This window comes from Puntigrus tetrazona, chromosome 4, assembly GCF_018831695.1.
Source record: "Puntigrus tetrazona isolate hp1 chromosome 4, ASM1883169v1, whole genome shotgun sequence".
NCBI classification, from domain to species: Eukaryota; Metazoa; Chordata; class Actinopteri; order Cypriniformes; family Cyprinidae; genus Puntigrus; species Puntigrus tetrazona.
Window position 1 is genome coordinate 2,364,729 of NC_056702.1, and position 144,179 is coordinate 2,508,907.

General features: G+C 38.4%; 7 protein-coding genes and 1 long non-coding RNA gene across 13 annotated transcripts in view; 3 read left to right on the forward strand and 5 right to left on the reverse strand.

Annotated features, from left to right (window-relative positions):
• dock4b (dedicator of cytokinesis 4b) overlaps positions 1 to 10,988 on the reverse strand; it is a 76,082-nt gene extending 65,094 nt beyond the window's left edge. For 2 of the 5 annotated variants that reach the window (XR_006250644.1, XR_006250645.1), the window contains exon 1: positions 10,757 to 10,988. Coding sequence is in view for 3 of the 5 variants with exons in the window: in XM_043236830.1 (XP_043092765.1) it covers positions 10,757 to 10,793 (37 nt within the window). In the remaining 2 variants the exon portion in view is untranslated. The remainder of the gene's footprint in view (positions 1 to 10,756) is intronic. The other 3 variants (XM_043236832.1, XM_043236833.1, XM_043236830.1) reach the window with 2 other exon arrangements.
• Positions 10,989 to 24,250: 13,262 nt separating this feature from the next.
• ifrd1 (interferon-related developmental regulator 1) lies at positions 24,251 to 29,713 on the forward strand. The gene is made up of 12 exons (XM_043237518.1): positions 24,251 to 24,469; positions 26,317 to 26,424; positions 26,550 to 26,628; positions 26,748 to 26,872; positions 26,980 to 27,137; positions 27,240 to 27,290; positions 27,863 to 28,041; positions 28,171 to 28,279; positions 28,631 to 28,765; positions 28,854 to 28,982; positions 29,064 to 29,159; positions 29,255 to 29,713. Exons 1-12 carry the CDS (start codon positions 24,439 to 24,441, stop codon positions 29,339 to 29,341), a joined length of 1,287 nt encoding a protein of 428 aa, XP_043093453.1. The 5' UTR covers positions 24,251 to 24,438; the 3' UTR covers positions 29,342 to 29,713.
• A 21,224-nt stretch (positions 29,714 to 50,937) lies between these two features.
• tmem168a (transmembrane protein 168a) lies at positions 50,938 to 58,735 on the reverse strand. Its single transcript, XM_043237098.1, has 5 exons — positions 58,632 to 58,735; positions 56,597 to 57,756; positions 55,261 to 55,403; positions 53,048 to 53,313; positions 50,938 to 52,197 (listed from the first exon to the last, which is right to left on the reverse strand). Exons 2-5 carry the CDS (start codon positions 57,683 to 57,685, stop codon positions 51,650 to 51,652), a joined length of 2,046 nt encoding a protein of 681 aa, XP_043093033.1. The 5' UTR covers positions 57,686 to 57,756; positions 58,632 to 58,735; the 3' UTR covers positions 50,938 to 51,649.
• Positions 58,736 to 74,766: 16,031 nt separating this feature from the next.
• On the forward strand, positions 74,767 to 89,561 carry LOC122343307. The gene is made up of 4 exons (XR_006250753.1): positions 74,767 to 75,037; positions 75,772 to 75,866; positions 76,774 to 76,874; positions 89,357 to 89,561. It is a non-coding gene; the product is annotated as an uncharacterized LOC122343307 (long non-coding RNA).
• A 12,797-nt stretch (positions 89,562 to 102,358) lies between these two features.
• Positions 102,359 to 106,544, reverse strand: gpr85 (G protein-coupled receptor 85). Its single transcript, XM_043236237.1, has 2 exons — positions 106,380 to 106,544; positions 102,359 to 105,244 (listed from the first exon to the last, which is right to left on the reverse strand). Exon 2 carries the CDS (start codon positions 105,083 to 105,085, stop codon positions 103,952 to 103,954), a length of 1,134 nt encoding a protein of 377 aa, XP_043092172.1. The 5' UTR covers positions 105,086 to 105,244; positions 106,380 to 106,544; the 3' UTR covers positions 102,359 to 103,951.
• A 1,019-nt stretch (positions 106,545 to 107,563) lies between these two features.
• LOC122342907 (small integral membrane protein 30-like) lies at positions 107,564 to 108,340 on the reverse strand. The gene has a single exon (XM_043237102.1). It carries the CDS (start codon positions 108,256 to 108,258, stop codon positions 108,076 to 108,078), a length of 183 nt encoding a protein of 60 aa, XP_043093037.1. The 5' UTR covers positions 108,259 to 108,340; the 3' UTR covers positions 107,564 to 108,075.
• A 26,705-nt stretch (positions 108,341 to 135,045) lies between these two features.
• ppp1r3aa (protein phosphatase 1, regulatory subunit 3Aa) lies at positions 135,046 to 139,485 on the reverse strand. Of its 2 annotated transcripts, none has more exons than XM_043237100.1 (4): positions 138,190 to 139,485; positions 137,329 to 137,366; positions 137,150 to 137,247; positions 135,046 to 136,918 (listed from the first exon to the last, which is right to left on the reverse strand). In XM_043237100.1, the coding sequence occupies exons 1-4, from the start codon at positions 138,945 to 138,947 to the stop codon at positions 135,218 to 135,220; spliced, it is 2,595 nt and encodes an 864-aa protein (XP_043093035.1). In that variant the 5' UTR covers positions 138,948 to 139,485; the 3' UTR covers positions 135,046 to 135,217. The 2 variants fall into 2 exon arrangements, with proteins under 2 accessions (XP_043093035.1, XP_043093034.1); XM_043237099.1 differs by having other exon boundaries at positions 137,150 to 137,250; positions 138,190 to 139,482.
• Positions 139,486 to 141,217: 1,732 nt separating this feature from the next.
• The window catches only part of foxp2 (forkhead box P2), a 96,556-nt gene continuing 93,594 nt past the window's right edge, over positions 141,218 to 144,179 (forward strand). The window contains exon 1 of the mRNA XM_043237879.1: positions 141,218 to 141,455. The gene's annotated coding sequence lies outside the window, so the exon portion shown is untranslated. The remainder of the gene's footprint in view (positions 141,456 to 144,179) is intronic.

Consider the following 144,179-nt stretch of genomic DNA (forward strand, 5'->3'; position numbering starts at 1 on the left):
TGCATATTTTCGAACAGACAACAGCGTACTAAGAAGCGTGACTACTAGCCCCGGTGGTTTTTATAATGCAGACTTTATAATTCATATTCTGTGTGGGAGTCAGTTCACAACAGTGATAAAAATTTATCTTTTCCAATAAATGTATGCTTAAATTCTTATATAAAGACAGTAGGGGGCAGCACGTCAATAAGTGAGTCATTGCGATAAAACCGAATCATTTACGGTTGATTCATTCAGGAACGAAACAGAGACGTTTCCTGCCCCCTTATATTGAATTATGTGATCGTTCTTAATGCATACTAATAGACTGAATCACGTAGTGAAAGAACGCAGTCTAAATGATCACACACACCAAGTTGGTCTAACCAGACGTCATCATAGATGTTGTCTATGGGTACACCCTAGGTGGTATTTGCGCCACACCTGTGCTTGCATAAATTCAATATAAAATCAATTAATGAGCGAACATAACTCAAGAAATGCAACCTGCCAAGCTGGCTAGTGATTCGAATGTTTGGTGGGTTGGTGGCTTTAAATCTCAAACCCCGTTTCTAACACATTTTAGCACATTGCTAACATGAAACTGTGCTAGCATAGCTACTAGAAAATTAGACCGACTAAACTGTTTTTCGTATACAGTGCCTTTGAATGTAGTTAGCTTGGCTAATTTATTCATCCTAGCCTGTGTATCAACCGAATTGATTGAGTGGAGCAAATGAAGGCTGAAAAAAACACAAAACAAACGTGTCCCAGTTTCTAGCCCGAAGTGGGTCAACAGCAGCCATTTACACCCTATAAACACGTCTGTAATTAAATAAAGCTGATAGAAAACAGCGTGGAGCTCGACAGGCGAGGTGTGAGGGTGCTGGCAGCTTTATAGAAAAGATGGAAGAGGTGGGAAATGGGGTGTGGCCTGCTGGCTCCTGTTTATAGAAAAGATGGAAGACCTTTTATGACCCGGGGCATCATGGGAATTAAAGCTTTTGCTTGCTACTGTACTGTCAGTGCACCCAAAACATCCAAAACAATGGAGTAAACACACTTGCATAACTAACAGCTGTGGTTGGTTCGAGGTGTTCGTTAGCTCAGCTGGACCGACCGCCCAACTGTCCCAGAATTCCTTTAGGGCAATGGACTCGGATGCCAAACGAACCTCTCGTCCAATGAGGAGCGGGACTGAAACCAAACACTGACGTCCAGATGGGAGGCTGTGGTTAGTCTCTGCTCTGAAATCCAGTCGGACTCTCGCAGGTAGATGCCTGGTACGGGCATCAGGTTCACGTTTCCCTTTGAGGGAACGGGGCGGTCATGAAGCATAATGGTGAGGTTCAAAGACGATTATGAACCTGTGAACTTTGAAGTTAGGTTTCAATTCAAGGTTTTGTTTTTGAAGATGATTGCGATACAGCCTGGATCCAAATGGGCCTGAAGCAAAAAAGCTCGAAAAGTTGTGATATACAAAAATGTATTTATTGAAAAATGTAAGTAACATTTTATTGCTAGGGTATGTTTATAGCAATAGCCAAAAATACATTGCATGGGTCAAAATAATTTTGTATTAATTATTTTACTTTTTTTTATGCCAAAAATCCTCAATCCATGGAGATATGTTGTAAATTTCAGGCAGTAAATACATCAAAACGTATTATTTGATTAGTAATATGCATTGCTAAGAAATTTAAAGGTGATTTTTAAATAGCTGTATCTCTGCCAAATATTGTCCTATCATAACAAGCCATAAGTGATTTAAAAAAAAAATCCAGGGTCACATTTACCTATTTAAAAAAACCACTACACTATTATATTTAGTTTTTACAGAATATATAAACACATACATACATACTAAATATATATATATATATATATATATATATATATATATATATATATATATATATACACACACACACACACACACACACACACACACACACTTTTCATTTTTAAAACCACCAGCCTTAACACATTGGCCTCCCACACATCGACTTATCTTACTGACAAACACATTACTACAAAACTATGAATATGGAAAGAAACACAACTACAAGATTGAATCAAGACAGAGGCACTGCTTTCCACTTGTGGCGGTCTACTTTGAACAGTCCTAAGCATTGTTTCAAAGAACACAAAATGCAGCGTTGTTTATCACCAACCGCTATTAGAGACCGTCAAACGTATGTGACATGCAGCGTGCCCCATTTACGTGTATTTATAGCATCTTTGCTTATTATGCTAACCCACCTCAGCGCTAGCAACCGCAAAACTCAGACCCAGACTACACGAAGAAAATGATGCGAAAGAGCCTCTTTCTTATTTTAGACTTCTGCTAAAATGCCCAATTAATAAACTAATCAGGTTTTTTGAAGCTAGATCTTGTACTGTATAGTTTAAAGATGGATAAAAGTGTATTTCGAAATGTAATATTACACAACGATTTAGTTTATTACCGAAAAGAATAGTTCGCCCATCGTTTTCGCACACTTACGTTGTTAAAAAAACACTTGTATAGGTTTATAATTCAACACAAAAGATTCTATTTTAAAGAACGGTTGCTGGTACCCATTGACTTTCATAGTAATTTTCCCCTCATGCTGTGCAAGCCAAAGGCTACCAGCAGTTGTTCAGCTACCAATATGCTAACTCTTTATTTTGATAGACCACTTTCATTCTACTAACATTAAGTATTATTAAACAAAATAATAAAAAAAAGCAGTCTGCATTTACTCGCTGTATCGCTTGACTCTCAGCAGGCCAGAAGAACCAAAGTCAGCCACTTGGCCACACAAAGGAGATACATTACAGTCGCCGTCGCTGAGTGGCACTTCATTTAAGACTTAATTTGCACCCTGAGGGAAGTCAAATAAGGACGCCAGGTGGAGGACTACCGGGGGGCGAGAATCTGCCCCAAATATCTGCGTCTCCAGCTGATCCGGGCTGCTTCCCGTACTGGCCAAAAAAAACGAGCCCGACGCAGATTATTCCAGCATCGGAATTTGACAAATCTGTGTCATGCAAACAGTTTTTTGCTAACGCTTCTCTTCAGATATAACAAGAAAGACCTCGTCTGTGAAATTAACACGTTTAAAGGGCAAAAGAAAGTGTCTGAACATAAAAAAACAAAGGGCTTGTAGCAAAGGAGGAAATCCCTGAATGCTCGTAAACTGTGTCGGATGCCGCCGCCTGAATGCTAAGCAGACCCCATTCAATCAATGATGAGAAGGAAAAAGGAGAACTCGCCTCTCCGGACGAACTAACTTCAAATGATGAGAAGAGAATGAAAGTGATTTTACTGGATTACTTCAAATCCAAACGAATCTCTTTGCATATAAGCAAAGGGCTTCAAAAGAGCAAATAATTTAGAAAGCAATGAATGCCGTGAGGAAATGAGAGCTTAGAAATATGTCACGCTTTGCTGTCAGTGATTAAGTACGATCAATCAATCAATCAATCAATCAATCATACAAAAAGAAATGTTTGCACAATACAGCAATAACTCATTACAGTTTACAATTTGCTCATGGGGCATTTTTCTCTAAAAACATTGTGTACAAAATCATATACTCTGTTTCTATTGCAAATTATATAATAACTCAATCTATTATTACTATTAAATAGCATTTATTATTATTATTATTATTATTAATTAAAATATATGAGATGCATGTATTTTAATTTTGGAATAAGAAACATCCCAATATTTCCATATCTATATCATTTTAATGCTATATTAAAACAAACTGTACTGTAATGAATAACTACACTAAATAAAGAAAATACATCAAAAATAAATGAATGCGTAGATTTAATAAAGAAAAAAAAATCGAAATACTGCGAAAATCACCTTTAAAGTTCTCACCCATGCACATTACCAATCAAATATTGAGTTTTGATGGAATTAAATTTACAAAATGTCTTCTTGGAACATGGTCTTTACTTAGTATTCTAATGATTTTTGGCAATAATTTTGACCCACAATTTTTGGCTTTTGTTACAAATATACCCCAGAGACTTAGGACTGCTTTTGAGATCCAGGGTCACAAATTGCGGTTCGTCTCATCAATATCCTGTCAAAACGACCAGTTTCATATAACAGCTTTAAAACAACACATGAACACGAGAGGCATGAACTTTAAGATGCTTACTTTCTTCAAAACCGCTAAACAGTGCATTTATCCACGAAGGCTTTCGCGTGTCTCCTACTCTCTAATGGCCATAAAACAAAAGAATCGCACAGGTGACTAAATCTCGAATTAATGAGGTCAATACAGGTTTACAGGACAATCAGCAGGCTGTTAATTATCCCTGCTCATGGCCCAAGTATAGGTGAAAATAGGAATCACCGTAACGTCCCAGTCCTGGCCTTACTAAAGGAGTAAAGTGATTTCGATATAGCACATCATCAAGTGCATGAGAAAGTGTTGCAGCTAGTCTTAGCGAGATATGTTAAAGCAGCGAATTTGGTTGCCTTGACAGCAGCAGTCAGGCGAGGATACGAGCGCTGTATCGCACCCCTGACAGCTTAGATAACAGCTAATGGCCTCTCAGGTCCACTTTCAGTTCGTTTTCCCCATGGACAGAGCGGAGAAAATCTGTCGAGACGCGTACATGTGTGCAAGTGTCTGGAACGAAAGATATAAAAAAAACCTTGTCCAATCTGTTCCAACCGGACTAGAAGGAAAAACTGACTGTCTGTTAAAGCGATAGTTCACCAAAAATGGGAATTTTATCATCGTTTACTGATCTTGTTGTGTTTTCGGGTTGATATTCCTTCAGTAAAACACAGCTTTTAGTTTATAGTGACCATTGGTCATCTTTAAAAAGGGCGAAAGGAGCGATAAAGGCAAAATAAACCGTCAAAATAAAAGTCCTATGCATCAGATAATCAGAACAAACTTATCAGCTAAAAATAAAATGCCAAATATTGGCACTGGCAATATATCAGTCGACCACTACTTGTCAGAAATTAGCAAATCGTCATGAAGATTCCTCTCTACTTTTGCTCCTCAGAGAACGCCAAACAAATGCAAAGCTCACTTTTGGGTGAACTATCACATTACAGTCACAATCTGCAAGTGCAGACGTGGTTACACACTGTCCACATACACACACACACACACGAAAAAAACTTAACGCGTATCATTTGGGCTACAGCATAATGACACCCCAGCACCATTTTAAGCCATGTTTACAGCACACGGCCTCTCGTAACAGGTTTAACGTCGGGGTCAAGGTGAGCAGAGATCACAGTAGCATCTTTAAGGAGGAAGAACAAGCAGTGGGACACAGGAAACTCCAGGCGTTAGCCGTGAAGAAAGCGGCTTAATGAGGAACAACCCGGTGGGTATGAAGAACGCGGAAGAGCTGGCGAAAGCTTGGCATCCCGTGTCTAAACATATGTTTGGCTTGTTAGGATGCCGCCACTGTGGGTTTAAAAGGAGCTCAGGGTATACAACTGGATTTATCGTCCTCAAACACACACTCAGACGCAGTGCAGACAACAGAAGCCTTCAACAACAGAAGGAAAACAGCTCAAGCGGCCCGGCATGTCAACTTCTGGATGTAAGCATAATGTGAATTTGGGGAGGTTTGTCCAAACGAAGACAAATGGTGGAGCAATTGGCAGAAATATGGTTTAAAAAAACCTTAAAATGTACAAATATATGAATGTTTATATATACACTGTATATAATTATAAACACATGTGTGCATATATTTAAATATATTATAGATTTAAAATATAATTCATATATCTATATTTAATATAAATAACATGATTTATACTACGGGGCCACTTAAATCTAATGCTGACAAATGGGGTAAGATGTGCAATATTACATAAACATATACATATAAATATGTATATGTAAATACTTTCAAAATATATACAGTACTTCATGTGTGTGCTTTTACATATAATAAATACACGCAACACACACACACACACACATATTATGTAAACAAAAACGTATTTTGAACGCGGTTAATGATGATTAATCGTAAGTGATTTAAATGACTTTTGAAAGTCTCCTCAAGACATTTGACAGCTAGTTGAAGAACTGGCCGAAACAACATTTATTCAATGATTTGACAAATCATTCAGATTTTGTGAACTCAAATCAAAACAAGATTCAAATGTGTGTGTGTGTGTGTGTGTGTGTGTATACGCACAAAGGTGGAGTGCTTCTTTAATTTTTCAATTTCTGCACCTGAATACTACTGTTACTGTCTTTATGTAGCCTATAATTTCATTTTAGGGCTGTTCATCTTGCAACTGTACGTTTGTATTACTGACCTTAGCAGTTAGGCTAGTAGTTTTTTGCAGGGGTACAGAAATCTTATAGTAAGCTTTTTAGTAATAAATAAAATGCTTATCTGATCCATGACTCAAAATCTGTACTATGACCAGAACCATGAGTTTGCGATCAGTTGCATCAACATATATATATATATATATATATATATATATATATATATATATATATATATATATATATATATATATATATATATATATATATATAAGCAAGATGCAAGGGTGAGCAAATGAAGTCAGTATATGAGTTTTTGGGTGAACTAGTCCTTTAACAGATGTCTGTGAAAGCCGTATCTGTAGCGCCGTCTGAGCCAGACACCAGCAGTCCTCCTTCCTGCCAAGAGCACAGATAACGAACGTCCTTCTCTTCAGGTCCATCTCTCCCTCACGCATGATCCCTACACACACAGAAGCCTTTTCCCTGCATTAATGAGGCATTCAGCAGCACACTTAATTACATCCGCGTTCCAGCCGCCGATTGCGTATTAATAATCTCCCTGTTTGCTTGCACTCTGAACAAGAGGTCAAAGGTCAGAAGGATTATGAGGTCGGGGGGAGTGTGCCTTGTTTAAGATCAATAACGGGATTTATGCAAAGAACCGGGCTTTGGTTTCAAAGGGTGGGGGATTGTGGTTTTCGGAAAGGATCTCGTCTTTGCAAGAGAGATCCTGATTATTTCATGTAAGTGTCCATAACTGCAGCCGTAAGAGGAGTGTAAGGTGCTTTTTAATGACATCTCAACAGCTTCTGCTTCATGCAGGCAACATTTCATTTGGCTGAAATAAAAATAGATACGTTTTAGGAACAGTTAAGGATGCACAGTTTGAAAGAAAAAAATAAAAGTATGATTGGCCCCAAAAAATGTTTTCGTTGCCAATTTAAAACATAAATATAAATGCTAGTATAATAAAATAATTACGAAACATAACACGCACACAGCAAGCAAATGCGTTCTTATAAAGAAAAGCACCAATTAAATAGTTAAATGCTGTAAACTATTATAATAGTTATGGTTATGATCTAACTCTTAAATTAGCCAAAAAGCTAAATTTCTCATCCAATACAGACTGATAAACATCAAATACTGGCAAAACAATACATTTCAAGATAAATCAATGGAAAAAGCATGCCGTTATAAAGATGTAGCTCTTTAACATCCTCATTTTTATTAGCCAAACTGAAAAAGGGGTCTTGCCTCAAACATTTACTTATAAAAAAAAAACAACAAAAAAATACAGCCTATGGTATTATGCTCCACTATTATGAAAAAGCAAAAAAGCACACGAATGGGAGTGATGGCTTTCCTGTCGCTGTTAATATGCGTGTTATCCATGTGTTATTATGCAGCATGTGTGTTACTCCATTATCTAGGTCCTGAGTCACGACAGAAGCGGGATATTATCTCCTGGCCTCCCCACGGGTCTTTCTAATTCACCGTGTCAGCTCTTTTGGAGGCGTGGCCTGTGAGCGAAGACGCGACTACGTGAGCTGAGGTGTCGGCAAGCCCGGCCCCCTCGGTTCCCTCGGCTCCGGTCATTACAGAATATTTTCGGTAATGAAGGAATGGCCCGCTGCACTTCCACAGCAACCTGCTAATCCCACGGGGCAGCGCATAGGGTGGCCACTTCCACACAGCATTAACCCCCCCTGTCCCGCGGGGGACTGAAACACTATAGGAAACAAGGGCAGCTAGCCCCGGGCCCAACACACACCAGGCCATGCCAGTCAAAGCTCTTCTGGGCTCACTGAGAATTCAAGGGCACTTTAGACAGTACCCTGCTGGTGGCTCTGTTCCAAACCATTCACCATGGACTGCGCTTTTTATTGAGTGCAAGTCAATAAACACTTAATTTTGGGAGCATTTTTACACCCCAAATGCTCAATTCTGTAATGCTTTTCCAGCATAAGTTAAATTCTGAAATGCATAATGTACAGATACTTTATATATATATATATATATATATATATATATATATATATATATATATATATATATATATATATATATATATTTCAATAATAAAGCATGGTTTGTTTGTTTTCACTTTACAGTCATTTTTCTGCATAACTATAATAAGAACCTGGAGGGGAAATGTAGATATTTATTGTGATTTATAAATATATATAATGCATTTTAATTACAAGCAAAATCAAGTGATTCTAAACAATGCATGAAGTAAATTGAGCTACGCTTTCAAACTAAATTGGGGGGAAAAGCATGCTAATACAAATAATTCATAATGTATAGATACTTGAAATATAAGATAATTTATTTACGTTTTTATTTAAATAATATTGCATTTTTTTGCATTACAGTTATGAGGATTTATAAGAGTGCGAATGTAAATATTTATCATTATTAACAAATATAACGCAATTTAATTGCAGCAAATACAACGCACAATAAATTAATGCATTTAAAACAGGCGCTTGTTGCATAACATTTACACAAACGTCACAAAATGTGTACAGCTCCTGGCCAACGTCAATTAAAGATCAAATAAAAAAAAAAAAAAGCTGCAAAATGTTACTTTTCTTTTACATTTCAGTTTTGGGGTGAGGCACGTTCTTGCAATGAAAGGATACGATTCAAACGTACATCCAAGTTTAAAAGAAACAAATGTAGGCGTACATCATCAAGCCGGACAGAAAACACTATCAGCTTCAGCAACGGGGTGGGTTTTTTTTTTACTCGAACGAGGAGGAGGAGGGTTTTTTTTTTTAAGCATTTCTAAAAATTGGTAGAAAAGGCAGACTGATTCATAGAAAATATCCAGTGGAGCTTAAATAGTTTCAAAAGTTAGTCATGTTCCACCCCCGACCTATTTCGGGCTCGCAGTTAATCACATTTAGTCTTACGAAATGAGCGAAGGAAGAAACGCAAAAAAAAAAAATGTGGGTATTTCCACCCATTCAGCGTCTGCGTCTGTTTCCTCAAATGCCACGGCTGTCAAAAACAACATCAGGGCAAAAAAGATCATCTCTTCTTTAGTTCCTGTTAGCAGGTGAAAAACAAAACCTTGAAGGAGGGCCATTGAGACTCTCGCATGAATCGGATTTCAGACGTTGCCTTGATTTAATTAGCTGTAATTAATCCAATTGAGGGCTAATTGGCGTCTTATTGCGGCGACTGTGGGGGTTCATTCATATTTCATCAGTGGCTGAGAGTCATTCTTCGCTGCTTTACATCCGAGCGCCACTCGCCAGCCTCCAATTAAACGCTAAAACGCGGATTTTGTTTCTGGAAAAAGATCAAACGCGAAAAAAATAATAAATTACGAAGCCACTGGATATAAAACCCCCAAAATCCCCGTTTGGGGTGCGAGGCTCGCTTTAAAGAAACAAGACGACGAAATCCTCAGAGAAATCACCATAACTCAAGACCACATCCCCGAAGAGAAAACATTTGGTTTCACTCTAACAAGCACTCTTTTGCCCACAGGTTCGGGTCTCGTTGGTCTCTGAATACATTTATCGCGCTTTATGAATCCCCTCGTCCGGCTGGCAGGAAGAGCCGAGTTCACGGCCTTGTGACTGCACCTAGAGCCACGGATCGGAGAAGAAATCAAACCAAGACGATCAAGAAAATCAAACAAGCAGGTGCGTCTCCGTTTTCATTTTGGGAGTTTCGAAAACTGTGCAACCTTCTCGACACATCAGACAAATATTAATATCATAAACCTTCAATTTGAAGTTCACAATCTGAGCTCAACCCTAAAAAGAACTAAATAAAAACAATGAAAATAAACGTGCATCCGTTCACACAGCAAGCGACCAATGAAACAGCTGCAAAGCTTAAGCAAATGTTATTTTTTATACAGTAATTCCTTTTTCAATCGCCATCTCTGTTCCAAGAGCACAAAAACTGGTAACTATATCACCGAGCAGATGAAATGAATCTCGAGCTGACAGTGGTGCAAAACCTCACTCGACCTAATCTCACTAAATGTCACCAATCCTGTCCAGCAGCGTGCGTTACTTTCGAGTTCAGCTCGAATACGCGAGATAAAACGGTAATCTCTGCAGAGTTCGCGAAAGTCGCATCATGTTGGCATAAGATGCATTACACAGATTTCGTTTCACATACGCTCGAGGATGAATGACAGCACAGCCCACGACTGTAAGACTTCCTAACACCGACTGTCGATAAAACAGCACCGAGCCGGTAGGGGAAACGCACTACGGAGGACGTGAATACGATCGAACGGATACATTTTCGGTCCGTAACGCACCGTGTGTAAGGCAACGTCCACTCGGTCACTTAAACAAAGTCTAGAAACACTTGTTTCTTTTATAAACGCGCAAGCATGAACAAACCGAACAGCTCTGGCGCTGGAAACAAAACAAACAAACACTGTGGGAAAGCTATAGCGGCGCGCGTTAACGTTACGACGCTGATTCAATAGTAACAGAGTCGCGTCAAGAAATAAACGGCAAACTTACCGACTCCGTATTTCTCGTGTTCCGTGGGAATCCACATATTCAGAGCGTTTGTTGTGAGAAAAGCGTACAAAACAGCGCGGCGTGCAGGACTGATGTTAAACCACTCATTTGTCCAGATTCACATCATCCTCTCGCGCAGTCATTGTTCAGAGCGCTCGAGCGAACTGCGCTGCACGAGACGAGACGCGGCGGCGCGCGTTCGGTAAGCCGGCGCGCGGCCACGGTGCGGCTGAGTTGCATGATGGGAAATGCAGTTCCGTGGCGTGCGCGAAACAGAACAACGATATTGATTCATTTAGACATGAGAGGTTTAACAAAACGTGTACTTGACAAAATGCTGTTGTTATCGTGTAGAAATTTAACTTATTTGTTCCTTTATTTTATTGTAACCGTGACATTTTATATGGAGGGCCAAATGACTCTAAATAAATAAATAATAAATCATGAGAAAATGTAAAAAAAATTATGTAGAATGAGTGTGTCATTTAGTCATTTATTTATTTATTTATTTTCTCCACATTTACTCAGGTTTGTTAGCACGTACATAAATAAAATAAATAAGTAATACATAGTTAGTTCATGAGTGTGAATAAATAAATACATATTCTATTATGTATTTAACGATTTATGTATTTAAAAAATACATAGGCTGTTATTTAATTTTTGAGTAATTTGGCCCTCAACAATGTTCAAGAATTAAAGGTTTCATATTTTTGTCTTTTTTATTTTCTGTTTTTGTGAATTATTTTATATTTATTTCAACTGTATCGATTTTTTGTGATTCATTTTAATGTGATTTAAATATGTATTTTTTTATTTAGGGTTGATATGTGTAATCTCTACCAAAATAAATGGAAAGATAATGACCAGATGTTCCTACTAACCCTTACACATGTTCAAAAACATCAAGCATCTGCAAAAATATGGCATGATCTGTAAACCCCTTAACAGGCTAATCAGAAAGAAATAATAAATAATCATTTTTGTCAGTATAAACAATGCAGATTCATGAATGCCAGACAATATTTACTGCATCCATACGTATAAACAATCACATATATATCAATATATTCAATCGCAGCCCTTTACTCAAACAGCGTGTTTGAGTAAAAAGAGAGAAAAAAAGGCAAGGCTCAAAAGGTTCTACTGTACATGAGTCTGGGGTAGATTTTATCTGAATTTTCAATCTAATAATCTGCACTAATCCAATTTTGCAGCCTCCCTCTATTTCCTGTACTATGCATGCATCTCGAAATGAGTCTTTTCAGGAACAATAATTCTGAGAGTGAGATTCGGTCTTGCATGGAAAAAGATCGTGTCTGACTTCAGTAACAGCTCAGCATACAGTCTATCATCACCTAACAGCTGTTAGGGAAAGACAGAAGAATAAAAGGTCATCGGTGGTCAGTCAATGACAGCGTTTTGTGTTCGTCGTCACTGTCAAGGTGGAAATGCCTCTTCTGGTTAGAAGCAGCTCACTGTGAAGAGAGAAAACACAAACACACTGGTTAATACCCGAGTGTATTAACATAATTCCATATATACAGTAATAGAATAGGCAAAAGGAAAACACGAGAAGCTCTGGTTGAACCATTGATGTGAGACACAAAAGAGGACGGAGAGAAGGTAATAGGATGAGAGTGAGGAAAAGGATTTGTGTCAAGTCTATATGGCAAAACAAATAAAGCTCCAAATATATATATTCATATTCAACTTAAAGGTAATAGTGCAGGCCATGGATCCCGGATAAATATGTTCAAAATATTATTTTACAAATAATTTAGTTTCTATTACATTATGTTTTTATGCTCACTATAATACTGATATTCAAATGGGTTATTTACTTATTCATTTGAAATAGTTTTATTCAATTTCATTCGTAAAACAGAAAGCTCGCTTGTTTCATTCCTGGATGAATCTGTGTTTTTGAATGAATCAGTTGATCCAATAACTAATTTATAACAAATTGTACTTGTTTCTTTTCTGAAAAAAAAAATACATTTGAAAAAATCAGTTGAGCGAATGATTCAATAACTGACTTGATAATGCATATATACTTGTTTACCCCTCAATAAATGAGATTTTGCAAACAAATGAGTTGATTGCGTGATTCAATGGCTCACTCACTTGTCTCCACCTAGTGTCATAGCAGTGTAACCTACAAAAAGACTTGAAATCCATCACTAATGCGCAGACAATCGGCTCAGCCAATCAAATTCAAGGACATGATCTGTGTTGGATAAGCAATAAATGTGCCCCACGGAACAACTGAGACGTAACAGTTGTTTAGCCTTATTTGTGAATGCTCACATACACAGTCAAAGTTGGACCGGGATACCTGGCCTGCATGCACTGGATTCGCGGACAGCGGTAAAGCGCATTTCCATCGGTCTGAAAGCAGAGATTGTGCGTCTTTGTCACAGGAGAGACCACCGTGCGAGAGACCAAATCCAAGAAACAGGGTTCAACCAGCCATGCATACTAAACACATGCTCAGACCCAGACTTACTCTCTCTCCCTCTCTGCAATACTTCAAGTGTCCTGCACTCGAGTCCGATCCGTGCATCCGTGCTTGACTGAATGATTACCTCGCTCAAGAAGAAAACGTCAATAATCACTGAATATTTCTGCATTACAATGTAATGATGACTGAAAGTTTGGTTACTAATGTTTTTTGTTTTTTTTTGGTGGGAGACAGCATCCTCAGTGACATTCCCTTAGTTTATTAAAGAAACAAAGACATATATACGTGAAGAAATAAAACAAAAATAATCACCAGTAATGACTAAATTACCAGTTTTATGAAATAATTAATTGACAAATGAATGAATGAACGAATGGATAAAGACTAAAACAATTAGATAAAAAAATAAATAATTTTGGTGTACTAAACAAACAAATACACTAAACTAAGTACTAATAAAAAATGTAAACATTTAATAATAATTTGAAATAATTATTAATGACTTAATTGCAATTATTTCAGTGTTCTCGTAAAAAAAAATTATATAAAACAACAAAATACAAAAACTATATATTAAACTACAAAAACAAACAAACAAATAAATAATTAAAAATAAAGTTAGAAGATGACTTATTCATTTATGACATTTGAATATATAAATATATGCATACATGTTTTAAATAAAGTCACCGGTAATGCCATTATTTTTGGCGGGTAAATAAACATAAATAAAAAAGAAACAAATATTTTTAAATAAAGCCAACAAGGACTTTACCATCAACATGTCAGCGTTAAAGACAGAATTTCTAATTGAATGGTAACTGGTATGAGCAGTTCTTCTAAGCTGAAACATCTGCAAGCTGTAAGAATCTGATCCCCGTATCTCCAGACACATACGGGCAAGGCAGGATGAGAGGAGCAGCTATCTTTGTTCTTCCTCCTTTCGTGCGTCCGTGCAAACATGTGGTGAACACGCCAGTGACCCTCAGCGCATCTGAGCTGCGGTCTTATCTCTCCTTCTCTCGGCACGCCGAACAAAGACTTTTCCTCCGAGCATCAAAAAAAGCTTTTATTTTGAAATAAAAATATGTCTCACAACACTTGGATGGGCAGTATGCTGTGGATGTACATACGGAGGGCCGTATAATATATATATATATATATATATATATATATATATATATATATATATATACACACACACACATAGATAGATAGATCAGAAACCGAAACTGAAAGAGTATAGTTTTACATTTGCAAACCTGCATGTGTATAGAGAAAAGAATGACTAACAGCTGCTGTTCCACTTATTGGCTATTATGAACTCCACTAATGAGTGTAAGACCCACCTGCAGCTTCTGTAAAAGCCCAGGACAAGCCCACCCGTAGCCCCCCTGAACAGACTTCGGCTTCGGCAGGGCAAACCATCCACAGCTCAGAAACAGCAGGCGTTCATCTGCGGGTAGTTACTAGCGTTTGCTTTAGAGATAGAGATCAGTAACGACCACAGCATCATTAGAAACACATATATAATACACTTTATTGCCATCGTTTCAGTGTGTAAATAAATAAATCATTTCTAAATGTTATGTGCACAATGTTATGTGCCTTTACTTTACCACGAACATTTCAGTAAAATAAATGGATTTCATTGCGTTAAATGAATGAATGAATTAAATATGTTGCATTTTAAATAAATTAACTTGGCTTTAGTACCAACATGTCAGTTTAAAAAAAACATTATTAATATTATTAAAGCCAGCATCAATTTTTTTTTATTGTCAGCATGTTGGGGTGAACTGAATAAAGAAATATTTAAGTTGATTAAGTTTTTAAATAAATTCACAATTCACGACTTTATCACACACGTGTCAGTGTAAATAATAATAATACAAATAAATCAAGTCAAAATTAATTACTTTATTTTCAATGTGCCGATATATGCGGTAAATGTATAAAAAAAACCAAATATATAAATTAGATGTAAATTTTATTGTCAGTACACGAGTGTGTTAAATGAGGAAGAAAACAAGCAAGTAATAAATCAATAAATAAAATACGCGTTGTTTGTGAAATTGATAAATAATGTGTGTTCAGTAGATAAAGCACAAGTGCTGCTTTGAGTGATTGGTGACAATAAACTCAGCTGAGTAGGAGGAAGAGGCAGTCATGTCCAAAACCATGCTTTATTTTTATACCGCCGGTGACGGTTTCTTGACTGATAAACAAGAATGATAAAAATGGCCTCGGCGAGGAAGAGGTTTTTAGGTACAGACAGCTTCTGGCACAGCGCTCACAAACCAGAAATAATCGCCACTGGCTTCGTTTGTTTTCCTCTTGCTGTATAAAAAAATGTTGCTCTATCTGCTCCTCAGAGTGGAAAATTGCTTCCCTCCCTGATATAAATAGACATTTTTGTTTGTTTCTGTGGCACCTTGATGGATCGTGCCCGGGCCTGTTGACTGGCACACACAGACCGGCCCTCCGCTGACATCACAGCTCCGGTGACATAACCTTCAGGGCCCTCGCGGCTCCCAGCAGCTGACGTCTGTCTATTTCTGACTGCCTTCATCGCTTCTGATAGAGAGCCTGTGTGGATGACTGATCATGTAAGTAGCTTCATGTCACACCTGCTTTTGAGTCCGACATTTTCTTCAAGGTGAAGTGCGTCATTTTTATTCTTAAAGGAGAAATAAAACTTCTGTCATCATTTACTATATATATATATATATATATATATATATATATATATATATATATATATATATATATATATATATATATATATGCATGTGTACTGTATATATTTATTTTTATATATAAATACACATATATATTATAAATATATATATATATATATATATATATGCATGTGTACTGTATATATTTATTTTTATATATAAATACACATATATATTATAAATATATATATATATATATATATATATGCATGTGTACTGTATATATTTATTTTTATATATAAATACACATATATATATAAATATATATATATATATATATATATATATATATATATATATATATATATATATATATATATATATATATATATAAATATCTACATTTTTATATTAAATAAATACATTATATTTTATATATATTAAAAAAATATATATATATATACATATGCTTATAACATATAAAACATATACATAATAAATACAAACAATACACACACATATATTTACAAAAACTTTTATTTTATTTTGGATGTGATTAATCACAATTAATCATTTGACAGCACTACTACAAACACACACACAATCACATATTGTCAGAATATTAATAAAAATAAATGATAAATGAATACATATATACACATCTATTACTGCATTTCAAGGTTAAAAACTTTTTTTCACTTTCATTTCCTTGTTTTTCTGGTTTTATCTGAAACTAAAGCACTTCATACATGTATTTCCATTGTAAACTACAAAGGAACAATCCTAAAACACACACACACACACACACACACACACAGCTGCAAAGAGGAAAGAAACTCCATAAGCATTGTGCCTGTGTGAAAAGTAAATAGGCCCTTTAAGCTCTGAGGAGGAAGCCTCACAGACGCAGGACGCCTAAAGCAGATCCACATCTATAAGTCCCGAAGCCGAGATCAGCACAGGTGCTCCGGGGGGGGGATCACGCTCAATGGGGTTCTTGTTCTATTTTCAGCTCTCTTTTCATACACCTAAATAAAAAACAGCTGTATTTCACGAGGATGTCCGGAATCCTGTGCATGTGGCGTGCAGGATTTTAGTTTTTGCGCATGGATGCAACAGGGTGTTTTATTATAGTAGTAGAAAGGAAATAAATACAATACGTCTATAGGAAACTTCATCTTATGCATAACGATATCTTATATTATACTTCTGGAAATGTGCATTCCGTCTATAATTAATATTCATGATTGAGTTTTTGCAAATGAGAAATATTATTCAAATATGATTCTGAATATTTCTCGCAAATCCAACAGTACGTTAACAGTTAAAGATTATTCTACAGACATCTCTCAGCCGTTTTCATGTTCTGTAATAGATTCATCGGACCCCCTCATAGCCGCGAGGTCCTGAACGCTGTTTGAAGAGCAAAAAGTATTGTCTTTTGTGCCGAAATCTCGAATTCGTCTTTTTCACAAAAAGCACCTCATGCACGAGCAGCTCTACTGCGCGCACAGACATATCGACTCACAGTGAGCTGTGTGTTTCAATGCCAAACTCATTTAAATATCGCCCGCAGTTAACGATCCCCGCTTCCGAATGCACACAGGGACGGACCCGCGAAGAATTATTCTTCACATCTATAAAGCCATTACAGTTATACGAACGGCTTAATTAACGATTTTAAGCGAACGAGAATGCTCCAAATTAGTTGTCATTCCAAAGCGGCGACGCCGTTCTGAACGAATCAGTGGTTTTAAAAGAATCAGTCAAATGACTCACTCGCTCAATCATAAAGAGACTCACTTGTTGCCACCTACTGGTGTAAAAATGTAACCTGCAATAAACAGCAGCTGAAAAAATCCACCTTAATCTGGTAAACTGTTATCATATTAGTTATTATGGTAATTATAAACACATCGGTTTGTTGTTATTCAAGTACCTACAGCAGCTTGTAAATCAAAAGTCTTGCACATTCAAAGAACATAGATTACTTACTGCAAAATATGGTGGACAAACTATAGCTATAATTTTTTTATTAATCAATTAATTATTAGATAAAAACGTATTGGCAGCTTACTAAAAGCTGAAAGTACTGAAAGTATTAAAACTAAAAAGAGAAAATAATTAATGATAATAAAAACATAACAAGGGCACATAACAGAACGACGAAAATGATTTATTTGGCATTCGTTTTTGAGTTCTTTCTTCTCGAATATTATATTTATCATGCCAGTGACAAACGTCTCAGTTCCCAAAGTAAAACCACCCACGATCTTCCACGTAAAAATCACTCGGAAAACAGTTTTTACAGTCATTTTCACTTCATTATTTTTATTACACACATCGCATTTGGTTGGCGAGATGATTTCCTGCGTGATTTACATTCACATCACTTTTACGAGCTAATGAAAGAGCTAGAGGGATTTTCTAACATTTCTCACTGATATTAGCTCACATTTGAGCGGACGGATGTCACCCTCGGTTAGTTTTCCCCATATATTCAATGCAATATCTGGTTGCCAGGCAACACAGAGAAAAAAATAACATTCCCCCAAGAGCTTCCCACATAACACATAATTGAATTGAAACACCTGAATTAAAATGCTTTATTCTATTACTGCTAAGTAACTGAATCGATTAGCGGTTATTGTTTCTTTGCTACCGTTTGACGCCAGGCATCGCAGGCCGGGAGAGGAAGAAGAACAGAAACTATAACAAGAAGCAGCGCATCCGTCCAACTCACAGCTTCTTATGAATTTTTTGATTTCCAAGATGGATATCCCCGGCCCCCCGAACGCTGTAAACATTGATTCCCGCCTACTTGCATCGATTTCTTTCAGACTGACTCAGAGAGGAAGAAGAATCTCTTACAGAACACGAAATAGCCACAGTTGAGTATTTCTATAGGGTGTTTACAGGTTCTCAACCCAGTCGTCTTTATCATGTTCGTGATGTCTTACGAGGGATCATTCACGTGCATCGTTTTTTTTAAAAAAAGGATTGAATGCAAGGGTCTCCGAAATAAGCGAGATGCCTGTATGCATGCATTTATAGCATTAATTAAGGTACTCCCAGAAAGCAGTGCAGTGAAAGTGACGAGTTGAAAGAAATGCTGATGATGATTCATAAACATGATTCATTTCATACAAAAGACCATATAACAGTATTAATCAGAGGTGTCCAAATGTACAATATATACTACATATACAGCATAATATAAAGCAATATTCATAAAAAAGAACACTTACAATAATACACTACTAAAACGGTTTCTTTACATTAAGCACACTTTTAAAAATTGCACTTTGTAAAATTGTCAAATTCAAAGTTTTAAAGTGCATTATAAAGCACTACGGCCTAATCTAGCTTTAAAGTACATTTATTTTGATACGTTCACTATTAAAGCGCGTGCAAAGTACTTTGATAATTATTTGAAATGCAGCCCGTTATTTGATATTAAATGTTTTAATGTACATTTAATACAAGTTTTAATACTATTAACAAGCAGCCTTTAACTTAGTTCATCGTGCTTGTCATTACATCCTACATCAAATTTTAATATTATAATTATAGTAATAAAAGTGTAAGCCTGCATAAGCTGAAGTTTAGCTAAATTATACATTAAAATTAGTTTGCATTTATGTACGTTCCTTGCATCATGTCAGTAATAATTAGCTCTTGTATGCTAACGCATGAGAGCGTCCCTGACTCTTTTTGTGTACCGCTGTCAGGAATATAAAACATAACAGTGTGTTCGGTGTCATCTGCTGCCGTTTTGTCGGTTTCCTTATATATCGGCCTTGATATTTCTACAGAGGTGTTGCTGTATATAGAGAGAAAGAATGAAAGAATGCAGCCTGCATCTCTATCGGAATATATTATTTAAAGACGTCTTGGTGAGCTCTTTAAAAATGTATTTACTTTGTGGTGGGCTGCTCTGTGCTGTCAGTACAGGGGCATCAAGTCAACGGAGACGACACAGACCGGCTCTGAATGAACGCACAGATCTTGTGGCCTACAGGGTGGCACTGATATGTCTTGTCATGTGCAATAAAAAGGAAACGTACAGATTTGACACGGCCTGAGTGCCTTGCGTTACCGAAAACGTCCGTACCGGGTGCGCAGATCACTGTTTTTACAGCCACATGTGTTTTTATGATCTTATTTTCATCGTGTTGTTTCGGGAACATGACCGCACGGCGGTTGAGATTTGTGGTTGTTCTGCAAGATCAATCAGCCTGCCTGTCCGTCTCTCTTTCTCTCTCTCTCTCTCTCACGCACACTGCGGTTCTGCAGGTCAGCGGAAAGACATCTCAGGGGCAGCGACAAGAAGAGAAAAAAAAAGAGAGAAGTGCATGAAATGATGAACTGCGTCAGAAAGAGGTAGTCACGCAACCCAAAGCAGTCGGAGCAAAGTAACCTTGGCCCTTAGCAAAGAGACAGACCTTAACCGACTGAATGGGCAAATTCATAATAGCATGCTGAAGTCACGTGATACACACCTATCACTTTAAGCATTCAAGGGCAAGACGTCTAGCAGTTTATTTACAGCAAACTTCAGCAATCTCTTTAGTGGCGATTGCTACATGCAAGTGTTAATTTATATTAACTGCTGTCAGTTTTAAAGTATGTGGCATCACATACGATACTGTACTAACATCAGTTCATTTAACGGGATAAAGAGAGGAAGTGTGCGGATTCAATTGCAGTGCTTTGTACCATGACATGGTTAACAATGAACGGGGTCAGACAAGGGCAAACAGGAACATAGAAGATAATCCAAAAAGCAGTCCGGTAAACAAGCACGGGTCAGGCCAAGGCAAACGTAATCCAGGCCAGAGAGATAATCCAGGGAAATAAGCAACAGTCCAGACCGGGCAAACAGCAAGAATATAGGGCTATCCAAAATGCCACGGAAAATCAAACGAGAAAAAGTTATGAATAGATGTAGAAAGAGGAGCTTCTATGGATGGGAGAGAGATGAACGCAGACGATACTGAAGCATGTTATTTATGGTGCTTGTGCGATTAAATACAGGTGAGGTTGTGATTGATTACAGCTGCGTGTGCGGTGTAGTGCAATGGATGATGGGAAATGAAGTCCACGCCATAGCGCAACGTTCTGCGTGACGCAAAAGGCAGTATTGTGGAACGGTGACCTCTGGTGGTCATCGGATGGAAAACCACAGACGGGATTTGCGACAGTTAACGCAACAAAATCAAAACAATAATATAAAAGATGATATTGTAACAATATAGGATTAGTATAAAACGATATTAGGATCGTTTTGGGCAACAAAAAAATACTCAAATTTACACTAGAACTAAAATGACAACACCAAAACTCAAATTTACACTGAAACCTGACAACAGAAAACATCAAAATAACTGCTTAGCAACCTGGCAACCCCCCATGACAGTTTAGGGTGAACAGATCACATCATCCTGGTCAATCTGGTTTAGTGTTGGCACTGAGATCAGCAAATGTGCTTAGTCAAACGTAAAGTGCTTTATCAGGAAAACGAGAATGCATCATTTCATCCAAAGCTCGCATAGTTTATCAAGTAAATCTGATACAGCGAACCTGCTTCCCGCTTTAGTGGTATGCAGTTTGGCGTTTATGACCCTTACGGCTGAATACACTCTTCCGGAGGAGCCGTAATACGTTTAGAGAACAAACTTGGCAACATTTTCCAACCTGCTTCAAGGCTAAAAGAAAGAGGGGGGGTGTGAGTGGAGGGAAGTGGTGGAGGAAATGGAAATCATTCAGTTGTCCGTCCCCAAGTCTTAAGTGTCTGAATTAATGCCCAGGAAAAACAGCGTGTGGGGTGGAAACCTGGAAAATGCTCACAAAAACACTGCCAAGGCTCACCTTCTGCCAAGACAACACTTTGTGCTCTCACCAAGAAAACAACAACAGGCAGTGACAACGTTAATGCCATCACCTCACATGCAGACCACGCCATATTTCTTGTTTTAGTATTATATTGTTATGGACCCGCTGGTCTTGAAATACAAAGCTAAAGAAGGTTTACGTCTTTATTTCTAGTGTGACGACAGCAACCCCACACTTTCAGCATTTGCCAAAAGTCAGTGTGCATTGCTCCAGTGTATCCGACTTGCTTGGAGTATTTTTAATAGGTGAAATCAGGTTTTCAGCACTTTGTATTAGGTTCGATTTTTGCTGGGGAGAACACATACTTAGCATCACTTTAACATCAGTCGCTCACCGATGGATCCTCTGAATGGGTGCCGTCAGAATGAGAGCCCAAAAACATCCCAATAATCCACCAGTGATCCACAAGCTTTGTGAAAGGCCTTTCAGCTTTGCTTGATCTGTGCATATTTCTCTTACCTGGTTCAGACGAAACTATTTGTCACTGGAGAAAGCCAAATATGATCATATTTTATTACTCACCACTGAATTGGCGAACACCTGCAATTATAAATCCAAATCAAACTCCTTATTAAGGAGAACGTAACTAATAAGTATGATTAAACCGTTGTGAGGAAAATCCGTTGAGAAACTCTTTTCTGTTTAAACACGGTATGAACTAAAAGCATTTGCGTCGTACATGCCGCATTGCCCGCTGAGATGCCTTCACGAACACCCGACTTTAAAATGATTTTAATGAAAGCGCCACGAAACATCAAACAGACCAGCTGCTTGTTGAATTTGCGGGCCATCGTTTGATTTCCAGCAGCACTGACCCTCCTGCGAAGACCCTCAGGGTGTCTCATCAATGATTCAACAGGCTTTACATACGGGATGAATACACGTATGTCTCTTTTCTCAGTGCATTCATACGGCCCTCTGTTGACTCTCTGTTGGAGAAATGCCGCAACTGTCACTAAAAAAAGAAGCGTTCAGTCACGCTCAACTAATTCACCCACGTAAACGAGACTCATTCAGGTGAACAGAAGGCCAGAAAAGGCTTTCTCTGTGTTATATATACACATCCTATAGCACACAACCTGTTGAGAATAGCATCAAATAAGAAATCCAATTCCCTGGAATTCTAAAGGTCAGCCAAAGCAACGACGATATTCTGCTTCGGCCGCTTTTTTTCTTCTTCTAATAATCCACAGATCGGATGGAAAAACTGAAAACACAGAAAAGCCACGCTGCTGCCACCAGGGCACTGAATTAATTTAGGAAACACTGGAGGGATGAAACGCAATGCCGTGGGATACGTTCCGTGAAGTGCTTCAACCTAAATTTGATTTGACTGATCTCGAATCATCAAAAGAATCCCTTCATGCATTATGCAACAATGTCAGTTCACTGTGAACTTGGCAGGTGCTTGATTTCATCACGAGAAAGTATTTTGAAATAACTCCCTCTAGTGGTATCATACATTAGGTCCTGCTAAGATTTAGTTCTGCTTTGATTTTGTTATTTAGTGGCGGGAGCATGCTTTAAAAATAGCAGGGCTTTGCTGATATTGAAGTCATTTTTTATTTAAATATTTTGCACCACTGGTGGGAGTCCCCTGTAAATTATGTTAACAAGGGCTTATAGGCATGTGCAGGACACGTGCAGCCAGCTGGTCAAAGTGTCACCTGTTGCACTGATAGCCCATGTGCGACACAATGGTGCACTTATAACATGCATTGAACGTGGTTAAAGACTTTTTTATGCATTAGTCTTTTTCTGCGTGACTTTTAAGCCATAGACTTTGACCACGCGCACTGCAGAAATGTTATTTGAGGACGTTTCTTCTAATAAATGCTCACTTTCGGTCCTGTGCGCATAGGAAATATGCACATGTTGTTTTACACAGCTGAATTAAAGCCTGGTCAAGGTTTTGAGTAAACACGAAATGCTTTTTAAGGCCAGGCTGAAGTAAAATGACTGCTGTGATCCACCTCAAGTATGTTTCATTTCTGATTTGTGATACGATAATCGATGCATGTGCGTACATCCATACGGTGAAGGAAAAAAACTATAAATAAAGCGCATTTTGGAATTCTTACAAAGGCAAAGATTACGTTAAGAACGTGGCAAAAAGTTTCCATGACAATTCAATGATATCTTCATGTAAGTTTAAATATGTTGGTTGTAATAAACGACGAAACCCGTTACGTAAAAAGTACGTAAAGTACAAGAAACGCATAATAATAGTAATGCTGGCGATAATAATGTACTCTGATCCGCGTGCGAACGTGCACTCGTGGAACCCGCATGAGGACGTGACAGCACAAACCAATACAAACCGGGCGGAAGTCTGTCATATGTGAGGACGTCGGCGCATTCTGTAACGTGATTGGTCGTACTGTATCCAGGTCCACGTGAGGCAACGCCTTTTTAAGCACGTCATCGGCGGTCGTATAAAAGCGCTTCGCGGCAGCGCGGTGACGCAGCCCTAGTTTGAGAGGGAAAATGTATCGCTCGCGCTCCAAGTCTAACACCGGAATCGCTTTTAATACTTTCCTTTTCACTGTGCCATTGGAATATACTCAACTGAAAAGACATTATAGTAAAAACTGGTCGTGTATTGGTTGATTTTAGGCGCGGGGACTACTCTTTTAAGCAAAATGCCACGGGCCAAGAAAAGGAGCGGCAGAGGTAAGTAGGATGGATCGTCTGGAAATGACCGGTTGTTTTTTTTTTGCGGCCTTGATGCGCGATTTGGATGTTGGGATTTGTAGTTCTTTACACGCTGACGGCTTAAGGAAATTGGAGGCGGAGAACTACAACTCCCATTACCACGTGACCCGCTTTGGTTGACAGCCAGGAGTGTTTCTTTTGACACAAACAAAAGAATAATACACCTTGTGAGTCGTGGAAAAAAATAAATGTATGTTGGAGTTTCTAAATGCGGTGGAATGCTGGAATGGAATGCTATTTAGTTTTAAATATTAGATTTTGTGTAAAACGTAGTTTTTTCTTTAACGACGAATGCGTATAGAACAAACTAATAAGATTCTGGTACATTGCAGTATGATTACTACAAAACAACAGTATAGTATGACTGCTAACAAAACAAATCAACTTAGATAAAAGTGCGGTCGAAATGTGACAACTTGGGATGAATTAATGAATGATCGCATATTATGCGAGATCGAGTTTACGTGAAATGTCAAATAGGTGGAAGCTGCTATAATGTTCAGTGTAAACTTTCAGCTGTCATTGTGTGTCTGAGGTTATTTCGGGCCATGCGGTCACACTAGACTGCTTATATAACGCAGGCCTGTTTGGGGCCGACTCGAGCATGGGAAGAACGAACCAGGAAAACGGTTAAAAAAAATCAGCTGCAGACGTGTATAAATCAGTCTGTAATGTGTTATTAAATGTTCTCAACGCATCTGCTCGCTGGATTTGCCCAGGCCTTTGAGAAGAGACTGCGTGTGCTGGCAGCCTGCTGTAGTCCTTCACACGTCCCACATGTTGGTTTTTTCCGTATCTCTGCTGTACCGTTCCGCATCTACATGTATTTACTTTTGTCCGAGAAATCCCACACAGTGTCTGTTTTGTTTGCATAAGACATAAAGTAGAAGTTACTGCGTCCTCTGACCTTGCCAAACGGTACAGACGCTTTGTACCTTTTGCAGATGTCCTGCTTGCATCACGTGGCCGAATCTAATACATTTACCCTCAGAAAGACTTCATGGTCTATAAGGACTCAGTTATGCACATCCATGTTTTATGATCATGTGAAATTAGTTGGAAAATTCAGTTCTCTGTAAGTGTCATTACAAGGTTGGTCCCAGTTCAAAGGGTTCATAAAATTAGATCACTTTCATTGTGTTACTATTGAAATGTTGGCGTCAGTTTCTTTTTTCTTTTCTTTTTATATGAAGAAATCAATACTTGATCATAAGTGACGGTATTTATAATTTGAAGACATTTTTAATCTGAAAAGGATTTCCACTAATAATTCCTGTTTTATCAGTTTCCATAAAAAAGTTTCATCTTCAACAGAAAATAATTAATTATATAATAGTTAATTAAAAAAAAACATAAATATTTTACAAATATACATCAGTGTTAGTGTCATTTTAAATTGTGGTGATATTTTACAAGATTACTGTTGTACTGTATTTTGATCAAACATGCATTCAGGGTAAGCATAAGATGCCTTTTTAAAAAAACATTAAAAAGTATGTGCGACTCCAAATAATACTGTAACTTTTTAAAGAACTCCTATCTTGCTTTTATCTATTACACATGTTTTGATTGGATTGTGCTGGTTTCTTGGAATTTATTATTCAGTTAACTCCTAAAAAGAGTCACTAACTAAAATAAATTATACATGAATCCAGTCAGAATATTTTTTTTTTTTTGTTATGAAGTCAATGCAATGGCATTAAACGCAAAGAAACAAACCAAACAAATAACTCAACTATTCAGTCGAAACATGTTTTATACGTTTATCTGTTTGGGGAGATTATGCTGCTTTTCTGTTTTTGCAGGGGGACAACAAGGGACTGTCCAGCCGTTCAGTGATGAAGATGCATCTATTGAGACCCTCAGTCACTGCAGCAGCCTCAGTGAAAGAACCAGTGTAGCAGAGGAAGGAGGTGGGTATTAATGGCCTCGTATGTTTATTGCAATACAGTGCAACGCAAAAGCACGGATAAGCTCTTGTGTAGAGCTTAATATAAGAAGAAAGCAACATTTGACTAGCTCTCATCCCGTTTGACAGCTGGTGATGCCGAAGAAATGGCTCAAGAGGACTTCCAGTACAAACTGAAGGTGTACATTGACAGCACAGTGGATAAGAGGTTTGTGTTCATTTGGGTTTCTGACGTCAATTGTGCTCGATTTTGTTCAGAATAATCCATTTCTGCTAAAACCTCAAGCCTGCAGCGGTCTGAACGGAGTAATTATTTTCCCCTTCTAGTGCCAAGACCAGACAAGGTGCCCTTGATGGACTAAAGACTGCCATGGCAACCAAAATCCTCTACGAATTCATTTCCGAGAGAAGGATGACCATCACAGACAGCATTGAACGCTGCTTGAAGAAAGGTTGGTTTTATTGTGTTTTCGAATAGTTGGACGTGAACTCTTTTCTCTAGATGTTGCCGAGACCTCAGTGCAGAGAGTTGAGTTGGCTGTTCGCATTTGCTAACCAGGTAAAGGAGTGGAGCAGAGCGCCGCAGCCTCGCTGGCGTGTCTCCTGTGCATCCAGCTGGGGTCTGGGATTGAGAGCGAAGAGGTTTTTAAGACCCTTAAACCCGTATTTAAGACCATCCTCAACGATGGAGCAGCTAACATTCAAGCCAGACAAGCTGTAAGCAGTCGCGCTCCTCTATTGTGCCTTGAAGAATTAAAGTGACTTCACAATCCAGCAAATCTGAGATTGTAACAATCTGTTGATCTCGACTCTTTCTAGTGTGCAACAAGTCTAGGCCTTTGCACTCTTGTAGCAGAAGATGATATCATGGTAAGTTTGCCAATGAAAGCTGTAGTACGGTCCTTTTACTTTAATTGGACATTAGTCTGGATATTTTACTCAAACCAAAATAAGACACTTCATGTAATTTTACACCTATATGCTGTTAATATTTTACTATGGACCATAAAGGTTTTTTTCCTTCATACATTGACCATTCATCCAAATTGTGCCGCTTTAACTTCTTTAGTTAACCTTGAATCTATTCTGTTTTGTATCCAAAACAAGTAGTTTTTAATATTGCCGTTTTATAGCATTTGTTGTTATTGTTCCTTGGCTATTTTCGTGGCATTAAAGCACCAACCATCATAGAAAATCATCTAAATAAAAACGTGTTTTTGAATCGGTGAGCTAAACTAGGTCATCTGAGAAGCACTCGCTTGTCTTTCGAGCCAGTGCTTTCCGCTGAACTGGTTCTCAAATCTGATCGACTGATTCATTCTGAATTCGGGCTCGCCTGGTTCACGAGTGATTTAATGATCCAGTTAAAGTGCTACCCAAGTTAACTGAGAACACGCGTTGAGCAGCTTTCCCCACGTACTTAAGATGTTTGTCACCTCCAGGATGTGTATGCCACTATGGAGTGTTTTGAGAGCCTCTTCACGCACTCGTATGTCAGAGAAGATGGAAGCAGACCTTCTGTGAATCCTCAAACCACACAGCTCCACACAAACGCTCTCCTGTCCTGGGCCCTGCTGCTCACCATCTGCACCGGCAGCCACATCAGAGCCATTGCACAAAAGTAAGTGAAGGGGAAACGCTGTCTTCTGACGATCCTTGATTGAACTCCTAAACGGATCCTGAAGGAAACCTAAAGACTAAGGTGCGACGCTTTCTCAGGTTTATTCTAAGCTAGTGTTACCGTTTTCAGACATCTCGCTAAACTTCCACGTCTGCTGGAGAATGACGACGTCAACATGAGGATTGCTGCTGGCGAGACCATCGCTCTCCTCTTTGAGCTCATCAGGGATGTTGACCCTGTAAGTTGTGTGGATTCACTGTAGTAAAATTATATAAAATTAATATAAATTTAAAAAATGCATTGTCATTGTTACATTAAATGTTGTTTTTAATATAATTAACATTTTTATTTTAATGCAAGAAGTATAAGAGAAGTGTATTAAATACAAAGTATTGTATTTGAAGTGTTTTAAATATTTAAAACAAAACAAACATTAATATAATGTATTTAACTTTTTAAAAAAATATATATTTTTTTAATTGTTTTAACAGTTTTAGAACTATAGTAAAATAGTTAATTGGCAAATAACAAGGTGTTTTGTGTCATTTTATTTATTTTAAGTTTTTCTAATATACCGGCACCTTGACAGGAGTTTGATTATGACGGCTGGGAGCCGCTGTGTGAGAAGCTGAACGCTTTAGCCACCGACTGCAACAAACACAGAGCCAAGACCGATAAGAGGAAGCAGAGGTCTGTCTTCAGAGATGTCCTTAAGGCCGTAGAGGTGAGCTGGGAAGTGAGCAGTTGTCATAGTTGACAGACTCCTGGGTTCTGCAGCTCAGACTCTGACTCCTCTTCTGTGTCTGGAGCAGGAGGGGGATTTTCAGAGCGAGACGATCCGCTTCGGCACAGAGCGAATGGTCATCGACAGCTGGGTGAGGAAGAGGACTTACGACGCTTTCAGAGAGTTTGTCGGCTCTGGGATGAACTACCATCTACAGGTGAAGTTCTCAGATGTTGCAGATGGCTCCAAAATGGAGTCTTGAGTGATTTTTGTTAAAGTGTTTGTTTTAATCGGACAGGCAAACGAGTTCATTAGAGATGTGTTTGAACTGGGACCACCAATGTTGATCGATTCTGCTGCTCTAAAAGCCATGAAGAGCTCCAGATTGGAGAGGGTAAGAAGTTTTATTCATGTCATGCTGTATGCCATTTTTAAAATGTGTAGGTTTTGATTTATCCTAAAAAAAAAATGATCCTTTTGTTCTTGCAGCACCTCTACAATGCAGCTGCGTTTAAAGCTCGAACCAAGGCCAGGAACAAGTTTCGGGACAAAAGGGTGGATGTTGGGGAGTTTTAAGAAGTTTTGTAAAGCACATTTTTTTTTTTTTTTTTTTTCCCCAATCTCGAGTTAGTCTTTCGATACTTTTCATTCCTAACATGGTCTCTTTTATATATACATCTATGTAAAATGTTAATATTTCCTATCGATAAATTCACTAATTTCTCTTAGTCTAACTTATGTTTATATGTAAGTGGTGTTGGGTTCGCTAACATCAGATCATGTTTTCTGTTGTTTGTGTAGTTGTAGGTCCTGTAGAGTTATCGCACCATATTTATGAGTATTTTGTGTAAGCGAATGTCATGATTGGCTGTTCTGTAGTGACAAGGCTGTACATTTAAAAAAAGAAAAAAAACAATAATAAAATTTAGATTAAGTTGATGCCCCTTATTCAGTTTTTGTCATAATTCTGGCCTTGAACCCTCTCAAAGAAATGGCTATATTAGACATCCTGAACCTCCTCTGCGTTTCATGGAGTCTGTTTGCTTCGTTCACAGTTGCCATGGACACAGATTCTCTGAAGCTGAAATAGCCGTTTGATGTTTTGTAACCGCACCATATGACATGTCATGAGGACACCGTTTCTGTTTCCCATGGTTATGATTTATAAGTGACTTATTGATCGTATGCTATTCCAAACCTGGCTTGCGTTTTCATTATGCGTAATACAGGGAATGGTTTATTTATTTTTCTTCCTCACCAAGTACATGTTCCTGGATCAACATCATCAGATTTCAGTGTATTTTTGGACAGTAACGCTGGAACATGTTTTACTCTTAAATCACTGCGATCAAAATTGGCCTGATGTTCACGTTATGGGAATGTTTTTGTTAAATTAAACCATTTAACAAAAAGCAATTCTGTTCAAAGCAGTATTCTACTTTCTTTATATAGTGATAAATATTTTATACTATGATGTTTTGCCTTTTTAATTTCTTATGAAGTGGAGGTCTTGCACGACAGGAATGTTTCTTACTAGACCGTTCTTCAGCTCTCCTACTTTTTATTAGGATTGTCACAATTTTAATGTTTTGTTAATCGGAGGCGAAGTAGCTGACCTGCTTTTATTTTTATTTCTGCTCCTTATTTGTGCTTCATTCCATGTTTAATTCAACTAATATTTAACATTCCGGTTTTGGTTTGCTTTCCCGATGAAGGTCTCTTGAGTATAACCTTTGGTATAGATCCCGCCTTCTCGCACGCCATGACTGGTCGATTCCAGACACTGCCCTCACGCTATTGGTCAAACGACCTTTCAGTCATTAACTTGAAGTATAAAAACAACAGGAAAACAAAGTCACAATCTGGACATTTTGGCAAAGTAGCAATTTGGCTAGGTTAAATTTGGAATAGCACCCATATGTTAGCATTTGGAATAAACACTTTAATATTAAATTTACATAATTGGAAGTACTGGCCATACTTTTTTTTTTTTTTTTTTTTTTTTTTTAATCCATCATGCAGTGTCACGCAGTTTAACTGCCAAAATAGTTTTACTTCTTTGCAGAATATAGCATAAAATGTACATATTGCATAAAACAAAGACAATAAATATATAACTAATAATAGCATGGTACAGTTAGGTTATACTGTATTCTGAACAACGCGTTTTATTTTTCATCAGTGAATACACACATGAGGAAATACAGGCTACTTTAATTCATATCAATTCAGATATTACAATTAGATGCACATTTTGTAGTCGTCGGGGTCAAAAATAGATCAGTTACGATTCCTTTAATCATGTTTGGATTGTTAATATTTTCATATATCCACCTCAGTTCGACAGGGCCATGTCGTGCATGTCAGCAAATAAAGCAGTGCGTCTCGTTTAGTAAACATACAGCATTTCTGAAGCAGCTGGTGGTGCAGAGCTCTGTAACGTTTCATAAATCGGACCTGATGCTTCCTGACAGGACTCCTCCTCTTCGGTCTGCTTCCTGTTCCCACCGTCCTGACGGTTCAGACCAAACGGCATGAAAAATTCATCTGTAGATTAGAGTTATTTTGTCACAGAGCCGCGCTGCACATGAAACGGTATCTTCACAGACTTTTGCCTTTGGACTTTCCATCTCTGATCTCCATAATACCATAAAACACTCAATTCAAGTTTCCTTTTTTCCCCCCAGGTTTTGAATAAATACTGTACGGGGAGCTGCTGTGACCCACATATTTCATGTCCTTATGGCACAACGGTGGCCTCATGTTTATGTGCGACATCCATTGTGGTATAATTAGCTTCCTTTGGCCTCAAAACTCAGAAAGTAGCAGCCGACAGGAGGCTTGAATTCTGGGTCAGTGTGAGAATCTCTTGAACTCGGAATGATCTTCTCAACGACGTCTGACTTCAAACCCATAAAGGGTTTTTGACTCCCATTACAAGATTCACAGACCACATATTATAATAAATAATATTTACTGTAAAGTATTTTAGGGCGAATGTATAAATTACTATAATATATTGTAACGTAACAATAATATTTTAAATTAATATTGTACAATATAGTAATATTAAAAAGTTAAATAAAGACACTATAGATAGATACTTACTTGTCTTAGAACTTTTGATATATATATATATATATATATATATATATATATATATATATATTAATTGCCCTACATATAACTTACACACACACACACACACACACATATATATATATATATATATATATATATATATATATATATATATATATATATATATATATATATATATATATATATATATATGTAGATTAATCATGTTTGTAAAATAAATATAAAGTAAAACATTTCTGAATGTGTCATTAATTTGTTCAAACAAAGCCCTGTTGTTGTAGATGATGTCGCGAGCATAAAAATATATTCCTGGTTGAATTCAAATTAGTCATATTCGACAAATTCTCGAGTTTCTGCGAGGGAATCATTTGTGAACGATTTAAACCGCGATCACCAACTCGCGAATCACTTTGATTGAGTCATTTCAAAGAATCGGTTCTTCCAGACCGACGTTACAAACATCCAGCCGAATCTTTCAACGGTTTCAACTATCATTAACACTCAGTCAAAGAGCGGCTCAAATCTTCCCGCTGCTTGTAAAGACGGCTCTAATCAAATGTATAAAATTGTTGAGGTATGTTTGAAACCCCTTTTTTCAATTCATGCCAGAAAATGTTGGGTTCATTACATAGCGCAGGAGAACTTAGCGAAACACTGTAGGCTAGCTAATATTTTTTTTTGTGTGTGTGTGATAGATAGATAGATAGATAGATAGATAGATAGATAGATAGATAGATAGATAGATAGATAGGCACACAACTTTAAAGTAATACCTTAATCGTTTTTGCGTTGAATTAACTAACCATTTAAGGTTAGTGGTCCGTTATAACGTCTGATTTTAATCAACAGTTGCCTGCAGTATCTGAGTCTTCCAGCAGATGGCAGCTGATCACTGTTGAGAACGTAAGTCCCTAAACTCATCATCTTAACGAGGTTACATCATTAATTATCCTCCAAACACATTCACACAGCAACTTACTTCCATTAACACGTGTCAATTATTTCCACGTGTTCACACGGATCACCTAATGCCGAAAGGAGCTTTTGTTTTAAAACGCCACCCCCATTACCTCGCTGATATCACTTAAACGGTTTTGCCTTTTTTTTTTTTTTTTGTTTTATTAAAAGCTGCAGTGGTCTAATTAAGTGTCTCGCGACACCTATATCAACATGTAATTTTTCTCTGTGACGGTTTAAATCGCTGAATTTCCCGTCAAATAATAGGAAAGCACGCCACGTTGGGCTCGCGCAGGGTGCTCGAACGCGCCCGCCTTCGTATCACGATCACGATAAATTGTTTATTAAATGTATTTTTGGAACTGGAAAGCGGTCGTGCCAGCATGTGCCGCTTTTTTTCTTTCTTTTTCAGCCAGGCACAGATGTTAGGTGACTCCTCCAACGCGTGACGCATAAACACAGAACGGTCCTATTTAAACACTCCTGCGGTCGGCAGCCAGCCTCCGACGAAAAAAACACATACGCGCTGCGTTCACCGTGGCCAAAAACCCACTGTCGCGGTGGAAGCCGGTGCCGCACGATCTCGTGATGGAGGCCGGTGACACATTCAGACGCCCACGGGGCCTGACAACTGTTTACCGGGCCGTACCAAGCGGGCTAACGCCGGGGTTCATGGGAAGGCACCTGTTCGCGAGCAGCACGAGCCAGAACCTTGGCAGAGGAGCGGAGCGCGCAGCGGGTTTGCCGCTTTAGCTCCTCTATTCAAGCGCGGATCACTATATTAGATCGCTGCTAGAGCTCCATTCAACGCGGACCCGCCCACGTGAGGTTATACAAGAGCACCGATAGCATAAAAGATGGATATTACGAGTGTTACAATGGATATTACGAGATATTATAGATGCGTCTTCTTCGCCAGTAATAGATCTGGGCGTGTCGCGGCGTATATATCTCACGCATACCGTGCAGTGAAAGGGATTATTTCATGCTTGTGAAAGATAAATATAGGCCTTTGTGAGTCATGTGAATCATAATTGCATGCAATGTAAAGGAAAGCAATGCATTAACGTGTCTTTTTGGAATCAGAAACGTCAAATAATCTACTATAATTTTGTATCCTGTTATAATTTATTAGCTTTTTAAACATAGTTAATACTGTACTTAAACATCATACTATAGACATATACGTAATCTTGAAAGCGGCCAAACATGGTATTATTACTATTACACAAAGTGCTGTACTATTTGGAAGTACCATATTCTATTTTATTTAGTTTATTATTATTTAACTTGTGATGATAAATTTAAAAATTATCTTTTTTTTTATACTTTTATTGATGCATTAAGATCAACAGCGACATAAAAGACGTCAATAATGCTAAATAAAAGAACATTTGTTTCTTTTGAACTTATTAAAAAACAAAATGTTTCCCGGTTTCCTCACACATATTCAGCTGTTTTAGCGTTTCTAATAACGACAAGAAGAGGAATAAATACTAATATAGTTTCTTGAGCTGCAAATCAGCATATTAGAATGATTCTGAAGGATCATGGAGACTGGAGGAATGATGCTGAAAATTCAGCTTTGTACCCTAAGAATAAAATACATTTTAAAATGCATCAACAAAGAAAAGTGTATTTTAAATTGGAATAATATTTTGCAATATTACTATTTAAATGCAGCCTTAGTGAGCAGAAGGGTCTTCAAAAACATTTCTAAATCTTACTGACCCCAAACCTTTGATATATCAACCGTAGCTTTGCCGTATTCATTCAAAAACCTTTTCGTAAACATTTCAGGTACAATATGCAAGAATCATTTTTTCTTGTCCCTGACAACAGATCCGCGCGGGAGGACAAACAACAACGTAAAGGACTGAGAATAATTCAGTTTGTCCTATTACAGCAGATAAAAAGCTGTTTAGCTGAATTAAATGTAGGTTATGGGGCTGTGGGAGCGGATTTCAGTTCATCCGTGGTCAGTTAAATAAGAGCAATCATGAGTAAATAGCACAGGGAATTATGGGAGAAAGGCGAGAGGACGGGAACTTGAACACAGACGCCCAGCTGGCTTCTGAGAGATTTGTGTGTGTGTGTTTATGTGAATGCTAGTATGACTGCCTGCGATCCTGTGTGTGTGTGTGTGTGTGTGTGTGCCCACTATTGGCTGCTCAGCAGGATGATTAAAGCACACTTGCCCGTGCTCTGGGGGTTGTTGCCAGGGCTCTGAAGGAGAACGCGAGCTGATTGGTTCCCTCAAATGACTGAGGATTCCAAACTAGTCACATTAACTCAGCAAGCAACCCGACCCGAGAGCGCATCTTAGTCAACAACTCTTACAGAAATCCGTAAAAATCAATTCCGCGCTTCACGTTAATTGATTTCTTTGAAGGTTGCCTTTCGTTTCCAAAGAGAGCGTCAAGGCCAAAGCGGCGGCGTTTCTCGGAGACGACGCTTCTCCTCGCCCCGACCAGACGGAAGCCGCATTAAAATGCACGCTGTGTTTTTGCGGAGGTATAAAACTCGGAGACGGAGGGCGGTTTTAAGATCGGGGTGAGCTGAGATTGAGAGAGAACTTCGGAGGCTTTAGGGATGATGGAGGGTCAAAGATACCGGCTTCCTGGATTAACATTTTCACTGCACAGTTTTCTACTCTGTCACCCTTTAAAATATTGTAATATCACCGATAGCCGCTTTACAGCGCCTCTCGGGGGGAAAAAAACACGATTGCTCAAACAAAGCAGCAATTACTGCCAGTCATGATTTCATGCGTCTCTCGTCCGTTTTATTATGCACTAAGGCTTCAAAAGTATCCCATCGTCAGCCTTTTACAGCTGTAGTAAATACGCTGGTGTAATTTATTGACCAGCTGAGTTTTTCCATCAGGCCTGGGTGTTGCTCTTGTGCTTGTGAAGCACGGTTCAAAGTAAAAAGAGACAGAACCGCTTCTACATTTCAGAATATAAGGGTTCGTTTTTTTTCTTACAATATGTTATTTTTAAAAATATATATAGCCCATTTTTAATTAGTGAAACAGTCACTTGAATTACATAAAAATGTTTTATATATAAAAATAAGTATTTTGTTGAACAAATTATATTGTATAACGACTTAATAAACGTTGGACTTTTTATATTCAGACACATTTAAAATTAGCAACGACATATTTATTATACGTTTTGATTCTTTTAAGTCACACAAAACAGACTGCTAATGCACACAAGTAAATAAATGACCTGTAACTGTAATAAATGTACAATTTCTCATATTAATATTTTATACTGTGATCACACAGTGTATTTAAAACAATTCACAATACATCAAATGAAAAATTAACACCTTTAAGAATCAAATGCAAGCGTTGGCTGGTTTCTTTTCTTTCAGTGGAAATGCTGTGTCGAAACGTGAGGGTTTCTTTGAAGGGCTCCAGGCTTCAGTGTGTCCTCAGCAGCCCTCTGTACGCTTCACTGCAGATATTGCATGTTTTCCTCTCTCGGCATGTCTGTATCTTGCTCTTTCCTTCTCCCTCTCTTTCCCCGTCTCGCTTCCTTTCCATGCACCGTTCCGCAAACAACCTTTTCAACTTGATTATTCCATCCGTGGAAATGCCACGCCAGTTGTGAGCTGCGATATTAGTAATAAAAACCGGCGCAACGACCAGCGGTTACACCGGCGCGAGACACACTTCTTCACACTTGATGGACAAGCAACAAATGAAAATCTAATAGATAATGCAAAGGACTGGCACCAAAAACATAAAAATGGTAATCACATTTCGGTCGAATCCCGCCGGACCATGCATATCAAATCAGCCCCACCTATGTACAACATCCAATCTAATGCTAATCTGCCTTTTTCTCCCTTTTCACTCTCCTTTCATACTTTTGTGACAGACTACGTCATGTACATGCATCCGTGTGCTCGTGTGCATTTGTGAGTATGATGGCAGCGTATTTTGATGATATTACTTCATTAAAAGACCTTTCTTGTGAGTGACGAGAAGCTCATTATCATCTAATAGCTTCTGGGAATAGCATCGGGGAGTCTAATTTGAGCTCTTTCATGATCAGGCACAAAAAAATCCTCCTCTGGTCCAACTCGGATCCCATTCTGGACAAATGACTAATGTGAAATAAATAAGCATGTAAATAGAAATGCGCAAAATATATTACCAACCTACAATATGGTATTCTGCACTAAAGTGGTGCAAAAAATAAAAAGCACATTTATTAGTTATAAAGGGCTACTTTATATATATATATATATATATATATATATATATATATATATATATATATATATATATATATATATATATATTAATGAATACAAAAATATAATATTCAGCATTAACGTAGCAGAAAAAACATTCCAGTATAATATAATATTTTAATTAATAAATAAAAAGTTCTACAATACTTTATTCATTAAGGTACCACAAAATTTATAATATAAAATAGCATTTTTATACATTAACAAATGAGTAACTTGTAGGACTTATAAGACCTAATATGGTATTCTGCATCAAGGCAGTATATTCCAGTATATACCATGACTTTTCACCTAACTGCAGACAAACAGGATACAGACGGCTGAGAATAATTCTGCGACATTGTGCATCTAATTTATCTGCGTCCCTCCTGAGCAGAACATCATACCCCATAGACAATATCTTGTGACTCAGGCATAAATCACAACGCATAATCTCATTATGGAAATCAGGCTGAAGAGAAACATCTTCCGCATTGCCAAATAGCGTCACAGCATCCAGATGTTACATCTACCCGACTGATATACGAGCACCAGAATATTCCTAAATTAAATGGAGGTGTTACAAATTCATCCTTAACACCACCGCTAACCAAATCCGGCCTGACAATGTTCGTATATTTCCATTTTTAACCTGTTGAATAGCATTTGTCACAAACCCGTGTTCCAGTGAGCTTATTCATAGAGAGGTGTTTTAGGCACGGCTTATATTTACTTTATTATTATTATTATTTTTTTTTGGTCAAGGTTGAAGCAGGGAAATAAATGCATCATAGCAGAAACACTCTTTTCACGTAGCGCCCTATGAAAAATCTTATTGTATTTGATCCATATGCATTAAATAAGCAGAGGTTTTATTACAGCACTCTGTCAATGCAAAGTGCTATTCACAGCAATACCTGATATCCTAGTTACTTCATTCCAATGCACTGGGCTCCTTTATCTATTAATCTTTGACCTCTAGGTCTCAAACCAGTCTTCAGATGTCCCATTATTGATGTCTTCTGATTGGCCTTTTGGTTCGGGACGACCCCAAGCACCTTAATTCACTGACCGAGCTCTCTTGCCCTTTGAAAACTGCAAAATCATTTTTTTTCTCACTCGGTGATTTAATGTTATTGCATGGCAGGACTTTTGGGAGGCAATTTAGAGATGAAATGAGCGCGGACGGCAGGACGGTTCAAGGGTGTAACTCACCCCGCAGGACGACAAAGACGTTGGAAGGGATGATTTAAATCACGGGGGGACATTACTGTTTGCTAACACCCTGGGAACGGTTATCTACGGCTCGAATAAATACTATGATCTGAAACACAATACGTTGGGGTGAAATGGACAAGTAGGCAAATCGATAGCCCTGAAAAGCCATTTAAAGCTGGATAATGCGTCATAACTCACAGCGCGCGGATGATATGAGCGGATGGACCATTATGAGAGCTTTAAGGGGTTAATGTATTACTAAATCCAGGTCATTTCCTGCGTGCACCAGCTTCGCGGGAGGGTTTAATACTGTAACGCTCCAGATCCTCTATGAAACGGCACTCAAAAGTGGCATTTCTTAAAGCTCGCCGCTCTTTAAATGCTCCACGCAGAAGCCGAAGCCATACGCAAACGCACAGGTCATGGACTCGGAATGAATGAGCGAGACAACGGCTGTCGCAGGGGAAGAGAAAAGAAGAGAAGCAAATGGTTTTAAGAGGCGGAGTGGGTGGATTGAATCAGCAAACTGAATACAGAGTTGATCATTCATCTTCCTGAGGCGCACGCGAAAACACCAACCCGGCAGAGCGACGACGTTCCTAATGGAGTTTCGCATTGTTGTTTACGGGCTAAAAACATGTTCATGACCCACGTGTGAGGCTCTATCGTCAATCTTTCAGGCTTTAGGCAAATGGAAGTATTTTTATTCGTTGACTGAAATGTTTTGGGCAGACAAGTAGCCCTGCCTCCAAATCATGTTTTTGGTTGAACTTCCAAATAACTATTAATGCAATGTCATATTCAGGATTTTTTTTTTTCTGGCAGTGTCAACTTATTTGAACACAATTAATATAATCTAATATAATACATTTTTTTTTTTATTTCATCAGCAGGTTACATAAATAACAATAAAACATTTCACTTAAAGTCTGAATAGATACTTCAAGTATATACATTTTAATATGATTATATTATTAATGATAATATAAAATGTTATATATTAATGTCTATTTTTATTTAAATAGCATTTAGATAAAATATGGCTAAATCTATAAAACAGACAAATTATATCCATCGATGCATAAAAGTAAAAATAAATAAATATGTATATAATAATAATAATAAAAGATTAAAAATACATGTAAAACAAATTAGGAGAATATGACATTTATTGTATTATTATTTAATTCATAATAAACTGTAATTATAAAAATAACAATAAAAACATTTCACATAAAGTCTGAATAGATACTGCAAATACATATTTCAATATGATTAATATATTAAAAATATATATTATTAATAATATAATTATATGTGCAGTTTATTCATTCATTAAATCAGCAGAATAGAAAAATAACATATAAAAATATTTCACATAAAGCATGAATAGATGTAATGTAAATACATAAAGAAAACATAAGTGTTTTTTTAAAACAAAAAAGCTAGAATAATAACATAATATAATAAAATAATATAATAATGAAAAGGAAAAATAAATGAATAAAGACATTTTAATAATAATTTATTAATTAAATTAATATTTATTAAGGTTAAATACATTTTATGCACACGGAATGAAAAACGTCTAACATGCAGCTTTTTTCAGACCATTACCAATAATCCATCTGTATATTGATGCAGAAAGCTGTTCATTTCATCATCGATACCATTTCATCTAATAAAAAACAGCAGTCAGCGTATTAAAATTGAGTTTCATTTTCATCCACTGTAGTGAGCGGAACCCATCGATTGCCTTTGCTTGCAGTTCTGCACGTTTGCGTGGTGATTGCGTGTTCCCGAGCGACCCCGTGTCCGCGCGGGGGCCCCTCCACACGCGCACACTTAACCTTGGAGCTCGCGCCCAATCGTCTAATGAATAATTTCAGCGTGGCAGACGATCCCCGGGCACGGAGAACACAAGATAACAATCTTGGTTAAAGGTCGCTCAGCAAATTGATGGAGTCATCTTAACTAGTTTTGCGGTATCTCACAGGGCTCTGGCCCTCAGCCAGAACATCGCTGGGCCTGCATCTGCTCCATAGGGCCGTCGCGCACCGCAACGCTCTTATATACAGAGCGGTTATAATGGGCTGGCTGAGTGCTTCCAATGAGAGCGGGAACAGACGATTGGCCGTCCCAGGAAATGTTTCAGGCCACAGAGCCGCTCTCACTTAGCGGTATCACAAAGCACTCCAACTGCGGCTGTGCTCGGTGTAATTGACTTGATGAGTCCATTGAGCTGTGGTATCGGGACGAGAGTGGGCTGAAGTGGGGGGAGAGGGTGGTTATTAGAAATGACACCCAATGGAGCCATTTGGGTGCTGCTGTAAAACCGCAGTGAAGGTCAAGAGCGCTGCTGCTCCAGAGACGCCCGTGTCCTACGCTTCATGGTCATAACTGAGTGTTCAATACGCTAGAAACTCAGTCTAACAGGAAATGGACCGCATTAGTCATTTCATTATTGTAGCTTACATTTATTTTGGTAAAAGGTCTATGTAGTAAACACCGACATCTCTCTAGCTTGCGATTGTATTTTACGAATATTGTTGTTTTTTTTGAAAAATTGCTTTTGCTCCTCTTTTGCAAATGTAGCTTTGCATAAAACCGTCTGCTTAATACATTAAAGGAAACGTTGGGAGTCTCCAAAATAAAAGAAAAAAGGCCGTCATATAACAATTATGACAAATAAAGTTAAGTAAAAAAAAGTAGTTATGTAAAGAATTTGAATTGTATTTATTTAAACAACATTTATTTAAAATATGGCTAAACCTATAAAACAAGAAAAAAAACGAACGACTTTGTTGTCGACCATCAGGTCTTTATCAGGCCTATAAAATCTATAAAACAGACATATTATATCCATCCATCCATAAAAGTAAAAATAAATAAATCAATAAATAGGAGGTAAATAAAAATAAGTTTTAATAGTTTTAAAAATAAGTGTAAAAGATTTGGAGGTATGGCATATTTATTATTTATTAAATATATTAAACTATAATTAACTACATTCATGTGTAATTAATAAATTAAATAGAATTAAATAAAGTATTAGTATTTAATACAAAGAAAACTCTAAAAATAATGTTTTAAAAATTTATTTTCTAAGTTCTGATAACAATTTTGAATTTACATTTATTCCATATTTGTAATATCTACATTACCTGGTTAATTCTGGTTCATTCAATTAAATTTGTTGGATAATTAGAATGGCTAAATCTACAGACATACTATATACATTCATCCCTTGCTCAAGACAATAAATAGCCAAATAACATTTTTTACTCTACAAACTCCCAATTTATTTAAATGCCACTCACAGACTGTCTGCTAAAACTTTATGAATTTAGTCCTGCATGGAAAGAAATCTAATCAGGCCCTACGGGATTGGGATCTGATTTCTGCGTGTGTAGGCCACAACACCATCCAATGTCATGTCACAGAAATATTAAACAGCATAAGCCATCTACTTTGTTCAACACAATTTGCTCCACGAAAATTATGTGTGGAACTAAAGAGAAGCTGTGGAAGGAGCTTCAAGTATGAGAGTGTCTCAGTCAAGTTGGCTGGCAGCAGTGGAAAAAGCTCATTAGATTTAGCGGCACACAACGCAAACAGCTGGTACGTGCTAGTAGCCTTTTTTAATTAAAGTAATTCTGGTTTTCCTGCGAAGTCCTTATGCATGCTTCCACAGCTCCGTCGTTCTGCTTTATAAATGCAGAGTCAGGGCTCGAGACACATTAGTCCTTGATGGCTGCATCACATCCTGGCACTTGAAAAATCACAAAAAAGCCCTCTCCATAACTTTACGTGATTAGAGCAGATTTGTGCCATTTAGCAGGTGAATGAGTTTTAGACGACTTTGCGGAGAACTCGCGAGGGTCAATCAGTCTCTTATATGCTAAGGACTCCTCCAATCACATGAATGGGGCCGCGGCGAATCGCTACAGCTGATTGGATCACACACTTGGAATCATGAATTACGAGGATAGAAAACTTCATTTCCCAAATGTGACGATTATGCTCATTTGGGAAAAATAAAGATGGCCGCCCACATCTATGTAAAGGAGATGCCATGGATATAGTGAAAGTGTTATCTACTGCCAGCCATTAAAATAAAGAAAAAAAAGCATACAGCATAACCATTGTGGAATGATTCATTAACAAATGACTTTTATGAAATGCTTTTTAGTGAAGCTGATTCGTTTTAGTGAAACAATACAAGCTTGATTTAAAAATAAACAACTCTTATCACTTTTTAGCGAATCAAAACCATACCGCGCACCCAGTATTGTATGATTTATCAAACTAATGACTTTTATGAATTGCTCCTTTTTAATGAATCAACACCATATACAGCACACCTGGAGCGGCATGATTCACTAACAAATGACTCTTACGAACCAGTTGCTTTTGGTGAATCAAAATCATACAGCACAGCCAGTGTTAAATTTAAATATAATTTTATACAGTTACAAAAATAAATAAATAAATGAATAACAAATGAATTTCATAAATGTTCCAAACAAGAAGATTCATATCAGCAGTAGCTCTCATGTAAGCAAAATGGACATTGTAAGTAAACCATATGCAAATGAATCAGAATTGAATCAAATTGAATTGAATCTATTACTAGCAGCCCTAGTCTTTAGCCGATTCTCAACCTAGTTTCATTGGTAAACTAGTAGTAGTTCTTATGGCGAGGTGAATAGGAGGGCTGAACTTAGGTTTGGATTAAGCAATTGAATCAAATGTGAAACAGTCGAAATAACAGATATTATGTCCTCTCACTCATATTCAAATGTCATATAGCTCTCACAGCAAAGAGCTTTCAGGATCTCTCCTATGCAGTGAAGTACTTTATCTGTTAACAGCCACAAATAAACCATCACGTTGCGGGATGGAAAGCATGAAAGTGTTCATTATTCCTCCAATAAATGAAGAGAGGGCTTCACTGCGCTGTGACATATCTGGCAGTGTTACAACGCTGTTGATTAGAGTGAAAAGCCTTGGATGCGGATTCGGCGCGTGTGTTTAATTTATCACGACAGAGCTACTATAAATTCTACGCTTTTAACTGGGAGAAATGCACCAATGCAGTACGTTCAGAGAGCCGTCCATCATGCTGTCGCGAACCTCTATTAGGAGGAGTGCAACGTTTCTGAACATATAAATCAATTATATAATATCACCCCAGCGCGCTCGACGGCCGCGGCTCCGGGCCTTTTCTCAGCCCTGCGTAAACCCGGGATCCCAGTCGGACGGCTCATTTTCGAGTCCCACCAAAGGAGAAATGAAAAGCAATTTCAAGCGGGGCATAAATATCATTACCAGGTCAGACAGAAAGTAACTATGTGGGATTGCCTCGGACCATAACGTAACTTACAACAGGATGACGTCTCGCACGCTTGCTAACCGTGCTGGAATTGGTGCGATGCTTGGCTTGCAGGTCTAGGTGACTGTGTCTTACTAAATCTTTCGAGGGCCAGTGGCAAGGACGGGAAGTTACAGTGGCAAGTGTTCCTACTGTATCGATAAAAAGAGATGTTGATGCTAATAAAAAAAACCTGTGAACTGCTGAACTTGCATAGACTTCATTACAGCTCAAATGGAATCTGATTTAACGATGGGGGAAAAATAGGAGTGCATTGTTACTAAGCTAATCATATTTTTACGAATTGCATTTCTCTTGTAAACAATCTTGGATGATTTTTATACCTTTATTTACTTTTTAGTCAGTTGCCGTGGAGCATTCTGGGATTGTCTGAAGCCGCAAGGGATACAGGTAATACAGATACTTCATTTACTCTTTCATTAAAAGAAATGAATACTTTTATTCAGCAATGGAGACCGTTTCAAATAAATACGGTTCTTATAAACTTTCTGTTTAAAAGAATGAACCAATAAACCAAAAACATTCAACACTGATAATAATAAGAGCAGCTAATTATAATAGTTATAATACTGAAAATTCTGCATTTGCATGGCATAAATAAATTACATTTTAAATTATATAAGAGCTGTAGTAACATGAATGTGTGCTGCAAGCCTAGTTCATGACATTCCTGATTTTGTGTAGCTTTAAAGCTAATGCCAAAACAAATCTGTTTCATGCACTCTCAACATTAAGGGCTCAGCGTTATTGATTAGATGGAATTAAGCAGGATAACAGATTAATATCTAAACAACGGCATTCATAAGGGTAATGTTAATTTCAGTCGAATGCAAATTGAAATGACAGGATTGTTTATCCGAAGGCGTCTAGGAAATGTTAATGCAGAGAACTGCTTGTCCAGAAAGCAGCGAGCAGTCACTCTAAATGTAATTACAGCATTTACTGCTTTCTCATCCATCTGAGAAGAGCTCTTATTAGAGCACTGAGCTCTAGTCACTCAGCCGTCGAATAGTCCGTGATGCTAATGCAAGCAAATGCTACACTTATTGGAAGCGGTCTACATACATGTTTACTAAACGCGGCCATAATAGCATTATTCCCTTTATTTATAAGCCGAGTTTGCTTTTTAAACATGTCAAAAAATGCTCACTTTGTGGTTCTTTTTTTAAGCAATTTTGTCTTCAAAGCATGCCAAGTCATAAACGCAATCTGTATGCTCTGAACATCTAGTCGTTTTGTTGATAAGGGAAGTCAGGATTGATTATTTGCTTCCGTTACAGTTGAGCACACACCTTGAAGGGGCATTTGATGAGAATTTTGCATAGTTCACTCGATATATTAAATCAAGTCTATCGCTTGAGGCTGTCCTGGACTATAACCAGTATATTAATGAATGTAAAAGAAAAATTGCTGATATTTTTGCATCAGATCCCATTCTGTCCTCACTCAATATCTGATTTGCTGAAGCATTCAACTTCAGCGCAGAACTCATTTTGAACTTTGATATGGCACACAGGAAATGAGGAAAAAATATATATATCGTGGCCACAATTTAAGAACTTGTTTCCATGGCTTAATAATTTGTTGCTTTGATTTAGTAAATTGTGGCCACGTTGTACTAATTTGTAAACTTATCTTGATTTAAGACGAGAGAATTAATTAGTAATTGTGGTCACGATTTAAATAAAATAAAGGATCGAAATTTGTAAATTGTAGCCATAAATTAGTAAATCGTAGACACAGTTTGCATAAAACTAAGGGATGAATCAAAATGTGTAAATCATAGCCACTATTTACAGAAACGAGTGAATAAATCAGTAAATCATGGCCGCATTTTAAAACCGGGGAACAATTAGTAAATCATGGACACGATTTACAGCAAAAAGTGAGCGAATCAGCATATCATGGCCATGATTTAAAGCTAAAATGATATTCATTAGTAAATCGATGCCACAATTTAAAGAAAAATAGTTAAATTGTGGAAACAATTTACAACAAGGGAATGATTTAGTACATTGGCCAGAAATATACGTTATGGGAATTGATTCTTAATTTGTTCCGCATTCATTAAGTGGAATTCCATAGAATGATATTAAAACTGTAATATTACTTTATTACAATTTTAACAACTTGTAACTTTTTTGAACAATTTCACCTGCCGTAATAAAGCAAATGAGATAGAGTCCAGTCCAGAAATGCACTAGTTTGACTCCTTCCAGGATGTAAGCACCTAGCAACCACCTGGACCACCCTAGCAACCGCATAGAAACATACTATAAAACATTCCAAACACATAGCAGCTAAACATCAGGTTGTCGAGTGTTCCACAGACAAGCACCACATACATTTTTTTCCTATATTCTACTATTCAATCTGAAAATATCTGCGAGAGGAGAAAATGTTGATAGATTTTAAAATGTAATATCCAATACTCAATTTAACTGGATGAATAGGCATGTACAGAGCCCGCAAAACAATTTCAATGAAGTTATTGATTCGTGACTGTTCTATACAGGTTACTCACCCACCCAATTTCCAAGGCCCTGAAAACATTTGAGGAAACTTAAATTGTATTTCGCAGCTTTACAGAGACGTAACTGATCTTCACTAGTCATACAGATATGAAAAACTTGTTATTTTTACCTGAATCTCGGATTGGGCTCCATTCAGTGATAAAGAAACACGATTTGTCTTTTAAATTCATGGCTTCTTAATCTAAATGGAGTTTGTAAGATGGGCTATTTAACTAAAGCTCATCAAAGACTAGTTCTACGGATATTTTTAACACTGTCAAAGAGATAACTTAATGGAAGAGAGAGGCTTTTTAAAGCACCGAGCCTTTTATGTTTCCTCTTATGACCACACGAGACTCACAGAGCACGTGAAATTCATCTCAATCGATTCGGCTTCTAAAAAGCACAGACAAGCGTGCGATCTCACCATCTGTCTTGCGAGAACAATTCAGATACCTGGAGACCTGGAGGTTCATATACATGTTTCCAATCAACCGTAGATTTACACTCACTTAGGGTTCGTCAACTACACAACCTTGCTGGAATTTATTCTGCATGTGATTTATGAACAAGTTCCGATATACGATTTGAACTCGTATTTATAATTTATTGTTTCAAGGTTAAATTATTTGCACAGTACCTGAGAGGAGAATACAGATAAACCATTGCATTTCAATGCACTCGGTGTCCTTATATCAGGGGAAGTACGATATTGAGATTTAAATAATCATCTGACACTTTTTCTAACGGTGTATTTAAAGTATATATGCAAGCATGGTTGCATGAAAGATCTCATTTTGCTAGAGACAATATAAAAATAAAACTAATGTCTAATAAAGCAGTGGATCCCTTTAAATGTATAAAGAAATATGTTAGCTAGTTAATCCATTAAATGTAATATACATCACTTGTAGTCTATAGTTTATAGCTGTAGTGATACAAGATCAGTTTGTTTATATTCAAATAAAAGCATCTAATATAAAATCCTATTTGTTTTTAGCATTTAATATAATTATAAAATGTAAGCCTTTATTATTAACACCATTTTGGACAACTGCAGTGTTTTTTCTTAATATCTTGCCACTTTTCCCTCTTAATGAGAAAATTTTTTTTTTATAATAGACCTTAATCACTTTAGACGCCATACTGAATTTAATACACGTGAGAATTAAGAGAGATAGACTTTAAGCGTTTACAATGAACCTGCACTACTTCTACCCCTCACAGCCTTGCTTTCATTCATGTCAAAAACTAAATATGGTGCTACCCAGATATACTGACATCAACTAGTTCCAGAACTGAAATTTTACGGTAGTTATTAACCTTTCCAAAGAGGGTGAGCACTTCTGCTTATGCAGATTGTAAACCCTGCTAATAATGCCATATTGTGCGGGACAGCTTTCACCTCCAGTGCCCAGGTCAGTCAGTCATCATTAGTCATCATTAAGTTCACCAGCAGTAGATTCAAGATTGGCACCTTACTGCATCACACAGAGGATGAGCTATTCTGAAGGGAACAGCATGTATCAGCGTGCATGTAGATGCAGTTTCAAAATCACACACTAAATTCAGACACAGTCACTGTCAGCTGCCTCTAAATTAGGCTATTCCGTTTCACTGCCCAATTGCCCAACAGCTAAGAAAAACAGAGAAAGAGAAAGAGGAGGTTCTTGGTAAAAAAAAAAAAAAAAAAGGCACATGCATTAAAATGAAACAGACTTTTCTTAAAATAGGCATGATAGTTTTGACTATTTGCATTATGTCTGGTCCACTTCCCAACGTTTGTTTTGATCGAGAATTGTCATTCTCTCTCTTCAGCAGTGCAAGTAAATCTGAAACAAATGATAGCGGAGTACTGCACAGTTACAGAGCAAGAAATGGACACGTAGAAAATGCGTTACAAATAGTCGACTAAATTGTATTGACTGAATCACATATATTATTAAGAACCAGTATGTACTTTAACATTAAAAACATTTTAAATAACACAAACCTTTTATGCTTCGGCAAACTTGGCGATTTTCTTCAAGCATTCGTTTTCACAGTCTTTGTATCAAATTTGTCCTTGTCTAAACTCCACAACACAAAAGGATTGTAGGATTCGCATTATTGCCATTTAACTTCAATAAAACCATGCTGCCAGGTAATTCAATAAATGGTCTCTCTCATTTGCAGTTTCAAACTCCTGTTGGCATTGAATTAAATGACTATATTCAACCCAAAGCATCTGTGGGGATAGTCTATTTTAGACACAGTCAACTGAGTGAGTTTCTATCTGCCATCACTCTGTCCCTCTGCCTCGCTTTGCTCATGACAGGTGAGCTAATTACCCTTCCAAGGTTATTTGGCTACATCAACGCTTTTAATCCAAGCTATTCAGCTGCAGCTGTTCAGATAAATAATTTGAAATCACAATTGAAATCAGTCCATAACTATGAGCTTTGAGACCGTATAGACTAGAGGGAATCGCGCTATGAGTAAACAATTTTTTTTCCAAAGTAGATGAAAAAAAAACAATGAGAGTTGATCAGATACAACACGACTTAAGCATTTTAAGCAGCAAATGGCATTACTTCAGTGCACTTATAACTGAATGTTATTGGGTGCTAATATAATTAACAATTATAGTCATTTTCGTCATACCAGGGGCTTTTGCACAAGGGTAATCTTTTCATAGTTTCGTAGTTTTGTTTTTTAAAGAACCCCCCCCACCCCAACACTGTACATTTTGTGTATTTCCCTAATCAAACAAACCTGTTTGAGAAACACTGCATTAGAGGAAGTACCCTGTTTTGCTGTGTTTGCTCCACAGGAACTAGAAATGGTATTCAGAGTAGGGTGTAAAACTCTTTTATAGGAACTACCAGTGACGCAAGTGTATGCTGATTGGCCAAAGGCACACGCAAAACATATTTACGTGTTATTTGCAGCATTGTGTTCTTTTCTCAGCCTCGGTAATATGTAACACTGCAAGTTGTCATAGGAGACTTAGCCATGCCATTTCAATTGTGCATTTACATTCTATCTCAATTATCATGAAACTCATGACAGGTAACAGAAACAGCTCTGATCATGGTATTCACTATTTAGCAGTTGTTGACGACTGTAAATGCCCTGAATAGAGACATCGCTGTCAACTGCTTCAGAGTTGCTGCTGCAACCAGGAAAACAACCCGAGGGAGAAATTGGTTCTCTAGAAACCACCAAGATGGCTAGCTTCTAGTACTACGTTCTTAGAACTACACTGTGTGAAAGAAACCCCTTTGATTCTACTCACCACGATTGCAATTTGAATTGCCATTTTTGCCATGGGAGGCAGGTGCACTAACAAGCACGCTAAACACTGCAGCCCCTAGCATCAGTTGCTAGCTTGCCTCCTGAGATCAAAGGAGTGAGGTTTACCTGCCAAGCACTTACTAGCTGGCCTGTTACACTCAACTCCCCAAAATCTTACTCCTATCCGGGTCACAGCAACAAATTCTTCCAATGCTCGCTCTGATCAGGATTTGAACCAGCATCTCTGGCACAAGCACCAAATAAATCTGAAAAGTTACATATAATTCTATAAGTTTTACAACTGATTTATTTCTTCAAGCTCTCGTGAGGAATCAAAGTCTCAAAACGTGCACTGAATGTCTTCAAATCAATTGTCTGTTGAGTGCAAAGCACCTTCTGCGTTTCAGTGTTATGATTCTGACCCAATTGTGCAGTTTCATGACTCCGACATCTGCTTACTCACAGCTGATGTATCAGGATTTGGAAAGACACACAAGGTCCAGATGAGTGCGCGCGTTGTTTGTTCATCGTGATCTGACTCAGCAATTCTCTATAGGTGAAGCAGAGCACTGCTAATTCAGTTTAGAGGATGAAGCTAGCTTAATCTAATCACCGCATGAAACATTTCTGCCGTATGTACATGAATCAGTGACCTTAGCAAAGATGCTACATTCCACCTCTGCTAGCAACAGAGAAATGTCAGCAAATAGTAGGAACTGGGTTCTGGAGGGTAGGTAATAAAACTGACACAAATTTTCTCCATACCTTTAAGAGACAAGCAAGGAAAGGTTTTCCCCCCTCGCTTTGAAAGAACAGCCTCAAGGTAGCCGTAGTTCACCCACCTGCTGTGTTGAACTAATAAAATGCATGAAAGTGACTCTAAAATGTTGCCTGGGAGATGTGTTCAGCTGCAGTGAAATGCAGGTCGTGCTCTCTAAAGGACAAGAATGAACAAACTGACAGAATCACTGTTTCCATGACATCACATGCCCCGTTTTCACATAACTGAAACGCTATATATGTGCATTATAGCTATATATAAAACAGAATCAGGTGCTGCAACTCACTACTTGTTCCCTATGTCCTGAATCAGGATATTGTGAGCATGAATTTGCACGGGGAAGGGAATAGAGCCTGTTTGCATTGGTATATTTATGACTCAATTGTGTGAATTAAAATGTCATTGGCATTTCAAGAACTGTAATGGAATAGAACTAGTCATTCTGGTTTCATTTTCTTTCAAAAAGTGCAGTGCTATATGGAGTTAACATCAATTTTTGGCTTGAGAGAGACAGATTTTCTGTACAAGGTTACTGTGCATTGTGGGAGTTTTTTGGAAGTGAATGTTTCATTGCACTATAATGATTTTGACAATGAGACAGTCAGCAGTGCCAGAACAAGCTATTCTAATCATCACTAAAAAGATGTATCTGCACATGCTAGAATACCTACTTACCAAATAATTTTAAAGTCTTTATTTAAGGACACTGATCTGTTGAAAAAGAATTAATGAAGTCAACTCTTCAACACAAAAACCCTACAGAAAATACAAAATATGGCACAATATGGTTTAAACAATGGCTTTTGTAGAGGTCTTGGAAAAACAACTAAACCAACCCCGCTCTACTGCTTGTCAAAAAAAAGTAACCTTTTAAAAGATACAATTTGATTTCTTGCCCGACTTTGCCTGAGACCGAATACATTGCAATAAACATTTTACCCAAATCACGGGAAAACCCTTTTAAAAATTAATAAATTAACACCAGCCACATGACGTTAACAGTCCTTAATGCTGTTTATGAGATAAGACAGTGGCTATATTCTGTATATATGGCACATAGATAAACTGAAGAAACTTTCATATAGCAATGGGGCTCAATCCTGTTCCTAAAGATCAACCTACTTCCTAAAGTATTAATATTTCTTAATATTCCAATCGAAAGTCTTTTGGGGTTTAAATTTATGGGATTTAAAAAATTAGATGTGACTCTAAACTCTAGAGGAAAGTAGATCTTTAGAAGCAAGACTGAGCGATCCACGTTTCCCATCTATAACTGAGTAAAGTAATATGTTAAAGGCATCTGAACGGTCAAAAAATGATATCCCACAAATTGCATAGAAAAGATAAATTGTGATATATGTACCTTGTATAGAAGCAAACCAACTGGTCGCCTATGATCGGACTAGTTTAATCCCTTGCCCTGTATCTAGTATACTGGGAGGGAACCAAGAAAGTTTCAGTCTCCTGACGCAGCGCAAGCACACACTACATAGCCAAAGAAGGTTAAGTCCACAGCACCAGTTCGCTACAGCCACCAGTGGGTATGTGGCCTTGGGGAAGTGTGTTTTCCAGTGCTTGGCTACATCGCTTCCGGTGGGCAGGTGGAGAGCATAGTCACTCCAGGGTTTAGACACGCCATATATAGCGGAGATGACCCGACCCCTCTCGGACCACTGTATGCCACTGTCAGGATCGCAGTTGTATTTCACCCACTCAGCGGTGAAGTCTCCCAATCGAGGGGCTTCCTGGGCTTCAGCATCCTGTACAGGGCTCATCTTGGCTCCTTGTACTGCTACATACATCTTTTCCACCTTTCGCACCGCCTTTACCCACGTCGCAGAATTCTCAGTGTCCAGGACCAGAATGAGGCGGGAAGAGAAGCTGGCGTTCCGTTCCTTCCACATATCAAGGATCTGCTGCAGACGCAAGCAATCGCCACCTGTGGACAAGAAAGGTTGTCAATCAATGAAAAGGCAGGCTGCTTCTTTTTTGTCCAAGAGGCCAGAATAAGCTGGATAAGCAGCTCAAATATAAATGTCTACGTCTTTTCAGCCCAAAATTTTTCACTGCACAACTTTAGTAAATCCTGACAGTATTTTAACGCAAAAAGTACTACTTTAACACTAGTCTAAAGTTGGCAAATCTAGACTAGTTTAAACAACGCGAATATTCAATCATCATTGCACCACCTTGAATTTGAGAAATTCTCATTCACAAATACAGAAAGTGCTGACAAGATGTGATGGGCTGTTGCTGCAGGGGAAAATGGAGAGAGACGGTGCAAGCAACACAGAAAAGGTGTAAGAAATCTGACATTTTGCCACGCTGCGGGAAAGACTGTGAAATAACGCTCTGCAAGTACCTCATTCAAAAACTGAATAAGGATTCCTGGCTGTTTCTCACCAAACCTGGTCTGATCAAACTGTATGACAGAGACTGTGACATCCCATATCGCTCAAAAGGATTAATACCTCACTGAGTTACAGGACGCACACACAGAAAGGAAGATAAAGCATGGTGGAGCGATTGAGCCAAGATATATTTTTACAGTTCGGAGAGCTTTCGGAACGATAAATTGTTGAAGCCCAGCCAAAATAAAAGCATTCATTCCTTAATCTCTTTTACAAAAAAAGCTATATTGATTTTAGCATTCAAACACCTGTCATACAGAAATAAATTAAGTTTCAGTCTTCATCTATACATTTCCACCTATACATGCTACAATTCATAACCTTAATTTAGATCCAAGACAATTTAGATAATTCCAGCTCTGTCAATTGTGCTCTTACCTGCCAGAGTCCAGTCTCCGCTGGGAAGTGTGTGGCCACTGTAGTACAGGATGTAGGTGTCATGCCGCGGGCCTTCTGTGGTGCAGAGCTCTAGAAAAGAGCGCAGTTTGGCCTGCAGGGTGTCCAGGCTTAGACTGGTGGAGTAGTCACATCCAAAGGTCTGAATGAGGTGGTAGGAGAAGAGTCGCTGTACAGCGTTCAGAGTAGCTGTGGAGTGCAATTCCTGCGCTTGCCCTGGAGGCAACAGCAATGGCTGTCCGTCTGCGCTGTGTCCCATTGAGAAAAAGAGGATAAAATTATGGGTGAAATGTGAAAGAAAGGCTGATGCTTCTGAAGTGCTAACTGGGTCACCTTGACCTTATGAGTGTGCATTGACCCATGTACAACAAAAGAAGAGATAAACACAATGAAGAGTTGATTTTAAAAAGCTTAGAAATTGTTAGATGCAGAAAAAGGTACAAAAGAAAAAGGAGAAAATTCAAGTAAGTTATTCATCAGCTCCTTGCAGGGTCAACCTAACCCGTTCTGCCACAGCAAAGCTTCCACTGTAAATATCACCAAGAACGGTCGACAATTATAAAGCAAGACCATTATGATCCTCCCCATAGCCTTGCTTCCCAAAGATTGTGATTACAAAACCAAGACTAGCTCTTTGTGTTGTCAATGTTCAAAGATTATTTCCCATGCTTGCTGGAGACTGAAATGGCAAGTCTAAGGCACAGTGACCCATGAAAACTACCCAGGCAGGTGCTGAGCTATTCAAGCGGAAATGACCGCTTCTTTGAGCTCGTCTTTCCTTTTCTCTCAATCTCGTAGCTTTCCTTTTTGATCCTATTTTTTTCTGATCAGCGCATCCCTGGTTCAGCTCCTCACTCCCAGCATTTTAAAAATAATATCATCAAATAATATCAAAGGCAATTTTGTAGCCGAAATGGCATTTCACAAGAGGCTTACTAGCCGCAAGGCATTTATCAGAACACACAAACAAGATTTTCATTAAAAGGGATAATAAATTGTTCGCAGTTCATATAAACTCTTGAAATGATTTCTTTTGAGTGAACAGTCTAAAAATTTGGATGATGGCCAGAGCTCTTTCCTTTTAAATGTGAGAGGAAACAGCACCACAGCATCTGCTAAGAATGAAAACAAGCTCTTGCTGCTGAAGGCGAGCCTGTCGACCTGAGCATTTCTCTCTCATCCCTCCCTCCCTCCCCTCTCATCTTCCCAAGAGGCTCTCGTCATGGTAAAAACATGATCTGTACCCATCAAATGGAAGATTACACCTTGCTACATTCCCCTCATGCACCCGCTCCACACTGAGCCTTTTCACCAAGAGTGCTGGAATACTGAGCGTGAAGAGGCTGTGGAGCTGCATCCTAATCGACATCATAATCAGCGACCTGACTGAAGGCCTGCCCTGTACCCCACCCTCACACTCTCAGTATGCATGGCACATGCTTCCCCCAGCGGGACCAGCAATAGACCAAGTTTATCAAAGGCTATGAGCTTATTTAACGCTAGCATGTGTTCATAAGATCCAATCCGTGGAATGGTCTTTCCATTCTTCTATTTCTAAAAGAACTGATCAAGATGCACATTCAAGATGAGCAAGATCAGGGCACTATCCCTTGATAGTGTAATCATGATTATTAATCATCTTCCTGACTTAGATGCACAAACAAAACAAGCCTTTTTTAAAATACTTTGTAGTCATCACAGAGAAATCGCAACTACGGTCAGATTTAAATATCAAAAGCTATTCAATATACAGCAACTTGATTTAACCTGAAGAACAACAGCGCGAACTGTGCTGGTATATAAAGGCTAATCAAAATAGGAGATATTTGCATATGCTATCAAAAGGAAAAACTGTTCAATTATAAGGGTCAGAGAAGACTGTTTTTAGTGCAACAAAATAAGATAAGCATTGTACGCGGACATTAGTTCAGCCTTGCTGCTAATAGTTATTACTTTATGATAAATTATAAGTATTGTATTTCTCAGTTGCACATCACTTTAAGCCTCTGCTAGATGATTGCATGCAAATGCATGTGAACTGATTCTAAGAAATGGATTCGTAAGAAAAACTCAGGCATCAATTTGTTATATAAAACATCAACAAGAAGCTTTCTGCATGGTATTGATTTCTACCAATGTACTTGTGACCATGAAAATGTCTTTGTATGCTGTTGTGTATGTGTATGTGTATTTACCTGCTGTAGCAAGTGGGAATTACCACTGCATATCCAATGCAGGTGCCTCCCAAGCAGTTTCCCAGTTCATGGAAGAGTCCATGAGCCAGAGACTCCAGTGGCAGTACCACTAGAAACACACTCATAAAGAGTCCATTAGTGACCTATGGAGAGAAAGCCTTGGTGATCAACAACTCTGAAGTGGATTCAAAAGGTACATTCAAACAAACACACTCTAACTTTAAGGCAAAGTTTAAAAACACATTATATTATACATACCTTGATGCATGCACATGATCACAGAACCACAGTTAAATGCTGGCAGTAGTGTACTAGATTGCTACATTAGCTGTTTAGATTCATTTCAACATTGAAATTTACTCGATTTTATCTTCAATTGTAAGTGTTCTATATTGGTCATTATTTAATCAGTCAGATGCCACATGCTAAATTAAACACGCATTGTGATGAAGTTATGTGAATCTTAATTTAAATTCAACTTTTTTTTATGTTGGATGCTACATAATGCTTCACATAAAATTTTCTTTAAAAATAGGGCACTGCGCAGTCTTCAGTGAGTAGCATGCTAGTATTCCTTTTGTTCTCAGGCCTGTTCATTTTAATAAAGGGTACTACAGTCTGAGTGTTCCTCTGACTCACCAGAATACTGTTTTTATAGGCAAAAATCACATTTATTATAAAAAATGAAAATTGCATTTGCTTCACACTCTGGATAACATTAGCAAAGTTGAGCGTGCTTCTAATGAATCATCACAGCATTCATATCTTAACATAAAATCTTAAATGGATTACTATAAAGGTTAAATGAGACTCTTATGCCCAAGGCCCAACGGCTGGTTTATCAAGTCTCCTTTTAACATGAATTATTGGTGTACATACGACATTATGGCATGTTATTCGCTTAAAAGTATGAGACATTCACGTTATCGTTTACTCATCCTAATTTCATTCTATGTAGAACACAAAATAAGATATTTTGAAGAATGTTAAACGAACAGTTTTGGAAACATTTACTTTTATTGTATGGGTAAAACCAGTCCTTCAAAATATCTGCATTTGTGTTTCTGAAATAGTTAGTGGGACACAAAGAAAAGTATTTTCAACATTGTTTTTTAATAGCTTTTTCCCATACCATAAAAAAGCCTGGGTTCCAATGTTTTGTCTTTAATCATATGTACCAAAGAAAGTCACAGAGGTGACATGACAGTAAGTTCAAGATGCCATAATGTTCAATTCAACATCATTCTTAAAAACCAAGTGGTTAGAGTGTTAATGACAGGTATTTTCAAACAGGCTTCGCGATATGTATATGAAAGAATTATTTAACATGCTTTACCTGCCATGAGACGGCCCCTAGTATGATGGTGGACATCAGGCAGAAGAGCACCAGCCGTTCGGAGATGAGACAGAAATGACGCATGCCCCTGGAGGCCATGATCCTGTCCAAATTGAGCGTTTGCGAGCGCTGGGCCGCCCACGTCTTCTGACTCTCGCTTAGCTTGGTGTGGAAGCACCATAGCGTGACGAGGAAGACCATGTGGCACAGGATCCACAAAAGGCCAAAGACGCAGAAGCCAGGGATGACCAGGTACCAAACTTTCAGGTTACCCAGCTTCAAGGCACAGACCACAAAGAACGACAGCTCGACGAATGCCAGCGGGAACAGAGAAAATCTCCTCCACAGACGACCGGCTGAGAGAAACTGCTTCCAGCGTTCTGTCGCCGTCAAGCTGCTGAAGTACACGTCCAGAAGAGGCTCGCAGATAAGCCGCCCCAGGTAGCAGCTGAGCGCGAAAGGGTTTGCTTGGATCTCCAAGGCCTGGAAAAAGGTAACGGCTGTGATCACAGCAAAGCAGGCTAGATTAGGGAGAGCCAAGGGCGACTTCATGCGAAGGTCCACGATGAGGGCCGTTAACGATAACGTCAGAGCAATCATGGCCAGCGATTTGTGGAAAACCAAGCTGATGCTTGCGACGCCAAATCCCAGGAGCTCTAGAAGCTCGGATGAGGTGATAACGACTGGTTTATACTTAGCGTTACCACAGAGACGCTCTGTTAAGGCCCAAAGCGTCCGAACAGCCACGCTTCCCAGCAACAGGTAGTTTGTGACCTGCTCCTTTATGTTGTTCTCCAGAGACGGGCTGTTCAGGAAGCACAGGAGTCCCTGCAGGAAGCCGAACCACAGGTGGAAGAGGCTTAAACTGGCCGACTCCATCGAAAAGTAGTAGTAGAGGATACAGGCTATGGCTGATACGAACAAACCCAAGATGAAGATGACCAGAATCATGGGTTCTGCAGTCTGTTCCCATCGTACGTACATTCCCAGGCACACGGCGAGCAGCAAATTGAAGCTGGAGAGATACCCCAGACAGCGAAGGGAGGACCACATGTCCACACCCTTGTCTGATTCCTCTTGGCCTGACATTTTTGGGTATAATCACAGAGGATTAGGCCTGACTCCTCCAAGACTAGGAAAGATAGTGTTGCTACATTCCACTGAAATCAATAATAGTACAAAAACACAGTCATAAACATAATTGATATATTGATCATGCATGCATGAAATACACATTTAGTAATTTTGCTCGTTTACTCTTTTATCCAAAGCGACATTATATCCATCTTTAATATTTCACACTGGTGAACTAACCCTTTAAAGACAAGTCTTATCCTAATCTGGGGTGTTTCAACTGAAAGAAACTAAAAATATATCAGTGTATAAAATATATTTGTTCTGTCTCAAGATGCTCACTATTCATTTTTTTCTAAGCACATTTATTAAAATTATTTAAATGTCCTAATTGAACCAAGGCCTAATCTTGGCTTAGTCTAAGCCCTGTCTGTGAAATCAGACCTAAAGTTTTTTTTTAATTCTAAAGTCCAATTACACAAATGTGCATATTTCATTTACATAATAATCTGTAATAATCTATAACTGTCTGTATACAGTTGACTTTAAAAAGAAACAAAAAAACATCCCAAGCGTAATTTTGAAAGGTGTTACAACTAGCCTCTGGTGTCAACTGCATATACATATATATAAATAAAAAGACAGAAAGAGAGTTGTTTTAAGCGTTTGATGGTTGAGCGAAATTAAACGGACATACGCTTTTTTGACAACTGTGTTTGCATAAAAGATATAACAGTTATGTCGATCGATCCGTTTCAATGCCAAAGTTCAGGATTAATAGATGTCAGATGTGAAACTGCCACATAAACAGCACAGACAAGACACTCAACTTTATCACTGTAAACACTCGAAAGACATTACAATATCGCGATAACACTTCGAAACGTGAGTATTAATGACGGACTTGCGATTCGATTCATCTTCGTTCAAACATAACGCATGCAAACTGAATTATTCTTACATTTGTGTATGACAACGAGTTTTTAGCTTCCCGATGTCCATGATGCTTCCGCACTCCGAACTACGGCACCACAGACGGGTCAAAGGCGAAGTAAAAAAAAAATCCCCGTTTAAATTGCGCATCGAAATGTAGGCTGTGTTGGATGTATTGTGATATACATAATTACTTAATAGGTTAGGGTGAGGTTTATTTGATGTGTGTGTAAATATCTCTATATATAACCTGCACAACAACAACAAAAGGATCCAACCCTAGCCTGGGATTTAAAAAGTTTTGTGGATATTATTGATTAAGTGTCTCCGCCTGTGGGCTGAGTGTTACTGTGAAGAAAAACCATTCATTATTATTTATTTATTTTAGCAGTTTCCATATTTTGACGATGGGCAAGCTTTAGCGCCGCGGATAAGACGCTTCAGTCATAATCATTTCTCATTTTTACGGCTGAAGATAAAATGCTTAATATCAAGCATTATAAATAAAACCTCTATAATAGAAAGCATAAATCTCTCCGCATGCTTTAACATGGTGGCGAACAGTAATCAGAGAAGTCAAAGCAGGTGAAGCGGCTCGCTCCCGCTCCCTTTATGATCAGCCCCGAAAATGGAACCTTAGCGAAGTGTGGCATTTTCTCTCCAAGGGTTCTGCGTAGGTAGGAGCTCCCTGACTGGGTAAATACAAGGCAGGCTGCCTCCCACACAAACTTCTGCAAGCATGAAAAGAGAGAGAGAGAGAGAGAAGTTATGAGCTCCCTGAGCTGTCTACTACCTACTTCAAGGAGGTCTGTAATACCTGGAGAAAGCTATTCTCATTCATTTCAGCTGGCGCATGACCCCAGTGAAGTATAACTGAAATACTCGATAATGCTTAATAAACTCGATAAACCATATTTGATAATGGTTCTCCATACCAAATGTTAAACACATCAGGCTGATATCGCATATATAATTCCATATATTTATTTATTTATTTATATAAGTGCTGTCAAACAGTTAATCCAACATAAAAGTTTTCGTTTACATCCATGTAAAATATGTTGTGTTTATATATTAAATGTTTATATATCACATAATATATAATAATATAAATGGCGAAATGCGTATACATGTAACATATTATATTATGCTAAAATATAAGTATAACACTTCATCTTTAATTTCAAATGATTGCATTTAATCTATAAATTCATTTGTAATAATTCTATCAGAACCTCAAATACTAGTTCAATTAGGCTGCTGTTTGTGTGTTATTGTATATATTATAGCATTTACAGCATACTGTAGTAGTATTATTCAAGACGAGGTGTCATTTATGAAATGTTGTACTTTTTAAAAATGTGTTATTTAAAAAAATGCTTATTTATGAGCTATTTCGTATTATTCTAAGCCTGCGCATAATTTTCATCGATGCTTTAAAACGACCTCTTTGTGCGTAAATGTACACAGCTGCATCCACCGCTCATCAAAACCATTTGCAGTTGTAGTAATAGCTGGTTAGTATGACTGTCTGCGTGTGTGGGCTAGCGGTTTGAGCCTTTCTCGAGCGTGCGCGCACATGATAATATAGACGTATGAAGAAAGGATGAAATAAAGAGGACTGCGCACGGTCTCAGAGTGCATTAAAGGGTCGTAGCCTTTTATAAATACACCCAATTAGTCCACATTCACCTTTTTGAATGAAATATTGAGGTCGTTCTTCAAAAAATAGGCCATGTAATTCTGAAGGAACAAGATAAGTGTAACAAAGGGGACGTGGGCTTTTTTTAATTAGCGCTGACGGTTGAATGCATAATTGAGAGGTCTACGCCATCCAATGTGTTTGAATGCTTCCTCAGTCACTCAAACACAAATAAGCATGCACATATGAATCTATGTTGCTCTTTTAAAGTTGCTGGACTATAGCAGTTGTCAATGCGTGTGCTTTCTGGACTTTCTGTGGGCCACACGACTCCATCCACCTCTTCCTCCTCCGCAAAGAAAAATAAGAGAGAAAAAAACCTTATGAATTATGCACACCTGTACACCTCCACACCACCTGGCAACCCGCATGTAGCATCATATTAAAAAGAGCCATATAAAATATAAATACCACTCTTCCGTTTACCACCATGGCATGAAAAAAGAGCAGCAAGCGTCTTCAGTCAGGCTGATTGAATTTGAGTTGAATGTTGACTAAATGTTTTCCAGAGAAGATAATTGCTCTAATTAATTGTATGTCCTGCTCGACCATGCACACAATGCATAAGCCAAATACACACTGAGAGAGGAAAAATGTGTGAGAAAATTGTTTAACTAGGCTTGTTTGTAGTGCTTTAACATCTGGCCTGGCCTGCTTTTGGATGCTGGTGTCTGAAATAGGGTTCTTGACCAGTTTAACCAGCAAGGTCATGTCAGCTTCACCAGATAATTTTGCTAATGTAACGTCAAGGGCTGTTTGTTTTTTGTCTTAAGAAAAGCTGATGTGTAATAGTTGACAAAAAGGGAAGAAAAGAAAAGTCAGCAGAGAAGTGTTGATGAAAGTGTCAGTCATTCTTATAGTTATCTAAAATTATTCATTGTAAACACTGATTATACTATTATTTTTCATGTGTGAACTGTATACATACACACACACATATATATACTGTATATATATATATATATATATATATATATATATATATATATATATATATATATATATATATATATATATATATATACTGTATATATATATATATATATATATATATATATATATATATATATATATATATATATATAATGAAGTTGTTTACAATCAAATGTATATCTATAGATAATATTCTATTACTTAATCATGAATAATTATTAGTAATTCATGTGCATTTTTTGGTATATTTCATACAAGGCATATGTTTCAACTAGATTTGCCCTCAAAAACAGTTTCCTCTGTGTTTTTATTTATTATGGTCATTCTTATGTAACTGAGTGGAAAATGACTTTTTCTCCAGGCGTACTGATGTATTCCGACTCTTGGAAGTTGCATAGTGATAGAAATTCAGATTGTAACCGTTTATTTCAGTCAGTGCTTACGAATTTTGTGTGCAAAATGCTTCAGACAGTCAGCGAATGGGCTGTGGGTGCTTTGTGGGTTTACCGTCTGGAACTAGCATTAGACCTTATCCGCCTTACAGCCAATACGCAGCCCACCTTAATTTACGTTTTCCTGGTATTGGGGTCAGATTCACCAAGTGCCATCCTTCCATTGGTTTTTCCTGCTTCATGACCACCTTCATCTGACAAGCACGGCATCAGCAGCACGAGCGATGTGCTCGCTACAAATCTCATTCCCACAGAAATCAATATGATGCAGTGAGTCTTATAAGGAGGCTGTTTGGAGAGGCAGCCACATCACAGCCTAAATCAAGAAGCATGTCAGGCTTCAAATGAAAAAGACAGGGATGGAGAATAAAGAGTCAAATCTTAAATTGATCAGCATTCAGTAGCAAGGCAAAGGTTGCTGATTAACGCCTGTTGAACGCTAACACTACACCTCATGATACCCAAAACCCATCCATCTCAATAGGACAATCTTTCATCTGAACCACGTCTCGTCAGTCTCTGTGGATGAATGCTGCCGGTCTTTGTCGGGAATTGGCGGCTTTGTCAATAAACCCGCTGTGCATCTTTCCATAAACGATTCAAGCGCATGTTACGCCATGTCATTTGAGACACTGTGTCTCATTCTGGTGTATTACATTTGAGCATTTCATTTAGCATGAATTAATCATGCCACCCAGCAAATTTTCCCTGACAGAACCAAAAAAGGAAAAAGCGACTTGAAGTAACAAAATGCAATTTCTGCTCCAGCCTACATGAGCTAAATATACACTTGGCTTGTCTTCGGCTCCTGTACGTCTTTGCACAGTGCGTTCTCTGAATAGACAATCGCATCACGTTTGATCTTAAACATTAAGACGTTTCTTTTCATGCCGGTGACCTCGCGTATCACCTTCGTGTATAGCTAAAATGGCTTTTTAATAATCTGACCTGCTCAATACCGCTGAGCTGCAGAAATGATGGTGAGATTCATTAATCGAGGTGACTGCGAGGAAATTGCTATTCAACATTAATCTGTTTGTTGAAGCTAAAGCTACACGACGGGACTGTGGGCTGTTATGCGACTGTAATGCGGCCATCACAGCCAATAGAGAGAATTATTAACATACTAACATACGCAGGCATTAGTCACCATGATCAAATAAGTGAAATATTGATGAGATCTTCTGGTGAGAACGTATTACGTTCATACAGTAAGTCTCAGAATGGGATGAAATGTCCCATACACTGATGTTTATTCGAACTGACCGGTGATCTTCCGCTTGATTAAGATTCAGAGGTTACATGCATGCATCTCTCTGTCCGAGCCATTACTTTCACCGATCAAAGATTGGAAGCAAATGAAATCGATCCCTTAGGATGAATCCTGGGCAGAGTTGCAGTTGTTCCTCTTGGCTCCAAACGTGAATCGTCAGATCAATTAAGCTGAGTGAGCAGTTTGGCGTGCGAGAACCCAGCCCGGCCGCTCGAGTGCACATCGGACAGATGGAGTGCAAGAGGGTGGCCAGATCGCAGATGCCCCACAATAGCCTGTCAATGACAGTGACGATGTAGGGTGCAAGGGCAACCGATCCTTTCAATCAGGTTGTTCAATCTTCTCTTGTCCTACACTCTCAGAAAAAAAGGTACGAAAGAGACTGGGGTTGTAAACGCATCTGGGTGCGGACACGAAATACGTACCGACAAATAGATATCACTGGAATTTCCAAAAGAAATGCACACTAGAGGCAGTAAAACTCCAACACCTTTAGTTCCTTTTCACACAAATTTACTGAGTTTTGATTCATAAAGCGTAATGTGATGCTTTTGAATGTTAGCATCAAACATATCCAGCTTCGTATCTATGTGGTTTCATAGACGGTAGGTTTGTTCGGTAGCGGTTTGACAAAACAGTTCAAATCTGAGTAAAAGAAAGTTGAAATTGCTCGGTTGCATCTGGTAGGTTTAGGGTTGGTTTTGTTGTAGAGCATATTTCCAACATGAGCATTAATTTTTAGCAACAGTCTAAGTATATTTCAGAGCTGCACTGCTGCAACATGCCTACAATAACTTCATGAACCTGTGTTTTAGCAGCACTCAGTGGACAAACGTGCAGTATAGCAGTAATGCATTATGCACTGGTCATTTCTTTTTACAACTGTATTGTGGCATCCACGACAGGAATTGAGAGAGAAGTATCAGTAAGTTTATCACCTGTCTTCTAATCTTAATCGGTGATTATGATCATCCTGGTGAGAAAACATTCAGTTTTTGTCTCCTTTGGCTGCTTTGATGGTTTGTAGAGATGTTTTCATCATTTTTGATCAGCTAAACCAGCAAAAAACATCTTGGCCAGGCTGAGAGTTTAGCTTGATTTAACCTTTTTTCTGTTTGTAGGTAGGTGTGACAGCTGGACCTAAAATCAAGTTATTTTGAGTCTGCTATAATAGGATGTTGCCTTAAGCTGAGTCAGCAGTTTGCCGCTTGATCACACTTTGGACAGATGGAGCGTAAGAAGGTGGTCGTGTCCCTCATGTTTCTCAATGCCAGATAAATGACAGTGACTGTAAAGTATTCTGGGTCAAATAACTGTTCAACCAGATATTTTAAAAGTTAATGTAATGTAGGGTGACAATTTGTTGGCGATCTGATTCAACCCATTCCAAAGTCTTAATTAAAATTGCGTATGTATATGCAATTCATATCATGACGGTATCTAAGAAACAACAACATTAGACTACAGTACATTTTTGTTTTACACTGAAGCATGATTAATCTGTATTGGTGGCCTTTTTGTCACTGCATCATTTATTTTTACACCGTATATTTTTGGTGTTATTATTGAATTATTGAAAATATGTTCATGAAAGTGCGTTTTGATGTCATACACAAATCAGAGAATCTTGAACCTGGGTGACATATTTTATATTACATAAATGTTCAGCAGCGTTTAATTAAACATTTAATTAAAAGTGCAATTTCACACATAAAAGCAGTGCAATTAAAAAGAGGATTATGCATAATATGATCCAGTTAGGCTGTTCGTTTTGTTATTTGTATTGCATTTAGCATGCGCTGTTACGCTTAGTTGGACATCCTTGCTGATTGTGGAACAGTGTTTTTCATTAAGCAAGTAGATTTTAGGATTTAAAAAAGGAGTCTCACCCTTGATCAAACCAAACATATGAAGAGATCCTTCTGTCTCTTCATGTAGTCATGTAATGATGTTGATCAAGGCTCTGTGGGGGCCATGCCATCACTTTCAGTACTTCTCGTACTTCTTTACGCTGAAGATAGTTCTTAATAACTTTGGCCGTATGTTTGTGGTCATTGTCCTGCTACAGAATAAATTTGGAGCCAGCAATTTTCTCAGCATTGAGAACACCATTAATCCCGACCAAATCTCCATTTGCCATAACTCCATTTGCAGAAATGCAGCCCCAAACATTCAAGGAAGCTCCACCATGCTTCACTGTTGCCTGCAGACACTTATTATCGCACCGCTCTCCAGCCCTTCGACGAACAAACTGCCTTGTTCTACAGCCAAATATTTCAAGTTTTGACTCTTCAGTCCAGAGCACCTGCTGCAATTTTTCAGCACCCCACTTTCTATGTTTTCATGCATACTTGAGTTGCTTAGCCTTGTTCCCACGTCGGGGGTATGGATTTTTACAAGAGCTAAAACTCATGAAGACCACTTCTGGCCAGACTTCTTCTTTACAGTAGATGGTTGTACCTGGGTTCCACTTGTTTCTGCCAGTTCTGAGCTGATGGCACTGCATTATTTATATTTCTGAAAGGATTCTTTGTTTGCAGCATTTTTTTTACACCTGCCTAAAACCTTTGCACAGTATTGTATATGATTACATAAAACTGCCATTTTGGTTTTAGAAGTGGTTCAGGTTCATTTGACAGGAATGTTGTTTGAGCCTCACAATGTAGATAAATGCAGTGGCTTATTGAATTCTCACTCAATACAAGTTCAAACTTTGCTCTCTGGTTTGGACTGATCCATAGCTTATTTGTAGAGTAAAACTTGTGCATTGCTTTGAGCAGCGGTACAAAGGCTCAAGGAAGGAGAAACATATCTCAACCGCTGAGTCCAGTTTTTTTTTGTCACACTCTGTTATCCGTTGCGTTGAGCAGTCTGCCAAAAAAACGGTCTGAAAATCAGCAGCCAGCAGCACCTGGGATTATGCTTTCCTGGCCGGCCAGCCATGAGTGATGGCACGTCTTGCTGAAAGGTTTCAGGAGGGAACGCCACTCCTCCCAAAACACAAACCGTTCCATTCATCACCCTTCACGTCTCCCAGAGCTCTACGGCCATGGCCAGAGGGAGTCGGGGAACACTCAAAGCAGCACCACGAGCCAAACGCCACTTACCCTCCTCCTGCCTCGTACCCGGCCTAGTGAGAGAGTTCCCTCTCCCCTAAGCCAGAAAATGCTGAGCCCCCTGGGAGCGCTCTTTCAGCAAAGCGAGAGAGCAGGCGTTTAGATAGATAGAGACAGGGAGAATGTGTGTTGGGGAGGCTTGATTCACAGCCAAAACTCTTGCAGAGAGAGAACAGCCATGTGATTATTCCTCTCTGTTCTTGCTAAGATGTGCACAGGCTGCATAGGACCTTATGAGAACAGAGCGGTACCAAAACAGTAAAGCTACATTTAAAAATCATTGCATTAGATAACAAAATATCAACCCAAGTGGCACTGAATGAAAAAATATTACACTAGAGCTTTTCTCAGAACTCATTTTGCTTTTCTGACACAAATTGAACAGTATTAAACCAAAGTCTTTAGTTTTTGTTTAAACCAATTCACAAAGTGAATTTTAATATATTTATAAAACTGTTACACATTACCCAGATAAATTTACGGTGGTGCTTTAGCCGTTTTAAAAAATGTTTCCATCATAAATTAACTATTAAATAGTCATATAATATAGTATATGATCGTAGTAATATAAATTAGTAATATAATATTTAGGTAGTATCAATAAAATATATAACTATTAAGTATTAATTATAAATCTACAGCGAGCACCGCCTTATAGTGTACAGACACACACACACACACACACACACACACACACACACACACATATATATATATATATATATATATATGTGTGTACACAGTGTTCATATATGTGTTCAAAATGAAAATACAGCTCATGATGGCATTAAATTAAAGTATAAATAAAATATATAATATAACAATATTACTTTATTTTTCCCACATTTACATTTGTTTGAGGGTAACGTGGTCAATTCTTACTTTCTTCAAGACGAGAGACGTTTTGTTTTTGATTACAATGACGTTCATGCATTTTTAAGAGTGGCTTTTACACTTTTTAGGCCATTGCATAAGGACTCATTGAAGAGCAGAAGAGATGATGTGACCGCATGAGGAGCGCTGATAGTCCGCCCACTGCTCAGCAATGAACTAATCCACCTCCTCTCCTGATTGGTGAGTCAGTTTGACACACAGCAGCGGACACTTGACACACTCTTCACCCCTCCCATGCACACGCACACATGCGCGCGCGTGGTCACACACTCAAGGTGAGCAAGCGAGCCAGTTACACGCTTCATTAAAGCGGTAATGACAGAATAGACAGTGGTTGAGATGCCTGATTGCTCCGAGAATGAATGGTAAAAAAAAAGACACCCGTGGCCTCACATGCATGCACGCTCGAATCACGACTATCGTGGGAGTTTTTATGCAGCGCTCTATCAGGGTCACCGCACACTCGGAATATTAACCAGAGATGCTTAATGTATCCAAGCTGTTTTTGAAGTGCGTTAATGCTAGAAAGTGGGCGTCCGTTTCTCTCCTGCATCTAAGACTGCGTGTTTTGCTCTCTGGAGAGACTATTCTTCAGCTTTTAAAACTGGAGCACGGCACAGCTGGCAGTCTTGAAACCGGCACGACAAAATAAAGCGTCGCAAACACACAAACATGCCATCTTCTGTGTTACAGCGCTGTCATGTTTCCATTGGCTCGGTCTCGTCTTCATCAACTGCAAATGTTCATTCCCACCACAGGAATTTTACTTTTCCAATTGGATGTGCTTTGAAAACGCCATTAAGTCTCTGGAGAAACATCTACGTTTCATTTAAGTATTAATGTGGTTTTCTGTTGTGATGTAGAGCTATAGTATTAAAGTAAAACGTGTTAGTTAGCTAGTATTTATTAGTTATTTTTCACCTAATCAAAATAACCGAACTGCTGTTTGATTTCAGATTAACTTGAATGTAAAAACGTGACTTTTGAAAATTTAAAAAAATAGAATTTTCTGCTTTTGCTATTTTTTCCTACAATATTTCATATATATTTCACACACACACACACACACACACACACACACACACACACACACACACACACACACACACACACACACACACACATATAGTGTTATTTTCACTTTTAAAAAATGGTTGTGCTGCTTGATATTTTGTGTAAACCGTGCAACCTTGCTGACTAAAAGTATTTATTTCTTATAAAAAACAAAGCACGGATTCATCTTCATTTGGCTGAAAAAAGAAACCTCGAGCATTTTCTCCGAAGAAACATACCCATATTATCGCATATACTACTTTCAGATCCTCTTTCGGAGAAGAGCTTATAATCACAACTCACAATTCCCCTTAGACTTACCAAGAAGTCTGCAATCAGAAGTCAGAAATCTCATTACGAACTCAAAGATCTCTCATTAAATTCATCCAAGACAGAAATACCTGAAATGTGCTTTTAGTATTAACGAATCCACGCTCATTCAAATTCAGCCAAACATTTGGGGATTTTCCGTGTCATCTGTGTTATAACCGACCAGCTTAAACATCTAGTCAAATATTGACCAGCTTTTTTTTTAAATCGGAATTTAAGCTTGTCCAAGCCAGCTTGATATAATCACAGACCCTCAAGGTAAAGATGTAAGTTCTGGGCATCACGTGGAGAGGAGGTGATTGGATATGTGGAGAGGGGACTCTCGGTCCCTTGTTGCCATCCACTGGCCTGTGCTTCGCTGACGGCACGTGACTGCTCTAATGGAGAGCCGGGAGCTTCTTTTTTTTTTTTTTTTTTTTTGCAGACGGTGGGATGAGGGAGAGTTAAAAATAAATGGGTTGCCGGAGGGGCTGGTTTCAGCGGCCCCTCTCTCAGATGCCACCTCGCATCTACTGCGCTGGATTGTGTTTATGGATCTCGCGCTCGTGTGTTCCCAGTGATGAATGAAACGCACAAAGCCCTGTGTAGCATGATGTATGTATGACATTTCAAGGCGAGTTAATGTGATAATATTTTGTGGCAGGTGTAATAATGGATTTCATGAACGGGATGGTTTACTTTTCACAGCCATACATCATCAAGTTAGCGTGAGGCTCGTTCCCAGTGTCAGAGAGCTGATTTGCAGTATAAGAATTATTGTTTTGCGGGGTGGGCGGTTGCAAATCAAAATACACGATTTCTAATAATACGATTTATTTTTTTGTACTTCAATTTCACATGAAATTCAGTGTATTTTTTGCCATTTCTTTGTAATTAACTATACTAACAATTATTCAATTATTTAGTTTTTGTAAAAGTGGAAAAAAGTTTGACAAAGTGTCAAAATAATATGAAACATGATTTTTGCTATATATTGAAGCTCAGTCATGAATCAAACTGAACCTGTTTTCTTTTCTAATACATATTTGGTCTTATGATATCATTTAGATTGAACTATTGAATGAAACTCTGACAAAAATGACAATTACAAATATTTTATCATTAGAATTATTATTAGTGTTTTAACAATATTTTACCAATATTAAAAAATATATTATAATCAGTTCCAGACAGGCTGCAGAGTCAGATTGCCTGGATAATTAAAGTTACTAAACCTAATCCGATTGATCATTACTAAATATCTGGGATGTGCACTATATCAAGTCCAAGACGTTGTCTTTAAGTTTTCATGGCACAAACATTACCTTCCCAGACTCTCTTTCAGTGGACTCCGCTGTCAAAAGCATTTGCACGGCGCACCGTAACGTCCTGAGTCATTTCAAACCACGGAGAGTAATAAGAGAGGACTGTGAAAACATCAAGGCCAACATGGCCGACTGTCGCCATAGCAACTCCTCAAGTACAGAAAATGCAACAGCTGTAGAGATGCGGCGTGATTAAGCATGTGTTTTAGTCATTTTCTTTCTCCGGCTTAGAGAACAGGTCAGCGGCGATCGCGGTAATGTAAAGCGAGGATGTAATCCCTGCATGTGAGCTGGACGGGGTTCGGATTAGCAGGACGTCTCCTCCTCCCTCCAGCCGTTCGAGAGTGACCTTACACTGTCGAGGGTTGATTCAGGGCACATGCACTCCCGGATATTTTTTTCCGGCACAATCATGGCCTCTTCATCTCCACTAGAGCAAAAGGGATCTGAAAATGGACAGGCCCCATCAAGCCAAGTACTGAGGCTACCTGTGCCACTGAGGCATCGTCGTGAAAAATAAAAGAAAATCACTTTTATCACTCTAGGCACAAAGCCATCAACATGCCTCATTGAATTCAGCTGCAAAGTCATAAAACTGCTGCTTGCTTTGCAGGCTTTTCTGTTTAACCGTTTCTGCGTACAACGACGTACAAAAGTTTGGGATCAGTAAGAGTCTTTCGTGCTCATCAAGGCTGTGTTTATTTGATTAAAATCTCTAATATTATTAGCATTATTGCAATTTCTAATATTGGTTTCCGTTTTTTAGTATACTTCTAATATTTTGATTTATTATCTGTGTGTTTTTATTTGTTTCTTTGATAAATTAAAAGTTAACTGTAGCGATTTTAACTGTTAACTTTTATCGATTCAACACATCCTTGCTGAATGAAAGTATTCATTTTTTAAAAAAAGAAAAACAAACATACTAATAAATTGTAGGTGCACCAAACTAATTGATCTTTATAATTAATCTAATTTATGAGGGTGTTTGTTGAGGTCATACAGGTCACCCTCAGCTCTAGCTCCAAGGCAGTCGGGCCAAAGTTTGGTAAGACAGCATCCGTTTGTGGCTCTTGAGCTTATGAGTCAGCGCCACACAAGGGCCAACAGATTTCGCCCTCCTTTTGTCCTCATTACCATGGGTCCAACTGGCAAAGCAGGCCAAAGTTTCCTAAGATGTGACCCACTTAATGGTACGCTTTCTAGTCAGTGCAAATATAGACGCAGGCAGCTTGCTTGTGGGCTGAGTCATGATATAGTTTTGGAACCGATGCAAAAAAAAAGGGAACAAATAAGACAACAGGCGAATCCAAGTCATCAGATCTGACAGCACAAAACACATCCAGGACAGCGTTCCTAATCAAGGTGATGGATGCATACTGTAAAACAATGCTATACTGTAATATCTGTATTCAAGTTCTTCTATTCTAGACAAGCGTGTTTATTTTATTCTTTTTTATATGCCAAGATAAACATAAAAAAATGAAAAGTACTTTTGAGGAATTAGTAAATTAGAAATTAGTAAACTATCCATACATCCAGACCAGTAGGTGTCAGTATAAACATCCACTTTATTATAAATGAATAATAGTATATATATATATATATATATATATATAGTGTGTGTGTGTGTGTGATAGAAATACATATGCATATAATGCAAAAAACAGACTAATTAATCTCAATCAAGCTGCATTTGGGTTAAAAAATACTAGCTAACTAAAAGAAATAATTGCACATAAACTATATATATATATGTAAAAATTCTGGGTAAAACTTTAATGAACTAGTTGAGAATAAAACGATATAAATCCAGAAGAGTCATGCACAGCAAACAGAGAATCCGAGCGATGTTCCCTCACATGCTGCTGATAACCCAGGGCTGTCGATAGAGGAGACTTTCAACCAAGAGCCAAGCATTCTGGGATGGCAGAAACAGTGGGAATGACTGATAACAGATGAAGTGATTACAGGGCCTCTCTGACAGACTGAGATAAAGAATATACAGAGGGAGGGAGAGACACAAGGAAAGGGTGTAAAATACGGTTGTCTCCAGGTGAGCTCCAATTCTAGGGCATCTTCCCAATTAAATCTGCTGCTTGTTCCACAACCTGAGGGAATCGATGTACAAATTTGTTTTGAAAAATCATTTGCGGCTCTTCCTTGGCTCGCCCATTTGTCTCTCTGCTGTATAACATCCTACTTTCCATCTTGGTAAACAGAACAGAATATATAACAGAAAGAGTTAACAAGCTGGGTCAAAAAATGACTTTCTGAGTCACCTGCCAGAAGCAGGTGAATTGAGAAAATGTACGGGCCATCAATTTTTCTTACCGACCATGAAACTGTATGCTGCAGTATTTCATTATAAAACAGTCGTGTCCCCGTGACAAAGAAATATTACCTTTGTATATTTGCACCGAACAGAACCAGTTATTGTTCGAAACTTATATATTAACCATTCTCTCTGTGTCTTCACTTGTATGATATTACAGCAGTACAGCAGTTCAATAAACAAAAAGCTATTATTACATAACTGACATTTTAGACAAAATATTTCCAGTTACCTTGTACTTTTAGTTATACACATTTTTGTAAAGTTATGTTTGTTTTATTTACAACTTTTACTTTTTTATATTACAGTGCACTGTTACTAGACAAATTTTCATAATTTTAATTTTATACAAATCAGTTTAATGACACAATTTCAAGTGGATTTAAACCATGTTTTCTAAAAAAAAAAAAAAAAAAAAAGTTTTTTTGTTGTATTTTTTTCAGTGGCATCATTAAAGAACCATTTTTGATTCCCCAAAGAACCTTGGATGGAACCGTTTTTAAAATAAGCACTTAACAGAATTTTTTTTAATCATGAAGAACATTTTCCACTATAAAGAAAAGCTTCCATGGATATTTAGCTCACCCAAAAATTACCCCATATTTTACTCACCCCCAAGCTATTCTAGGTGTATATGACTTTCTTCTTTCAAATTTAAAAAAATTAAAAATCCTGGCTTTTCCTATTGGGACCATGTACCACAATAACGAACTTTTTAAAGAGCGTTTCCAGTTTTCCTTGCATTTGGTGATTGTCAGTTTTGCATTCTGCTATCAAATCTAAAAGAGTCTTGTCTGGTATCTCAGAGAAGCACTTACAGTCGGGGATCACAAAGCTACTGATGCGAAATCCATCTTATAGCTAATGCTGAGACAGCTTATGCAAATAACGCTCTCCTCATTCGTCCTCCAATGACAAGCCCTTCACCCTATGCAGATGTTTTTCTTTTTTTGTACACCGAAATGAATACGGAATGAAGCTGGGGCATCTGTGGAAGATGAAAAACACTTTCCAGAGAGTCCATAACACTGCTTGAACTGGGAGAAATGTGGTGTCGTACATCTTCATTTGCAGGTGACAGAAAGCCTTTGGCCGTTCAATGCCTGCTAACAAGAATGAAGCCAGCCGTTGAGCAATAGCAAATTATGGAAATGTCCTTCGCTTGTTGCTAATTTTACTAATCGCAGTCGCCAAGTTTAATTTTAGTCCCGTTTCGAACAAATCAGCAACATCTGTATTAAGCTATATTAGAGTAAATAAACACGATAAAAAAAATAGTGCCGAACAAAGCAGTAGTGCACTTAATGAATTTGCCCTCAGGGTGCCACTTCACTGGAATGATCCATATAAGATAGTCTCTGCGTTTGCATTGAGAGTCGAGGTGTATGTTGGCATGCTGAGACATCCAGAAAGTCTCCAGACAAACACACGGATATCAGCACAGCTAGAACACTTGTACTGACAAAGCCGGAGTCTCAGGCGTATGGATTATGAAGGCAGAGCTACCGAGTGTCGTTCTGTTACAGGCTGACAGCCCATTGTTTTGATTGGGATTTTAACATGCTAATTGGCCGCGCAAAGTTGGTGTAAGTGGGTGATGAAGAGGCTGAGGGGAGCTTGGGTTTGGACAGCTGTTGAAGAAGAAGAGGAGGGCGAAGGAAAGAAAGACGGAGATAAAGGAGTGCACGTGGGCCGAGACAAAAGCGCGTGTCAGACTCTCCGCAGCCTGTTGACTGAGATAAGCGTAGCTGCAACTTGAGGAGGCGGCGATTCTCTGCCTACGCAAACCCAGAGACGCCGCCATTTGCGACGGCTTTCCTGCAGATGTACGATGCACATATATGCATGTTTGTTCAATCATTGACATTTTTAGAGCTCCAGGTTGATTTTGGACACAGTCTTGGAAAAAATTTGTACAAGCGAGGTTTTCCCTTTGTCCTAGTCCCAGAACTTCAATTTTAAAATGCGGCAGTAAATTAGGATAAAATAATTTTACTTTGAAAATAGTATTGTTATTAAATATTATTTTGTATATTTAAAATTATTTAAAAACTAATTACAATTACATCCAAAAGATTTTTAAAATGAATAATTTCCGCTACATTATGCTATTTAATATTGATATTTGGCGGAAATAATTCGACAAATTCAGAAAGAAAATTATGCATGTCCTGTATGCTGTAGAATTCAAACTTTGAGCTTTGTCTGGAGGTCAATATTGAAGAAGCTCCCTTGCTAGTTATCCATTTAAATTGGCATTGTGACACCACAGCAATAATGCTGGCAGAGCAAAGCAAAAAATAAAAATGTAATTAAAATGCAGGGCTGGAAACTTCGCTGTAAGGTCCATTATTGTAGCAGCAGGCGCCGGTGCTTTTAGGGTCACTATCACTATCAAAGAACTTTATGTATATATATATTATTTTATTTAGCAATTTTTTTTCTGTAAATTTCTCAAGCTAGGGCTTTCACTCTGACTCTCAGAGCAAAATAACATCATAGCAGAGGTTGAGTAATTCTCTATGAATACGCAAATGTCTTTGCAGCTCCTCCTCATTGCACTTTCCATTTGTTGATGTACGATAAGAGTCATTGCACTCGGGAAAATGGCAAAGCTCAATTTCCACTGTTTGTTTAGGAAATGTGAGCTGCCTTCCATACATCCAATTAAAATAAGCAAATTCAACCCGAGCGCTTTCACGGAAATCGTCTTCGTAATGATTAACTCTCGAATGTTTTTTTTTTTTTTTTTTTTTTGTATTCGAGTGGCGGCTATATTGGATTTGTGGGTGTCCGGCGAACCTCGGTTGGTTTGGGCAGCTTGTCCCCCGATTGGAGGCCAGGTGCTTTCTCATCACGAGGGACATGGGAGCAGATTGTGCTGATAAAAGCCAGCGCGGTCCAGCGACCAGACGAGGCCAGAGCAGAGGTGGTCACCCTGCTGCCGTGCGATGCAGCCTTTGAAAATGCGATTCAGCTGTTCGCTCCTGTCCGCTCGCATTAATCTCTCGCATGAAGAGGAGAGATTCTGCGAAAAGACATGTGAGTACATAGAAAACAAATTTCGAGTGCACAAAAGCTTTCTGAGAAGAGTAATCTCATTCCCGGAGTCAGAAGCCACCAGGGCAGCAGGTTTACTGCACTTTACGCTGTAATCAAGACAACAATCACACACGGACTGATTCGTTTCCTTTTGATCGCGTCCACATTTAGAAGTAGGTCAGTGTCTTTTGAAGTCTAAATGTCTGTTCGGGATATTTGTCCTCAAAAAAAAAAAGCGTTTAAGACCCTTAAAGCGCATTTACATGGCGAAACCTTCCAGGATCGTGCCACCCACGCATGCAGAAGCGTCGCCAAGGTAATGTATCCGATTAAGCCTGTATCTGATCTGAACTGAGCTATTACTATCTAAATATGTGTCAGATAAAACAACGTGACAAATATCAATTTCATAAATGATATAATTCTTACGTCAGATATGGGTAATGTGGTTTGGCTTTAGCGTGAGGAATCGTCACAGAACTGAGGTCAGTGCTACTTTTTGTGCAGCTCTGTATAAAGAAACGTGTATCTCAGGTAAACATTTAGCCCCTAAAATGCACTTTTACCAAAAGAAGCCAAATGAGCGTGAACATATTTATAGGATATTCAGTGAATTACGACTTTTTGGTAAATTTGTATGTTTTGTGAACAAAACCTTTGAATGATTGGGATATAACACACATGTTGTGTTGACCAATGTCATGATGCTTTTATGGTGCTTTTTGTCCTATTAGGAGCTTGAAAGTCTTTTGTCCCCATCCACTTCTATTGTATGGAAAAGAGCAGCGTAATCATTCTTCAAAACATCTCCTTTGTACAAGGTTTGAGGGTGAGTAAATATATAATGCAAAAGTGTTGGCTACTTTAATAAAGCTTTAATAGAGCCTATTTGTCAGTTAAGTGCATAAAAACGAAACACAATTTCATTCCGTTGACTCCGAGCAGAATTGATATTTTAACGTTTCTGTTAAAATGCCTCTCTTTGTATATGTCTTTTAATAACATGTTTGCATTCATTAAAAATGCGCTTGTTTAATAACTTAGGCTACTGAGGTAAAAAGCTTTGTAAGTGGGATACAGGCAGATGGCTGTTATCTAAATGATCTAAATAGTACTGTAGCTAACTTAAGCCCCTTTAGTGTGCTGCAAGACCTGATCACACTGTTAGGGTCAATATACAACCTGCAGGCCAATTTATCAGATGACTTATCATAGGAGAAATATCAATGAGAAGGATTTTCTTTGTGGCGACCCATCTAAAAACAATTACAGAAGCAAAAAAAAAAACAACTTTGTTTACTTTGAGCGCCTAAACATCAAGTTTTAATTAAAATAACTTTAGGGATGCATGATAAATAACGGCAGATGTTTCGTATGTATCTTTCCAGCAAAGCCGGTTCTGTAATCAGTGATACATTTCATCACGCGATTGATTTCACGTAGAGCAGCATTTGCCAAACAGACCTCTGTACATGACATTGCCAGGTGCTTTGAGACGAGCTTCGCCGCTATTTCACATTATGCATCAACGTCACAATTGCACGCACAATTCAAATTCATGTTTGGCCCCCCAAATTAATATAGTAAAGACAACGATAAAATAATGTTATTAATTGTAATTTCAAATGAAGGTTTCTTGATCGTTTCTTTTCAGAATGATCAAAATTGAATTCGTTTTCTTTTCTGTTTTTGTTAAATGTCGTTTGTTTTTGTTTTCATTCCTTGAACCCTTTCAGAGCCCTGGTCTTTGGTCTCCATCCACGTCTGTTGAAAAGCACAGCACGATCATTCTTCAAAACATCTTTTGTGTTCAGATGGAAGAGCGTTACGTTTAACGGTAAGTAAATACGGCAGCTTTTTTTTTTGATGAACTCTCCTTTTAATAAAGCAATGAATGTACAGTGTTAATACAAATTAGCATGCACTCTTCAAAAAGAGAGTTCTTCTTCAAAATTTATTAGTATTTTGGGACTGCAATGCAAAGTCAACTTGGTACTTTTGGATATGGCATTTTCACTTTGGCAGTGTCACAATAAATCAGTCTTGCGCTGAAAGGTTTGAGGCAGTCAGTCAAATATATATTTATAAATTTATACGTATATAGGAGAGACAAAAAGAGGAGGAAAGAGAGAGAGATTGGGCTCTGCAGCAATCTGGCAGCCTTCCAAGGGCACCGTTACATCCAGTGAACAAACAAAATACTGGTCAGCTAAATATAACATTTCCCTTCATGAGCAGGCCTCAGAGAGAGAGAGAGAGAGAGAGAGAGAGAGAGAGAGACAGATGCGGTACTGCGGTAGCAACATGACAACGTGAGACGCATGCTGCAGAAACTCACCTGAGGTGAAGCTCAACCGTGCTCGCAGAGGTCAGGCTTGTCCTTTTCTCTCTCACAGCGTCAGTTTGTCTCTGAAGACTTTGTGCACCCTTCCATGCTCCTCTCAGACTCTTCTTTCTTAGTGTTCGATTAAATTCCCCCCCCCCTCTCTCTCTCTCTCTGGAAATACAAAGCTTTGAAACAAGACTTCGCAAGCTGTGGAAGATTAATAATTCACGTTGTAGCTAAATCTACAGGGACTTGTAAAATTAAGCATTGTTTTTCAAGCCTGAGTTGGGCCGTCGTGACATGGAGGGAGAATTTGTTGTAAAAATATTAACTTGGGAGGAACGACTGCTGCATTGTTCACCGCAAATCAAATCTGAGGGAGAAAAAAAGCACATGTTTATCATCGTTATTCAGGAAGAACCCTTAACTCGCCTGCCGAGGATTTGAAGCAACTTTACTTAATCCGTCTTTTGTCTCGGTGGGAAATTTTAAACAAGCGCCAAAGCACAGAGAGACTTTGGAGAGAGAAGCCGCGTCTCGCTGAGGGCTGTGTTCTTGCTCTGTGAAGAATATGGCTGCGGAGAAGGTCATAAGTAGACAGAGAGAGCTGCCTGACTGGAGTGTGTGTTGGGGGTGTCTAGGAATAAAAAAAATAAATAACCTCACACCTAAATCATCAACTTGAAATTCAGATTCATTGTGACTGGGTTGGAGGATCTCTAGGGCTTTGGATCCCAAGCTAATGACAGTTCTCTGGTTTTCAAAGGACTCTTGGTGTCATCCAAGGCTAGCGCTGCAGACGCTGTCATCTTTGGTCTAGTTTTAAAATATGATGGAATTTTTTGGGAGTAAATGGCTTCGTCCACTGAAAATATATTTGTAGAGAGTTTTAAAATTTTTGAAGATCTCCAGTGGCCTCTAAAGTAACTGGACACTTAAGCCGTGGCTAAAGTGTATCGATTGCGATGCATTAAGTGCACACACATGGAAAATATGGAAAATATGATCAAAGAAGGCAGTGAAAATGAATCTGCATCGTTAGTCCTTTTGATCTTTTATTTTAAATAATCAGAATTTAAAATGGTAGGAAATATCATTGTGAAATAATGTTTTTCTCTAATACATATTGGCCGCAATTAAAGGCTTACTTTTATCCGATACTCGTTAAAACCTCCATTTCCCATTTCTCCAATAATGCCTGATGAGGTTGGAGAACGCTTGACGAGAGATCAGAGACCACCCAGACCCTTTAGATTCCCAGCTCACAGACATATATAATTTACCAAAATGACAACACCTCCTCACTTGAGGGTTTGGGTTTGATTTCCAAAGAATGCTTGCACTGATAAAATGTACACTTTGAATGCATTGTAAGTCACTTTGTATAAAACTGACTGCCAAATGCATAAATGTAATGCAAATGTATTCAAATATGTAAAGAAATTTCTCCTAAGGACAACAATTATAAAAAAGGTTTCACATGACCTTGTGCATGTGAAACAGACGTTAGTTGTGGCTATTACCGACATATTTCTTTAAATAAAGCTAGTGAATAGATATAAAGTAAAAGGATAGTCCATTTTCTTAGTAAATTACTCTTTTGAGCAAAGGCTCACAATCAGTGTGTTTTCTGATTTCTGAACATTATTCATTCTTGTTAGCAAATCAGTCTTTGATTTAAATCAATGACTGATCATTAATGTCACAATGGGTAGTTAAAGATGCATTTATTAGTAGTATTATGAATAAGTCAAAAAAAATAAGTTGCCATACATTTCTCTATACATAATATAGCTAACAATAATGTATCGCCAATATATGTTGTGGCAGACATGACAGTTTTTCCTCAATCGCTTTGGTTCAATTCTCAAAGGATTTTTTTTTTCTCGAAAACAATAAGTTCAGATCTCCACGTGTGCAAAATTGTCTGCAGTTTGCACAACAACAACTTGCATATGGCTTGTTAAACAAAACTTAAAAACTTAGTTCACACTTAAACTGTCAAACCGTTCACAACCTCTCAATCATTTCCATTGTGCAAGCCCTCGCATTCAAAACGATCCATTCAATTATGAAAAAATGGTATGCACGTATATTCCATAAATATTGTAATGTCTGCTAAATTGGCAAATGACCTCTAATTGCAGTACAATTTAAATCAAACATTTAGTCATTTAACCAATCAAGTGTGGGAGCATATATATGTAGATTGCCCACAGCACAATCACTGCCATTTGTAAAAAATAAATGTACTGTATAAATACAAATGTTTATACTTTTTTTCTATGTGCTATTGAACGTGGTTGACTGCCATGGTGAAAAAATAACTAAACGTTTTGACCAGCATGGCTCACACGATGACAAAAATACTTTACGACCCTGACCAAATTACTGACACGATAACTAGGTTTTGAAGCATAAATAAAATGTCAAAATGACTACATTTTGCAAACATGCAATAAAAATCAGAAGTTCCAGCAAACAGTTGTGACATTTGCCCTCACAGTTTAGATAATGTTAAGACTGTTTCAGTATATGTGCCAAAGCAATTGAGAAAAACTGTAAGAAACAGAGCACACAGTCAGAAGAAAGTGACAGCAGAGCTGTGAACAAGTTACAGTAGTACATTCAGGGCATGGCCGTCCCCTCGCCTAATAAAACCACCCCGAGGTCGCATTGCCCTTTGACCCTTTGGTGTTAGCGCTCTCTCCGTGAACTGAAATGTCTCACGCATTGCAATCAAGCAGAAAGACAAGGAACCAAGCAAGTTCAGATACTGAGCTTGAGGTAGCGAGTGACATAACCATGAGCTCAGGGTCTGTGCACCCCTTTGGCTGCTACCTGGCTCGCGGCAGGCAGTGCTAGCGGGGGCAAGTGCAGACGCTCCAGGGGAAGCAGCTGTCATATGGCAGGGGGCGGCTCTCCAACAGCTTTTGGAGTTAATATGAGAGCGTGTGCTGACAAGCTCTACTGTGATTGTAGTACAACAAATAGACACACGAGCTCCCACAGAGACATGCAGAGTGTGTGTCAGCAAGATGTGTGTTTGGCGTGCATGTATGACATATTCAGGATCAGTTATGGCTGGTTTCAGCCTATAGCAGCATGATATATCAGGATGTGAGTTATCTTCTGTTCTAGTGAGATCTCCCTTCTTTAAGGTCCATTTTAAGTTGATGGTTTGGTATAGAAGCATAGAAGTCGGTTTCTAGTTGAGCTGATGTTGTTGCGTAGTGCCTGGCTAATAACAAGTTTTAAAAAGCGGTTGGTTTGATAAGAACTGATTTGTGGAAGCAGATAGAAGCCATCTTAAACTCAAAAACTTGAGGGAAAGTTTAAAAAGCTTTAAAGCTGGATGATTTATAGTCCTTTCAGATGGATGAATAAATAAATATTTTATCTGTCATAAATCAATAATAGATAGATAGATAGATAGATAGATAGATGATTAGAGATAGATAGATAGGCAACAGGAGCTGCTTTAGAATATAAAGTATAATTACGAGTAGTGCAGGAGCTCATTAGTTTGAAATATTAGTACCTCGGTAGAGCTGGCCTCCAGTCTTCCTGTCATGAGGGAATAGCGCTGGCTTTGGCAGCCAGTCATTTGTTGATTTTGAAGCAGATCAGTGAAACAGGTGTGCCATGCTGTGTCAACCTCACTCTCAGTCGTCTCTGCCTGCGGGGTGATGAGCGGCGCTCTTGAACTCCGCTCTGAACGATGGATCTCACGATGTGCGGTGGCTGGCTGGCAAACCGTCCACTCCAGCTGATAAACACCTTTAATCACCCGGCCTCCCGTGGCGGAGCGTGCAGGGGTTGGCACCCGTATCAACGAAAAAATGGATAAAACATCAGAAATGCGCATATGAAGATGGCAATATCTGTACATCGGGGATGCAGCTCAACAGGTCCTCATATATCACACCGCTGTGAATGTTTAGGAATGACTGATTTAATATGTCACAGCGAGAACCTCGTAAATTAGATGATGCCTGTGGTGATTTGAAGAGTTTTTAACATTCGTTTGCAAATGTTGGGCCTCAGCTAGGATTTCAAATAAGCACTCAAATTATCCTTTTTGTGTATACCTTTTACTGTTCAGTGTAAAAAAAAAAATCATTTTCAAATATGATTTTATACTGAACAAATGTGAGACTTGCATGCATCATCTTTATGCGATGATGTTTTAATAACTTCTTAATGGTGACAAATGGCACTCCGATAATTGTCCGTGACTATATTTTAACCAATGATACTGAACAAACATAAAATATGTGAAAATATTTCAATCATTTTTCCACTAAAATAATACTGACAATACATAAAATACATCTTCAACTACAGTTAAATCCATCAGTCAGTAACAACACAGATGAATGGCAGTAATCAAAATGATTGATTTACGAACAAGAATAATTCATGTTCAGGAAATCTGTTCGAGATTCTGTTTTGAACGGTAGATTCATGTTTACACCAAGACTGATGGTGATAACTATGAGAATAAATCATAATTTGAGAGAACGGTGGAGTCTACATCATAACTATTGCTATATATTAGCAATATTGTTAGAATCACTTCATCAACTATTTAGGTAACACTTTATTTTAAAAGTAAACAGTTTACTAAATATAAGTAAGCCACTAACTCATAACTTTGCAAGCACATGTCAACTAATTCTCATTATAGTTTTAGTAGACTCTAAGGTTTAGTAGAATACGTTGACATGTGTTACTTAGTATGTGTTTTGGTGAACCCTAAAAATAAAGTGTTTTAATATTTAAGCAGATGGTCTGCTAATAATTTCGAATGGTAGTCTGGGTTGCCAGGTCTGTGAAACAAAACCAGCCCAACTTAAATCAAAACTATCCCAACTTTCCCCCTCAAAAATGCGTTTCTTCAACATGTCTTTAACTCATGTGGCAACAGTGTAAAAGTAGCCCAACTGTCAAGACTTGGCAACACCGCTGGTAGCTACAGCAGTTGCAAACTCAAGTAGAATGTCAAGTAGAAAGTCGACAATCAAAGTGTTGCAATGGTCCCCTGTATTTTTAATGTGCGGAATTGCTTTTTTCTTCCAATTATTCTAAATAGATTATTAGAATGGTTGCATTTTTTTTATTATTCTTTTACAATCCCATCTTTATTGGCTACCCTTGAAGGGTTACTCCAGCCCAAAATGAAAATTTTGTCAGAATTGCAAGAATACTTTTTGAATGTAAAGAAAACAATATTAGTGACTTTATCTAATATATTGACACCATAGCGTCACTGTGGCGCCATTTTGGAAAGTATCTGCTCAAAGCACATATGCACACAGTTCTGTCTTCTATGTGTATTTACACTTTGATTTGAACCGAAACACATCCTTGCATTACAGCTGACACCGAAAAGCATACACTATACTCTCTGAAATGGCACTACAGTTATACTATGTAGCCGAATACGGCTTTCTGTCTCTATAAAAAGTATCCTTGTTTCATAATGTTGTGGTTGAACCACCGATGGCAGATGGTGCGTTCTGACGATGTCTTTAATACTTTTCTGTACTTTGACAGTCGTATTCGCAGTCAATGGGACAGTCACAAGCCTCCCGGTTTTCATCCAACACATGTTAAAATGTGTTCTGAAGATGAACAACGCTTTTACGGGTTTAGAGCGACATGGGGGTAAGCGAATTAAGTGCAGAATTTTCATTTTGGGGTGGAGTAGCTCTTTAATTTCTCATCGTGAAATACATCAGTGAAATGAGATGTGCATACTGATTCCTGTTCATTTTAACGTCACGTCTTCAGATTATGGATCGTTTTCACACCATATGGAGGATGTGAGTGGAAAACGATCCCATTGCAGGGGCTCTAATTATTGAGATGAATAAGATCTTCAGAGGTATTTAGGGTACAGTGATGGTATAACGCAGTGTGTTATTTCAGCCGCTCTGCGTGATGCATCTGCACACCCACTCCACGCCCACTGCCTCTCATTCATACACCATCAGCTCTTGTTCCATTACCTGCTCTCCACGACGGATGGATGCAGATCCACATAAACATCTCCAGTTGTCAGGTGAAATCTAGGCGCCACAATCACCCCCAGGATGTCATATATCCAAACCTGACTTCCTTTGGCTCGGACATCACATCTTTTCAGTTCAAACAGACTGACGCCACAAGACATTTTCATTCTCAGATATGGCAAATGTGATGAATTACGTAAGACAGTTTTGACAGGTATGCTGTCTTCGAAAATGTACGGATCTTTTCTAAATATGAGATGACGCCTGATGTACACCTCTGATGTGCAAAATTGATGTTATGGCATATACAGCAGCTAAAATCGTTTAAAGGAATAGCCTAAAACTAAAATCGACTGTAGCATCACATCACTTGCTCACTAATAGATGCTCTACGGTGGATGGGTGCCGTCAATGAGGCTGATAAACACATCACAAGTAATCCACATCAATTAATGTCTTGTGAAGTAAAAAGCTATGTGTTTGTAGAACACCAACCCATCGTTTTAACCATCATTTCTTTACTGTTTGGACTCTCATTCCGACGGTACCCATTTACTGCAGAGGATCCATTAGTGGCTAAGCGATCTAATGCAGAATTTCTACTGCTCTTATGAAGAAACAAACTCATCTACATCTCGGAAGGCCTGAGGGTAAATTGCAAGCATATTTTCACTTCACCTTCTATCTTTCGTTTAGCCTCTTGCTCTATTTGTTTTCTATTCTGGCTGTTTACTTTTTATTTATTATATCATTTTTTAAATCCTTGCTGTGCGTACTGTGTTAAGCTAACTTGCACTCGCATATCGTTGCTCTTTTGTCGATTTTGATAACTTTATCTTTAATGCCTTTTTTAAATTAGTTCGAAGCACTCTAATGCCATTTAGCTTTCAGACAATGGAGAAAAATACATACGTCAACAAAACAAACGTAACGCAAGTTATGACTTGCCTTCGTTAACCATCTAATGAACAGTTGTGGGAGTCAAGAAAGAAAAACTAGACTCTTTTATAGTAGCAGCAGGACATTTTAAAAGGCTTTTTAATCCTTTGAAAGATATAAAGAGCTTTTGTGTCATGCCTTCAAACACCACTAAACAAATAGCTTGTTTCAGATAAAATGTTTCAAAGAAACAGGCAAAAAGTTGCTTATTTTCTTTAAATGCCAGCTGACTTTGTTTCTCAGACTCTATATAATTTACTGTAGGGATGCAAAATGGGACTTTGTGACTTGAAGCAGAGAAAATACACGTTTATTTGGTTTTCTTGGAACGGTTTTGCACCCACCGGTTCACGGAACGCTCTGTGATGTTGCGTCGGAAATGATTTGTATCAAACGGGATAAAAGGTTGACGCAGTCCCTTTTTAAAACGCCGCTGTCTGAGTAAACAATAATATCAAGCCAAAAAAGTCATGTTTGTCAGGAAGTCAACAGCATCCATGTTTGTGACGCCTCCAATTTGCCTTGTTTTAGCATGCGCACCAATCGCAAACCACCAACGGTGACTATAATTATACTCTTATGTAAGAAGCTGCAATGTTGTTCTCTGTTGCGTGCAAAACAAATAGGTCAGAGGCAGAGATGATGCTAAGGCTCGTATATGTGTGATGGTCTTTGGATATGTTGGCTTTTTGACCGCTATGTTCTGTTGAAGGTCCTCCTAGTACGTGCCCTTCCTCTTTTTTGGAAAGCAGCGGGGTGTTCATAAAGATTCGTGTCATGTGTGGTTATAAATCGACAAAGGCTCGTCAACAAAGCTTCCTCTGATCAGTGCTGAGAGACTCTCTTTATCAAAACCCTGGCAAAACAAAGCGGCTGGCTTACACCGCACAAGCTCCCAGTGCTATTTACAGTGTGCGCGCGGTGCCAAAAACAGAACAGCGTTCAGCATGTACAATTACATGAAACACAAAGCAGAGAGCCTTTAAACTGTGCATGCAGGATGTTGTGTTAGACCAACACCGCCGCTTCCTAATATCAATTAAAAGCACCTTAAATGACACCATGTCCTGCACTTTGGAGGATCAAGTTAACTGTTTCATGCTTGTACGTTACAAGTCAAATCGAAATGGAATATAAAATTCGTCAAAGCTGACTGCATCACAAAAATGAAAATTGGTTTGTTTAAAAAAAACAACAACAACAACAAAAAAACAATTAAGGTTGAATTCAGTGATTTTGTATGCCACAAGGGAACAATATTATAATGTAAAGTATTCATTTCGTGAATTGTAGAATATTACATATGACACTGTTATTAACTTATTATAGTCTAAAAGTGAGTTTGGATGAAAACAAAGGCAATCTAAATGAAAAAACAGCAAATGTGAATACGCAAAAGTAACTGTCTGTGTTCGTGACAAGGTTAATAAGGTTAACTGAAACTAAAACCAAAAAAGTTTTTGTTACTTGAAAAAAAAAAAAAAGTTAACTGAAGCAAAAAAAAAAATTAAATAAACTTATCTAATTAACTATATATATATATATATATATATATATATATATATATATATATATATATATATATATATATATATATATATATATATATATATATATAATAAAAATATTAAATAGAATCTCAATTGATATTAAAACAAAAAAATATATAATAATATTATGTAATAAAAATTATAAACATAACAAATCAGACATAAAAGTAAAACTGAAAGAACAATGAAAACATAAAATCCAACAATAAAGTAATATATAAATTTTTGCTGCAGCACCAACCACTCTACATTTATAACAATAAATACAACAATAACAAGATCTCAGTGACTCTTGGTAACAATTTACAATAAGAATAAGATGTCATTTGTTAAAATTTGTTAATGTATTAACTAACACGAACAAACAATGATCAATACATTTATTATAGAATTAATTGATCTTTGTTAACGTTAGTTCATAAAAATACAGTTATTCATTGTTAGTTCATGTTAGCTCACAGTGCATTAACTAATGTTTAGAAAAACCACCTGTGATTTTAATAATGCATTAGATTAATAAATGCTAAACCCTCAGTGAACTCTTAGTTCATGTTAACTAATGTTGTTAACTAATAAACCTTAATGTAAAGTGTTACCAAAAACTTTAATATGGCCAGTAAGTATTATATAGCGCAGCCCTCAAAGGACAATGAGAAGAAAACTTTTAAGACTAAACCTCACGAAACTGGGCTCTGACGAGCTTTTGAGTTCAGTTTCTCACAGTACGCATTCTTCCACATTTACATCGCAAACCCTAATTACCTTTTTTGCAATCATTTCTTTATATTGAGCAAGGTTTAAACATATGTGCTTAACAGAAGGACGCTTTCATCTTAACTAGCAAGCCGCGAAGCGTTAGCTAACGCTCACGGAAAAACAATATTCAAAATTTGCATGTTTAGACCAACCTGGATTTCGGGCGAAGATGATTAATGCGTGTTTTTCTTCTTTCTTATGTTTCTTTCTCTTTTTTTTCCCCGCCCTCCGGCTTTTGCTGCACAGACGATAATGTATTAAGCGAGAAAGGGAAGGGAGGGTGCTAATGCTGCTCTAATTAGCTCATACGCCGAATGCTTAATATTAGTGTGCAGTGATTTGGGTCGGACGGCCCAGAATCCTTCATCAGCAGAGTCATCTCGTAAAAACAACTGTGTGTGCATTTTTAAGCAGAAGGGACCGTGGCTTCTCGCACACTGTCAGTTTTAGTCAGCGCGAGGCAGAAACCATCGGCTGGCGGCGAGTCAAGGGCCTGCTCCTCCCGAACATTGATTGTTGTTCTGTAGTTAATTGAATTGGGTCGTATAATTTCCACCTCGGTTTATGTGGTCAGAGTAAACAGAGATAAACGTTGCATGTTGCTACAAATGTTTGCGAATGTGTTGGCGTTTCTATGTTATTGCTCAGTGATATTGGTTTTCATAGTTGAGTCAATAAGAGTCGGTCGGCTCTTTATATGTAAGTCATAATTGCGCTTAAAAAAGTTGGGTCTGTAATATTTTTTCGTGTCCGGCACTATATTACTTCAGACTTCAGCGTCACGTGATCCTTCAGAAATCATTTCAATATGATTTGCTTCTCAAGAAACGTTTAATCAAGTGAAAACATTTGTGATACTTAATATTTTTGTGGAAGGCATGATTCATTTTTTTTTGTTTGATTTGATTAATGGTCGTAAGAAAAACATTTATTTACAATAAAAATCATTTGTAACATTCCAGATGTCTTCACTGTCATTTTTGTATGACAGGAATTGAATGCGTTCTTCCTGAATAATAGCATTAATTTCTTAATAAAATAGTACTTACCCCAAACTTTTCAATGGTAGTGTACTTCAGTAATTTCTCTGGTCTTATTACTAGCCCCCGTTCACACCAAGAAAGATATAGTTATAAAGTTATTATATACTATATAGGTCTAAATCCATCCTGCTATAATGAGCTTGAGAATTTTAAAGTTGCAGACGATATTGTTTGCTGGTGTGGACTATATCGTTATCTTTATAGTTATTGTCCTTGGTGTGAATGGGGCTTCACCATGCTGCATTTAAAAATGGTACATTTTATTGTATCAAATTGTAATATTCTCTTTGTTTTTGCAAGCAGTGATCAGATATAATTTGAACATTTGAAGACTAATTAGGCCCCCGTTTTCACTAGTGCATTTTTATTTAAAAACGTGTAACTTTTGCTTCGGTTACGCCTGTCGTTTAGACCACTCCGGCACGTTCCACCCTTGAAAACTGAGACTTTTAAATATGCTGCAGTTTTAGTTTTAAAACTCCAGGGTTGCAAAACTGAAGAAAACAGAAATTATGGCGCAGCTGTCTGTAATTTTCCTTGACGACCGAGCGTCTTTTTCTATGGGCCATGATACGTAAGCCGTCTGCCATATTGTAGCGGCCTGATTTTACGTCATTTACCATAGCAATCAATGAATATTTGAAATGAATGAATATTTAGTATGTTGAAAGACGTCAAGTTCACCGTTCCAACATGGCGCCGTCTATATAGATCTATATTTGTACCCATAGATATGCATGTAGACGCATTCGTCATCTTGGAGCGGTCCACCTGACGCCATTCACCATACTGTAGGTTCGCACAGAGCTGTTGGGTTCAATTCAAGTCAAAGCGCAAGTCAAGAGCACAACAATATGGCGGACGGCTTACGTATAGCGGCCCATAAGAACAGTCACTCATCTATACAGTAGTCAACATTTGTAGTGAATCAGTTTTAGCACAACTTTGATGAAAGGTTTTGATCCACTTCAAATATCGACTAGTGTACATATCTATGTAAGTATTGGTAGATTCCTCATTAGACATATCTCTAGTTGTATCTGCACGAATGGTCATGTGACAAGCGTTTTCAGTTGTGTAGTCCACAGAATAACCGTTTTTTTCAATGTCAAGTTAACAGTATCGGAAAAGGACATTTTATGTATTTCGACTGAAAAAGAAAAGAAGGAAAAAGGGGTCATGCACCCACACCACCGGGCTCAAATCTCCAAAACGACACACACCCACATGAGCAATAGAGCAGAGTTCCTCTGTTGTGATATAATAGCATGTTGTACAACACTGAGTCGATGTTAGGGATGGACCTGAAGAGGATTAGTTTGGCTCAGCCAGCGGACTGTACATTAACAGATAGAGCAGAGATCCCTGAGGCTCAGAGAGCCGCTGTGCTGACGGTTCGGCTCTGTCTGCATGGCCTAATTCACTAAGAAGCGTATTGATTAAGTGTGCAGTGGAAATACTCCTTCCTCTGAAGGGAGCATTCACATCCGGCATGCTTTCGCTGAGCTTATGTTAGTGTTTTGAAATAAATAAAGTTTCTCTCGAGGATTTGAAGCAGAAAGCAGTGACCTATCTGTTTAAGCATCTATTCATCAGTTGGAGGTTTTGGGGTTAGTAGACGGGCTAAAAACGTGGCTGTGGTGTAACCATTTTGTCTCCATTAATTCTCGTTGTTCTGCACCTTTCAGGACCTGCGGACGCGGAATGCTTATCTGAGACCGAGAGGTTGTCAGCAGCAGGATTTTGCTTTCAGCTTTATCTTGAGTAGAGGTCCTGGCACAAACATGCTGCTGGAGCTCCATCCCAGAAGATAAGAGAGACAGAGATGCATGCTGGGACAAGGAGCCACCAACACCTGCTTGGGGCAAACAGGTTTTTGACCTGAGAGAAGCCCCTTGAATTATGTAAATATTATATGCTATGCTGTAGTATCTGTAGTATATCTTTATAAGTTATGTTTTATATATAAAGATACACTCTCAGATAAATAAAAAAGTAGCTTTAGAAAGAAATATTTTATTTCAGAATATAACACAGCTAAAATCTTGAAACCATGATTTGTTTTTTTCATAAGCTGCATCTTAATCGAAATATCTACAGACCATTTCTTACGTCTCAGAGGTGGGCTGAATGCGTTTACACTGCAATTACAATTGCGTAAATAATATCATGACATTAATGGTGTTTACATGAGTAGTTCTTTATAAGAAAATTAAATAATCACCTGATGTCTCTACACTATACTATATACTGTATATAGGGGTTGATGTAATTTAAACACATAAACAACATATATCCGGTATATACATCCATCCATTATATATACAGCATCTGTGTTTACAGCTTTTAAACTCCCTCAAGAATAATAGATGTTAAAAGCACAGAAGCACTAACATCTGTTAGCAGTGAGGTTGATGTCAAACAAGGTTGTTTCACCTGAGATGGCCCTGCAGCATCTCATGAGCACTCATATTATTTTTTAATGTGTTGCTGTGTTGGAGCTGTATGAGTGCAAATCATAACAAAAAGCAAGTATGTCGCTTTTTTAGTTTTGCCACAATATACGCATTATTATAAAATAGCTGCTTACAGTCATTCATTACCTAAGCATTTGCGTCTGTATAAGCTTATATGAAGTTTTTTTTTTTAAGTATCTGATATATCAACTATTAAGGTAAACGTATATGAAAAAGTGTTGTGAATAAAATTTAAAGATGATAATAATAATTAGCAAAATTGTATGAAAATAAAAATTACAAAGAAAAAAATTAAAAAAGGTTAAGTTAAAATAAGTATAATTATTATATTAGTATAGAAATAACATTAAATTAACTAGTGAATATAGAAAAAAAATTCTCAATTAAATTTAAATAGCAAGAATGTTTTCATTGCTGGGAAAAGTGGTGCATTGGAGAAAAATAAAAATGCAGACAACTAAATAAAACCAATGACAAAAGCGCAAATCCTTTCTTTCAGAAGAAAGCATATTTTTATGTCCCTTCCATCTTCTGTTTCTTAATGCGTTTAAAATAAGTTGCTTCTTTTTATCCGGCGAGTCTGTTTGGTCGTCTTCTCAGTTCTCACATTCTCTCCCTGACAGCTAAATATGATGTAGCGGAGGCATAACCTAACCTGACATTTCTCTCTACCTATCCCATAAACACACAAGTCCAAGTTAATGATCAAGAAGCTCTTTTAGCAGACGTCTCACTTAACGAAAATCATCATCTGCCTCTTTAGGCTGACTTTCTAAAATGTCAGGGAGGCTTTTGATTGCTGGAGAAATACCAAGATTGGATGACTAGACAGGTATTAACTCTTAATTTGTAACTTTTTAGCTTCTGTTTCATTGCGCTAGCATTGGGAAAGTGGTCATTTTTTAAGTTGTGCTTCCCTGTGTTGTTTTCTTGCATTTCAGCTTTTCTCTCGTAAGATGCCAGAAACTCAGCAAGATTGAAAAAAAATGAATATCCTGCTCACTCAAGCGTCCCTTCAAAGCGACGTTTCTGCACAGCTGTGGTACCTCACGGTTCTTACGGGATCTGCTGTTATTTGGCTGGAACTTGATTAATCAAGACATTCTTAATAAATCTTAATAAGTCAGGATGCGCTGTTGAAATGTGTGAAGCGTATGTTTTTATTTTCAACCACAAGGCAAAACGTGACTTAAAACTGACAGATTTGAAGGTGGAGGAGAATTTTTTGCAAGAGTCAGGTGTTTTGACAAAAAACATTTTGCATTAGCCTGTCTGGAAGCTTCCTCCTTCCTTGATTCTCACTTTCTCTGAATGCATTTAAAGAACTGACATGTCCTTCACGGCTTCCAGGTCACTGGCTAGAGGATGGGAAACAAGTGAACGAGGAAGCAGCAATTGTGTTGAGAAGCACTCAATTTTGCCCTATCGAATTCATAAATTATTCAATCTCCTAAACAGCGAGTCTTATCTCAGAACGAATCTGTAGTTTTCAACAAATAATTTAATGCAATTTAGACAATGCAATTTCTTTTCTGAATAAAGAGTGCTTTCAAACGGTCCTTTGAATGAACGATTCACTGATTCACTTTCAAAGACAGTCTAAACCAATCATTATTTTTGAGCATATAGGTTGAGTGAATGATTCAGCGACTTTCTCATAGAGTCATTTGTTTAATTCCTGAACGAATCAGTGTTTATGAACGAGCCCATTAAGTGAATGATTCATAAGGACAGTCTCTCTTTTAATCCTTGAATGAATCAGTGCTTTTGAACAGATCATTTGAGTGAGTGATTCATTCATTTTAGATATCAATTAAGTTCCTGAATTAATGACTGAATGCCTAATTCAAATTGTTCTCTCATAAAGACCGCAGCGGTCACTTAATTTGGAAATATTTTAAATATGAAAATAGCTCAAATATATATTGTCTAGTTCATGATAGATTGATAGATAGAAAATAAATGAAACTTATATATGAATATATTGTGAACTATAAAATGAATGACACTCTAATAAATAGTGATAAACAGCCAAGATGTGTTTATACTACAAAAAAGAAGAAAAAAGCTGGAAGATAGCTTCAATAAATCGATGAATCAGTCTGAATGAACCCAATCCCCCCAAAATGAATGAAACTTCTGTTTAGGAGATATTCTAGGGAATTGTGTTGGGTTATTTCATCAGCTCGCTCAGATGTAAGGCTGCGAGGCAAATACGTGACAAAAACAGTGATACACTGCTACATGTTGGCAAAAATAGCTCGAATAGCTTGCTACGCTACTAAAAACAGCTAAGCTTTTGCTACGCAATTGAAAATGTAGCTAAGTTAGCAATAGTGCTGCCTTCACTCCCTGTGCAAAAAACTCTCGTAAACTGCTTATCAATCAATGTCCAGCTTTTAACAGCATAGTATCTCCACTAGCTTCTCAGTGTCAACACAACATGGCAGACTGTGTTGGAAACACAGTGAATGGAAACATACCTCCGCACCTGATTCTTCTCCAAACGCCATGGAAGTGTTTATGTTCACACAGTAATCATCCGAATAGATGAATAGGGCTGTCCTTGCTACGATGCTTCATGGACGTAATTGTACAAAGTCCCATTTGCGATCTAATTTGAGCACAAAGTGCACTTGACCCCCGGTGATCCGACGGGGCTCGTTTGGTTTAAGTGATAGCTCTGTTAGAATGGGCTGGAATCCGTGGCCAAGTCTCACAGCGGTATCTAGCAGCCCTGTAATTTCCAGGCCCTTCGGTCCAACAGGCCTCTCTGGCCACGATAAGGCATGGCGGCGTGACAATGCTGAGGGCCGTGAGCGTGTGCAGTACACCTACTTGCTTTTTTTTTTTTTTTTTTTTTTGCACGCTGTGCAAGATTCGCTGCTGGAAGACGTGTCGAAGGGAGAGAGGAAGGGTTATTTTTCTCATCTCCCTCCCACTTTACATTGTGTCGACTCTGATTATGCAAGCCGCCCCCGCTGCAGGAGATGCTGGTTATTTAAGTACAGAACCTTTAGTGAACTACCCTAATCTTTTCAGGTTTATCTGATGCTAACGGTGTCTGCAATCAGGAAATATACAAGCAGATGGGCGTAGCGCTGCATGCGGATACAATCCCTGCAAAATCCCAATCCGAGATTCCTCTTTGCGTGAATGTGTTACACAGACGTAAACGCATAAATGAAATGGCAGCAGCGGCTCTTAAAATCCTCATTGATGGGTCTGACCCACTGTAACCCTCAAGGTTTTCAAAGGCTTCGCATATAAAATGAGTCGGATCAGTACTGAAGCTTTTGACATGTTAATAAACGTAATTTGACGTAAAATCGCAGGATTGAAGCGGTGGATATATTTTAGAGTTTTAAAGCTGCATTTGCAATCCTTTTTACATTCATAATGTGACAGATTTCTGAGCGAAATGGGATATTAGTAATTAAAATGTTTCAGGGTTTAAAAAGATAGAGCTGACTTAAAGAAAAACAAAGAGATTAAAAATATGCAATAAAGTTTATAAATTAATCATTTAAAATAGTAATAAATACTATAATAGTATTAATAATAATAATTATAAAAATATTTTGGGATATCCCTTTCGTCAAGGGATGATGTACTGTAAAATAAATTGCGTATATATTTCACTGCACATATGCAAATGTTTTTGTTCGTACCTCAGGGACTATATGTTCCACCGGATGGATGGTGCATCTGTTTTAATATATTGTATTAAATATACTGTAATGAAAAATATTTGCTTGTTATTTAAGTGGATACCTGTTGTATTAAGCTAAAAGGCTCTCTTGAGAAGGAAACTTCAGGTATCTAATAAGATTCAAGAGTTTAATACTTGATATCTCTTTTACGATCGTAAAGGCACTCCATTACTCAGCATTTGAAAGGAAAATATTACTACTTTTTTTACGTTTATAATCATCTGATAAATAGCTAGTCTTTTAGCAACGAAGCTGTTTAATACCTGCATTTATTGTGCAGGTGCATGAGGATCATTTTCCATGTTTTATGCATGGCTGTCTTTGAAAATGTTGCCCAGTATCTGACAGTTTGCTAAATTTACTTGTTTATCCGTTTACTCTGAAATGAGATTTCTCTCAAAAATGCATAACTGCGTACGTGCATCTTGCGTTGTGGATTTCCACATCACTGGCTCTGTTGCACTTTTTTCAAGTAAAAAGTTGCGATCCCAACAGACCGATCTGGTAATTGCAAGGTTGTAGGTTCAAACCCTGCACTGAACCACTGAGCCCTTGAGCAGTGCGTCCTTAACACATCAGGGACAGTAGATGTTTAAACAAAGAGAGGGTAATGATACGTTTATTTCGTCCCTGATGCTGTCGGCTTACAGTAACACGAGAGGCTCTTATACAACTCTATAACGCTGCATTATTCACACAGCGGAGTTAGTTGCCTTGGAAACTATCGACACACATACAGTACGGCTAATGCTTCGAAACCACAAGCTCTCTGCATCATCAGCGTGGCTCACAAACACAATCAGACCAGCACGAGTTCCAAAACACAATCATTTGGGATGACAAAAGGGTAGCGCTCTAATTATGGCGAGGTTTATAAGGTGACGCGGTGATAATTGGTTAATCTGTGTCAGCTGACGCACGCCATCATCGCTGATCTAGTTTCTCAGGCAGTCTTGAGACTGAGATTCTCAGTGAGACAATGAACAATAAACGAGTCTTCGCACGTAATGCATAAAAAATAATAAAATAGCTTGAAGGTGTGGGCATAGGTTAATAGCTGTGAGTAGGCACTAATGGCTGTATATGGAGCACAAACACGCTTAATATAAACCGTATGGTGACATGACGTATTAATATAAATAACGTTTTTCCAAGGAATGGCTATTTGCAAAATTCATATGAGTAGGTACGGGTTTTGAGCGTGCGACGACAACAGGTTTCTCGAGCATGCTCTTAAACTCCGCCCCATTGGAAAGTCCCACCCCAAACTCACGCCGTTGGTTGAGCTAGAAGTTAAATGGTCGGTTCACCCCAAAACGAAACTCCTCCTGAAAATCAATTACCTTCAAGTCGTTCAAAAACCCATCTCTGAAACACGAGCCATTTTTTGATGAATTCTGAGAGCTATCTGATCCTCCATAGACAAAAATGAAATATTCCCAGCTCCAGAAATGTAACATTAGTAAATACATCAGTAAAAAGTTGAGCCACTGATAACACATGGACTGTTTTATGGACCAATGTATTTACTACGTTTCTGGAGCTGTCTATGGAGGGTCAGGCAGCTCCCCGATTTCATCAAAAATATATTAGTTTGTGCTCTGAAGATGAACGAAGTTCTCACGGATGTAGAGCAACACGAGGGTGAGTAATTATTGACAGAATTTTCATTTTTGGGCGAAATAACCCTTTAAAATGTTGGCCCACATGTTTACACTGGAACAGTAGTGTGTTACGTGATTTCCCTTGTGTTTTAATTAATTCTATCACAATTTATAAAGTGAGCTGCATTCATCAAATACTATAGCTCAAAATAATACTAGTTTGGATATTTTGGTAAAGTAGTGGCTCAGTATACTTTATTTACGATAGTCCATTTTAGACATTCTACTAACTACAAATAAACTACATGTCTACTAGTCTCAGAGTGGATTGTTAGGGTAGGTTTAAGTTTAGTAGAATATGTTGACAAATACTTGCTAAGTTACTGAAGTTATTACAGTCTACTAGTACTCTAATGACTGCCAGTTGACATGTAGTTGCAAAGTTACTTCCTGTTAGTACAATGTCTAAAGCGGACTATCAAATTAAAGTATTACCTTTTTGAGTATTCCATGCATAGAGAAAAACTGCAAACTGTGCAGTATATTGACAATGATATGCTGCATACATACACATAACAATATCATTTTGTTACAATACATCATGGAAACTAATATTAATTACATAAAAAAACATTGAAATGATTAAAAATCCATAAAATACAGAAATTAAAGAAACAATGTAAATATTAACATATAAAGAATATACAGTATAGACCATACAAATACATAAATACATACAGATAATATCAGCTGCATACAGAATGTGTGAGTACTGTATGGAGAAGTATGAAACATAAAAATTGTACCGGATAGCATGAATTAAATGAAATACTTGAATACTTCAAATATTCAGAGGCATTTAAACACTATAGATCATTTCCACTGTAATTATTTACCGTAAACATTGCAAATACACACCGGAACGTAGTAAAATCTTACCTAGAAAAAGAGAAATAAAGGGACATAAAATATATAAATCATAGCATTGGCTTTGCAGTATACACAGATGCTATATAAAGAGCTTGAAAAATCAGCAGTTTTTTTAAAGCTAGAATTCATTCCTGGAAAAAAGCATCTGAATTTATCCTTCTCCGAGTGGCTTCTAAATATTTCATAAAGCAAAGGGAAAATGTTTGCGGCAGCCTGTTTTATCCTTCTGGCATTTTAACACATTGCCAGCAAAACCAACCAGGGTAAGCGTGCGGTAGATAGAGAGGAGCTGCTGGTTTGACCACAATCAAAGCTTCCTATTGGGGCTTTTTCACATTCTTCATCAGTTCAGCTCTCCGCTTCATCTGCCAGGCACGGCTCCATGAGTTTGTCAGATTTTAATCTGCTTGCTTAGAACGACAAATCAAATCTTTCATTTTCCAGCTGGGTTCAAAAGTGTGAGGATACCCTCACTTTCAGTGGTGTTCGTCACTCTCAGTCATGCTGATGGAGATCGAGCCCTGCTTCAGGATTCATTTGATGTAAAAACCACAGAGCTCTTTTGGTCGAGAACGAGAGATTGTAAGTAATCTGTATTTTGGAATACATTACAGCCACTCAACACATTCTGTCAATGCATCTTGTGTCTTACAACAAACAAATCTGTCTATGCATTTAGTCAGCTCTTTTCCATGGAAGCTTGTTTTTGGCATGGGATAAAAAGGTACTGTAATTGCAACTTCCCCCTCCTGTTTCTCAGTATACGTCTCACAAATCAGCTTTTTTTCCTCTCTCTCAATTCTGAGGATATTCGTGTGCATCTCGTCACTAAAGCCGGTTCTTTGATTCAGTTCGAAAACTAAAGAGCCTAAATAATTAATTAAATTGTAAGATAGAAGCGTTTTCACATGTGGTCTCTTCTGATTATTCTGCAGTCTCAGCATTGGACTCTGTGTCACAAATGACATCCTGTCCTCGCATATCAAACGTGTCAGCTTGTTGCACTATTACATGATGGCTGGAAATTAGATAGCAAAGATTTCTGACCACTGAACATTTAACACATTTGCCATAAGAATCATTGCTACTCGACTGGGCAGTTGCAACCCAAAAATGGGTCTGTTCTGGTTGCGGAAAGTAGGAAAAAACATGGTACATGGGCATATTTAAGAGAGTAAGATAAATAGACTTGATACTTATAAAACAGAAAGGTGAAAACTCTTCTCATATCTTCTCGTTAATGTCAATGCAATCAAATGGGCACTATTTTGACACAGATTCATCAAAATTAGCCACGTGCTGACATTGACAGGTTGCGTGATATATCTTCATTCTCAAAAAAGCCCAGAGTAAAACCACTGGAGGTAAAATAAAATACAACCCAAATTACATTAAACACAGGTTCACTTATAACGAAGATAAATATGGTTTGTGTCGAGCACAATGAGTTTTTGTGAGGTGAATTATAGGCTGCCGAGAGCACGAAACCATCCAAATGCAATTTTGCACAATTTTGGTCCTCGCCACTTGATGTACAATATAAACTCTGGGTCCTGAAGCAAAAACCAGCTGTGAAGCATTGATCTAACTTTGGTAAACTGCTGTAATGCACATACAGTATAGAATAATTTGCACATTTATCATAACATTTGGTCTGTCTGTTGACTCTTCTTTATTAAATAACGCGCAATGCTATTAGCTCTCTCAGAGACCTGAGCGAAGCATCTACAGCAGTGTGTTGATTCACTAGTAACCCTAAAGGGGTTTTGAGGGGACGTGTCAGTAGTTGGAATACAAAAGCAAGCATTTAGATTTTAATCAAGGTTCCCATGCAGCTATAGGAAAGATCTTTGATCTCCAGCAGATAATCACTGTTTATGATGCACCGACGTGAAGGAAATGATGGAGAATGGATGAATAATGTCCTCTATCAACGTTATGTCAGGAAAATAAGCAGCTGGCGCGCACGTCATCTATTACTGAGTGTGGCACTGATCTGACAGTGTCTGAATTCCTCTGGCGCAATGTAAGTCAGGGGGAGAGATGAATTGGGAGTATCTTTAAATTACATTTCAATCCTTCAATTAGATAAGATATGAGAAAAAAAATATTTAAACATCTACAATTGAAAGGTCTCTCAGTATTTATCCTCGTGTCATTCCATTTATATAGGAAAATTAGAAATTGAAAAAGAAAATAAAGTATGGTGAAACATCGTATCCAAACGATACAAGTCACGGACAAATATTGCTTCTATACAACAGTGCAGTAAACATGATAAAACTGGGTGACTTACATTTTAGACATAATATTGCAAGTTGTTTGTGTCTAGTTTGGTGAAGTCAGCATATTTAAAAGGTGCATGATGTAAGATTGCAAAAACAAAGGCATTTTCCCCCGGAACGTACATTTCAGAGTAGACTTAGACTCTAGCGTTATTTTTTTAGACAAACAAATATGTAAATGTAACATTTTCAAACGTTGTTTCTTTGCTTTAGAAGAGTCAAAATGTTTTTTTTTTTTTTTTTGTGTGGTTCTGAATGACTCTTGTGCATCAAGACGGTCCCTAATTAATTAATCAGTGGTTTTAAACAAAGTCAAAGATTAAATTTATGTGTGACTTGTTTCTTTCATGAGTCATGCATAATGAAATTTGGTTGTTTTGTTCCTGAATGAATGAGTGTTTTGAATGAATCGTTAAATGAATCATCCATGATTCAGGCGTAAAGACACTTGCCGCCACTTAATGAGGTAACTATTTATGATACATTTTATCTGATTTGTTCCACAGAAGACATAATGATGCAAGGGGTTGTAAATAATGTCCATCTTTCATTAGTTGTATGAACTATGTCTTTAAGTAAGCTGAAGGAACACTTTGAAGGTTCTTCTGTTCGTATCCCACTTTTTAATCAGTTAATATTTACAGCAGGGGATATACTTCTCAAAGCCAGGCAGATAAAACTAAATATGCAGACTTTGAGACAAGAATCTAGTCATGCACACATACTTATGGTCCGGTCTACCTGATCATTTGTATTTAAAGGCCCCAGTGGGCCGTTACAGGAATGAGAATGACGATAAATACAGCAACGCAGCGGGTCCCAAGGGAACAGCCATCATCATCTTGATTTTTATTGGCCTTTCATTCAAGCACCTCCATCTTGCACTCCGCCGTGCATTTTTTCTTCCAGATAAAGGGCATTCGAAACCCATCCAGACATCTTCAGACTAAAGCAGACAGGGCTTTTTTTTTTCTGGACAGCTTGTCAACAAACTTGCTCACAACGCAGCACTTTTCATGCAGAAACCCTGCTTGACACGTTCTAAATTTCTGTGAAAAGTGAAGCTCGCCCTGCGAACAGAGTGTTTTATTAGCGACACGTTTCAGATTTAACAATATTAATGCTGATATTTGCGTTTTTATACCGCAGAATGGGGATTGATTGAAACCACAATGCTGCTGTAGTTAGCATCGAGTCAATTTTGTTTGTAGGGCACAAATTTAACAACGGACACAATGACTTCTCCATTATTGTTCACTTTAGGTATCGATCTGCAAGTGCTACATTCAAGGAGTTCTTGGCCCCCTCGAAAGCTACAATAAACCCCTACTGTTCCAGCATTGCCTCGATAGCACCAGGCGTCTCCTGAAACATTGATAACTGTTAGCCGACTCTGTGATATTTCACCAGGGATGCTGAGAGAAACGGGACCTTGTGGCCCCAATCGTGCTTTACAGCTCGAGCTAACAGTGCAGTAATGAACTCCCCGTCGCCCTTTCCCCATCCAGTCCGCTCCGCCTGCTTCACACACGTCGGGTAATGAACTGACGAAACACACGTGCATAAAGCCGTCGTAGTACATCAGCATGCTACAGGAGGAGCCTGTGCCCTCTGCATGCATTAAAGCAGCCGGGTTGGTCAGCCATGTTATGGACTGCTCGACTCTCACAAGTCTATTTGAGGTTTATTAGATGCTAAAGGCAGCAATGGAGAAAAAGCCAATCTGCAGAAGCTTAGTCAAAGACTATAATTGGCGGTTATTCTCCTGTGGAAGGCTAGAAAAGTCATCTAATGTAACTGTAAGACTAGATGAAGAATACATCGTGTTTTTGGCAAAGAAGAAATTGTAGAAAATGTTTTCTGATGCACACTGGATTCTCATCTTGCAGTGCATTGTTGCGTTACGCCCATGAACAATGAGTTGAACATAAAAGCGTTAGCAAGCCATTTTACTTTTACAATGTTATGTATTTAGGAGAGAAATTGAATATTCAGTGTGAAGAATGTGGGCAATTTGCAACCGATTGGCTTGTGAAAAGTGGGCATCGCAAAATGTAAGGGTTTTGTTAAGCATGTCATACTTAATGAAAGATTAGGAAGAGTAAATTAAAGTAAATTTGTTTATAATAAAAGTAAATAACACGTTCCATTAAGAACCCTTAAAATCCCCGGATTGAACAAAAGGTTCTTTATAATGAATGGTTCTTATGCTACTGTAAAAAATAAGGTTCTTTGGGGAACCTCTTTTGGAACATTCATTATTGAAAGTGCACAAATGCAAAATTAGTATTACAGTCTTTTCAATTAGAGAAAAAACCTTTTAGTTACATTCAAACTGCACTAAATACTTTTGGTTTAACAAAAATGGTGAATAAACATGTTTGTACGCTTACATGAGTCATACTGTATATGGTCTAGTGATCTCGTTGTGTTACACGCACTGTGCTCGCCATGTTGACATCACATGACCTGAATTTTACATCACCTCTATAATCCCCCATTATTAAATACTTTTGGTTGGAGAATTAATAAATCAAATGGGTTACAATATGCCTGTGGATAATGTTCGTCTACAAAAAAATGCGAATGAAAAGTCAATTAAAAGTGAAAGGCCTATTAGTGAGCGAAGGGGTTTGCTAGGCAAAAATTCAACAAAATGTGAACAGAAAAGAACATATGTTACACATCAAATTTGCGTAATTTAATTGGCACAATCAAATGTGAGATTAATCTCAAAGACATGAATCATAGAGACAAGAAATGCCCCAAATGGGTCCTAAACTATTTGATCTTATTTGACACTTTTGATTATATAATTTTGACATGAGGTCGTAAGACAGTGTTGACCTTTACAGAGGAAACTACAGCTAAAATCGCAATATAATTTCACCCGGCATCGTTCTGAAACCTCCTTTCCTAATTTAGAGGAACACTGTTCCACATATGTCAAAATTTCTATGGCTGTTTACGTAAAATCCAAGGCTTTAAAAATTGAGGCTGGTGAAATATTTGGCAGGATCTATTCTAAGCAGTGTCCTATTACTTAAGGGTTAATGGACTCAAATGAAAGCATCCCTGGTCGCCTACAAAACCTAAATGGATTTTGTCGAATGCTGCAGTTAAATGAAGAACTTCCCGGTGATATTAATGACACTCCTCACATCATAACAGTGCAGCAAATGCATGCCCACTCGAAGCATTTTTCAGGTCAGCTCGAAATATGCATCGAAAATGTAACATTTAATGGAGAAAAACTCTGTTGTTGTATTGTATCGCAGAATGCAGAGATAATTCATCACTTTCAGCATCCAAACAAACTCCACAGTCCGAAATTAGCCAGAAATGAAACGGAGAAGATGAAGAGGTAAAGTGACAAAGCAAAAAGCACATAATGGCTAAAGCGAGCCTCGTTTCAGGGAGTAATATCAGAGAGGAGACAAGAGGACGTTTTTACAGTAATTAAACAGGAACACAAACAGGCCACAGAAACATATTAGCGAGAGACTAATCATGACAGTTCAATGCGAAGCGATCATTAATAGCAAAGATAAGCTTGTTAGCCTGCCTCTGTCAATATTTATACATGTTTTCCCCGCTAATTGAGCTTTCATTTCGCTTTGGGCCTGCTAAACCAAGCGTGGGACCAAGCCGGTGCTCTTTAGAGTAAATAGCAAGAACAGGTTTTGCAAAATGTAAAATTTTATTTTCAAAAATGTAAGCAACAGATTACACAGTTAACTTTCAGCAATTGCAGTCCTAACTTAAACAGTACTCACATTCGGGACTTCAAAATGAAAGACTCACAAACTTACACACTATCTACCTATAATATACAAAAAGAATACAGAATAAATATTAAAATGGCCACAAGAGAAAAAAGTAAGTTAATCAAAACAATTAGTAGAGAGCAAATGTTGGGAAAGTAGAAACAAGACTCTGTGCCTTAAATACAATGTTTTTTGTTTTTCCTATTACATTTTTTACAAATTGTGCAAGATTTCAGACTAAGGCTCTGGTCTTGACATGACAGCTGTTCGCCAAGCACGCGCACACACGCGCACACACACACACACACACACACACTCAAGCACAGACGTCCACTCACACATGCTCCCTGTGCTCTGCGCACTCGGTGGGGTGTAGCAAACGTTACAGGGTAAGAAATGGGCTGTCGGTGCACGGGCTGTGCCTGTGATAGTGGTGGTGGATACCGTGTTTCAAATGAACATGCACTTCACCCTGATGCGGAAAGCCTCCCGATATGTCTCAAGGAGACATTTTAGAGGAGCGCGTTTGAAATGAAAACATGAAGAAAACACCAGAACCATTAAGGCAAGAACAGCTGGAGTGGAATCTGTAACAAAATTGGCGTGTTCGGGTACATGGATATGCCACACTGAACTTAGCTTAACTGGTTCTCCACTGTCAGTTTAAGTACAAGGTTCTCAAGAGCAACGTTTTAAAATTCAAACAGTAGTTTTTTGACTTAGAAAAATGAGATAAGAAAATAACATTGCCAGACAACAGAGACATACCATATGGATCATAAAACTACAGGAAATAATTTAAGTTGCAATTCCGGAAACCACACGACAGTACCCGCCCCTTAAGACCCGCCCACCAGCCCGCCCCAACCCCACCCTAAAAGGAAAAAAGATATCACTTACATTTAAACCAATTTATCCTCTCGTGAAGGTGTATTCCAACAGAGTTAGTCACCCCACATGTTTTGTTTACTTACAGTGAAAGAGAAGTCTGTTGCAGATTAAAGCATTCGTATTTCAGTTTGGGAAAAACAAGACATCCTTGCAATGCAACGGCGCGAAAAAAGCATCTTCGGGTCTTCTCGTTAGTGCAACTTTTTAGACACAAATTCCAGTGATTCCGTAAGGTGACAGTTTGATTTCTTTACACCCTTTCCAGAGTCTTCCAGATATCCAAAGCAAAGGTCAGTCCCTTCTCGACGTATCCGTTTTTTTATTTTCTTTTCTTTCCATTTTTTTCCATGTTTTATTTTTTCGATTTTTTTTTCTTTTTTCTTTTTTTTTTTTTGCGTGTTGGGTTTCAAATGGCCTTCCGCATCGGTTGTTTACTAGAACATAAACGCGGGACGTGTCCGTTCATCATCATATTCCATCAGACGGTTCAACTACAGGCCTCGAAAAGGGAGCGAGAGGAACGGGAGAAGAGAGGAGAGAGCTGTACAACATCCCTGATCGACCAGGGCATCCCAACAAAAACCACATCGGATAAACAAGAAACGCCACCGAACCTTCATATAACACAGTAGGGTTCCCTCGGTAACCTGGATTTTCTGCAGTAGAGGAGCGTGGTGCTGAAGCATCTCCGGAGCTCCCGGTTGGAGAAGATGCAGATGAATGGGTTGACTCCCGCCTGGGCGAAACTCATCCATACGGCGGCCGTCAGGTAGCCTCCCGGGATCACTGGGCCTCGGGCGAACACCCTCCAGTAGCAGGCTACAAGGTAGGGTCCCCACAGGCTCAAGAAGAAGAAGGTAATGATGTAGAACATCCTGCTTATCCTCTTTTCAGTCTTAAACTCGTCCAGCACCAGCAGACGCCTGCGGCCCGCCGCATTGCTGTTCTGCCGGATTCCCAGCAGGGTGGGAGGCGTGGGGCCTCGGCCGAAGCCCGCCAGCCAGTTCGCCGCAGCCTGGCCGCTCGCCCCCGGGCCGTGGAAGGTCCAGTTCTGGCTGACGGCGGGCACGAACTGCACCGGCTTCATCTTTCGGCGGTCGTGGACGAAAAAGATGAGCTTGAGGTAGACAAGCTGGGTGGCCAGGAGGATGAGTGCAAGGAGCAGCATGAAGCCCAACGAGTCATTGGCGCGGAAGGAGCGGTGCTGGAAGGTGCACTGGTCCTCCTCGCGGATGAAGGAGTATGTGCCCACATCCAGCACTGGAGGGAACGCCATGGCTACTGACAGCGTCCACACCATGCATATGACGGCCAGGCATGTCCAGAAGGTCAGCCGCTTGGTGTAAAAGCGGTGGTGGGCGATGGCCAGGTACCGCGTCACGCTAACGCAGAACAGCATGAAGGCAGTGTGGAAACAGGAGAGCACGCCCAAGAAGGCGATCACTTTGCAGGTCAGCGTGCCGTAGGTCCAGGCTGAGCCATTCTTGACGGAGGTGAAGACGAAGGGGAAGCAGATGGCCGAGCGGAGGATGTCCGAAGCGCAGAGGTCCAGCAGGAAGTAGTAGGGTGCTCGATGAAGGCTCTTGTCTTTGACCAGCAGGATGGAGATCAGGAGGTTTCCGACCACGCCAACGCCGATGATGAAACCCAGGGAGGTCAGTTTAAGGAAAGTGGCGAGCGGAGAGACATTCTGCAAGATGTTGTGGTCCCCTGCATGGCTGTAGTTCGCCATAGATGGAGAAGGGATCATAGAGAACGCTTAAAGCTTTAGCCAAGTATCATGATCTGGATGGAGCGTGGAGCGATAGATCCATCTGGTGTGCTTTCAAGCAGGTTCCAGCCTTGTTCGTCTCTGCCTCTCTTCTAAGGCATCCTTTGTTCCTTTGTCTCATCACACCTAAAAGGATCCCTGAAAAACATGATCCACCCATTAGGATTCGCTCACACAAAACAAACTGGGGGGCTTTGCGTTGCATCGCTCATTTCTTTTGTCATTCAGATTGCTTTTCTAATTGCATACGAAATTGCGGCTGCAACGGTATGCCGTCTGAGCCGAGCTCATACAGTTGCTTAATTCAGCACAAGGATTCAGCGTCGGACACCGACATAAATCCTGGGTAAAATAACAGACCCCCACCCCCAACATCTCCCCTTTTTCCAAAGCAAATTAAATAAATAACAGCAAAGACACAGAGAGTGCAGTCGACAAGATGCTCATCACCACGGCTAGACATCCGTCTAGAGGCATATTCATCTGTGCTATGATAGAAAAAGACTTGAAATCTAATGATTGTTATCCGCTACACCCGAAAGGAACATTTGTCGAAATGCAGCAAGAAAAGCTGTTGATCACACCCAAAGATCCTGCAGAATCTGACCGTGTTCATTCCCTCTGTTTATCGTGATACTGTGTAAAATCAGCCATGAATCCTCATATGATTGACTGTATAAAGGAATATGAAGAAATGCATCATGCTATATTTTAGATCTATATAGGTTATTTGCGTCTTTCATACAGACATTATGTGCAACAACACAATTTAATGCAAGTCATTTGGGGGGAAAACACAAGCTTTAGAATTACATTTCTGTTTTCCTCCCCTCTAACCTAGATTTATTGTTTATTAGTATTGGTATGATGGCGAATTCGAGTAAAAATAATTATAAACAAACGCTGGATTGCGTCTATATATCGACTCTATTTAATAGCCTGCCGTTTGTTTCATATTAAGCGCACGAAGAGCCTTTCCCTATATAATAAAATAATAAACCTTTGTGTCTCCACTTGCATTTCTACAAAAACGTCTACCACTGAAGACGTTTCAGTGCGTTGCATCAAAATAAGCAACAGATACAGGGTCTTTTGGGTGTTTGCGTGTGATTTCGGTACACACACGATCTATTTTTCCATTTGCTTTTTTAAATCGGAATGATTTCTGGATGGCTGAGCGTCCATTATAGGCACAAGCAATTCCTTCAAATACATGCATGCAAATATCGAGATCAACAGAGACAGCGCTATAAAATATCAATTAAAAACATACCTGTTGATATTCCCCCTTTGTTTCCCTGGCGGTTATTTACATGGCAGCAGTCACTTTGCCGTAAAAAAGCTTTAGTTTTGTTGCCTGCTCTTTTTCCCCCACTGTGATTATACAGTAAACGGTGCGGACGGCGCATGCGCACTAGCGCTATTTGTGATCCCAGCAGCAGCAGCAGCAGCAGCATCATCTGCACTGATGGGTGCAGCAGCATCACGGATCCCTTTTGCCCTTTATCGGAGTGTACTAGTGTCATATGTGCTGTCACATGTGTTGTAATAAATGTTTACTGTTAGATTTTATCCGTATTATGTCAGTAGCGCAGTACCTACATGTCACTTTATACACGTATATCATGCCTGTTTTCTTATGCACTGCAATAATAGAAGACAAAATAATAATAAGCGTTATGTATTTTTTTAAAAATGGCAATCTCGTTATGTACACATTACGTCATATTTTGTGCATTACCTTTTTGCAGTACTGTGTCACAGTCTTTATTTGACAAACAAGACTTTGAACTTGAACTTATCTAAGCAGGGTATCATTACACGCATGGTGTATTTTAATGCGCTCAGAAGGAGCGAGTAGCCTATATTACATATGGTTCAACAGCACAGGATAAACTTACCCAACATAAATAATTTAACACTAGCCTATTGTGTGCGATACACATCAGTGCCCCGAATAAAGACCAAGATAGGTGTCCCATTCTGTTGTACAATTGGCGCCGGACAGGTATTTTTTTTTACATTTTAATTAAAAATAAATGTATGCTAAACCACTAGACAAAATGTAAGATAGCTGCAACAACCATTTACCAGATAGTCCTGTAGTTTAAACAGTAGAATATAACACCAATGTCCTCGATTCAGTGAACAATTAATTAAAAATTGCATGTGCAATGCAAGAGGTTTTGCATGTTTAAAAAAAATGCATTTATGTTAAAAGTTACCCATAAGTGGGTAACAAAATAAACACATTAACTATGGATACGATCCATAAATTTAGGACAACCATGTTTTGAAAAGTGACTGTGCCATCATCCTTGAATATTAGTTTCCACTAATTGAAAAGGAGATTTTCTTACATATGGTAAAGTGAAAATAATTTAAATGCATATAATTTCTAATATGGCCCATCGCTTTGAAAAAGATGTAGTCTCATACGTGAAAACAGTTGGCACATGAAGTTCACAAAGTTTATTAACATAATCACACAAAGCAAGCAGCATCACCCTCCTCCTGCAGAGCACATTAGCATCGACACTGAATGCTTTATATAGACAGAGGAAGTGGTAGCCTTTTAACAATTTAGTGCTTTCACCACAGTGTTGAAACTGAAAGGAGATTGTCTTGCAGTGATTGTAACATGGCAGGAGACCATCATCAAGTCCACAAGTCCATAGAAATGTGTGAGAAAATGTCTGCATGTGATCTTGTCGTCATGCAATAACCCGATGAGCCTTTAAATGCTGATACTGCTGTAGAAGTTTCCCTCACGGCGCGCAGAGACAGGAAGTAAGTGTCCGGTGTCACGCATAATAAGGATAATGAGTCAAAGAACACAATCAGTAGCTCGCATTATCCACATACGTCCTTCCCTTGCGCGCTTTCCCAGTTATTTTTAGTATAAATGCATGACGGTCTGTGTGCTCTCAGTCACATTTCCAGATGAGGCCTTGGTCAGCAGGCTGTCATCAAAACTGGCCGCTTCTCGTGCGCGCGTACCAGCCGAGGCACGCGCAGATGCCCACGAGCGTCACTGTCGCGCCCAGCAGCAAAGCCGCCGCGTCTCCGCCGTCAAACGCCTCGGCAGTCTGGACGAGAAGCAGGAGGAAAACGCAGAGCACCGTGAGTGCATTTTGGTCTTTGGGAGCCATGTTGTTGGTCGCCTGTGGAGAGAGAAGCGCGACGGCGATGACGACGCGTCAGGTGATCTCGCTGCATTTCCTGGTTTTACGAAATGTACTATGGGAAAGGTTTGCTTATTAATATTCTAAATCTTGGACGAGGCGTTGGAAAGTGAAGCCGCAACGTCAGCGTCGCAAAAATAATATTTGTTTGCTATTGGCTTGTAACGTTTGCGTGGCGTAATTAATATTCATGAGCTAAGCGTAATACGTTTTCAATCGTAATCTTTCTCACTCATTAGCAGATACACACACACACACACACACACATATATATATATATATATATATATATATATATATATATATATATATATATATATATATATATATATATATATATATATATATATATATATATATATGTATATATATATATATATATATATATATATATATATATATATATATATATATATATATATATATATATATACATACATACATACATATGTATGTATATATATATATATATACATACATACATATGTATGTATGTATGTATATATATATATATATATATATGTGTATATATATATATATATATATATATATATGGCATTTATTGTAAATCACTGATTTTTAAAGAGTAGATTATACTTTTAAGGGTAGCTGTTTGCAACAAACTAGTTTAACTGTTTATAATATTAGTTTACGGTGGTTATAATACTGGAATGCAATCTGTATTGTTAAAAGCGCTATATAAATAAAAGTGACTGATAAACGCTGAATCAATAGAATCAATAGCAAATGAATCCTGAGTTTGCCTATACGTCATGACTCAAAAGCTCTATAGGTTTAAATAAAAGAAAGGGCATTAGTCTGCTTGCTACTTAATTAGCTAACACAAACCAAGAAAAAAAATCTATGCAGTGTTGGTTATGTAATGAGGTAATTAGCTTTTGACTGTAGTTTGAATTGAATACTGAGCTCTTTTGGAAACTGGACGTGAATGACTCCCATGAGGCCTTGAAAAAAAGTAACTGGCGAATGGAATTAAGTTAAAAGTATCAGATTATCTACAAATGCTTGACACCATTAATGCAGATCTAGAATCAAAGATGGTCCGTTTTAAGCTACCTTTGAATCTTTTCAAGGCAGTCACTTCAAGACACGTGAAGCCGCCCAGTTAAACCCAACAACTTATTCGTGCACATTTTTTAAAAAACCAAATTATATTTTTTTCTTTGAAAGACAAAGGGGCCTGTCATGACCTTTTCTAGCAAGGAAACAAATATCGGTGGCGTAACAAAAGTAAATTAAGAAATCACATTTCCGAACTTTGTTAAACTAACCAAAGGAAATCAGACTGAAATAACACCAGACGTTGTTTCATAACAGCGGAGCTAGAAATTATTAAAGTTTTCTAGTAGAGCATGAAAACATTTCCATCAAAGATTTCACACTGTGCTGATTAAAATAAAATGAAACGGAGAGTTTGTTTGCTCAGAGAATTTTTTTGAGTGGTTCTATGCATTCCTAAAAGGTTTCTGCTTTTGAGTTTGAGGGGTTGGCTTTACATATGCTAGTTATGGGTTAATTTTGACTTCATAATATGACAGTAGATGTATATTAAAAACATTACTGTTTCAAGCTTGTCTCAAGTTTTAATATTAAATTCATTTTGGCGTTTGGTGGATTCGAAAAGCCCTTGTTGATAATGTGTGTCTGTGCATGCCGTGGTTGTTGATTGTTTTCAAAAACCTCTTAAGAACATTATTCTTTATCACACTGACAGCAGGTGAGAGTCTGAGAAGTAGCTAAGAAGAAAATTAAGATAAATTATCAAGCCAAGTCTTCGGTGATAATTCACTTTGATTGGTAGGTCTCCTTTGACAATTTATAGTCGTGTATATAAAGAGCGTCACTCCATGTCAGATTACAGTCTACCACTGTGTACTTAATGCCATGAATGATGGTTTATGTTTTTTCATTTCACTAGTACTCACTATATGTCACGTTTTGGGGATTTTGCCAGCTCTGACTCCAGCTCTGTCCAGTTGGACAGAAAGAAACAAATCCACTCCAGTGTTTGGACTACCGGTGTTTCTTTTAACCTCAAATTAATTGGCGCGTGTCATGAAGGGGGTTTAGAGCTTTTGCATCTCACTATCTGCGTGCCACGCAGATCTGTGCAATTTAATTACAGCACACCTGCCAAACTAAAAAGTACTGACCTTGTACGCCTGCCATGGTGCTTGTACGACCTTGTCTTCCTCCTGCCGACCCGTTTCCCGCTCCTCCTGCCTGCTGGCTCAGAGATTATCACCTGGTTTGAAATGCGAGCTCTCTGCTAAAGCGTTCATTTGGATGCAGGGCACATAGGGCAGGAGATGAATGGCACTGTCCTGACCCGCTAGAGAAACGCTCTCATTTTTCGATATTTTGTGATTTGAGCTCTGATCGATGACCAGGGCTCCTGCAGGCCGCTCGGAGCCGGGGTGGGATGGTAGGATTGTGGAGAACTCGATGAAGACACGTAGGTGGTATATAAGAAGCTGGAGACCAGCAAACAAACTTCCAAAACACAACTTGTATATGCTGGGGACTAGCAGTACTGGTCTTTTTTTAGCTGATTTAGTAGGAGTTGGCAGTTTGACCAATGGCAGTATGATCGTGTGTTATTGTTTGAGATCATTTTATGCCATTTATACATTACGGTATATTTCTATTAGTATTTGAAGGTAATATTTCTACTAATATTCGAAATATTGTGTTGTGAAAACACATTAAATGACATTTAAGCATAGGAGCACATCATTTGATTCACTGTGGTGCGACGTGCATAGCCAAATTTTGGTTGATATATTTCGTCGCTCTATCATTAGGTTCATAAGTTTAGTTGGCTGTCTTTTTCAGTTTAGTAAACTTGCTTAATTACGGTCGTCCACCGACACAACAAACCAAAGCACCTGTGCTGGAATAGAACAAAACACTCGCATGATTAATTGTGCCCTGAAATAGGTTTCTTAGTAGAGATGAGAAAAAGACAGACTTGAAAACGATGGGAGTCTTTGTACAGAGCCTTTGGTACATCCATAATGAATTCCTTTGAGGAGACATGACGAATGGATTGTCCTGTGGCTTTTGTGCTAATGTTCTGGATGTTAAATACTTAACAGAGCTCAGATGCCGGCCGAGACGATGGGCGACGGGTCTCATGACTCATGGCTGGACCACTAAAAGAGGAACACTGTGAAATGACTTCAAGGTAAGTCTCTTCTTCAAAGCATCTCAAAGCGTTCTTCATAATGATCTGCTCCATTTTATGGTGGATATGCAAAACGGCTATTGTTCCTCTCAAAATTGTGAGAGTTGTGGGCCAATAATCAAGAAATCAATTAATCTTAGAGTAGCTTGATTGCCTTTTAATCCAATTATACCTCTGGTTTTTATTTCTTTTTTCCCGTATTGCTCCATCTCTAGGTGAAGGAAGCTCTCTGCCCTAGTTCCAATCTGGTGCGCTGTCAAATCTTAATGGATTTTATGATCAATGGTTTTGAGACCAAACCACTTTATTTTCTTGTTTTGTTTGTGTTCTGTCTGGTATTTTTTTCCTTTTTTCTCTCTTTTACAAAGATAAATTACACAGAAGCGATTGTGCACCTTTTTCTTCCAGCACTTCTGAATTCACCCCTCGAGTGCAGGCCTCTGTCCGAGGAACCAAAATCCAAAACCATTTCATGGGCCAGTGCCTGGGTGGTTACAGCGAGACTTTTTTTTGCCTCTAAAAGGCTAGCGTGTGGCCACTCAAGCAAAAAATCTTGCATCTTAATTTTCTATGCATTGTAGCTTAGTTTGTCCATTCAAATACGTCAACATTTGTATGTTGTAAAAGTATATTACCCACATTTATGCATCGACACCACTTTATTTGCATTGTTTTTAGACAGAAGCTGTATCTTATTCCTCATCTGGAATCTGTTGGTCGGAATTGCTTTACATGCAGATTGCTTTCTTCCTGATGAGTGTTTTTGTTGTTTTTGGTCAGATTTTTCAGAGTTTCTTCTCTTATATATGGAGAGCACAGGGACCCATGTTTAAAATATACAGAGAAAAAAAATTTTCACCTAGGAAATTAATATGAAAAACATGTAATATGTTAAATTCATGAAAATAACAGTAAATAGCAATAAATAACTTCAATCATTTTTTTTTTTAAATTTATATAGCATATATAGTGTTTTAACTCTGTAAGTGCACCGTGTATAAAGTGTATAACCCAGCCATTTCAAGTTGACGTGAAAATTAAACATTAAATCGTTGAACAAATCGTTTGGGAGTCGTTGAACAAATCAGTGCATATCACAAGAAAATGAAAGTATTTTTTGACATTGCATGCTTGTTAACCTGTTGCTTGGGACTTGCGGTTCAAAGTATGAACCTTTCATAATACATAATAGGGTGCTTTAATGCCCTTCTTCACAAAAGGTTCAGCTTTTGATTATTGCTGATGGCTAATTTGGGCTTATTTTTGTCCAGTCATGTAGCCATTTTTAAACAATTTAGTACTTTTCTTTTCTCCACAGAGAACTTAGTACTCCTTGCAACCCACTTGGAGATCCTGGGCCCCAGTTTGACAACCTCTGCGGGAAGGTATGTAGTTATGGAGCCAGAGTATCACCCAAAACAAATGCTAAATACAGAGACACGCATTCATATAACTTTGTGGTTATCATTTCTGGGCTTATTTTCTTTTTTGTAATGCTTTGTGTATTTGTCCTCTGGTTGGTTGTTACGTTCTAATAATAACTCTATCAATGCCATTCAATATCTGAAAACATTAAATTGCATTTTCTAATTTAATGCAGTTTTCCCATTACAAATTATGTTATCAGCATGACAATTTGAATAAAAAGTTGAATTTCAGAATGTCTCCGGGGCTTGTCCCTCCCTTACGCTCCAGTGAAAACATGAAATGGCCACAATGACACAAACCGTATTAATTTCCTACATTTTTGAAAATCCTCAACCTTTCTCGTTATTACCAGGTTCGAATGCAAAACAGTTTTCACTGTGGACTCCGTCTTTGCACCCCACTGTAGCTACTTCAAAACACATCAATAAAAACAGCTTTTTGGCTCTTTAACTAACCCCAGAGCAAAATATAGTGCCATGCACAAATTGCTTGATAAAATGAAGAACTAAAAACAGTCATCAAATTGTTAGCATAAACGCTTTCCTCATGGAGTGATTGCATGGAGTGCATTTCTGCTAAGAGGACTGTTTTCAGGGTAGAGAGACGGCAACATTTCAATGGTTTCACTGTTTCCATGGTGATGCAGACTTCAGCCTCGCTTTCGCTGTTGTCATGAAGCTCTCTGCCCTCGCTCTGGGTTCACAGTCCACATGAAAGCATCAGGAGAGGATTCTTGGCTGTTTCAGAGAGGGATGTCAACAGACTAATAATTGGGCCGTCACGCCCTCTGTGAACGCACGCAGACTGTTTCCTCAAAGCAAATTACATCTACAATTCTCTTTGTTGGGGTTTTACCACAGTGACAGTTGTAAGCTGTCAACATTTTTTTGTTAGATGTCAACGCTTCTCGCGGCCCCTTCTGAAACGAGCAGCTGATAGCGTAGCTGGTGTTCGTTTGGCCAATCCTTTTAACGATTTTAGCTTTTTCCGTGCACAGTTAACCTGGCTTTAATTACTCTTTCTAGATTTCTGGCATGTAAAAGGTGCAAACACTGAGCTACAGCAGCTCTGTCATGCTAATCAGCATGCTTGCTTTCGGTCTGTGCTGTGCATGTAAATCAACAATTAGCTTTCAAGCGTGTCATATTGTATCGCATGATTTCCTGTTTATGCTGCCTATGCATGTAAATGTAAAAAGTGTTCCTGTTGCTTAAATAATAGAGAAAGATTACAATATGAACACAATATTAGCTATATCTTAAACCGGTCTAAGCTGGTTTTCTGGTATGCCAGGCTGGTCCGTTTACTACTTTTGGAGAGATTTTTGGCTTTGTAGCCAGCTAAAACAACTAAAAACCAGTTTGAGCAAAACAGGAGACCATGTTAAGACCTTTTACCCAATTTCGTGTTCCCATGCAGTCAAAATTGACTAGCCTTGCGAAACAAATGCTCGTAAATCTTGGATTCAATCATTTCATCAGCACAGGATTATTATTATAATTTTTTATTTATTTTTTTAAACTAATTATCCGTTAGGCTCAGTGTAAGAGTAAAAAAACCCAAAAAACATTATTTGTGGATAATTTTTCCAGTGTTTACTCAATAACTGAGGTGCATAAGTTCAGATCAAGGAGTCATATGAGTAATCAGTTCCAAAAATTTTTTTTTATAAATATTAATACCAACTGTGGCTAATAAGAATTTTTTTTACTTATGACTCACAAGATTATGGCAAAGGTTGTTTGTCTTCAGAACACAATTTAGGATATTTTGGATGAAAACAGAGAGGCTTTCACGGTCCCATTTGCACCATTTGTCAAGAATGAAAAAAGTATAAAAACATCAGAATGCTCAATCTACCATCAGTGGTTCAACCGTAACATTATGAAGCTACGAGAGAAAACAAAATTAATTACTTTATTCAGCTATTTGGAAAACCTCCACTGGACGTACATAGCATACGGTGTTCTGTATGCAATGAAAAAATACACTGTTTAAAAAAAAAAAAACTTTTTGTGCGCAATGAAAACCAAAATATCAGCCAGTGAGTGTTCACAAAACTACATAACCTAAAGCAGAGTGTGTTGCTGCTTGGGCAGGAGTCAGCATTATTCTTGTAGCTTTATAAAATTACATTTGCCCCTCTGATGTCTATTTTAACGATGTCCTTACTATCTTTCCAGGCCTTGAATGTTGTTGTTGCATTGATGTCTATGGAGGGTCAGCTCTCGTATTTCATCAAAAATATCTTCGTTTATATACAAAAGACCATTGAAGGTCTTAAAGGGATGGAACAACATGAGGGAGAGTAATTGATTTATGACAATTTTCATTTTGGGTGAACTATCCCTTTAAGCAGATACGGTATGTACCGTAGAAACCAAACCAGGTATGCATACAATATATACATAAATGACTTCTCATGCTGTATGCCCATCACAGTGAAGTTGCTGTTCTGGTTTGAACAAGATATTCTTGTTCGTTAAGACATTTAAGCAGCTCAGCAGGAAGCAAAGCATGCTGGGGACGCAACATATGCTGGTGATTTTTCACTGGTCTTTTTTGTAGGGGTTATGCTGGCTCTGTCGAAAGTGGCAGCAAGCCCACAGTTACAAATGCGTTGTCCATCATAATCGCAGCGCCATCCCAGAATTCCCTCCACGGCCCGGTCCACAGGACCTCTGCTGCTTTCCTTCCATGAATCATGTCCAACTGCGTGGTAAACAACCTATTAAGTGACCTATTTGTCCGTGGCCGGTTCTGCTAGCTCACTCACGGCAATTACTTTGGCTGAACGTCTGCGGTGGAGCACTTCAGAATGCTTCACTTTCAAATCGATGACAGCACTCCTCCCCTCTTTGAGAAAAAGCACTCTACTGTAATATTAAGATTGCATGAAGTGGTTCAAGACTGTACTGTGAATGTATAGGAGATCCATTGGCTTTGGTTCAAAAGCATTAGATCTATTTAACTCCGCAACATACGGTTTTGACAGTTGAGGTTTGACGTCTATGTTCCTGCTTCATGGAATTCGTAGCAGACAGTGTTTTAGGTGACGTTTGATGGATACTGATGCTAAGCGGACAGGTGTCACACGGTGGAACGATCTTACGGTTGCACCAAGAGTGGCGCGACCGCACACATGTCAGTTCCATTTAGTTATGAAGTTCGTAGCTGTACATTTCCTGCAATTGAGCCGTCGGCACTCGTCAATCAAGGGAAATGAACGACGCTGCTGATTGCACTGCTGGTAATTACAGAGTGCAGCGAAAGTGCTGCTGTGTCAGAGAAGTGGGTTATTTTTAAGCTTGCGTTTCTTCTGTATTCCAGGAAAGACGTACAGGTAAAGATGTCTAAGAGTTCTAAGGCAATCATCCTTTGCAAAAGCAAAAGCCTTCACTGGGGGAACTTGAAACGATATAAATATGGTCAAAAATACACTGTTTTTGTTTGTCGGCTTTAATAGTTTTAAAGAAAATAACTCCATTTCTTCTTCCCTGTGTGAAACTGAGGTCATGTCTATCTCTATTTATTTGCAATGCCTTTAAAAACCTTGTAGAAGCAGAATTAATTCCAATTAATCAGCTCAATAATTTGCTAGTTCAGTCTGAAAGTTGATCAAATCGACTTTTTGCACAAATCTGCAGTTTCCCATGGTATAAGATGAGCAGGTGATGGAACTGAGAAATGACACATCAGAGAGAATCATTTTGAATTACCAGGTGAATGCCTTTAGATGGTCATTTGGATTCTGTTAGTGAGTCGTCTACTTTAATAACCACATTCTGCTGGTGGGAGGATGAGAGGTGAAAAAAAAGTGAAAAATCAATTTGATAAGAACAAGATTTGGCAGTTTAGAAAAGCAGAGAATAGAACATTTGAAGGGAGAGACTTGTTCAAGTGTGTAATTTCTTACCAGAGAACTCTGTTTTAAACAGAGAAAATGTCTTAACAATGAAGAAATTACACATCTCTCGGTTCTGAATGTCCCTACAGTGGCCTTTTTGAATACTCAAACATGTTTACCACTCAATCACTGTTGATTTTCTCTGTAAATGATTTTTGATTCTTTTTGGCAGAAATGTATGAAATGTTGAGTCAGCTATAGCAACACATGGGCTGCTGATTAATTGATGACTCAATTGATTAATTGAGGCTGTTCTCAGTCCAAGGAGATGTGGTCCATTGTGGCCACTTCATTTATATGACAGCTTAAGATTCATTCTTATCAATAAGTCACATATTCATCAGAACATATAAATACGCTGAAGTGTCGCATGCATTGAAATAGCAGAAATTTAAAAATTAAGTCAAAGTTCTGTTAACTTTAAATGTGCATGATTTATAAGGAATAGGCACTTTTAAAAATCCAATGAATTTCCAATAGATTTTGAATATTCTGTTTCATTTAGAAGTGAAATTGGATTGTTAATGCCATTTCATGTTGAATTTAATAAAGGTAAAACATAGCACCCCACACACACACTCACTCTATTAGAAATGCTGCAAGCCTTTGTTTTCCCTCTTGAGAGACGTTTTATTGGAGTGAACATTTTAGATGATAATTAATCTCTTTGCTTTTCATGCCATAACACCTTTCAGCATGTTGTAACTCTTGGTGTCATCTGCACAGCAAGAAATTGTGGCTACAAGTCATCCTAATGCAATTAGCACGTCTTTTTTTAGCCATAATTTGATGTTCTCTATGAATGCGAAATTCCTTGACTTGGCTTCCTGTGCTTAAGTGAGTGTAGAAAGGAAGCTGTTTCCATTGGCTTTCTTCCCAAGATTTTCTGTTGTTGTTGTTTTTTTTTTATGCCTCTGCCCTTCATACAGTAAATTACTAAATATTAAACACAATCAAATATTTGCGTGTCTCATGCAGAATGTGCACATCAAATGCACATGTCAAGTGAAGAAAGCTGTCGAGAACCATGTGCCATTTCTGTGAAATTCCTCTTGGAATCCCTCTCCAGTCATGCACCATAAGTGAGGTACTTCTTAAATGCATAAAACATCTCTGCCCATTAAAACCGTGATTCTTCCACAAGTAATTTTGTCTAAGAGGTCTAAATGCAATTTGGATGAAATGATGGTACCATCTAGATCTCATTTAAATGCTAAAAGTGCTTTATAGAAACTTCAGTGGATATTTTTCATGATAAGCTTAAAGTTTAACGTCTGCCCCTAAAACTAACTTTTCCTATAAGAATGATGAAGTTTTAAGGGTTCTGCTGTAATTTCATTTCTTTTCTTTTGGCTTTCTCATCAAATCTTCTTGAAGAATACAAGAGGTCTTACAAAATGTAGTTTCATTATTTTTTGTTTTATTATGCCTAATAGAAATCTAAACAACGTATAGACATTGTTTTTTTTTTTTTTCTGTTATTTAACCAGTCTTATCATCTGCCAGGTGAAATTGGCAAGTCTGATTGCTAACTAATCACTTGATGAGTCTCCTGAAAGTGTTGACACAGATTTGTAAATATCTGCATGCATATTTTTTTGGCCCCGTGATTGCATAATGGGCTCTGCGTGTGTCTGGACTCTGGTTGTCTTTGATTTTGCTGTGTCACATGGGGACATGGAAGGAGGAGTAATCCCTTCGGATTTAATAATTTAATCCCGGCCACCTCATGAGGAGATGTCTTGAGTGTCTAATTTAGCCGAGCGAAGAAGAAAAACCTCATTTTTCCTCCTCCTCTAATTGATTTTTATGACGTGCCCCGATTTGTTCATCTACAGAGCCAGTGCCCAGCAGACATATTTGCCATGCAGCGAATTATCAGACGGGTTCGGGCGAATTACAGCTGCAGCCTGTTTGTCAGTCCTTGGCTTAATCTATAAAAACATGATTATGTACACAAGGCTTACATAGATTTACCCCAACGTTGTCATTGATTACACTTCAACTCCAAAGCTTTCTCCTGTAGGTTATTTAGTGTAGCTGCTTGTTGGTCAAACACACAAGTAATTGCTAAAGTTAATTCTGAATGTGATGCTTGCATCCCAGATCTTTGTAAGTTTGATTCAGTTGACACTTTGTAGGAGTAGGCGGAGGCAGAAATTGTGAGCTTTTAAACAAATTTCATTAGTGAGACAAGGACCAGATGCATTGCAGTTGCGGTAAGTGCTAATATGAAACAACTTTGTGTCATGTGTCCATGTGTGCTCTCTATCTCTCGTCTTAATAAAAAGTACAGGTAAATTGCATAACCGTAAAATACTGCACAGAGAAAGATCATGTGATCGTGTTAGGCAATCTCAGGATTATGTAAAGGGTTGGGGTACCAAGAACAATCTCCCATCATCTTTTTTCGCCAAGGAATGAAATGACACATTCATTTACAATCAATAGAAGTAAAAAAAACGATTCTGGAATGATGTTCCTGAGGGCAAACGTTGCGGATGGTTGCATAATATGCTTTTGATGCACAGCAGGATCCAAAGGCCTGGTTTATGTAGGAATAACGCAAAATTGCTGGTTTCTTAACCTATAGTTCAATTTTAGTTATGTTTTACGCTCTGTATATGTCATCCTTGTGTCATGAAATCCAAAAAGGTTGAGATTTTAGAGGAGAAGCCAATGAGTCAATTGTTGTCATGTAACCCTGCTGAAATATCTAATTATACTAAGATGGTTTACTGGTCTTGGAAGCTTGTTTACGCTGCTTTTAAGCATCAAAAATTGTATATGTATGTCAATGTATATTGGAGATAAATATTAGGTTCTATCAGGACTTTAAAATTCAAATCGAAGCACAGTTTGAGACTTTGCCAAGAACTCTAGTGGAGAAGAAAATAAGCCAATTGTTGATATACAATCATACTGAAATGATGATTCAAAGATGAATGAAATCAAAGATGATTGGCTGATCTTACCTGATTTAAGCATGGATGACCAGTCAGAACGTTCCCAAAACCCTTCTAAAACCAGCCAAGCTGGGAGACCACAGAGCTGTTTTAGCTTTTTTTAGCTATAAAATGGCAAAGCTCGGATAGCTCAGATAGCCTCTCTTAGACATTCTGCTGTCAGTCTAAAGGTCTGACTGAGAGCATGGCCACCTTGAATGGCCAAAGACTGCCCAGAAGGCCATATGATTGACAGGCAAAGCAACCAATCTCGTTTTGTTTTGCGGGTCAACTCTTGAAGTGTTAGCAATTTTGTGCGTGATATGCATCAGTTGTTAAACCGGTGGTCTGTGGGTGTAAAAATTTTTAGTTTTTTTTTTGCAGTGTTGAGCATTTTAACCAATCACACATGACTCTGGTGAGCTTATAAGTGCAATGACCAGTCAAAGGCGTTCAGATTAGGCATCGATGAAATGCAGTAGTTTCATGAATCTGCTTAAGATGGATTTTTTTGTTATGTATAAAATTTAATGTTCATAGCATATAACTCCATGAGAGGAATTTGATGAGAGTATACATTGTGATCTGCAGACTTTTGATTACAAACCTAAGCATAGTCTAAAGGAGATACAGTACATATGGGACCAGGTCTTTTTCTTTTGAGAAATTACTATTGGCTCTTTATTTAACGTCATTGCTGTCTAAGAGAAACATGAGAAATATTAAATAGAAGTCATTTGTAATTTGTCTCCCCTAAAGTTTCAAACAAACTGTTTCCCACTGAGTTTTCAACCATCATTTGTCAGGAAAAGGCTCTCTCTCCCATAATACATAGTGTCAATATCTGACACCGTTTATTCTTTTTGCTGGTTTGGAGATGCAGATCGTTTGTTTGCATTATCACTGCTCCATAACAGACCAGTACCCCACTGGGCCAAAGAGTCTGATTAATGAACCAAACGCCCACAAAACAACAAAGCGATATACACAAACACACACGCTGGAGTGTCTAAACAAAAGGACTATCAGTGTTGACTCAACAAGAATCATTTTGTCTGTTTGTGATGCTCTTTTAATTCAGACCATTTTCTGGAGAAAACATTTGGCACTTGTTTGTGCAAAATCCACAAATCTCTAAGGTGCCAGGTTGTTGCTGTGAGGTTGTTAAGCTTTTCTGAGTGGTTACTAGGTTGTTGCTTTCTTTTTAGTCTCTAGATTTGGCCCTCATAGTTTGTATGACAGTTCGCTGGGTGGATTGTTTACAAAAGCAATGGCACTCTTCAATAGGTGCCACAATTTGAGGCATCATGTTTGTGCAGAAAACTGTGAGGTCCCTTGGCTTTGTATAGTGCAATTTACATATTAAATTAAGATAATGTAGTCATTTTATAAGAGCAGATTACGGTTTTACTTTTTTGGCTTTTGGAACCCATCCTGACAAATATAATGTGGCTGAGATCATTGGTACACATGGATTCTTTCAAAATTTCCAAAGGGAACAGAGATTATCCTTCTCAAGAACTACATTTGCTCAATAGCTGTGACCAGAAGGTGCCCTTCTGGGTATTTGTAGCTGATGGATCTTATCATAGTAAAAAAACTTCACTATTGCTTTTGGTTTGTGAAAGTACTATTCTTGACCTATTACATAAAGCCATTGGAAAGGATTTGTGAATGGCAGTGGAGTGAAGAAACATGACAGATGTACTAAAGTATGACTAGATTACATTTATTTCACACGCATGCATATTATAATATTACATAATTGTATCCTCAGTTAATATACTTATCAATTCAATGTTGCACTATGCATTTTAAATTCAGTTATAATAATTTATGACAAGATGTAATGTATTATACTCTATTAAACGTTACCAGAACCTGATATAGTTTTCAGTTACCATAAAACTGGCGTACATTCTGCCAAAAAGATTCACTTTGAAGAAGCAGACATTTCATAGAGACATTTCTATTGACCACAATTTCACAGAGGCTTAGGAAATGGACTCTTTCGACCACCCAGAATACCCTAGCAATGAGGAAAGCACCTTTCACATTTTCTTCAGAGGACATAAAAATGTAGTTTCTGTCAGATCTGAATGCATTTTAAACCTCATATGCCGTGGATCGTTGATGAAGGCACACAGAGGGTTATGAGCTGATGGAGCTGTTCCAGTCACGTTTATTAGCTGTTTGACATTCAGGCTGAAGCGACGGAGACGAGGGGGGTGGGGTAGCCTTGGAAACCCTCTGTATCACCACACGTGTGAGCTGCCATTGGTGGAGTCTGTCTTGATGTGTTCGGGTGTCTCTGAGCGGCTGATAAGTATTCCTTGTGTCTGTGCATGAAGAAGGACATCCCTCCCCTCTCTCTCTCTCTCTCTCTCTCTCTCTTTCTCTGTTTCTCTCTCTCTCTCTCTCACTCCCCAAAGACACTCTGTGCCTGTTTAAGCAGGAATCCTTTTCCTCTCACTGTGAAATGAGGCCAGGTCCATTCCTGAAGTCTTAAACGAATGTGGAGCAAATTCAGGTTTACATACCGTTTCTGGTTAATGTGTTTATTTTGGTGATCACTGAGAATACGGTAATTGGACCGGTTTACCAAAACGCTTGGACGGGCATTAGCAAAATCACTTGTACGCTAATCCCATGTGTACGTCAATGTAAAATACAGCAATGCTCGATAGTGCTTCAGAGAGCTGGAGACTTAATTGATTTTGTTGTTTGACGGGACTCGGTCAACCTCTACATGCCCGTTTGTCCTCCCAAACACAAGCAGACTGAAGCAAATGGGAATTATTCAAATGCAAACCGCTTTCATATTTACAAATCAAGCTGAATCTGTCTTGGGCAGTCTGGCATGTTTCATTTGATTTTTTTTTTTTTTTTTTTTTGGGCTACAGCTGAATCGCATGGCTTTTTTTTAGATGGCTATATCGATTCAATGCAAAGACAGTCTCTATGGCAACCTATCAGGTCTGGAAGGGAGCTTTTCCGCCCCCTCATACACTTATGCCAGGCATAGGCCATGGAGACGTGATGTGTGATGGCTCCTATAGCTCTGTGACAGCTGTGAAAACCATCTGATTGGACGGCTTCCACTTCTGCCATCGTTACCTATCCGTATGGAGTCCATCAACCGCTTTCACTTAAGAAAAGAGCAAGCGGCCTGGGGTGCGCTTGTGTTGGCCTGTGTGACTGAGTGTAAGTAAGTGTTTCTATGCGGAAAGGTACCAGTCCGACCACATGTAGCTCAGAACAGCAAGCTTGCCGTTCATATAGGCAGCATACTAGAGGCATGCTCCTGATTTCAAAATAATAGCACTGGTGAGATTTTGTTGATTCTGTTGAACAGTTTACACAGCTTACACAGAAACAATTTTCTGTTGGTCAACATATAATATGCATGAACAATTTGAACCTGATGAGAAATCACTTGGGAAACTATCTTGAAATGCATATATATATGTATATGCGTGGGAACATATAAAAAGTAATCTTCCAAATGTATATGTAGGATGAAGAGAGTTGCTGCCAATAAAAAAACATGGCAAACCAGTCATGAGGTTACAGTTTAGTTAGCATGCTATGTAGCATTTGTCTACAGTGCCTTCCGTTTATTTTGGCACTTTGGGATACGAATATGAGCAAAGGCATCTATCTGCAATGTTTACCTTGTGATCTTTCATTTAAAAATTCACAGAATTGTATCTTATCATTGAAATAAAACAATTAAAAGTGGGGAGAAAATCCCATGATGTCATGTTTTTCTTTAATTGGTAACACTTTAGACTTTCTACTAAATGTAGGTAACTTTGCAACTATGGGTCAACTAACACACGTCACTCATATCTTCTAACAATTTATTTTGATGGTTCACAACATACTGGCTATGAGCATCTTTGCAAGTATATGCCATCTTATTCTACTAAACCTAATCTAAGTCTACTCTAAGAGTTAGTACACATGTAGGTGCAAAATAATGAGAATTAGTTGACATGTAGTTACAAAATTTGATATAGTTAGCTGAATTTAGAAAGTGGACTATTAAAATAAATTACAATATTATACAAAATAAAAACAATTATTGGCACCTGAGGTGCGTTCCAATTCATTCGGTGACTGGGAACATGAAGCAGAGTTATAAATATGAGGGAAACAAAGGCCAAATTCCCTTAATCATCCATCACAAGGAGTAAAACCAAAGAATAAAGTTCTGATGTGCAGAACAAGAAAATCCCCATTTACACAATCAGTGCAATAATTCAGAGGTTTCGATCCACTAAAGATGTTACAAATCTGCCCAGAAGAGGATGTGTGTCTATTTCATCCTAATGCAAGGGGAAGAGGAGAATTTTATTGGACTCACTCATCCAGCATCCAACTCCAGCATGTATTTTCTGCCTGAGGTCCTGGATATCTCATTCAGATAAGTGAGATCATGGATTCTATCAAATACCAGCAGATAAAAAAAATCTAAGGCCATTGTTGGATCTTCCATCAGGACAATAATCCAAAACAAACATCAAAATCAACACAAAAATGGGCTATGGCTGTCCCGTTCCTCTAACCTGAAACCTATGGAAAATAAGCGAGGTGAACTGAAAAGAAGCACCAACACAGAGCTGGAAATCTCGAGGATCTGAGGAGACTGTGAAAGCATTAGTCTTCTGAAGAGTTGCCTGAAGTTGCCTGAATGCCTGACTCTTCACACGACTCTTCAATTGATGATAAAACTACTAAGGACATTATTAACTGCCTTTACATTTTTTTGGAAGCTGAACTTGTGATTATGGTAAAGGTGTTGCATTTCTGCTGCATACTTGTGTACGTCCAGTCACCATACACTGTGTCAACTGGCCAATCAGAGCAGACAGTGCTGGAAGGAGGGTCTTAGTAGAAAAGTACGTGTTTGAGAGGCAGAGCATAGAGGAGCTACAGTACTGTACAGTATTTGAAAAATGTTTTTTGAACATTTAAAGCATGTTAACGTGTTCTGTCACACCAAATATATGATATATATAACACCTTTTGAAAATCAACCTAAGTTCCCCTAGTTCCCAAACCTGACCAGGATAGTCTGTTGTCTGGTTTTAAAGTGGTTTCGGACAATTGTCCGCTATAGCTAGCCAGCTAAACACCAGCTGAAAGCAGCAAACCAGCCTAGTACAAGCTGGGGGTTTTTTTCCTAGCAAATATATATATATATATATATATATATATATATATATATATATATATACACACTCATACATAAGCCGGTACACCACGTCCACATGAGCTGTAGGCAGTAATTCTCATGAGCTGACAGCTGCAGGCCGAGGTGCTGTTTGTCTAGCACGCCACTCAAGGTAAAATCAATCTCTGTGAAAAGCCGTGCGAGGAAATGTACGTTTTCCCCCTCATGCATAGCAAGCATAAAACCTCCACCAGAGCAATAAAAACAAGCCCACTGGTTTTAGTAATCAAGGCCAGGTTTTTTTTTTTTTTTTTTCCTGTGAGTCAGGTGTAATTTGTGAGTACAGTGGGAGCCGCGTGTGAGCGCCTCAGTGGAGGTGGAGTTATAGCTGCCAGCGTTTGCAGAGGTGAAAGTCAGGGCTGTCGACTTTGTTTCACATCCTGTGGAAGCTGCGTGCCTTGTTTCCTCACCTCTCTGCTACCATTAAATGACTTGCTGAGGTGAAAAGAGTGGTGTTATTTTTTTCTTTTTTTGCTAAACATGAGATCACTCATTCACACTTTCCACACTGTATTATTTGAGCTTGTGCTCTGTGATGTTTGAAATGTGTCATCAACATTCACAAAGAAGTACTGAGGTGGTACCCTATACCTCATGTCCTCATGTGTATCTTGTAATGCATACTATATTACTTTATACTACTTTTACTATACAATTTTATACTAACAATGCATTGGATAACATTATACTATTTACCATACTTCTTGGAGTATACTTTGAACAGTGGTACTTTGAACCATATAAATATACACTCTTGATATAAATATATCCTTCTGCGTATATTTTTCAAATTACCATGACAGTACTTTTTACCATGGTATTTTTATATTTTGTGATTTTCAGCACCTTAACATGCATCCAAATAGCATAGTAAAACTATTTGATACTATGACTGTACCATAGTATATTTTTGTGAGCTTATTCTAGAGTAAACGCAAACCTCTCTTGAGAAGATAAACCAGCAATAGTTACTGGTTGGAGGGCTTAAACTCTATTTAAACCGACACGTTTTGGCAGCCCAGTCAGAATTCCAACGAGGAAGAGTATAAATGTTGTCATCGACATTAATTACCATTGCTGATGTAATCGTCAGCAACTTTGGCTTGTTTACAAGACAACATCGAAACGGAAGAAAAACTCAATTCTGCACCCTGGTCACCAGTGGAAGATGTTGAGAAACAGTGTCCTGAAGTTTTGTGTGTTCCACCGTTAGATGTTGCACTGAAACGCCTTCACGCTCTGATCTCTCTATTGCGTGTGGTGGCGACATATGCAGCCTCAGAACCCTGTGATGTGACCCCATGTGAATCACCGGCGACGTTCTCCGCGCTGTATGGAGCGGATTATATTAGCGAATGTGTGTGTGCGCATCAAAAGAGGAAGCCAGACGTTTTGAGATTGCCTCGAGCCTTATTTTCTGATTTTGCGCGAACAGACAGTCGTTGACGGCTGTGGGGACAAAATGCACAAGAATAATATCTCACACACTTCATCATTACTGCGTGTGGCTTCTGCTGTTGGCAAGTTTTTTTATAGCCTGAATAAACATGGTGACTTTTTTGCAGCTCCCATGCTGAATGCATCGCTACCTAAATATTCTATATTAGACTAGAATAAAGCCTGTTTTAAAGTGTCCCTGTTATGGAAGCTTCCTATTTTGGTTTTGTGAGTCCCAAACAACAGGTTAACATGCATGCAAGGTCAAAAAACACTTTTTTGGTCGATTTTATTTAAAGCAGTGTATGTGAGCATTTAACCCAAAGACTAAATTAGCATTTTCATTCAGACCAATGTGAAAAAGATCAACAAGTGGGCGGGCAATATGCTAATGTTTCATTCTGACCACAACGTGAAACGGCTTGGGACTCAATGATTCAGAGTCGGCTCTTTCTTTTGAGAGTCAATAACATTATACATGGTGCACTTTCAGATTTAAAACAGGATATTTTCATTCACCTAGAGCTGTGTGTACTGCATTTTCAAAAATCCATAATAGGGGCACTTTAATCGAATCTCCCCAGACGTCTCTTCAAAATATGTCTCCGTTTGCTTGCACCTACTTGTGTTTCCACCTACACTCCACACCAAATATACCCATCACGAACTAGCCATCATTATCCAACACACCTCCTCTTCATCTCCACAAAGAAGCGTCTCTCTGGTCCCTTCTTTTCAGACTGGACTCAGAGCCGAGCGTATGTGCTGCGTTTTTGCCTTCAGCAATGGGAATGACGGCAGAGGTTGTGTTTACGCCTGGTCTGAGCACTCGTCAGGCGGTGAGCGCTGCCGTGGAGGAGATGGATGTCATGTTGGGGCCCATGTGTTGGACAGGCAGCGATAATAAAGCGTAATTCGATGGCTGTGGAGCCGAGCGTTGAGTTGGGCCTGGAGCGGGTGATTGAAAGCGCTGAGGCTCCAGTGGACGGAGGAGACACTTCCTCAATCCATTTGCAGCCAACTTTAGCGCCTTCGGATGTGTTTGGATGTGTGTGTGTGTGTGTAGAGAGCTGTGACCCTAACGAAGCCATATATCACTGCAGTACACTTCTGCTTTCACTAACAATAAAAAGAACTTTGACATTATAATGGTTGCTTAAAACCATTATCATGGTACTTTAGAAATTAATTTAGGATATGGTACAATGATAATATTACAGTTGATGCCATGTTAACAATGTTTTGTAAAACAAGTTACCAGTAACATCCAGCTTTTGACCTACCATAATAATAATAATTAATAATAATATGCGTTTTTAATTCAGTTTAATTTATTATTGTACTATACATTTATTTGTAATATTTTTTGTTAGGGGTACCAATAATCACATGATAATAATAATAATGTATTATTGTTGGTAGTAGCAGTAATAGTAGTTATTCTTTTAATATTTTTACATTTGTTTTAATAATATTCATATAATTGTTTTACGCATTCATTTTAATACATTATAACAACAATACATGTTAATATTTTCATAATTATTATTTGTATTAATAACATCAGTTGCATTTATTACTTATTTTATAATACATTATTGTTTTTGACTTGATTGTTTAGATTTTTTTGTCTACCAATAATATTTTACTATTATTAGTAGTAGTATTTAAAATGCAAATAATGTAAAATAAAAAAATTAAAAAATATTATTAATGTATATTTTGTGATTTATACTACAAATGTATTTTTAATACATTATGATAATGTTTAATAATAAAAGTATTATACTATGTATTATACTGTGTTTTTGGCCATATATAACATAAACATAAATATCCTATTTTCTTTTTTTTTGGTGTGCCATGTAAATACCATGGTGTGTAAATTTTAATAATTCAGTACTAGTTTAATAACTTATAGCTAATAACATATTAATAATGCTACCTTGGCACATGCATTTTACTTAATTATGGTCATTTTTATGGGCATCAGTACCACCACAGTACACAGGGTTTCACTTTGATTATTCTTTCCAGTCAAATTGTAAATATGTAGTATACTGTAAATATGCTGTATGCTCCATCATTTTTTGTAGCTATGTCAACAATTACACCACTGACCATACCCCTATACATTAAGCCTAACCAAACCTGTCCCTGACCTTAACCATTTCTCTCCAGCAGAAGCAACGTGATTCACAATACAGCTTTTTTACTGCAGCTCATTATTTTTGAACAAGCACATAGTAGTTAAAGACACCCGATATAAAGCGAGAACTGAGTGATCTGTATATAGAATAAAACACATCGGTATTGAGGTACAGGAAGAGAGCGAGTGTGTAACAGAAAGAGCACGGGAATAAAAGAGCGTGACACACCGAGACATACTCATCTGACATTCACAATCTCGCAGTGTACGTGTGTGTGAAAGAGAGAAAGAGAATGAGACAGAACATTGAGAGTGGCGGGGGAGTGAAACTCTCTCTGAACAGTTGGGATGAATCATCCAGTTTTCACCTCTCTCAGAGTCTTGCAGTAAACTGTTCTCATGCTAAAACAAAAAAACTAAAAAAACACAGTACATGCTAATGTGTCCTCATCAGGCGTTTCCAGCTACAAGTAATGTGTCTGTTTACACTGAGAACATATCTGCTCTGATAGATAGATAGATCAAAAAATAATAAAAACGTATCATTTGCAACAACAAAAATGATTCAAATGTATTATTATTATGATTAACGTTATCAAAAACAACAATAAAACATTTTATTGGAAGTTGTGATATTAATATTACTAGTAATATTACTAATATAATAGTAATATTAACAGTAGTGTTATTTGCAGCAGCAGCAACAAGAATAACAATGATGATAAAAATATGGACAGACTCTTGCATGAAAACAAAGGATATGAAATTACACACAATGGGGTTTGGAAAATGTCGCAAGCCATATACTTCTCATATGAGCACAACAGCTCTGTTTTTCCATATTGTCCGAAACAATATGTTAGTGGTCCCCTTGTCAAAAAAAAAAACAACAACTTGTGCCTTGAATCGACCTGCTAGCCCACAGCTCCAACGCAATGCTAATGTTTCATTCGTCTTGGCACTTCACTAATCGGTATAGACTGCCGCAGAGGTATCCGGGGCCATGGTGCGCACGCACTGCTGATTGCATTCGGTTGTGAACTCACAGATGAATAATTACCCTAAAAACAAACTGAAGTGATTGGCTCAGGACGAGTGGCCGTCCAGACTGGCCCTGTGACAAACCGCAGAAGGAAAAAGAATGAGCGAGCGAGCGAGTGGGTGAGAGAGATAGAGAGAGCAACGCGGGTCAACCCCTGTTTCCCGCGGGACGTCGTCTCAGGAGCGACCTGTCTCCTCGCATTGAGGGCCCACGTCGTAGCGCAAGACGACACCTCATCGTGATTCATCCACTGGAGCCACCGCCACCAGGGCACCACAGAGGCCCCTAGGGGTCCATGGGCACACTTCTCCACAGCACTTCTCCTGCTTCCCTAGCTCTCTTTTTTTTTGTCTTCTATTCATTCTCAGCTCCGACCTCGATGAGTTCAGAGGGTTTCAATCCACGTGACGGACAAGCTTCATCTGACTGCCTGCCACAGAGAGAATGGACGCGTCGTGAGACAATTTGTGTGTCTGTTTTCATCAGCCCCGAGCGTGTTAGGAGACCAGCTAAGAGTTTGGGTACACTTTTATTTTGATAGTCCACTTTAGATGTTCTACTAACTAGAAGTAACTTCACAACTGCACGTCAACTAATTTCTTTCATTGTTTTGAAACCACGTGTCTACTAACTCTCAGAGCAGACTGTTAGGGTAGGGTTAGTAAAAGTTGACACCAATGTCTATGAGTTTCTCATATGTTATATCAAAATAAAGTGCATACAGTCTACTAATACTCTAATGACTGCTAGTTGACACGTGGTTACAAAGTTACTTACTATTAGTAGAATGCCTGAAGTGGACTATCGAAATAAAAAACGAATTTAAAATGCTGTTTATCTTGGCTGTATTAATGTCTGCAAGACCTGTTAAAGTTAAAGTGTTAAACCGTTATGTGTTATGAAAGGTTCATATTTTGGTTTTGTGACGCACATGCAAGGTCAAAAAACACTTTCATTTTAATGTAATACGCATTGATCTGCTAAACAATTAATTCAATGATGAATTTTTCCAAACCCCTCTGGGGGATTTGGTCGATTTCATTAAAAGCAGTGTTTTTGAGCTTTTAATGCTCCAAAAGCGGCACCTAGTGGCAAAGAATGTATTTGCTTTTTCATTCAGACCAACGTGAAAAGACCAACAAGCGGGCGGGCAATATGCTAATGTTTCATTTTGAGGACATGAAAAGGCTTGGGACTCATTTTTTCAAAACGGCTTATTTCAATGCTTCAGAGTCGACTCTTTCTTTTGAGAGACAATAACTTTATACACAGTGCATTTTCAGATGTAGAACGTTGCAGGATGTTTTTATTCACTGAGCTGTGTTACACACTGCATGAAAGCTCATTTAAAAAATATCCATAATAGTACATAGATACTTAATAGATACTTTAAATCCAACTGTAATTCTGAAGATGGTCTTAGCTGGTTTATAGTTATCTTAGAGAATCATTAATCTGGTCTCCAAGTCTGACCAGCAGAAAAGTAAGTAAAACTTCTCTGCAGAGACCAGCTAAGACCAGCAAACCACTTTACACTGGTTTAAGGTGTTTTCGTTCCAGGTCATGTTTAGATCTGCAGTACCTCTGTTAATTTATTCCAACTGCCATTACAAATCTGAAGATTGTAGGATATATTCTAATATTTACCCTGCTAAAATGTTCTCTAAAGCCTACCAACAAGGCCAGCAATCCAATTTAAGCTGGTTTAAAATATCTTCTTTCTATGTTCTTACTTGTCTGTCAATTTAATCAATCCTGAATCTTAATATTTTAAGATATATTTTAAGATTTATTCTCCTGAAAAGGTTATCTGGGACCAGCCTAAAATGGTCCTACTGGTCTCAGCTGGTTTATAATGATCTTAGATGGTCGCCCATCTGGTTTTCCAGTCTGACGGGCTGAAAAGTGCTCCAAACTTTTCTAAAACATAGGGGACCAGTTAAGACCAGCAAACCAATTTAGTCAGGTTTTACCATTTTATGTTAAGATATGCACCACCTTTGTCAGTCAGATTGCAATTGCAATAAGATTTAGCTCACTTTAATAATTTGACTTTCTTAAACAAGACTAAGATGTGTTTGAGGGTTTTTTGTGCAGTTATGACCTACCTTCTCAAGCCCATGAAGGCTTTTCATTCTGATTGCACTATTAGTCACATTATTAATGAATCATTAGGCTGCATGTAAACTTAGCAACTGTGGCTATTCATCAAAAAGTTGCGATGTCGTGAATAGCATGAAAGGACAGTCGTTTAACTAGATTGCTTTTGCAGTTTCTGCAGAGTCTGCAAAACGCAGCTCTGCATCCTGTTGGTAACGTATACAACGCTATATAAATGCATACAGGGAGGGATGAGGTAACTTGGCAAGCCCACACGTAACCCAGAGAGGGAGAGAGAAAGATTAGAGAGCGTTAGGAGCTATGTGTGATCCGTCCTCGGGAGCTTGGGATGTTTCAATAATGATGTATGAGCACTTGGCCTCCTGGGATACCCAGGATGTAACCCAGATACTGTGCTCGGACGTGCGGGAAGACTGATGACTGTGTTGTGTGTTTTATGTGTTTTGTGTGTGTGTGTGTGTTTATGAGAAAACAAGGCAGATCTGAGTGGTACGTGCTGCCATCATGTGTCAGGTAGCCTGCTCTGTTTTAGCAGTGAGCTAATGCTAGCCTTTCACTCCCCAAAACAAACATATTCAATCAGTATTTGTGTGTATTACATTTTTCTACGTTGCAGCTACACATTTCATTGGCTCCCGTTGCTGCCTGGGTGTTTGACCCAGCACAATCTGTCACAGTCAATTTTCTCCAGACTGCTTTATTCCAGTTTGAGCTGTCAGCAGTAAAAGTGCTGTTGTTGCTCCATCTAGTGGCTGCTACCCTTTAAAAGAAAAAAAAAAAGTTTAAAATAAAATTATATGTAGTGTGCAAAAAGGACCCCTTACAGTGTTGCAAATTTTATGGAAAAAGTAATACAAAGCAATTGATTACAGAACAAATAAAAACAAAATACAAAAAAAATTGTATAAATAACAAAAAACAATAGAAAGTGAAAATGTTAATATTATATTGATTTGATAAGGGTGTGTTTGTCAGGTTGGCACAATGCAAATTTTGATATTATATGCAGATACAGTGAAGCTCGGCAACTTTTAGGCTCCTGTACCTGTACTTTCAGAAAGAAAGAAAGAAAGAGAAAAAGGAAAGGGTGCCAACACGTAACACATAATTAACTGCAAAGCAAGCATGCATGAAACATTTGAAGTATTCACGCCTCAGAAAAAATCCCTCATGTGACCGTAGGGACATTTTAGCACATGGCCTACGTGGGTTTCATCGTTTGGGAATATCATGTTCCTCCTGAGTCACTTTAATAACAAACCATGCTGAGCTCAATGGAAACATGCAGGAACGACTCATTGAACCTGTTTGTTATGAAGCTGCTCAGCACAAACTGCATATTAAAATTACAAATGTGTCAGTAATTTATTTAGTTTTGTTATGAATATCTGGAATATTATATATATATATTGTTTTGGGTGGCTATTATTTATTAACTTGAATTTTTTCGGTGGTCCGATGTTTAGTGGTCAAGTTATTTAAAGCATTTTTTTTCTTCTACAAACAGGAAATGAATGTGAAAGCCTGGATCACATGCAAACACTGTAAATACATGCTGGTTTTTTTCTTCTCACCAGTGTAAACAACAAATAATCATTACAATTCACTGTAGTATTTTAGCCCTATTCAGGCTTATGTCTTATGCATGAATAAATAAGTATATAATTCTTAGCTTCCTCTTAATAGTTACATAAATGTTTAATAGAGCTATTAAGAACAGTAAAATTATGAATGTGTGCTCTTTCTGTACAGATGAGCAGCTCAAGTTGGACGTGAGGTCAGCAGCCAGACACCGAAAGGTCAGAATCATAGTAGGATCATATGACTTCAGTGACACACACATACACACACACACACACACTCACAACCTCTCTATTACGCTCTCACATATAAACAGAGATCAGGCATTTGTCCACAACTAAAACAAGCACATGCTACGAGCAGCACACTGGTATATTCTATAAACAGTGTTGTATTTCTGCTCAAAATTATGCGTCTGTCTCACTAAACACCCATAATCCAGTTCAACGAGCCGTAAAAATCGTGCCATTTTTTGAGCTCAAACACATCATGTTTCTATGTAAATTAGGCTCATTACAGCTTGCACCGTATTCACATATGGACTACTTTTACGACTCTTTATGATGCCATTTAAAAGCTTGAGACTTGAGTTCGTTGTAATTGCATGTAGAAGAGTGTAAAAATTAATTTTGTGTTTCACCAGACAGGACTGTGAGGGGAACTTTCATGTTTTAAAGGCTTAAAGGTGTGAATTATTTATGTTCATAGATCAGAAGGCCAAGAAGTCCCGTCCTTTCTCTAGCCCACGTATCTCTCCCTCTCTTTTGGGAACAGAGACATGATGGGATTTGCAGGAAATGTCACGTCAGTCACACACACATCCCCAAAGAGATATGAAATGCAGCTGTGTCCTCACGGGCTCCGTAGTGCATTCAGCGTGCCTTTGTATGAATCCAGTTTAACGTTACATAAAGGTACAGTACGGGCAAAGTTTGGACTGAATATTGTTCCTTGTGACACTTTTTGATTATTAAGAAATTTTTTTGCATACAATCATAAACTGTGCTTAGGTGTATGACTTTGTTTGCAAAAAAGGTCACACTTTATTTAAAGATCAAATTCTCTCATGGTTTAGTATTACATTAAAAGACTTGTTTTAAATGAGACTTTTAATAGGAACACAGTTGAGAAGAAAGAAATAGCCCATTTTGGGTCACCATTGACTTTCATAGTAGAGAAAAAATGCTATGGAAGTCATTGGTGACCCAAAAAGCCTGGTTATAAACGTTTTCAAAATATCTTGCTTTGTGTTCGGCAAGGTGAACTATTTCTTTAAATTATATAAAAATCCTTAAATCAAGATACATTTACTTAAGAAGCGACAGTGCAAGAGACAGTAAGAGACTATGTTTTTAATATCAGTGTATTTTCTCAGAATTTAGTTTATATAGCTTTTTACTTATACACGATAAACAATAAATCATATGTCTTCATATCTTATGCACTGTTGCTTTTAAAGTAATTGTAGCTTCTTTTATTTATTTATTTATCGGGATATTCACTGAAAAAAAAGGCAAAAATAAGATTCATTAAAACAACTGCATCTATGCTTTTGACTGGCACTGCATATCATGGAGAGATATCTGTGAAAGCAACCGCCTTTAACATTAAAAGAATATTTTCTGTCATCACAAAACATATCTACTAGTACATGTCCATTATCCTAGCAGTTTGAGTATTGTATTAAAAGGCTACTGTTTTAAAAGGGACTTTTAATGGGAACACAAGTGTGAAGAAACAAACAAAAAAAAGTCTACTACATCTTGTTCTGTCAAGTGATTTTGGGCCCATAGAATCACTTTCTGTTCCAGAGTCACACATAATTTGACAACAACTTTCTCAGAAACTTCAAGAACTTCCTGTCTGGTCTCAGTCCACATCAACAGCCCCGTCGAGTCGGTGCTTCATGCCCTGGCTGCACCACCAGCACAGAGAAAACAGATAGAGGGCCATGCAGGTCGGAAGGTCGTAGAGATATGCTGTTATGAAGATCACAAACAGAATAGCGTACACAAGAGCCTTAGCCGTGTGACCCAGAGAGCAGAATTCTCTCAACAGCCTATTGCTGTTGCCGCCCACCCAGGACAGGTGAATGCTGGGTAGCGGTGTGGAGAGTTCGTCCTCTCCGTCCGGTCGCTGGGGTTCTTGAAAGTTTCTGAGGGCCTTCCCAAGCTCAAAATCCTCTTCTGCAGATGTAGTCCGAAGGAGGAACCTGGGTGGGTCAGTGCTAACTGTCAGACAAGCAGGTAAGCGAGTGGGTGCTAGTTTGGTAGCTTGTACCTCAAACTCTTTCTCTTCTCCATCTGTGCAATTGTCGCCCACTGCTCGGGAGTTCTCTATAAGCTCTTCTGAATGCATTTCATCCTCTTCAACAATAGCAGCTTCTACAGTCATCTCCTTCATTTTAAGTCCTTCGTTTGCCTCAAAACGCCTCTCTTCGTTTTTCAGTAGCTCTGAATTGTCTTTGTTAAAACTCTTGTTCGACGTGCATAATTCGTTCTCATTAAATGCCTCGCTCTCGCACGATGAAACGCTCTGTATTTCTGCGCTGTGATCCGTAGTTGTCTCATCTTGTCCTTTTCTACTGCTTTCCGTGTCCTCTTCATGTAGCTCTCTACAGAGCACCCTCATTTCCACCTGCTCCTCGCTAGCATCTTTATTTATATCCCTCGTTTCAGAAGAAGATCCCTCGGCCTGTCTATTTGTGAGTGGCACGTCCATGACCCCCGTAAATGTCAGGGTGTCTTTGACCGCTCTCTGTGTATTTTCTTTAACCTTTGAGGTGTCGGAGCTGCCTGTGCATTCTTCAGGTGAGATTCCATCTCTGGCTTTTGAATTCTTAGTCTCGGTGTCATGTGCGGTTCGGGTTTCATCCCCGGGGTTTGCTTTGGCCGTGTCTCGACTCAAAGATCCACTTGTGTGCTCGTGATGTGGGGCTTGGCAGTCACAAGGTGGCTTTAACTCACTTCCCGCCCTCTCTGGCTTCGATCCCTGGGCAGAACTTGGTAGGGTAGTGACCCTTGGCTCTTTTGCTAGTTGGTAATCCACAACCTGATCTCTAGGAGGACTCGTGCTGAGAGCCTTTGATTGCTCTACGGGATCGGATTTTATGGTTTCCATTGCTTTCCTGTCAGCAGCCTCTTGACTGTGGTCTTTCTCGGATCCCTTGTCCTCCACTGGGACTAAAACGTCTGACTCTGGAGGAACACATACTTGATGCTGCATATCAGTGCTGCTAAAAAATGTAACCCATGCCTCAGAGGCAGATATGGCTAGGTGATCTTCAACCTGTCTTGTTTTACTGTAGGCATCTGGAGGGCTTGCTTGGGGTGGTGTTGTTGTGGTACTGCCCCAATCCATGGCAAGCAAAGGAATCTGGTGGTACATTATTATTGGTGGCGTGTCCATACTGTATCCTTGCTGGCTGTGGAAAACCGGCGAGTTTATTGGAGTCAGCTTTGGGATGGATGTGGTAGGATTACATTCCACTTGTGTTTCCATTGCCTTCTGAGCAAAGTAGTCCTGCACTCGAGCCAAACGAGCAGCTTGACGCTTCCTACGACGATCCACCTGTCAAAAAAAGACTTTATTATGTAATGCCTGTAATGTGAGGCAGTTATTCAGTATGTTGCAAAATGCATGAATTCACGCTTAATATAAATTTTCTAATTTGCATTAAAAGAGGTTGTTCACCTTAATAATGTTTATCAGTAGAAAAACTACCTCTTTTATGGGTGAACTACCTCTCAAAATGCCTGTCTTTGACTCTGAACCATGTCTCCGGGCACGCATTGACCCTACCAGAGTTTTGCAGCAGTCCTTGAGGGATTTGCAGGAGCTGATTCCTGCTTCTTTCTCTGTTTTGTTCTTGCTAGTATACCCGGCCATGTGTGTGACTTCTTCTACAAAAAAAAAAACCTCAGTCTTTCATATTCAGAATCAAAGTTCCCCATTCCCAGATCTCCACATAAGAAACCCACCTGAGATCTCGCCGCTCGCCTCTGAGTAGGTCTTTTTACTGTAAATATAAGACAGGTTTTCAATCACGCTCACCAGGCGTATGTTCAAGCACACCATCTCCAGTCAAAACATAGGGCTTGAATGGACAACCAGAGAAATGCATGTAGCTTTGAGAAATGAGGTAAACCTTTAATCAGGTTTAACCACGGTTTCCAGTTCTGTTGGGCGTCTGCTACTGTAAGGTGTTCTGGGTCATTTTTAGTGCTGCTTTGCAATTGGTGGGATGTTTTGGATGGATGCCAAAGGTTATGCTGGGATATTTGGAGGTAGTTTTATAATTTTTAAAGGGACAGTTGACCTTTGTTCATCTTTGAAAAACAAATTAAGATACTTTTGATGCAATTGGAGAGACAGAAACTCAAATTGGAATTTTATTTTTATTATTTTTGCCCAGAACGGTTGTAATGGCATCGTTAAAATAGTCCATGTGACAGCAGTGGATCAATGTAATGTAATGTTGTGAAGCTATGAGGATATATTTTTTTGTGCACAACAAAAACAAAAATTGTGACTTTATTCAACAGTTTTCTTCTCAGTGATGCCACTTGAGTATTTTAACGATGTCCTTACTACCATTTTGGACCTTGAACGTGGTAGTTGCATTGCTGTCTATGCAAGGTCAGAAAGCCTTGGATTTCATCAAAAATATCTTAATTTGTGTTCGGAAGTTGAATAAAGGTCTTGCAGGTTTGTAACGACATGAGGGTGAATAATTATTGACAGAATTCTCATGTTTGGGTGAACCCTTATAAGTCTTATAACTCTTATAACCTCTTATAAGTTCAAATTCAGATGGTGTCTGTTTTTGCAGTGCTCCCCACCTGATTGTTTTAAGGCAGCTCCTGATACCTTTTTGGTTAATCTCCTCTACCAGCTTCTCCATTTCACTCTCTTTCTCTTTCAGATCGCTCCTGCGTCTTTGGTGGCAGAAGACAATATAGTTCTTCCCTCCGTTGTTGGCCCAGAAGGTTCCAACAGAGCTTTCGTACCTCAGACAGAACTCCACCCGCAACCCTCGGACCTGGAACGGAGGCGTCAAAACGAGTCGGAAAGAGAAACAGTCGGTCTCGCCATCGCTGGACCCAGGCATGTACTCCGCCAGCAGGTCGAAGTGGCTCCGCCAGCCATCCAGAGTGACACGGACGTAGACGGCCTTGTGGAAGCAGAGGTTAAGCACTCGAACGATGCCCCGGATCGTGGTGGATCCAGGGAGCAGCTCGATGCGCTCCAGTTCCAGCTTCTGCTGCTGAAGTCTCACCTCCAAGTCCTGGTGCATCGCTGGGACATTGAAGAGGCATGAGATGTAGTATTCCTCCCCCTCTCTACTATCTACCTCCAGCCTCGATGACTCCCGGTTGTCGTACTCCTTCACAGAAACCAGGTCTAGACCAAAGGCATCCGCAAACGACACCTTTCTTCGCACGGCTACCGGTGGGGGCTCGGTTTCCGCCTCCTCGGATTCATCTCCAGAGCTTCCTTCTAATATCCTGTCCACCGTTTTCTCCGATTTCACGCTTTCCTTGTTGTTTTTCATTGTCCAGTCACTATAGATGGGAGGCTCCAGGTTGCAGGAGAACATGCCTGGGTAATGCCGGATGGGTAAAGTCTGAGGGAACAACACTAACAGCCTAAAACCCTCACTCACAACGTGACTAGGCACAGAGAGTCAGGTTGCAGCTGAACATTGTGTGGTTGCCAGGACTTAAAAATAACTGCGGGTGCTACCAAACTATGCTGGTCTGCCTGGTCACCAGTGTCTGGTAGACGTGGGACACTTTGATGTGTTCATGTCGTCTGTTGAACTCTGCTGAACCTGATAGCTTTGATCAATGCTTTTGAATTATATATGCATATCTGTTCCGCTACAGCACAATGCTTCAGTTTGGAAATGTAGAAGAGACCGGTGCTAGTTGTCACATGGGAAATTGGCAATATCAAAGTACATACAAGTTTTAAATGCTTCTGTTTTTGGGTTTTTTTAACGTGCACATTGGTTTCAAACACCTAGATGAAACTGTTTAGCAAATTCTGTTACTATATTTTTCAGTAGTCATATTTTAAGTCTGTTGGCAAGTGAACACCATAATAACCACACTGTCGTTACTTTCAAAATAATAAAATGATGTCTTACCCCATTGTGACCACCTGCTCTTCCATGCCACATAGGCCTATTGTCACCGAAGATCAGTTTGCGTTCAATAAAACTGTATATTTTCATGTAGCCAAGAGGTGAAGTACTGAAATTAAACTTAATAAATTAAGATTAAAAAGTTTACATTTTTTTATAAATTAAGGTAGGTCTTAGCGAGTTAATAATTCGTGTTTTGTAGTGTTTTTTGTTAATTGTTGCAACTGACCACTAGATGGCAGTCTAATCCTAGTTGTTTGCGCATTGTTTCTTCGCGAGTCAAAAGTGGATTCCGAAACATTCCAGTAGGTGGCAGCAAACCCTTATGTTTCACGCAGTCTTCCCCAAACGTCTTTTCTCCCCTAAAATCCATATAGAAAATGCATGTGTTTTTGATTTCTTTGTGATAAAACCCACGAAATGGTGCATTTTCACAATTAAATATTTTATTTAAATGGCATGCACGTGGTGAAAAGAATACAATATTTCTGATCAATATAAAAAGCACCTGGCAGATATTTGTTATCAGATTTTGAAAGTGTTAAAATGTTCTAATAAAAACCAAATCCAGCTGCTGTGCAGTGCGTTTATTTAAATATGCATGAACAATATTTTGATGATGTGCAAGTATTACTTTTTTTTACATGACCGTCCTTTATACAAAAAACATTTATTGCAGGTAGTTTCTGCTTCAACAATATGTGAAGACAGTTATTTCATGCAGAGACGAGGATAATTAATTCACAAAGGGAGACTTGTGATTTTATCAATCTTTGATCTGAATATCAATTTTCCTGTTTTATTCATATGAAAATTTCAAGGAAGCAGCACACAGTTACAGTACACTTATGACGCATAACTCATTACAGTATGTGTATCAGCCAAAGAGCTTTAGTGATTCAAACAAATATTATTATTTCACAAAATCAGCTGATCACCCAAACAATATTTTCATCACGATGAAAAAAAAACCAATGCTCCACGGTTGTTCATCTTGAGATGCATTTAAATGCATTTAAAGGTGTGTGAACTGAAGCAAGTGTTAATGCATTTTTAAAAAAAGGAATACAAATGTAAAGTCACATGCATAAATACACTAAATAAAGCCTGAATGTATGATAAACAATTAAAGAAGCGAGAAAAGAAAGCACCCAAAACATTTTCAACAAAACACAATCATTCCCAGCTGTTCCTTTGTTTCCAACACTTTTTAAAAAAATATACACCACATATGACACGCATAATGCCTGCATTTGTTTATTTCATTTTTGTTCATCCATAATAAACAATAGCATATAAATGTGTGCTAAATCACGAACGCATTGCAATTGAACCAAAAAAAAAAAAAAAAAAATGCGACGATAAAACCCCTTAAGCAGAAAGAAAATAAATTACAGCACGAACTCGTTCTTTTTATTAATAAACAACAATAATAACATCTACCGGTCTCCCCCAGCAGATGAAACAATTGATGTTGCGTCCTTCTAATCGGTGCATTTAAGAAAGCGGGCAAAGCAAACAAACTCCTTCAACTTCTAATGACTGTATTGTTTACCCAGCAGGTGGACATGACGTCACGTGGGGTCGCAGCACGCCAAAAAATAACAACATGCGCGTTCGCGTTAGAGCCTCCCCGCGTTCTAATAAGCTAGTCCCCCCAAACTCGGCCGATACATTGCGATGTATTGAATCGAGATACAAAAAAACAAGCCGCCGCTTCGCGTCGCGCGTCATGCGAGCGCATTCAAACAGGAGTCGGTGTTACTCGGGCGTTTTTTTTTACTGTTGCATCGGTAATAACAGCAGCACACTGACTGAAGACAGCAGCGTCTCGCAACTCCGAGCGGAGGAATATCAACAGCGCGCGCCGTGCGTTTGTTTTTAGCGCTTTTTTAAAACCGCAGACTCGTAAACACGCCGAACTTTGCATCCGCGGAGGAGATACGTTCGCCCCTTTCGGTGAGTTTTCACGTTTATGCCTTTCGTGCGAGTTTGACTCCACCGAGAAGTTGCAGACGGACGCTTTATTTGTTGTTTTGACAGTGTTCCGCGGTGCTGGAGAGTTCGGGAGAACTCGGTACCGCGATTCCGTCTTTAGAAACAATAAACGTTCAGTGACAGTTTTGGTGCGTTTGGTTTTTACGCGTCTTTTTACGCCGAGCAACTTTTATTGTGCGTATAGAGGTGTTCGTTTCTGCGCTTTGGTTTTAAAACAACCTGTGAGAAACGTTCACGTGCGGTGGTTTGTTATTGAAAACAACGCCACAATTTTTTATCCATATAGCGGTAAACGATTTTAGTTCATGGGTTACGGCATAAAATGTAAACGTATGGAGAAACGCACGCGATCTATAACCGATTTCACTACGTTTGCAGTCATGGCCAAACGATTATCAGCGTTTAACGGGTTTGTTCTTTTACTTTTTTTCAGTTAAAAAAAATAATATTTTTTTTTTAAAATGAGCTCATTTATTAATTGTAATGCGCTTCGGGAGTTTCCGTAGTTTTCCTGTTAAGTAATTTAGTTTTGGTGTGTTTTTAAGCTTTGCTTTTGCATGAAATTGAATATTGTATAGAAAGACTGTATAGAAAGTGACTTTTATTGTGTGTGTGTGTATATATATATATATATATATATATATATATATATATATATATATATATATATATATATATATATATATATATATAAAATTTGAATTTAACTAGTAACATAATATTTGATGTGTGGATGTGTGTGTGTTTGTTTTTATATATATATATATATATATATATATATATATATATATATATATATATATATATATATATATATATATATATATAAAATTAGTATATCATAGATTTTATTAGAATCATCAAGGTTAACATTTAATCTTACCGTGGTTGCTTGCTCCATTTCCATAATCCGGAGTGAAATCTTCATTGCTTTAGAGCTGCTCACAGGAGCAGCGAGTGTCAGGACAGTAGGGTTGATGTATTGGAGTGTTAATGGACAGCACTCCTCTTAAGACTCAGCCACATCTACTGCCAGCGCAGTTTCAGCGGGTTCAGGGGATCTGGGACTCAATCAATAGGGTACGTGACACACACTTTTTCCCTTTTTTTTTTTTTTTTTTTAAAACAAGGTGTACAGTATTACAGCTCCCGTCGTGGCTGTGATTAGCTCTGAGACTTCTGGTTGCAGAAGCGCCTCGGTTTCACTCCGGCAGCCGCGCAGGTGAAGTGCAGGTGTGCATCACGCCGCTTCGTCACTCAACGCCGTGTCGCTTCAAAGAGGCCGTAATAGCAGTAGTAAAATTTCAAGCACACACACACACACACACACACACACACCTCGGCAGCTCCAGACGTGCTCCGTAACGAGAAGCCCGGCCCTTTGTTAGCCCCACGCAGTTCTTCCCAGGTGATTTTAATTAGCAGCGTTTCAATGAGCGTGATGTTTCACGTACGACACGTGGAGGGAGGGCGGCACGGCTGACCCGCGACAGGAAAGAGGGGCCTAAATTCGAATTATCCCGATGTTTTTGTAGTCGCAGCCTGATTACGGCATTCATCATCGGCCGGGGTGCGTGCGATGTACTGCATGCCGTTAAAAGGAAAAAGACACATCCTTTTAAGATTAATGTGTGTGCATTGAGTAAAATAAAATCATTTGTCTGAGTTAAGAGCTGAACGCTTCTAGGTTGTGCTTTTATTCGTATCCAGAGTAATGCGGGTGGGACCGTTTCATTGTTTCAAACCACGACTTTCGTACGGAGTCCTAACCAAAAATGCACACCTGAACTTAAACGTGTTTTTTGTTAGTTCTCACGCACGCCATCGCAACAAGCAACGTATTACCCCGCGTGCGTTTTAATATACATCTCTAAACGGGGTCATAAAACTCTAATGGCAATTAAGCCGGAAAGCCTTCTGTTTGTATCCATGTTAACTTCACAGAAATGTTTCCATGACAACCTTCATGCACGTTAAGGCAACCAGAGGTGATCAAGTCTTTCTTTTTTTTTTTTTTTTTTTTTTTTTCTTTTTCATTTTCGTTTCCCCCCCCTCTCTTTTCTTTCCTCTCGCAAGAGTGGAATTTGTGTTGACAGTTCTGGCCTTTAATGGCACTTTGGTGCCGCGTGAAAGTATTTGTTTACCGGGATCATATGCTGCTAGCTGTCAGCCTTCGCCGAGATTGACTTCTCCAGATAAAAGACTGTATTACATGCTTAAGAGGTCTTATGTGCTGTAATTATCCACATCATCCTAATGACGTTCGGTGTGCTTCAGTAACTAAGACGCTGAGTGTTTCCTCAGAGGTCAGCTGCTAGAAATAAGAAATGCTTTTTTTGTTGTTAAAACTGCGTTTTATGCTTATTTTATGGATTTAAACGTTTAACCAATGCAATGTTTCGTCTCAGTCCGAGGTTGCAGTGCTCTAGACCTTTCGTTTGATATTTTTTCAACATGGTATATAATCCCCAAGTCTAGTCTTTTGACTGTGACGGCGCTCTTTCACACGAACGATATCACATGACCTTTATGGAGAGGTATTAAAATCACCCATAAGCATCTTATCTTAGCACAAATGCCCTTGAAATTATTAATTGTATGCTTAGCTGATATTATCAGTGCTGATATGTTTTGTCATCCTTTTTTTTTTTTTCAATTTAAAGGCATGACAGGATCTTGTTGGCT

Coding starts and splice junctions, on each gene's coding strand:
- gpr85 (XM_043236237.1), bottom strand. CDS start 105,085: ATGATCCCTTCTCCATCTATGGCGAACTACAGCCATGCAGGGGACCAC.
- ppp1r3aa (XM_043237099.1), bottom strand. CDS start 138,947: ATGTTCTCCTGCAACCTGGAGCCTCCCATCTATAGTGACTGGACAATG. Junction 137,251..137,328: donor GGCGAGCGGCGAGATCTCAG/GTGGGTTTCTTA, acceptor TTTTTTTTGTAG/AAGAAGTCACACACATGGCC. Junction 136,919..137,149: donor AGGACTGCTGCAAAACTCTG/GTAGGGTCAATG, acceptor TTTTTTTGACAG/GTGGATCGTCGTAGGAAGCG.
- LOC122342907 (XM_043237102.1), bottom strand. CDS start 108,258: ATGGCTCCCAAAGACCAAAATGCACTCACGGTGCTCTGCGTTTTCCTC.
- tmem168a (XM_043237098.1), bottom strand. CDS start 57,685: ATGTCAGGCCAAGAGGAATCAGACAAGGGTGTGGACATGTGGTCCTCC. Junction 55,404..56,596: donor TAGGGGCCGTCTCATGGCAG/GTAAAGCATGTT, acceptor TTCTCTCCATAG/GTCACTAATGGACTCTTTAT. Junction 52,198..53,047: donor CGGAGACTGGACTCTGGCAG/GTAAGAGCACAA, acceptor TCTTGTCCACAG/GTGGCGATTGCTTGCGTCTG.
- ifrd1 (XM_043237518.1), top strand. CDS start 24,439: ATGCCACGGGCCAAGAAAAGGAGCGGCAGAG. Junction 26,629..26,747: donor GACAGCACAGTGGATAAGAG/GTTTGTGTTCAT, acceptor TTCCCCTTCTAG/TGCCAAGACCAGACAAGGTG. Junction 27,291..27,862: donor TAGCAGAAGATGATATCATG/GTAAGTTTGCCA, acceptor TGTCACCTCCAG/GATGTGTATGCCACTATGGA.